The following is a 113,917-nucleotide window of genomic DNA, read 5'->3' as shown; positions in this document are numbered from 1 at the left end:
GAGCGTAGGGGACAGTAATTAGATCCAGGGGCTCCTGATGGCACATGCCTTGGTTCAATCAGGGGCCTGGCTCCAGGGCTAAGAGTGCTTGCCTAGAAATCCCCAGTGAGGGGCTGGGCAAGGCTTCCTGGGAGAGTGCTGGGCTAGGTTCCAAGCCCCGTGCCTAGTGGTTGGCAGCCTCACGGCTCCCCGGCTATTTGAAGGAACAACAGATAGAGAAATGGGTACTTGGCGGTGCATTTCTGTACAGTACACTCATCCACTCCGAAGTCTACGATACATTTTACTTAGTTTCGCCTTCAATCCTAGAATGTGCCTGACAGTCTACACTAGAGGGCAGCTTGTGATCACTATGGTGATTTCAGGGAGCATGGCCCCACGGCGATGGCACAGGGCCTGCAGATGGTGCCATTATTTGGGAGGTTCAGGAGGAAGTATGCTACTGGCCGTAGGCTCCCAGAGTTCAGACGCTTGCATGCCCAGTTTCTCTTGGCTCTGTTGTAGTTCTGGCCGCCACACAAGCTGCCTCCAGCCCCACCATCCTGGAGTCTACCTCTGGAACCATGAGCTCAAATAAGGCCCTCCTTCTGCGAGTTGTCTTGGTAGTGGTATTTATCAGATCAGCAGAAAAGTAGCAAATACAGTACCAAGGAAAAGAAGCTGGTTCTGGGCTGGAGAGAGCGCCGTGGTTCAGAACACTCGCTATTCCTCCAGAGGACCTCAGTTTGGTCCCCGCACCCTCACGGCTGCTCAGAACGAGAGACAACTCCAGTCCCAGGGGACCCAGTGGCCTCTTCAGCACTCTTGGGCACTATACACAGGTTGTACATATGGACAAAACACTTGTAAAACAACCGAATCTACCCAGACTCAGTTCAAAGGACACCTGGGCTACACGCTGACCAAGACAAGAGAGACCCTGTCTGTTTTTTATTTTATTTTCTGAGACAGGGTTCTCTGTGTAGCTCTGACTGTACAGCTGAGACCCCGTCTCAAGAAAAAAACAAAAAACAAAACAAACAAACAAAACCCCCCAACAATCACATGCCAGGCATAATGGTGCACACTTTTAATTCCAGCATTGGAGAGAATGCAGAAACAGACTGAGTTCCTGGACAGCCTGAAATACAGAGTGAAACCCTCTTTTTTATTCATTTATTTATTTATTTATTTATTTATTGGTTTTTCAAGACAGGATTTCTCTAGCCTAGGCTGTCCTGGAACTCACTTCGTAGACCAGGTTGGCCTTGAACTCACAGAGATCCGCCACTAGTTGTTGGGACCCTCTTAAAAAACAAAACAAGGAAGCCAGGTGATGGTGGCACACGCCTTTAATCCCAGCATTCGGGAGGCAGAGGCAAGTGGATCTCTGTGAGTTCGAGACCAGCCTGGTCTACAGAGCTAGTTCCAGGACAGGCTCCAAAGCCACAGAGAAACCCTGTCTCGAAAAACCAAAAAACAAAAAACAAAACAAAACAAGGCCAGGAGGTAGTGGTACAAGCCTTTAATCCCAGCACTCAAGAGGCAAAGGCGGGTGGTGGTGGGGATCTCTGTGAGTTCAAGGCCAGCCTGGTCTACAGAGAGAGTTTCAGGACAGGCTCCATAACTACTGAAAAACCCTGTCTCGAAAAACCAAACAAAAACAAAAAAAGGCTGTTGGTAGGTGACATGCTTTTAATCCCTTTAATCCCAACATTCCAGAGGCAGAGGCAGGAGGTTCACTGAGTTCCAGAACAGCCAGGGCTACACAGAAACCCTGTCTCAAAAAATTAAAAAAAAAAAAAACCAAAAAATGAAAGAAAAAAAACAATTTTAAAAGGCTGTTATGATGGATTAGTAGGCAAAAGTGGTTGCTACTGGCCTGTTGGACTCTAGCATCCAAACACCGAGGAGACTCGCCCCCAGAGACCACCTCACACACCACAGCCGATGCAAAAGCATGAGGATTTTATTAATTCTGTCATGACAGGGTCCCCCAGCATTCGGGAAGCCGAGAGACCTTGAATATCTGGCACAGGCTACTTTTAAAGGAGAAGGCCACAGAAGCAAGGGGGGGTTGTTCTTTGACTATTCTGATTGGCTTATTCGAAAGGGCTATTACCAATAATTGGCTGGAGAGCTGTTGCCAGATCAGATGAGGTAAGAGGTCATTTTGTCCCGTTTCCCAGGGGACTGAATCAAAACATACGTGTATGTGTAATTGTTCAGGAACTGAGTACGTGCATGTGCATGTGTAGCTGTTAGATCCTTGGTTCCCAGGGGAGGAGGGGAAGCACTATAGCACAGAGGCTGAGAGGATTCAGAATTGTCTTAAAGTCTTACAGGGCTAGTGAGCCAAGTTTCATCCCTGGAATCCGTATGGTGGAAGAGAAGCTGAGCCTCACGGACTGATTTCTGCACACCATGTGGACAGCAGGTCACACAAGGTCTCACACCACATAGACACATGCACGCACTATTAATAAATGGAATGAAAAAAATTAAATTCCTACCAAGACTAGTCAAGGTGACAGAAAAAAACTTTACCCAGGGATAAGCTAGGAGAGGTCGTTATAACAGTGCAGAGCTGGAAAGATGCTATGCTGGCGAGTTGGGGCTCCAAGGGCCTTGGGTTTCTGCTGCTGCGATAAGACACTCTCCATAATCAAAGGAAATCAAGACAGGAACCCAAGCAGGGCTGGAACCTGAAGGCAGGAGCTGATTCAGAGGCCATGGAGGGGTGCTGCTTACTGGCTTACTCAGCCTGCTTTCTCATAGACCCCAGGATCTTACCACCCACCATGGATTGTGCCCTCCCACATCAGTCAAGAAAATGAGCTACAGGCTTGCATGAAGGCCACTCTGTTGGTGACATTTCCTCCACGGTTCTCTCTTCTAAAATGACTCCAGCTTGTGTCCAGCTGACATCAAACTGACCAGCACAATCGACCCCTTATCAAGTGACACGCAGGCACATCAGTAGCCATCCAGAACTTTGTATTTTTTATTTGTCTAGTAACAGCATGTTACTATTAATATCAATATAAAACATTTTAACTTTTAATAGACCCACCGTCTTCACAAATTCAAACACTTTCAAAGTCCAGTCTCTTTGAAATGAGTTTCTCTAAAACATCAAAAATCTCTTTGAAACTCCTAAGTCCAAAACTTTGGAATTTCTTTAAAATTTCAAGTCTCTCAGCTGTGGGCCCTTGTAAAATCAAAAACTACTTTCTTGTTAAATACTTTCTTGTTCCATGAAGTAAGAACCAGGGCAGTTAATTAAATCAGAACAAAGTAGAACAGCGTGAGAGACCCTTGGTGCTGGCCTGGCACTCAGTCATGTCCCGTGGGCCCCATTTCACCAGCGCGCCTTCATGTCTGAAGCCCAGGCTCTGGCAGGCTCCAGCAGGCTCCACTCCACAGCTGCTGCTGCTGTCCTTGGCAGTCTTCCCACGGTACCAGTCTCTCCCAAATGTGGGCGCTCTGCTGCCACAGGGCTGCACTTTCTCCGATGGCCTCTCCTGACTGCTCCCAGTGCCAGGCTTCAGCTGCTCTTCCTTCACGCCACCTGGGACACTCTTGACATGACCAAGCAAATTCAGCTGCCAGCACGACTGATCAGCTTGGCACAGAAAAGCCTTCCAGGTTGACGAGCGTCACTGTAACGGTGCCAGTCTCCTGGCTTAGTTCTCAGCTCCAGATGACCAGCATCAGTTGTCCTAGGACAGCAAAGGCTTCACTCCAGTGTCACTGGTTTCCTGTTATCATAGCTAACTTTTCAGCCTTGGCTGAACGGACCACAGTTTTGTTGTTGTTGTTGTTGTTGTTGTTTTTTGTTTGTTTGTTTTGAGGCAGGGCCTCTCTCTAGCTCTGGCTGTTCTGGAACTCACTGTGTAGACCAGGCTGGCCCTGATCCATCCACTTCTGCCTCTCACATTCTGGGATTAAGGACATGTACCATTAAACCCAACTGTGCGGGGCTGGAGAGATGGCTCAGAGGTTAAGAGCATTGCCTGCTCTTCCAAAGGTCCTGAGTTCAATTCCCAGCAACCACATGGTGGCTCACAACCATCTGTAATGGGGTCTGGTGCCCTCTTCTGGCCTGCAGACATACACACAGACATAATATTGTATACATAATAAATAAATAAATATTAAAAAAAAATAAACCCAACTGTGCTTATTCTGTGATTTTTTTTTTTAAGACAGGGTTTCTGCCACAATTCCAGAGAACTTAGACAACAATGCGGACACTAAGAGAGACTTACATAGATCTAATCTACATGGGAAGTAGAAAGTAGAAAAAGACAAGATCTCCTGAGTAAACTGGGAGCATGGGGACCTTGGGGGAGGGATGAAGGAGGGAGAGGAGAGGCAGGGCGGGGAGCAGAAAAAAAATGTAGAGCTCAATAAATATCAATTAAAAAAACAAAAGAAAAACAAAAAAAAAACACGGAAAAAAAGACAGGGTTTCTGTGATAGTTTGAGTGGAATTGGTCTGCTTGAGCTCATGGGAAGTGGGCACTATTAGGTGTGGCCTTGTTAGAGGAAGTGTGTCATGTGGGGTGGGCTTTAAGTTCTTTCTCCTATATGCTCAAGCCATGCCCAGTGTCCCAGATCACTTCTGTTGCCTGCAGATCAAGAATGAACAAGATGTAGAACTCTCAGTGTCTTCTCCACACCATGTCTGCATGCATGCTGCAGTGTCCAACATGATGGTAATGGACTAAACCTTTAAAATGTAAACCAGCCCAATTAAAGTTTTCCTTTATAAGAGTTCCTGGAATCATGATGTCTCTTCACAGCAATAGAGACCCTAATTAAGAGGCAGGCAGATCTCTGAGTTCAAGGCCAACCTGGTCTACAGATTATCAGGACAGCCAGGGCTGTTGACACAAAGAAACCATGTCTCAAAAAAGGAAAAAAAAAAAAAAAAGAAAGAAAGAAAGCCAGGCCTTGGTGGCACACGCCTTTAATCCCAGCACTCTGGAGGCAGAGGCAGGCAGATTTCTGTGAGTTCAAGGCCAGCCTGGTCTACAGAGCAAGTTCATAACCCCCTGAATAAATATCCAACCTCACTCTGCTTGGTGTGCCTATCCATCTCTCGCCCGCCGCACATGGGGACCTGGAGACCTGCCGCATGGTCTCATGTACCGCCCCTGCTTGGGACTGGCTGCTTTCAGATCCAGCAGCAAGCTGCCAGGGACTTGCAGCAAACCTAATACATTGGTGCTGAGACTCGAGGGGCTCTCCCGCCCCAGTCCGGAGGGTCGGGATCCAGAACCAGGTATTTTCGCCACAACAACCACGTGTTCCAGATGTCTACTTGGATTGGTGAGTTTCCCCCATTCAGCTAAGATTGTGTTTGGACTGACCCAGGGTCAGTCAGCCCATGCTAGCCCTGCACACTCTGTGCGGTGCATTCGACTGGGGGCCCAGGGTCCCTCGGATTATTTCTCAGTTTCTTTTTCTTTTTTTCCTCTTTGTAAAAGGCCACTCAGAGCAGCCTCTGGCCTCTCTGGCTTCTGAGTCACCCCGACCGGATCCAGCCACGCCATAGCACCCCACCTGGGGTCAGGGGATGCCCGGCCACTGGTCCTGTGGTGTTTGTGCCAATTTGCACCCCACCTATAGGGGGAGACGTCTCGTTATAGGCCTTGGGTGTTGCTGTTTCACGGGTTTTCACAATTTCAGCTGTGAGTAGCAAGCTATCCATGTCTGTCCCCCCTGAGATGCCCTTTTAGAGGCCCCAAAACCCCAGGCCTTAGCTCTTACCCTCATTCTATCCGTGTCCCATCAGCTCCACTTTTATGGGAGCTTTTTTTTTTTTTTTTTTTTTTTTTTTTTTTTTTTTTTTGGTTTTTCGAGACAGGGTTTCTCTGTGGTTTTGGAGCCTGTCCTGGAACTAGCTCTTGTAGACCAGGCTGGTCTCGAACTCACAGAGATCCGCCTGCCTCTTATGGGAGCTTTCTAACTACTGTCAGCACATAGGCAAATGGACCCTGCCATGGTTACTGCTGCCAACAAGATTGGTCGGATCCACGAGGAGGCTTTTTTCAATTCCAGCCTTTTGCTCCCCTCTGTGGCTTGTGGCATGGTGGCTCAGTGACAGGGCAGATCACACCTCTAGGTCTCTCTTATTAAGCTTAAAAATCCCAGCAGCTCAAAAATTGTGGCTTTTTCATGCAGCATGTGACTGCTGCCATTTTGACTGAGGTCGTGTGACCTTACCACCATCTTAACTGAGGTCAAGTGACTTCACCGCCATCTTAACTGAGTGGCTTTTCCATACAACATGTGGCTGCTGCCATTTTGACTGGGGTCAGGTGACTTCGCTGCCATCTTGGCTGAGAGCCAGGTCAGGTGACCAAGTTCTGCCATCTTTACTGAAGTATGCCCTGCCTTGTCCCCTGGTTTACTAAATTCCTCTTGTTTATTCGGTTGCATATGTTTTGTGCAGTGACATGCTTTTGGTAGGGCCCACCAAGAGCATCCACTTTGCCCAATTCTTGTTCATTCGCTCTGTGTGTGATCATACATGTAACTTAAATGTACCCATGCTTAATGTTATAATTGTTCATTGCATGCCATTTTAGACTACAAAAACAATAAGTCTCACGTTTTAAACTGGTATGTACTTTTAAGTCTCTTACAAAAAATGCTTTATATTTAATTCAACCCTCATTTTTTTTAATATTTATGTATTTATTATGTATACAATAGTCTGTCTGTGTGTATGCCTGAAGGCCAGAAGAGGGCACCAGACCTCATTACAGATGGTTGTGAGCCACCATGTGGTTGCTGGGAATTGAACTCAGGACCTTTAGAAGAGCAGGCAATGCTCTTAACCACTGAGCCATCTGTCCAGCCCCCAATTCAACCCTCATTTAAAGTATATTAAGCTATTCTCTACTATTGTTAGTTCTGCCATTAACCTTGTATTGCAAGCAGTTTTTCTTCTTTCTGTCTTTTTATGAGTGCAAATCTTACCTGTTAAGAGCCAGTACAGTCAAGCTCAGACCCAGCCCTCCAGGCAGATTCTATACTGTAGTTATACCTGATAAACAGCCCTCAACTGCTCAGAGATCTAGGAAATATGGCATTTAAATATTTAATTATTAAAAAGCTTTTCATAACAAAAAGAGACAGGTTGGCTCCTAGCAGCAGCACTCTATTTCCTCCAAAGAAGACAGAAGACCAATAGACACAGACCAATGTCCATCTACAATTCGCTGCAACTGCCAAGCACTGACCATTGGGCGAAACTGCCTTTCATCCAAACTAAAGATCTCCAGACCATGGACAGAATCGCTGGAATCAACAGCCTCGCTGCTCAGGTCAAGGCAGGCCTGTCTTCCTACAGATTTCTTAGCCCACAAGATCTTCTGGAGCCTGGCAGGCCCTGCACTAAACAACAAAAGGAAAATGCGACCTTCAGCAACCATGGAGGACCCTGAAGAGTAGTTCTGGGTGCCAACTAAGTAAATTCTCTGTCATTTTTTATTTTTTATTTTTTTTTTAAATATTTATTTATTATGTATACAATATTCTGTCTGCGTGTATGCCTGCAGGCCAGAAGAGGGTACCAGACCTCATTACAGATGGTTGTGGGCCACCATGTGGTTGCTGGGAATTGAACTCAGGACCTCTGGAAGAGCAGCCAGTGCTCTTAACCACTGAGCCATGTCTCTAACTCCTCTCTGTCATTTTTAATCAGTAATTCAAGTAAAATTTTGTCCTTCTCAAAGATCTCTGATGCAGTTTGACAGCTGAGAGGTTTTGTCAGTTTAAAAGGACAATCTTACCAAACAAATTTCAGTAAAATACAAATACAAGACCTGCAAGTTATAAAGGTATGAGGACAAATAAAAGTTATCAAATTTCTCTCACATGCTGCTGCCATAGTCTTAAAAATACTTTTCATGGTACAAAAATATGTCACAGTCATTATAAACGTATGTGTCTAGAACTTCCATTTTCACAAACCCAAAGAATTCTTGTGAGTTCCAGGGAGCCGAATTGAAGGATCCACCTTAAACAGGTCAGATACATCCCCCTCAACTCCCTGGTCCTAAAGTTTTTTTCCTTAATTTAACTTTGTTCTGCCAATACCTTAAACAGGTGTAAGAGACACCAGTCATTTCCATACCACAAACACTGGACAGGAGCAAAGAGACCAGCTATGCCAGGATGTGGCCAGCACCCAGCTTTCTCAGGTTCCCCCAAAGACGACACCCACAAATAAGCAAGAAGAAGTCTTGAGAATCTGCTGCCCCAATTCCTTTAACCTGTGGTGCCTAACCTCCCGCTTTTTTATTATAAAAAAGAGACAGGAATGTAATGATCTATTCTGTCTCTTTAAGAGACAAGCCACACCCCCTCCCTCCCCCATCCACTGAGGCAGGCTGATCTTCAGCTTCCAGCCTGAGCTCGCTTTTTTCAGTCTTCCTCTCAGAGAGGCAGCTTCTGCTCCTCTCCCCACTTCTTCCCTTCCCCCTCTTATGTCTCTCCTCTCTCTCTCTCTCTCTCTCTCTCTCTCTCTCTCTGCTCTTCTCCCCTTCTCCATAACCTCCTGAATAAATATCCAACCTCACTCTGCATGGCGTGCCTATCCATGTATCTGTCTCTCTCACCTGTCTGCCTGCCACTGTCACATGGAGACCTGCCACATGGTCTCGTGCACTGTCCCTGCTTGGGACTGGTTGCTTTTTGCAGCAAGCTGCCAGGGACCCAGCAAACTCATTTCACCCAGCACTTGGGAGTCAGAGGCAGGTGGATCTCTGTGAGTTTAAGACCTGCCTGGTCTACAAGAGCTAGTTCCAGGACAGACTTCAAAGCTACAGAGAAATCCTGTCTTGAAAAAAAACAAACGAAAAAAAGAAAGAAAAGAAAGAAAGAAAGAAACCTTAACTAAGATAGCTGCTCTGTGTGTAGCCATGCTATTCTTCCCAGGACACAGCCACACAGGAGTCGGGAGAGCAAGCAGACTGTTGTGCTCAGGGTACAGTCAGTCTTTTCTGTGTGACAGGATCTGAACTAGCCAAGGAATAAACCTCTGGAATGTCTGGGAGGGATATTTTAGTCTGGGTTAACCAATGTGGAAAGACTCACCCCACATGTGAGTGACACCTTGCCCTCGGGCTGGGATCCTGGGCAAAATAAGCGAGAACTAAACAGCAGCAGCATGCATCTCTTTGCTGCTGACTGTGGATGCAGTGTGATCAGCTACCGTGTCCTCCTCACCATGACAGACAGTATCCCCGAGAATGTGGACTAGCCTGGTGCACACCTTTAATTCCAGCATTCAGGAGGCAGAGCAGGTGGGTCTCTGAGTTACAGGCCAGCCAGCATTACATAAAGAAACTGTCTCAAAACCACAACAACAACACATGTATGTATGCACAAACACACACACACACACACACACACACACACAGACATACACATAGCCCTTGACATGGAAACATTTTTTTTAAAATATTTATTTATTTATTATGTACACAATATTCTGTCTGTGTGTATACCTGCAGGCCAGAAGAGGGCACCAGACCCAATTATAGATGGTTGTGAGCCACCATGTGGTTGCTGGGAATTGAACTCAGGACCTTTGGAAGAGCAGGCAATGCTCTTAACCTCTGAGCCATCTCTCCAGCCCCCGGAAACATTTTTTTTTAAAAGATTTATTTATTATGTATACAGTATTCTGCCTACATGTATATTTGGATGCCAGAAGAGGGCACCAGATCTCATTACAGATGGTTGTGAGCCACCATGTGGTCACTGGGAATTGAACTCAAGATCTCTGGAAGAGCAGCCAGAGTTCTTACCCTCTGAGCCATCTCTCCAGTACGACATGGAAACATTTTAAGTCAAAGGATTAACTCCCAGTCATCTGAGGCAAAAGTTGACAATGAAGGTAAGGAAAGAGCAGGTGCAAAGCACTTGGGCTCAGTCTCCCTGTGCACCAAGGACACTGACAGCATGCAGAAGGATAGGGATGCCTTTCATACATGAAACGGCGCTCAGCTGTGATGTCCATGTTCTGGATAAGCACTGGACATACCAGAGGTTCCTGACGACCAGGGCATTTTCCTGATGTTTGCCTTCTTCCCCACCATAAAGCATGTGATGGCTAATGCTGTTAACCTGGGGGCTGGGGGCTGGGTGATTAGGAGCACCAACTGCTCTTCCAAAGGACCCGCGTTCAATTCCCAGCACCCACATGGTGGCTCACTATTCCAGTTCCAGGGAATCTAATGCCCTCTTCTAACCTCTGGAGGCATTGCAGGTGCATGTGGTACACAGATATACATGCAGGCAAATTATCCATACACATAAAAAATAAATTAAAAACATACTGTCAACCTGGGCAGCACATGGAGGCACATGCCTCTAATCCCAGCATTAAGGAAGCAGAGGTAGATGGATCTCTGAGTTTGAAACCAACTTGGTCTACATAGTGAGTTCCAGGTCAGGTAGTGCTAAATTGTGAGACCCTGTCTCTCTCTCTCTCTCTTTTTCTTCCGAGACAGGGTTTCTCTGTAACATTGGAGCCTGTCCTGGAACTAGTTCTTGTAGACCAGGCTGGTCTCGAACTCACAGAGATCCGCCTGCCTCTGCCTCCCGAGTGCTGGGATTAAAGGCGTGTGCCACCACTGCTCATCTGAGACCCTGTCTCAAGAAAAAGTATGTGTACATGAGTACGTAAGTGTGCATGAGTACATATGTGTGCACGAGTGCGTATGTGTGCACGAGTGCGTATGTGTGCACGAGTGCGTATGTGTGCACGAGTACGTATGTGTGCACGAGTACGTAAGTGTGCACGAGTACGTATGTGTGCACGAGTACGTATGTGTGCACGAGTGCGTATGTGTGCACGAGTGCGTATGTGTGCACGAGTGCGTATGTGTGCACGAGTGCGTATGTGTGCACGAGTGCGTAAGTGTGCACGAGTACGTATGCGTGCACGAGTACGTATGCGTGCACGAGTACGTATGCGTGCACGAGTGCGTATGTGTGCACGAGTACGTATGCGTGCACGAGTACGTAAGTGTGCAGGAGTACGTAAGTGTGCAGGAGTACGTATGTGTGCACGAGTACGTATGTGTGCACGAGTGCATATGTGTGCACGAGTGCGTATGCGTGCACGAGTACGTATGCGTGCACGAGTGCGTATGCGTGCACGAGTACGTATGTGTGCACGAGTACGTAAGTGTGCACGAGTACGTAAGTGTGCACGAGTACGTATGTGTGCATGAGTACATATGTGTGCATGAGTATGTATGTGTATGAATACGTATGTGTGCACGAGTACGTATGTGTGCATGAGTATGTATGTGTACACGAGTACGTATGTGTGCACGAGTACGTATGTGTGCATGAGTACGTATGTGTGCATGAGTATGTATGTGCACACATACAGAGACAATCAGTTTGGTCCAGCAAGCTGGCTTAGTGGGAAGAACCTGAGTTTGCTCCCTGGATTCCACGGGGTAGCAGAAAAGGAGAAGCTCCAAGCACTCTCCTCTCAAGTCACTTGTGAGCCTGGTGTGGTATAACACAAGACAAAGCAAACTGCTAGTATATCATCCACCTGACAGGATATGGAATCACCCAGAAGAAAACTGGGCACACCTAAAGGGAGTTCTTAGCTTGGGTAAACTGTATGCAACATGAACCCAAGGCTGGGGTCCTGCACAGTTATAGCAAGGAGAAGGCCAGCTGAGTGCTGGTCTCTCTCTGTGGCTGTGATCTGTAGGCCCCTTGCCACCAAGCCCTCTCTGCTGGGGCACATTGAACCTGGAAGAAGGAGCTAACACTTCCTCCTTAAACTGTTTCTGCTAGGAATTTGACCACAGCATCAAGAAAAGCAAGGAAGCTGGTGGGGGGTAGGGTGGTGGAGGTGGGGTGTTGCAGGCCTTTAGTCCCAGCACTCAACAGGCGGATCCCTGTGAGTTCGAGGCAGCCTGGTCTACAGAGTAAGTTCCAGGACAACAGGGCTACATGGTGAAACCCTACCAAACAAACAAACAAACAAAGAAAAACAAAGGACACAATACATAAGAAGCATTTAGACATCAACAAAAGAAACACAACCCAAGTTTGGAATGAAATGTGAATAAATGTTTCTCTAATGCAGATAGATAAAAAGGAATAAAGAGGAGGAGGCGATCACTGAATTATTGTGCTGAGCGCCTGGAACTCCAGCCTTGAAAGGCAGAGGCAGGAGTTGCGGAGACCCTGAGAGAGCGCTGCATGAAGCTGCGAAAGTGAAGCCTGGATTTCATGTGGCCAAGGAGAACTGCATACAGCCCATGGGACCACCTGAAACAGGGCTTGTGTTGCAGGCGTCAGGCCAGGAGGGGCAGCGCTGTCTAAGCCCTCTACCATCAGACACGGGCTAGAGAATCTGGCGTTTCCCTTGCTGGCCTTGGTCGTGCTTTGGTTCTGTATTTTTTCACCGTGCTCATTGTAATATATATTCTGTGCCACTGGATGTTGGAAATGTGTAATTTGATTTTTTTATTCTATGAAGATTACAATTAAAAGATCATTGAGTACCAGAAGAGAGTCTTTTTGCTTGTTTGTTTGTTTTGGTTTATTTATTTATTTATTTTGCTGGAACTAGCTCTTGTAGACCAGGCTGGTCTCAAACTCACAGAGATCTGCCTGCCTCTGCCTCCCGAGTGCTGGGGTTAAAGGTGCGCACCACTCCGGCCCAACTAGTTTCTGTTTTGTTTTTCACTGTGGAAGTGGTTTTTACGTCTAGTTCCCTAATGACTCCTGAGTGAGCATTGCTTCCTGTGTGTGTTAGCTTTTCAGACAGGGTTTGGGGCAGCCCAAGGCTGGCCTCAAACCAGCTGTGCAGGAGTGTCCTTGCCACAACTCGCCTCGGCTGTGCAGAGCCTCCACCAGAGCCCCCTTCTGGACTCCGTGGCCACATAAGTGTGAATGGCAGGCTAAGCTGCCTGCAGGGACTGAGCCTGCACCCTGGAATCCCATTTGCAGAGACCTTCCTTCGTCTTTGCTTCTGAGGAGCAGAAATTCTTTCAGGCCTTTCCTCTTCACAAGCTGGGAATTTAGCTGCTGGGATCTTGTCCTGAGGGGCACCCTTCCCTGATTCCACTGCAGAGCAGGCCTCTCTCACCTTAATCTCCTTGTCTCATTCAGCACAAACCTTGGCTGTGGTCTTCTCCCCAAACTGCACATCTATCTCCTTCCTGCCCCTTAGCTCTTCATCATAGACCTGAACAAGAGTGATTGCCAATAGTCATGTGTGGAACCAATACTAGGCTGGCTCGAAATCCCTGCCATCAAAGGAGTTAATTCATTACATCTCAATTTAGTTTCAGGCAAGTTCTTAGGATAAAGATATAAAGCAGTCACTTTTTTTTTTCCAGAATATCACCAGAATGGTCACTGGTTTAATTGCCAATACTGTTTCCCTCTGAAGCCTCTTGAGCTGGGCCTCCACAGACCACACATCCCTCAGCACTGCTGTCTTCCAAGCCCTTGCTAGGATAGTTCATTAAGATCTCCTTGCAGCATTCAAATTCCCAAAGTCTTCTACAGTGCTCAAAACATCAAAACAAAATAGAATTGCCCTTCATAGCAATAGCCCACTCCCTGGTACCCTGTCTGTCTTCCTTTTTAATCACTGTGATAAAACAGCACACCCAAGGGAACCTAGAAAAGAAAGCCAGGGCATGGAGACAGGAAGAGCCAAGAGCACAAGCAGAAGGCAGAGACAGTGGGAATGGTGTGAGGGTTTTAAAACCTCAGAGCCCACCCCTAAAAAAGGCTGACACCCTAATGCTTCTCACACAGACACCAACTGAGGAACAAATATCTAAGTTTATGGGGACCATTCTTATTCAAAACACGGTAGAATCCCAACACTGAAAAGGGAGACTCCAGCCTGGCGGTGGTGGCGCACACCTTTAATTTCAGCACTCTGGAGGTAGAGGCAGGCAGATCTCTGTGAGTTGAGGCCAGCCTGGTCTGCAAGATCTAGTACCAGGACAGGCTCCAAAGCAACACAGAGAAACCCTGTCTCGCAAAAAAAAAAAAAAAAACCAAAAAAAGAAAAAAAAGTCTGTAGTGACAGCTGTATTAGAGGAATGGGACTTACAGAATAAAGAGACATACATACACAAGAGGGGTTTATTAGAATGGTTTACAAACTGTGGCCCAACTAGTCCAACAATGGAAGGCCCAAGAATTCAGTAATTGTTCAGTCTGAGAGTCTGGAGGTCTCAGCTGATCTTCAGTGTACGCTGGAATCCCAGAGAAGTGAAGGAATGGACTTGCCAAAGAGTGAGGACCAGAGAGCAAGGAGGAAAATCTCCCTTCTTCCTTGTCCTGTATAGAGGCTGCCAGCAGAAGGTGTGGCCCAGACTAAATGTGGGTCTTCCCAACTTGAAAGATCTGGATTAAAAGTGGACCTCTCCATCTCAAATGATTTAATCAAAAATATCCCTCACAGGTATACCCAGATGTTTGGGTTTTAGTTTATTCCAGAGTCCCAGTGGGGAGGGGGTGTCCCAGTGGGGAGGGGGTGTCCCAGTGGGGAGAGGGAATCACAATGGGGAGGGGGAGTCCAGTGGGGAGGGGGTCACAATGGGGAGGGGGAGTCACAGTGGGGAGGGGGAGTCACAGTGGGGAGGGGGTCACAGTGGGGAGGGGGAGTCACAGTGGGGAGGGGGTCACAGTGGGGAGGGGGAGTCACAGTGGGGAGGGGGTCACAGTGGGGAGGGGGAGTCACAGTGGGGAGGGCAAACAAACAAAAATAATAAAGAAATCAGAAGAAACACATACATTATTAAAACACAAACTCAGAAACCCTAATATATAAAGACCAGTAAGGTAAAAAATGCCCAGAGAAATCATTATGAGGCAAAAAAAAAAAAAAAAATCTCTAAAAATACCAATGAGCTCATTTTGTGTTGGCTACCTCCTTCTGGGCGGGGCCTGCCCCTTGTGGTTTGTGTATTCAGTAAGACTCAAAACTATTTTCCTTTGAGTGGTTGACACTTGGGGACAGCCTCTGGGTTAGGGATGGCGCTCACGTCTACTTCCCTCTCAGAGCTAGGATCCCAGCTGGCTTTCCCCGGTATGTGCTGCCAGGCTGAGTTCACACGTCAGCTCTGTTGTATCTAGACCTTGTTTTCATGGTGTCCTCCCTCCCCTCTGGCTCTTACACTCTTTCTGCCTCTTCTTTCACAAGTTTCCTAAGCCCTGAGGATGTGATGGAGACATGTGGTTTAGGACTGAGTTTCCGACCTCTATTCTCTGCACATTGCCCACTGTGGGTCTCTGTACTTGTTCCCATCTTCTGTAGCAGGAAGCGTCTCTGATGATGGCATAACTGAGTGATCTATGGGTACAGAGGGATGTAATTATGAGTTGTTTTGTTACTACATTCTTTTTTTTTTTTTTTGGTTTTTCGAGACAGGGTTTCTCTGTGGCTTTGGAGCCTGTCCTGGAACTAGCTCTGTAGACCAGGCTGGTCTCGAACTCACAGAGATCCACCTGTCTCTGCCTCCCGAGTGCTGGGATTAAAGGCGTGCGCCACCATCGCCTGGCATTACTACATTCTTTTAGCAGAACAGTAGTATTTGGCTTTCTACTAGGCCCATGGCCTATCTAGTCACAAGTTCTAGGTCATCTGAGTAATGACAAGTGTGGGCTTCATCTCTTGGAACTGGTCTTAAATCCAACCATAAAGTAGTTAGTTTATGCCCACAAGTTTTGTGCTATGACTACACCAGCTTATCTCGCAGGCAGAAATCACCAGTGCAGATTGAAGGGTTTGTAGTAGGGCTGGTGTTTACCTTTCTACGCTGTCCACCTGCCTCTGTCTCCTGGATGATAGAATAAAAGGTGTGCACCACGACAACCCAGCTAAGTTTTTATTATCTCATTCTGTTAATTTCTTGTGCATTTAATTTAATTTCAAATTTTGTTTGCAGCTGCACATGTGTCCTGGGGGGGGGGGGGCAGGGAAGGTGTGCTATTTTAGAGCATTTTATTTGAGACAGTGTTTCCAGTTGTGTAGAACTTAGTTTAATTTCAAATTTTTAAAGATTTTTTTTTTTTTTTGAAGACAGGGTTTCTCTGTAGCTTTGGAGCCTGTCCTGGAACTAGCTCTTATAGCCCAGGCTGGCCTTGAACTCACAGAGATCTGCCTACCTCTGCCTCCCGAGTATTGCCTTTAGGTTTTCCAGTTTGGTAGAGTACGGATTTTTTTTTTTTTTTTTTTTTTTTTTTTTTTTTTTTTTTTTTTTTTTTTTTTGGTTTTTCGAGACAGGGTTTCTCTGTGGTTTTGGAGCCTGTCCTGGAACTAGCTCTTGTAGACCAGGCTGGTCTCGAACTCACAAAGATCCGCCTGCCTCTGCCTCCCAAGTGCTGGGATTAAAGGCGTGCGCCACCACCGCCACCGCCCGGCTTGTGACAACAGCCCTGGATGTTCAAGGACCAGGCTGGCTTTGAACGCCACCTACTTTTTTGCCTATCTAGTGCTGGGATTAAAGGTGTGTGCCGCCACTGCCCAACTTCAAACTATTTTTTTCTTTTTTATCTTTTTCATGTGTGCATTCGTGTTTTGCCTGTATGATGTTTGTGTAAAGGTATCAGATCCCCGGAAACTGGCATGACAGGCAGTTATGAGCTGCTATTTAGGTGCTGGGAATTGAACCTGTGTCCTCCGGAAGAGCAGCCAGAGCTCTTAACCGCTGAGCCCTCTCTCCAAGCCCCCAAACTAAAACTACCTTTTTTCCTTTTGAGAGGTTTCTCTGAGCAACAGTCCTGGCCGTCCTGGAACTCTGTAGACCAGGCTGACCTCGAATTCACTGAGATCCACCTGCCTCTGTCTCCTGAGTGCTGGGATTAAAGGCGTGCGCCATCACCGCCCTGTCAAATTACTTAAATATAAACAGCCCAAGACCCACCTGCCTAGGGATGGTATACCACCTGCATAGTGGGCTAGGCTTTCCGGCTTCAGATAGCAATGAAGAAAATGCCTGCAAGGCAATTCTTCCTGTGAGAATCCCTTTTGCCAGATTTGTTTCAAGTGGATAAAAACTAACCAGCAGGGTGGCGCGCACGTGCGTGTGATGTGTGTGCATGAAAGTCAGAGGACAACTTGTGAGAGTCAGTTCTATCCTTCTACCACGTGGTCCTAGGGATTGAACTGAGGTAATCAGGTTTAGCAGCGAGGACCTTTATCCTCTGAGTATCTCGAGGCCAAAAAGATCCTTCGTAACACGTGCTAGTCTGGAACTACCTATGCACCAGAGGATGACCTCCAATTCAAATTCCTCAGAACTCCTGCCGCAGTCTCCCAAATGCTAGAGTTGGGGCTTATGTCAGCACGAACTCACTAGGACCTCTTGGCCCAAAGGTTTGAGACCAATTGGATACAGAGTGAGGGCGTGTTCTGCTCACCACCTAAAAAGCACCCCCAACTTAAGGAGATCAAAATCCTTCTAAAGCGATGATGTAAGGTATAAACAGAAAGCAGAGCTGGCGTTGAGTCTGCGGAGGCCATGCTCATGGAACAAGCGTCGCCAGAAGCTAACATCGGAGTACCGCCAGCACCTGGCCGGTCGCCACAGAGCTTTGATGGACACCTCCTGATCAGGATCCAACCCAGGACCCACCACTGACGGGTTTCGCCTACATCAGCCTGATCAATAGGCGACACGAGACTTGCACTGGAGTAGGGAGGACGGCAGGCGGTCCCACAGAGGACCCGCAAACCTCCCCGTTTAGTCATCTTAATTTTTGCCTGAAAAATTGCTTCATCATTTCAGGCCTGTCATTTCCCCATCCCCAACTCCAGTGGTTAATAACAGATACGGAGAAGTTTCACAAAATTCTAGTCAGCGTTAGTGTGCTTTCTAACAGATTAGGCATTCGTCCGGGCAGCTCCCCTCTTTGGGACCCTTCACACAGCATTCCGCGGGTTTGGGGCCGAACATAGGCTCCAGCCAATGAGCTTTGCCGAAATGAGAGGTGGGCGGGACCAATGCTTAAAGGACCCGCATCTTGTGAGTAGCGTAGAACGTGATACGGATGATGGCGGCCGGCGCGGCCATAGCCCTGGCCCTGTGGCTACTCCTGCCAGCAGTAGGAGTGGGAGAGGCGGGGCCGCCGCCCATTCAGGACGGCGAGTTTACATTTCTGCTTCCCGCAGGGAGGAAGCAATGCTTTTACCAGTCCGCGCCGGCCAATGCTAGTTTAGAGACCGAGTACCAGGTGAGAAGGTTCGGGGCTCGGGACGCTGCGTAGGACGAGGGGGTGTGGCCAGCAGGAGGGGCGTGGAGTGGGCGTGGCAGGGATGCCTATGGTCTCCTGGGCTAGGGGAGTTGCGAGCTGGAAGCTCTTTGGGTAGGGTTCAGGGGAATTCCCTGGTGGCTAGAGGGTCGGCGACCACTATATATTTGCAGCCAGGTAGACACCCACCTTGGACTGCTAAAGGGGGTGGTGGGGTGGCCTGATGAAAGACCTCGCGTGGAACGTTTTAGGGACCAGGAAGGAACTTTGCAGGTGCGGATGTTGGTGCTCAGATAGGCCCTTAGGGCAGCGAGATGGCTCAATGGGTAAAAGAACTCGCAGCTAAACTAAACCCGATGTCCCGAGTTTCCTAACTATGGTGGAGGTTGAGAACTGACTCCTGCATGCTGCCCTATGATCCCCACAGGCTACCCTCCTACCCCAAACATACATGGTTTGTTTTGAAGATAGGCTCCTAGTGGTTGTATGGGTATTTTCCAGTTCGGTTCAACCCAGTCCTTCTGTGGAAGATAGGCTGGGCTCAAACCTGCCCATTCCCCAACTCTTACCTGCTCTTCAGGTGATTGGAGGTGCGGGGCTGGATGTGGACTTCACCTTGGAGAGCCCTCAGGGTGTGCTGTTGGTCAGTGAGTCTCGAAAGGCTGATGGGGTGCACACGTGAGTGAAGTCTTGCCCTGTCTTGGTTCAGTTACAGCCCTGCAGCTCCCCAGTGGCCTCGGGTTACCATCCTACTGGCTCCACAGACCAGCTGGCTGGTCACTCCAGGGTCACGTCTGTGTCTCATCTGTCTGCCCAGGGTGGAGCCTACTGAGGCTGGGGACTACAGGCTATGCTTTGACAATTCCTTCAGTACCATCTCAGAGAAGCTAGTGTTCTTCGAGCTCATCTTTGACAGTTTGCAGGATGAGGAAGAGGTGGAAGGTTGGGCTGAGGCTGTGGAGCCAGAGGAGATGCTTGATGTCAAAATGGAAGACATCAAGGTGAGTTGAGTGTGGTGGTGCATGCTTGTAATCCCAGCACTCAGGAGGTTGAGGCAGCATTCCAGTGAGTTCAAGACCAACCTGGGCTATAGCAAGAACCCATCTCACAAAACCAAAAGGGCTAGGGACAGTTCAGTTGGTAGAGTGATACCCTAAGACGCATGAAGTTCCTACACCCAGCCCTCCATAAAACCAGTATGGGTTACACTTGGATACAAGAGGATCACAAATTCAAGGCCACCCTTGACTTGCATATAAAGGCCAGCCTTTGACACAAAAGATCCTATTTTAAAGGCTGGTGAAATGGTTTAGCAGGCAGGCAAAGGCAACTGCCACCAAGCCTAACTACCTGCTGAGACCTACACAGTGGCAGGAGAGAACTGATCCCTGCAAGCTGTCCTCTTACCTCCACATGAACGCACAGTATGTGCACCCTCTGACCAGTAAGAAAAAAAGGCCTTACCTAAAAACAAACAAGAAAACATCATGGGGAAAAATGAAAAAAACAAAAAATACTGGGTTTCTAGGAGAAGATGTGAGACATAAGACCAGAGAGGCAAATTAACTTGCTGACAGTCACACAGGCAGTGAACGGCACGGCACGAGTGAGGATTTGGCTTAGGCAGCCTGACCCTGTCTTTGTGACTTGGCAGGAATCCATAGAGACGATGAGGACCCGGCTGGAACGGAGCATCCAGATGCTGACTCTGCTACGAGCCTTTGAGGCACGTGATCGGAACCTTCAGGAAGACAACCTGGAGCGGGTCAACTTCTGGTCAGCTGCCAATGTGGCTGTGCTGCTGTTGGTGGCTGTCCTGCAGGTCTGCACACTCAAGCGCTTCTTCCACGACAAGCGTCCTGTACCCACGTAGCCCCGGCCACGGAGGATGAGTCAAACAGTGGAGGCCTCCCCAGACTCAGAGAGGACCCCGTGTATCCATCCCTTCCTGGTGAGCAGGGAGTGCAAGTGGATTGCAGACCCTTTGGATGGGGAGGCTCAGCACCAGTGCCTGTTCGTCGGAAGCTGAAGTGTTAGGCGCAGCGGTGTGGGGCTATATGGCTCACAGATGCCCTGGCTTCTCCTGATATCGTGCCTTAGCTTAAGTCTTCCAGCCATCAGGATGGGTCAAGCTGTGCAGCTGCCCCTGGCCCTTACCCCAGCTGGACACACCCCACCCGTAATGTCTCTGCTCGCTCCTGGGGAGAAGCCTACTTTGCTAGGGTCTGGGAAGGAGACACACCTGCAGAGTTCTTGCCAGGACAGTCACTTTTATTTGATAGGAAAGAGCCCTGGCTCCTCGGCCCAGTGGGAGCCAGCTGGTTGGGGGGACTGATGACAGAACTCCAAGAGGAACCCTTCCTTCTCTCTGGGTGCAGCCCACCAGAGTCTACCTACAAGCCTCAAGGAACAAAGGGCATCTGTCCTGGGCACTGGGGTCAATAAATTATGGTCAGAAAAATTAATAGTGCCTGGTGACTTGGGCTCAGGGACAGCAGCTTGGGACAGACCTAGCCTCAAGCCAGGCAGTCAGGAAGGCGGGAGGGCACTCCCATGAAGCTCAGAAGAAAGGCCGGGCAGGAGCCGATGGAGGTGGTCGCCTGGCACGAAAGAAAAAGATCATAAAGCAAAGTTGAACCATGTCCCCTATAGAGCTAATGGGGGACCTGGAAGTGGGCCTGGCCACAGTGCCGTTCGGGGTAGTGGCTAGAATTTCTGTTTCCTATGAGCACCGAGAGAGGGGGTCCTATTCCCGGAGTGGTAGAGAGGTGTTCAGAAGAAATGACAGGAGACACATGTAAGTGAGGGAAGTGTGGACAGTCTCCCCCTGGCCTGGGACAGACACAAAAGGCCCACACACAGAGCCACCAGCAGGGCTTCCCTTTATTTTAGTTTATTAATAGGATATACAGAGGCAGGCACTTAACAGTGGTCAAACCAAGCAGTGGGGACAGGATCTGTACAGAGGCACCAGGCCCACCCTGTGGGGATGGGCCAGCTGGGAGCCAGAAGGCCCCTGATGTTTCCCCAGTTCACACAGCCCAAACCACACCGGGGCTGAGGAGAGTGAGGCAGGCCAGAGCTGAGGTGCTCCAGGCCTGAGGAAGGCACAAAGGCACCTCTGGCTATCGAGACTGGGCTGGGCTCAGGTTGTGTGGTTAATATGGCCAAAGAAGATATATATATACAACTTGAGCCAGGTAGGTGGCCAGCACTGGGCCTGTTGGGCCTGGCTCACTCCTGAAGAGCCCTTAGGAAAAGTTGGACAGTTGCTGTACCCCAAGAAAGAACAAAGGCTTACAGTCTGTAGAGAAGCCCCTGGTAGAGTTCCCCTACACCAGCCTGGATCTTTCTTTCCAGATGGTCCCAAGGATGCAGTTCCTACTGCCAACCAGACAGTTCTCCTCAACCCAAAGTGCAAAGCCCCCATGTCCTGTTGTCTGGGACCCCACCCACCCCCTCATTGTCATGTCCACCAGGCTAGGGAGGAAAGGGTAGGGGTTGCCCACAGGAACCTGGTCCCACCATGGGAGGGGGGCAGTAGTGGGGCCCAAATCAAAGCTCTCCTGCACTGTGGGTGCACGAGGACCCCCCAGAACACTGCCCCCTGCAGCCTAGTCGAGCAGGGACGGCTCGGCTGGGCGGATAATGGTAGGCCGACTGGGCGCAGCGGGTGCTCTTCTGCTGCAAAGAGAGTAAGACATGGGGAGGTGGAGGGCAGTGAGGCCAGACGCAGGGTGAGGATGAGGACCCCACCCATCCAGCCCACCCCAGGTGCTCCCAAAGTTGGGGCGCCAGGAAGAGTATTACAGGTATTTTCCTGGTATCTCCATGTCACTAGCTGGCTTGGGTAGCACAGGCAAGTTCTGGGCCAAGAGGGGTCTGGGGACTGAACTCTGGTCACAAGGCTTGGTAGCAAGCACTTCTACCAGATGTGTCATCTTGCCCACTTCCCTGCCCTCCTCGGACCTCAGAAATGGAGACCGGAACCTAGCTGACCAGGTATTAGTGATAACCTAGGGTTAGGGGGACATGAAACCTGCTGCTTAGAGGACAGGCTAGGAGCCATGAGGTCAGCTGATCCATTGTCCTATGGCACTGGCTAAGTGGGATTGGCCCCTCTAGGGCTCAGTTTCTCAGCACACAAGCAGCAATGCCTGCACTACTCGATGTCTTGTTCGGGCTACACTGGAAGTCATTAGAATGGAGGCAGTCAGAGTCAACAAAGGAACCCCAGGATGCAGGCTGTGGGCCTTACCTGGGCACTCCTGGAGGGATACCAGGGGGAATCCGTGCTGGCCGAGATGGTATCTGAGGTGGCGCTGAGAAAGGGTCGTTGTTGGCAAATGCGTTCTGTGGTCCAGGCCGGGATGGGATGGGGGGTGCTGAGAAGGAGGCTGCAGGCCCCACAGGCACAGGAATCAGGGGAGGCCCTGGTGTGGGACCCCGCACAGCAGGAGGCCGGCCTGGTGGGTGTACACTGGACACAGGTCGGCGCTGTGGAGTGGGGCTGTGGAGGAGGGAGAGGCTGTAAGCTGGAGGAATCATACTGTGAACACCCCTGTAAGCGAATGCGACGAGGGCAGAGCCCCGGGAGCCACCAGCCTGAGCTACAGCATTCCAGGTTACTAGGGTTGCTGTGTCCAGACTGCTGTACAGCCCAAGACCCTTCCAGAGCCTCTATCTGTGAGGTACCTGTCTGCCCTGTTCCCCACTGGTCCTAGAGACCTCAGTCTTCCCAGGTCTGGGCTCTGGTCCTCTTCCTGAAGGATCCAGTGTCCTGAAGTTTCAGTAGGTCCAATGCACTGACATTCCCTTGACTGGCTGCTTAGATGTCTCTCTGGCCCATGCTTCCCATCTTGAGGCTATGGAATCCTAGGTTCTATGGGCTAGAGGGCTCTGTTTGCCTTAATCTTCCCCTGTGCCCTTCACTATGTCTAGGAGAACGACCTCTGTGGTAGCTGTTTCCCTGGGCTGTGGAGACTTAGGATGTTTTCCTCCAACGATGTGGCTCAGATTGGCCTTTGGAGGCCATGGCTCCCCTAGTGGCTTTAGGCAGGACAGGTTCTCAGGCCTGTGTGTTGTCCCATCCAGCTGTGACCTATCTCCTGATAGGACCGAGGAACAGAAGGGTGGAGCTTGTATGGGCAAAAGGGGGGGACAAACTGCCCTCCAGACCTGTGTCCACTGGTGTTCTGGAGCCACGTGTCATCAACAGGTGGGGGTACAGGCGTGGATACGGTGCTGGTACTGATGTCCCCAATGATGTTGAGTGCTTCCTTGAGTGCATGGTACATGCGCAGCATGTCGTCCCGACGCTGAGCCTGCTCTGCTGACTCTTCCATGAGGCTACTCTGGTCTGCTGATGAGTACAGGTAGGCCAGCAGCTCATGGTGGATGAAGGCCTTTGTCTGAGGACAATGGTGGGAGAGATCAGACCCTTACACTAGCCAAGAGCTCAGAAGCCTAATGTGATTAGAAAAACATCCATCACAGGCTAAGGTTTAGCCATAGAAACTCTGCCTAAAATCAACCCTCCAGTGAGAAGTAGGGGTGTGGCTCAGCTGTAGAGCCCCTGCCTAGATTCCCCTAATGGCGGAGTAGAGGTGCAGCTCAATAATCCAAAGCTTGCCTAACATGCACCATGCTTTGGGTTCAGTTCCCAACATTACAAAAAGCAACTAACCAACAACAAAAAGCCCAACAACAAAAACAAAAAGCCACCTAAACAAACCAACTTGTTCTAACTTTGAAGGACTTATTTTTTTTTAATTTATTTATTAAGTATACAGGCCAGAAGAGGGCACCAGATCTCATTACAGGTAGTTGTGAGCCACCATGTGGTTGCTGGGAATCGAACTCAGGACCTTTGGAAGAGCAGGCAGTGCTCTTAACCACTGAGCCATCTCTCCAGCCCTGAAGGACTTATTTTGAAATATTTTGTTGTTTTCTTTAAAGATTTATTTATTCATGTATTTCACGTATATGAGTGCTGTCTTCATGCACACCAGAGGAAAATCAGATCTCATTATAGATGGCTGTGAGCCACCATGTGGTTGTAGGGAATTGAACTTAGGACCTCTGAAAGAGCAGCCAGTGCTCTTAACTGTCGTCTCTCCAGCTCCTAATTTGTTCTTAAATTAATTTTATTTTATTTTTTTTTGGTTTTTCGAGACAGGGTTTCTCTGTGGTTTTGGAGCCTGTCCTGGAACTAGCTCTTGTAGACCAGGCTGGTCTCGAACTCACAGAGATCCACCTGCCTCTTCCTCCCAAGTGCTGGGATTAAAGGCGTGTGCCACCACTGCCCGGCTTAAATTAATTTTATTTACTCATTTATTTATTAGTCTGGTGTGTATGTGTATATGTGTGCGTCATGGTGTGCATGTCAGAGGACAGCTTTGTGGACTGGAAAGTTCCAGGGCAAGTGCCTTTATCTTCTGAGCCACCTTGCTTGCCTTGGTTTTGGTTTTAGAGACAGGGTCTTAAATAATCAAGGATCCCCTCAAAGTGTCTATGTAGCTGAGGATGAAGGTGAACTTCTGATCCTCCGGCCTCTACACTCCGGTGCCGGGCTGACAGGTGTACTACAAAATGCCTGTTTCTGTGGTGCTGCGGCTGGATGTCCAGCCCACCAAGCCTCAGCTAAGACCTTGGCTAATTTGGAACTTCCCACTTACATTGTTGATCATGAGGTGCATGATGGTCTTTGGCATGAGGTCACGGATGGACTTGTTGATGATGGCCACATAGGAGTCCACCAGGTTCCGGATGGTCTCTACCTGCCGTTCCAGCTGCGGGTCCATGGAGAAGGTGTTCTCTTGTGCTCCATCCTCATTCTCCGCCTGCACGGGACACAGAGAAGGTGAGCACGGCCGAGCAGCCATAGCTAAGAACTACATGCTCTTGGAACTATGTGCCTACCCTGCTGACAGCCAACCCCCTCTCAAGTGGGTTCCTGACAGTGCTGTTAGATCAGTTGGTCTGTGCTGGGGTATACTGAAAGTCAGGCTGGACTCTTCCCAGGGGATGGGGACACACACCAGGATTCTGTAGTGACTTCACCCCAAGGACAGGAGTAAAAAAGACAAGTACCAAGTCCACCTGCCTTTCAGGCCATGGATTCTGCTAGAGAACTTTCTGGACTCTAATGACAAACTATGCTCACTCTGCCTTGCTTGCTCTAGTGGGTGTCAGCTATGTGTTCTGAGTTATGGTTTGACTATGAGATGCTAGGGTTCAGGTATTGGTATTTGGGTTCCAGGGGCTGCTGTAATTTTTAAGACTTATTTTCACTTATGTGTACATCAATGTTGGTACGTGTATATGCCATATGTGTGCAGTGTCCACAGAGGCCAGAAGAGGGTGTCAGATCCCCTGGAACTGGAGTTACAGATAGCTGTAAGCTGTAATGTGGGTGCTGAGAACTGAACGGGTCCTGTCGAAGAGTGGCCAGTCTTTTATCTGCTGAGCCATATTTCTAGAACAGCACTGTATTTGTGAAGCTCTTGAACCTTCAGGAAGTGTGGCTTAGCTGGAGGCTGCATCCCTGGAGACACCTAGCCCTGTCACATCTTCCCCTTTCCTGCCTCTGAACCTCGATCACTGCCAGGATAGATAACGTAAGCAGAGCAGCTATGTACGGAGCCAAGCAGGACACCTCTCCCTTAGCTGTGTGTATCAGGTATTTCCTGATTTGTGTCCATCTGTATGTATGTATATGTGAGTATTACCCCTACAAGCTGTTCCTCCTGCTTCTGCTTTCCAAGTGCTGGGATTAAAGACCTGTGTCACCAACGCCTGGCAGTTTGTAAATTTTTAAAATTAAATTTTATGCCAGGTATGGTAGCCCAAGTCTTTAATTCTAGTACTCAGAAGGTAGAGGCAGATAAATCTCTGTGAGTTCAAGGCAGGCCAGCCTGGTCTACATAGTGAGCTGTGGGCTAGGCAGAGCCACACAGAGTCCCAGCCTCAAAAAACAAAACAAAACAAACAATAATAACAAAACCCTCGAAAAACCCACATTTATGTTTTGTGCATGTATATATTTGTGTGAACATGTGTGTGCTGTGCCATGGCACATGTGTGCAGGTCAGAAAACAACTTGTGGGAATCAGTTCTCCATTATGTGGGTCTTAGGGCTCAAACTTGCATCATACGGCTTTGCAGCAGCACCTTCAGTCCCTTAATCATCTTACTGGCCCACATTTTGAGACAGGCACTCTCTCTGAATTTGGAGTGCACTGATTTTTCTAGGCTGCCTGTTAAGTGGGCTTCAGAGATCCATACACTGTTTTCATCCCAGGTGCCTGTACTGTGCAAGACTGGGGTTACAGGCAGACACACGGTTTGTGTCTGGCTTTCTACTAGGGTTCTGGGGATCCAAACTAAAGTCTTCTTACACAGCAGGTACTTTTCATCTGAGCTATCTTCCTAGTCTCTCACTGCATTAATGATTGATTGGGCTGTTTTTTTGAGATAGGTGTGTAGCTCTGGCTGGCCTAGAACTCACTGGGAAGACCAGAGTTACTTTTTGAGACAAGTCTCTCACCAGGACCAGGGGTACTGATGTGGCGAGGCCGGCAGGCTACTGAGCTGCAGCAGTCCGCCTCTCCCTGCCTCCCCAACACCAGGACTGCAAGCACGCACCACCACACTTGGTTGTTGTTTATGTGAGTTGGAGGGATTGACCGCAGGACCTTATGCTTGTAGTGCAAACATCTAAGCCATTTCCATGGACTCTGGCAGGTATTTTTACCACAGCAAAGAAAATTTTTACCACTGACACTTGTAGCCTAGAAATGACCAGTCCCTTCTCCCAGGCAGCCTCTGGTATGTCATCTATGCAGGGAACTTAGCTCCTTACCTGGTCCTTCTCTGGGTAGACCCCAGCTCGCAGGAACGAAGCCTTCCAGCTGTCTACGTCTTCCTGGGAATCACATGCCAGTTCGATTTGTCGTAGGTCCTTGTAGACATTCCTGGAGTAGGCGGTAGAAAGGGACTTGGCTGACCACTAAAAGCAGGGGTCTGGGGGTAGGGTGTGTCTCTGCCTGTCCTAGGCATAAAGGTACCATCCCCAGTTTGTTATAGGGCTTCTGGGTGTGTGTGCCCGTATACTTTAGCGTACCAAGTACCACAAACACACACACACACACACTATCATCAGAGCAAGTGAATATGGCATAGAAGTGTTGATAGCTTGTCACTTATTTATAGGGCAGGGCTTGCTACACAGCCAACGCCAGCCTCACACTTAGAAAGTCCTGCCTCAGGCTCCTGTGTGCTGGGGTTAGAGGTGTGTGCCACCATGCCTGTCATTCCAACCTGGTATTTGAGCTCAGTCATTTTGTCTCTGTATTATCAACTTGACACAGGTCTGCCTGCGGAGCACAAGCTCACTGTTGTGGGGAGACTCAAACTCAGTAGAGTGGCACACGACACCATGCAATCCCTAGGCAGGGGGGAAAGCCTGGGCCACCAGCAAGGGAAAGGGAATGGGAATGAGTAAACATGCAAGCCCTCATCTGTTTCTGATGGGGATGTCTCAGGCTCCTGCTGTCCAGACTGCCTCACTTTTTGTCCCCCACCCCACCCCGGATTTTCAAGACAGGGTTTCTCTGGAGCCCTGGCTGTCCTGAAATTCTATCTGTAGACCAGGCTAGCCTCGAACTCAAGAGATCCATGTGCCTCTGCTCTGGCTTGGAAACTCCCACTGAGGTGTCTGCAGGGAAGACCACAGTTAACAATGTCCATCAGAACTTCCAACCACAGCAGAAACAAACTCAACCTGCACTGCCTGGAGTGGCAGCTCCAGACAACGGATAGCTGAAAATCCTCAATTATTATGATGGTTGTGTGTGTGTCTGTCCGTCTGTCCATGCACGAAGGCCATCTTTATGTTCATTCTAGGGAATGAATTTGGGCCACTTCATCAGCTCACTTTCACTGGGGGACTCTGGGCAGGCACTCTGTCACTGAGCACCATGTACACCTTCTATCACTGAATGCTCTCTATACATGAGGAGTGAGACCAGGACAAGTTAGCAGGTCAGTCTGTGGGGACGGAGGTGTGCACGGGCAGGTAGAGGCTAGAATCAGCACGGTGCCTTCCTCGCTTTCTATGTACCTTCCTCTTTGAGACATGGTCTGTTTCACTGGCCTGACATTTACAGAACTGGCTAGACGGGGCTAGAGACCACCAGGGGCCCTCCTGTTTCTCCCCCCAGTACTGTGCCAGTCTTCTCCCTGTGAGTGTGTGGGAAGATTGGACTGGTCCTCACACTTACTTCATCCGTTTCAATCGTCTGTATCCATGGTGCTCTGCCCTCACCTCACTACACAGAACTACCCCCAGAACAGGACTCTGGAAACCTGTGCACAAGGTTGCCACTAAGATCTCCTGGGACCCCACCCCTGCAGGCTCCTCACCTCTGCTCCGTGTTGAAGATGGCAAACACATGCTTGTTGGACATGAAGCCCTTCTCCACATCCCGGATTTTGAGGTTGTCCAGTGGCAGCATGTACTTCTTCTCTTTCTCCTGAGGAGAGAGGGTAGAAGCCTCACCTGGGCTGACAGGGCAGAGCCTTCAATCACCTGAAAGCTACTTCCAACACCTGACTTGGTGTGATGAGAACTGCCATCCCCTTGCTCACTTGAATGTTCCTCAAAATTCCAGGTCTCAATATGTCCAGGATGTTTCTGTCCTAACACCCTACATGGCCTCCTCCTTGCCTTCTTAAGGTCTCTCAGCAGCTCCTAGACGGATGCCTGTCAATTCTGTTCCCCATCTAGAGAACACAAGCAGTGGGTGCTCAAACTGCTCAGCCCTAACTCCATTCCCAGGTGGTCCTCCCCACTTCTTGACAGAATCTGGTTCACACCACTGAGTTATGGTGACAATCCCACTCACAGGGAAGGAGTCTGAAGCACCGAGAGGCCACCTCAGGCGGCATACCTGGGAAGCTGGTGCCGGGGCACCAATGCCATAGAAGTATCACTGGCTTTGTGAGTCACCGTCTCTCTTTCTTTATGCTTGGAATCAAGCCCAGGCTTTCGTGCATGCCAGGCCAGCACTACCACTGAAGCCAACCCAAGCCTTTTTTTTTTTTTTTAAATTTCTGGTGATGGAACCCAGGAATGCACTCACAGGTAAGCATTCCACTGCTGGGCCACTCAGGCAGCCCTCTTCTTCTCATTTCAGACAGGGCTCATTAAGTTACCCAGAACCTCTTTAAGTTCCAATCCACCTGTCTCAGCCTCCCAAGTAGCAGCCACGATAGGTCTGAGCCAGCTAGCTTCTTTACAACTCCCAGTCACGTGACCGGCAGCAGTTGCCAAAGTCAAAGCCTCATCAATCCACTCACAGAACTCTTCCTTTTACGTCTGCTCAGAGTAAGAGGCTGGCTGTCCAGGGACACAGTGCAGGGGCTCACTATGCAATCTAGGTAAGGCTGCAGATAAAGTTAGCTCTCTGTGGGGACTTTCTGCACTATTTAGACTTAAAACAAAACAAAAACAAAAGTCTCAACATAGCCCAGGCTAGCCTCCAACTTGCTATACAGCTGAATTAAAATAAAATTAAAAATAAAACCTTGAATTCCTGATCCTCCTGCCTCTGCCTCCAAGGGCTGCAATGAGTTACAGGCCCAAACCACCAATAACATCCAGGTCATGCAAGTACTAGGATGAATCAGGCCCTGTGCACGCTAGGCAAAGCTCTAACAACTGAGCCCTAGCCTTAGGCCTTCACCTGGACATCTTCTGTGTGTGTGGTATATGCACATGATGGGGGGAGAAGCGAGAAAATGCCTACTTTTTTTTTTTTTTGGTTTTTCGAGACAGGGTTTCTCTGTAGCTTTGGAGCCTGTCCTGGAACTCCCTTTGTAGACCAGGCTGGCCTCGAACTCACAGAGATCCGCCTGCCTCTGCCTCCCGAGTGCTGGGATTACAGGCGTGCGCCACCACCGCCCGGAAAATGCCTACTTTCTTTTTTTTTTTTTTAAATATTTATTTATTTATTATGTATACAATATTCTGTCTGTGTATATGCCTGCAGGCCAGAAGAGGGCACAAGACCCCACTACAGGTGGTTGTGAGCCACCATGTGGTTGCTGGGAATTGAACTCAGGACCTTTGGAAGAGCAGGCAATGCTCTTAACCTCTGAGCCATCTCTCCAGCCCCAAATGCCTACTTTCTTGAGACAACATTATACTAAACCAGGAGCTAGGATGTCAGCCAGCAAACCCCAGCCATCCACTATAGAGCTGGGTGGGGTGTGAGCTCGGTTCCCCATGCTGCAGTGTTATTCTTCTCCACATAGTTAGCCCCCCAGGCTCAACCTAGCCATCTTTTGTGACTCTTTCTCATGTTTCTGCGCTACCATAAAACCCTAGAAGAATTTTGGAATACCACCTCTGAATCTGTCAGCAGCTACAGTGCTGAAAGGGAAGGGTAGGGACCAGTTGAACACTACGAGTACCTGTGTTAAACTCCACTCTGCCTTTCCAGGCTGTGTGCTTCAGGACAAACTGCTGCTCCTCTCTGTGCCCCTCTTCCTCACCTGTCTAAGGACTGCTGAGTCTCACCACGGGGAGGGTAGTACGGTTCTGGGTCCAGGTTTCCTGTTGCTGCTCTGGACTGACTCCCAGTCGGCCTCAGCAGCTCTGACTGCCTGACTGGAGCACAGCCAGGGGTCTAGCACAGCTGGGGCCGTGTAGGGTGGAACACCCAACATATGTACTACATGCTGGGAGCCTCAAACAGGGAGGGCAGCCTTGAAGTCTGCCTGGTTATAAGACACAAAGTTGGGAATTTGAGGGCCTCTGAAGGGGCTCCTGTTTCCTGAGGGGTAAGTGCCCAGAGGAACTCTGTGGCCTGCACCCTATGATGTCATGAGGCAGGAAGTCTCCCAACAGCAGGCCGGGGCCAAGTAACTGAGTCACAGACATCCAGGCTGCCACATCTGGAACTATTTATATATGATCCGCCCAGGTTCAGGAGGCTGCCATCTCACTCACATGCACATGCAAAAGCATGCGCATGCGCCTGCTCAGACTGCACAACTGCACAGGGACCGCCTTCTGTGGTGCTGGCTATTGACTCCAGCCTTCCTCCAGCCTGCCTTCAGATTTCCTGAAAACCCCAACTTTCTCTAGATCTGAGCCAGTCACCCTGGCCTTGCCACGTCAGAAGAGCCCAGGTGCAAGGATGAATGGAGGACCCCGGAAGACGTGAAGGCTCCTGTCCTGCACTGAACTGCCATCTCTGCCATCCCAGTGTTCAGACTAGCTGTTCAGCAGGCTGTGATATGTACAGTAGTCTGCACATTGGTTAGGCTGGGCTTGGGCCAGCAGCAGTGGGAACAGATCACCCGAGGTGAGTACCACCCTCTGTGCCACTGTCCACCACGGAAGATTCTGGAAGGAAGGAGGTGGGAAATGTAGCCCCAGAATTGAGAGCCCTGGGCTGGGAGGGATGTCTTCAGCTGAACTGAGCCTTTCTCCTTGCTTTCTTTTCAAGTGGCACTATTCTCCGTTTTTTGTTTTCTTTATTTCTAAAATAAAGAAAAGGTGCCATCTGGTCTTTACAGAAGGCTTGTCTACAAAGTGGCCTGCTTCTTACAGATGGCTGCTACCTGCGATGCTGAGGGCCCTGGATTTCAGTTTGTTTTATCTTCAGCACACACACAGGGCTCCTTTTCACTGCTGTTGCTGAGGCCCTGACACAGGACTGGTTTATAGTAGACTTGAGTGCACGGTCCTTCCCAGTGAGGGGAAAAAGCTCTCAGTATACATCTTGTCAGTTAGGCCCAGGGCTCTTCTGCAATGGCCTCTCCATGACAGGCCCCTGGAAAACCACACACATACTCCTGTCTGCCCATCTGTCAGGTTGCTTTTCTTAGAGTGCTGGAGCTAAAACGCAGAAACTCAACACTGGGGTGCCTCACCCTGGGGGGCACAATCCCTGACAGTTTGATGAGCTACATAGAAAAGCTGGTCTGGTCACGCAACTGGGCTCTCCAGGGAGCACTGTGCAGCCTGGCTCCCTGAACGTCTTTGAGGCAGGGATCACCAAGCTCACAGATGCAGAGACAGGAACAGGGATAAATCCAATTATAGCAATAAGTGAAATAATTTTAAGAACAGAAGAAGGAGGCTGAAGAGATAGGTAGTTAGAAGCACAGACTGCTCTTTCAGAAGTTCGAGTCCCAGCCGGGCGGTGGTGGCGCATGCCTTTAATCCCAGCACTCGGGAGGCAGAGGCAGGCGGATCTCTGTGAGTTCGAGGCCAGCCTGGTCTACAGAGCTAGTTCCAGGACAGGCTCAAAAGCCACAGAGAAACCCTGTCTCGAAAAACCAAAAAAAAAAAAAAAAAAAAAAAAAAAAAAGAAGAAGTTTGAGTCCCAGCACCCATGAAACAGCTAACAGCTTTTGTACTAAGTCCCAGAAGATCCTATGCCCTCCTCTCACCTCTGAGGGCAGAGCATGCACATGGCAGACAGACAGACACGCAGAACACCACCCATACACATAAAGATGTAAAAATATAAACAAACAAACATAAAACCAAAACAAAGCAAAAAAAAAAAAAACCCAAAAAAGCCCTTGGGGCCCACAATGTTTCTCAGTGGATAAGCCAGTGGATAAACCAGCTTGTTACCAAGCCTAATAACCTGGCCTGATCCCTGACCACATGGTGGAGAGAAGCAACTGCTCACTACAAGTTGTCCTCTGACCTCCATATGTATGTATACCATGGCACATGCATACCCGCATACACACAAATAAATGTAAAACTTAAGAAACAGAAAAGAGGAGGTAAAAAAAAAAAGAAAGAAAGAAAGAAAAGAGGAAGTAAAACAAAACCCCACTACCTCAGTCAGCCACTGAGGAGCAACTGGATCTACACCAGTGGCCACTGGGAGGAGCCTGCAGTTTTAGAGGCTTCAGATACCAGAAATGTCCATGGTAGCTCACTGATAGAGTCCTTCAGGTTCTAGAATCATCCAGAAGTAAGCCTGTGGCCTTATGTGGAAAAGGGAAGCCAGGCATCATCTCCAAACACCTCTGAATAAACACATCTATCTTGGGTGCAGGAATGGCCTGAACTCAGGGCAGAGGTGTCCCTCAGAGAGCTGCCATTAAGTGTCTCCCCCCGAACAGGAACCCTTCCTTATTCTGCGACATGAGGCTAGCCACCTTCCAAGGTTTCAGTTTCCTCACCTAGCCATGGCAGTGCCAATCCCAAGGTGGACTTGAGGACTTGTAAGATGGCTCAGTGGGTAAAGGGGCTGGCAGCCAATGCTACCCACCTGAGTCTGACTGGGAAGAGAGAGCACAAGTCTTGGAAGTTGCGTTCAGACTTCCATGTCCTCTGTCTCAACTGTGCATATACACTCACATAAATAAATGTAACACATTTAAAGTCTATAAAGAAATAGAGGAACATGCCTTCTGCATGTAGCTTTGTGTGGCCTTACCTAATCTGTGAGCCTGGCACGGGGTGAGGCCTTGTGGGCATGCAAGCTTTCTATCTTTTTTTTCTGTTTGTTTTTCAAGACAGGTTTCTCTTGTAATAGGCCTGGTTGTCCTGGAACTCTCTGTAAGCCTTTAACTGACAGAGATCCTCCTGCCTCTGCCTTTTTAAAAAAATTCCATTTATGTACATTAAGGTTTTGCCTGCATAAGGGTGTCAGGTACCCTAGAACTGGAGTTATAGACTATTGTGAGTGGCCATGTGGGTACTAGGAATTGAACCCTGGTCCTCTATAAGAACAGATGGTGCTCGTAGCTGCTCAGCCATCTCTGCAGCCCCCCCTGCTTCTGCCTTCTGAGTACTAGGATTTAAAGGTGCATGCTGAAACTCCCCCTGCCTTTCAGTTGTCTGGCTGCCCCAGTTCTACCTACTCCAACAAGTCTCCAGAGTGGGTCACCTCCATCTTTGTTCTCCCAAACCTCACAGCAAAAACCAGAGAAGCCTGGAGCTCAGTGGGTAGAGTGTCTCCTTAACACATACAAAGCCCTGAACTCCATTCTTGCCTCATAAGCCCAATGTGGTGGTGCATGCCTGTCATCCCAGCACAGGGAGGTTGAGGCAGGAGGACCACAGTGTCACCCTGAGCTACATAGTGAATTCAAATTCAGCCTGTGTTCTTTTTGTTTTGTTTTTTGGAAAAAAAAAAAAAAAGACCAGAGAAGTCTGGCCTTGCCAGTGACAGTACCTATACCATTTCAGGGGCCAGGGCACCAACTGGCCAGCTTCTAAGAAGGGACAATGAAATATACAGGAACAGGTTTTCTGTCACATGCGGCTCCACCATGCTTAAGTCCCAGCACCTCTTTGGTACACTGATGGTGAAGGGCCCCTCCTATATATATGGTGGCTAGAAGACCCTACAGAGGTGACTGCGGATACAAACCACTGGAGTGCATGCTGGGAGCAGGGCCCTGTGCGAGATCTCCCCTCAGCTCCCTTAACAGTGGCAGAGAACTCAGGGTAGGGTCCACCCTTCATAGAGAAGTGTATGCATGGTAAAGTTTCAGGGAAACAAGGCTACCCTTGAACTAGTAGTACTGAAGGATGGGGCCGGGAACTCTTGATCCTGAGTGTTGGCATCAGAGACACGACCATCACATCTGGTTCATGTGATGCTAAGTGAGGATGGAACCCAAGGTTTCATATGTGCTAAGCAGGGATTCTACTGACTGCGCTATAGCCCTCATCCGATTTCTTTCTCTTTCGTTTCTCTTTTGTGAAGGTCCTATGTACATCTGTATGTGTAGGCACACATATGTGCGCATATGGAAGCCAGACAACCACTTCAGGTATCATTTCTCAGGTGCTACCCTCTGGCTTTTTGAGACAGGCCTCTCATTTGCTTGGAATGTGCCAGCAGGCCCTGTGTCTGCCTTACCTGTTGAGACTATGAGCACACACTGCATAGGTTCTGGGATTGCAGTCAGGTCTTCTGTGGCAAGGACAAGTATTTTCCCCACTGAATTGTCTGTTCCTGGGCCTTGAGACAGACTCTTTCTATGTAACCTGGACAGGTCTGGAAGTTACCACATATCCCAGGCTGCCTGTACTCCTTCTCAGTGTGGAGATTTCAGCATGTTACCATGCCTGACTGTAAACTCCCTTTCTCAAGTAATTGAAGGAACAAATGAGGCTGGCAAAGGGAATCGGTTTTGGAATCACCTCCTTCTCTCACCTTATCAGGCCACCCTTGTCCCCAACTGCTCACCTCCTCATCCTTGTACCAAGACAGGGACTCAGCCGTCAGCACAAACCAGTACTCCTTGGAGCCGCCCTTCATCAAGCTGATATTGTTGATGGTCAGCCAGCCCCTGCGGATCACCTGGTGGGAAGAACTCATCTTAGCAGGGAGGACAGCCTTGTTGCCTCGTCCACCCCATGCCCCTCCCCAGAATGGATGGAAGCCTGGTTCTGTGGCAGGGTTACCTCCAGCCCCAAGCCAGATCCTAGCTCCTAATCAATCCATGCAATCCCAGCTGGGAATCAGACAGGCAGCTGGGACAGGGGTGGGGATGGATGGAGATACAGACAAATAGAAAGCAAATCACTACCCCAGGGATAAAATTGCGAGCTGGGACCTAGAAGGCCCTCTGTGGTTAGAGTGATTTGAGTGACATGCAAAATGAAATGGACATCCTAGGAATGGCAAGGGCCTCAGACCAGGGGGCTGGGACTAGGTCATAAGCAGTGGATATTAAGAACTGCACTTTCTTGGGTCAGACAAAGTAAGCAGAGATGCCTTGATGGAGAACCCACACCACGCGATGGCTGGCACTTCCTGGGGTTGATCCACAGAGGTGGCACCCTCACACAAGCTCTTCCATGTGCAGATGACCAGTGCTAGGGACTATTTCCAGGGACTCTGAAAGGGTCAGTAGACTGGGACTATGTCCCAGCTAACTTCAAGCACAGCGAGTGTACTTTTCAATGCATGACAAGGTCTGGGCTGGGAGACCTTCCATGGAAAGGGCTCATTGGGCCTTATCTGTCATCTGAATGAGGAACAGAAGCCAGGCCAGCCTGGGGACTCACCTGACTACTAGGCGCAGGTAGACTGGGGGGGTCACGTTTTCATGTTTCCGTGATCCCTGGGACACGGAGGCACGTGTAGGCCTGAGCCCCCTACCTCCCGACCTGGGGATTCTGGGGGACAGCCGAAAGCATGCAGAGGTGGCTACAGAGATGCATGGGACTGAGGCAGCACAGATGAGCCAGGCTGCAGAGCATGTGCTGTGCATAGCCATGGGTAGTTGGGGAGGCTGATGTCAGGGATCCCAGGTAGGATGGAGTAGGAGAACCTAAAACAGTCTGGGGCATGGAGTGGAGGCTTCCCTTTCCTTACCCTGTTGGCCTCCAAAGCTGCCACACCTAAACAGGGCCTGTGTGCACCTACTCTGCTACAGTGGGTACATGCGGACTCCAAGTTGCAGACTGTGAAGGCTATAGTGGTCAGTAAAGTTTCAGGGACCCCTGTAAACCACTGAAGTCCCTTCTCGGGTTGGGAACAGCATAAGCTGCCACTTGGCATCCCTCATTCTCCCTGGGAGGTCAGGAGACCTCAGACTCCTAGAGTTGCCTGGAGGCCCAGGGAGGGCTCGATGTCCATGCTAGGAACAGAGTGACTGCCTCATACTGATTCATTCCAGAATGACCTGGGCTCAGCTCTGGAGGTTCAGCATTCCACAAAAACCCTTGACCCTGGCGACCTACAGCTGTATTCTGTCCTGCCAGCATGGTAGAGGCCCTTTCACTTAGACAAGAGCTCCCTGGGCTTAGCCTCAGTCTCCACATGTCAACCAAGGGAGAGAAACTGGGCTCAAGCTGCCACCATACCCCAAGAATCTCATGTGGTAGGGTCTCTGTACTCCTGCATCAACAGGTGTGCCATCGTCCCTTGGAGGTCTGACCCAGCTGCCTCCACTAAGGGTAAGAGCAGTCAGAGGGGCTGACTGGGCTTCAGGGCACATGGGCTGACAATAGGTCCCAAGGTACCCTTCCCTTCCAGCCCCCTGCCCGTGGGAACACCCCCGTGCAGTCTGAGACAAAACCCTGCCCTATGAGTAGATACAGACTGACCCCAGGAAACAGAGAAGGCTGTGCCCCCTTATCTCCAAGGCAAACTGGGAACCCAGGTAATATAATAGTTCTACCCAAGGTCTTAGGATGATAAGGAAGCAGGGGAGAGGTGTGGCAACAGGAAAAGCAACTAAGGCCCCGATTTCTGGGGTACACAATGATAGGTATGCAGGCACACAGAAGAGAGAGGGCCCATCCTGGTGGCTTGGACAACAAGGTGAGCTCAGCAGGAGCCATGATGGTTTCCTCCCTGGGTGAAGATCACCTGGAAGACCAAGTATGGCTTGGGTACCCAGAGGCTATGACCAGTCTGGCCCATGGCCCTGTGACTGCACATGACTTTGTGGCCAGAAGAATGGAATTAGGTAGGAACAATGGCTATCTGGGCTAGAGGGGAAAAGCAGTACTTGACTTATTTACTCATTGCCTGAGAATGACCTAGTCCCTGGCCCCTCTCCTCTAACACTGGCCCAGGCTTCAACCTTGACTCAGCCTGCTTTTGCCAGGACCCAGGCCCATCAAGGACCCACCACTGGCACAGAATTGGCTCAACCTTTACAAAGGCTCCAAACCCCAGGAATATCTTTGCAGAGGGCAGTGGTAGCAGCAGGAGAATATTCTGGAGAAAGGGGCCTGCCAGGGCTAGGGGCCAAGCTGCTCACAGGGAGTACCTCCACCTAGAATCAGCTCTCAACAGAGCTGGGCCTCGCACCCTTCTGACACCCCAGCTCCCAGCCCTTGTGCAAAGGGAAGAAGTTACCCACAGTTAAGATGGCAAATACAATATGCACCAACTGACTGATGGGAGCTGCCCAGGAGCACAGCAACAACGTGCTGGGATTAACTAGTGATGTCTGTCCCAGGCAATGGATAAGAACAGGGGGAGAGTGGAACTGAACATCCACATGGATCATCCTATCTGCCACAGAGGCAGTAGGCTAGAGGTAATCTAATTATTTATGCCCGTCATGGGTACCGGAGTAGGATAGCATATGGAGAAATTAAAAAATTACAACAATCAGTCACAAGAGCTAGAGAATGGGGGAGTTGATGGTATGCATATTAAGAAAGAATGCCAGGACTGATTAGTGATGTCTGCCCCAGGCTCACTGTGGAGGAAAATCACAGGAAGAAGTGTTGGATCACTTAGTCATGTCTGCCATAGGCATAGAAAGGGCAAATCTCCACATGTGGTAATAACACAGGCTCTGATCAGTCAGTGATGTCTGCACAGAAGGCAGAAAGGATAAGGGTGGGCAGTGGCAAGAATGAATTCCAGCAGGATCTGAGCAAACTCTTCCATGGTTAGGAAGTTGAGGGGGAATGGAGGCTATATGTGAACTGCGTATTTGCCATCTCTCAATTATGGACACCAGGAGAACCTGTAGGAACCAGCCAGAGAAGTGTGCCTCCCAGAAAGCAATTGGTTAGTATTTTTGTGAGAGCAAAAGATACCCAGGACAAGAGGTCCAGTGACAGCAGTGACATGTGGCTCCCCGGTTAGTTCATTTTTTAGTTGTTTGAGTAGAAGGTGAAGGGTAGACCTCCGTTGCTACTAGATTCTCTAAGTTAGCTACCACACTAAGCAGGTACTTACCAAGATCTCCCCCTTTGAGAATGTAAAGTTAGGGTTGTGGGTCAATCAAGAAAGAATAGGAAGAAGAGAGATGGAAGGGATGTGAAGGGACAAAGAAAGAGCGGAAAAAGCACAATGACAGGAGAAAGAAGAGCAGAGGAACAAAAAACAGCAAAAGAAAAAAAAATGACATGCTATTAATTATATTCATGGTGTTAATATTTAATTCATTATCTTCTTCAAAACAAAAAAAGCAACAACATATGTACTACCTATGGCAAGCGCAAAAAAAAAAAGAAAATTCAAAATCATGCAATTGTTATATTTCTCCCAAATCTCGCTCTAAATCGTGCAAGATACAACAGCACAGCACCCCACCCTCACTCCAGCCTGACATGGGAAGGGGGTTGGGGGACAGTAGCAGAAACTGGACAGAAAAAGCCCAACCAGACATATAATACTGGTATTTATGAAGCCATTCATAAATATACAAGGCCTCTGAAGCTGGGGTAAGATATAAAGGAAACTTGGGGGTTTCCAGGTATGGATCAAACCACCTCCATCTTTCCTGAGCTGCCTATGGCATGTTCCACGGCTTCTACCTACCTGATTCGTTCCTGGGGCCAAGAGTTAGGAAACACAATCTGCTTTCATACTCCTTGGGGTAATTGCTACACATTCTCCTACTTTGAGGGTCAACTCTAACTTTTACCTTAGATGTCAGATGAAGCCTCTGGGTGTTGGAATTTGGTCTCTAAGCCCTGTGGGAGCCATAGCCCTAACAGCTGTGTGGACCAGAGGCTGACAGAGTGAGTGGCCACTCAAGTGTCAGTTCCCGTATCAAGTGCTATAATGGGGGTTCAGTGTGTTTCTATCCCCAGAAGGGAATGATGGCTGAGGCAGGGGAGCTACCTGATTGGGTATGGCCCTCTTCTTGTTCAGCTGCGTGCTCCTCTGCTGGGCACTGTAACAGAAACAGAAGGCATGTTCGGATGAGATGCGGGAGGAGGCAAACAGAGACCCCAGTAGCCCAGGCTGGGGTGTTTTCCCTAGGAGCACACTGACCCACTAAAGCTAGAGGCAAGGACGTAGCCGCTATATGCAGAGGACACCTAGAGTACATGAAACAAGAATAATGTATTTGCCTAACTCTAGCTTCTAGAACCTTCTCACGGCCACTCTAGAAGCACCAGCTATTTACCACAAGTCACTGGGAAGTTAAAGCTTCAAAGAGAAGGTGTAAGATGCAGGGGAAATGGGACAGGGAGCTGGCTCCAGGGGAACCTGAGCACAACATACCATGTTCTCTTCCCACCCAAGTCTACATCAGTCTGGAAATGGCTCTCATGATAAACCCTGACTCTGGGGTTCACACTGGCCAAAGAGGCTGGCTAGAAGGGCCTGACTCAAGCCAGAGACGTAGAGGAGGTCTCTGCATGTTTTCTCATCAATAGTCACACTCTCCACCCTCACTTTAAAAAAAAAAAAAGATTTATTTATTATATATACACAACTTTCTGCCTCCATTTATACCCACACACCAGAGGAAGGCACCAGATCTCTTTACAGATGGTTTGGAGCCACCATGTGGTTGCTGGGAATTGAACTCAGGACCTCTGGAAGAGCAGACAGTGCTCTTAACCACTGAGCCATCTCTCCAGCCCCTCCACCCTCACTTTTTAAAGGGGATTACAACAGACCAAATGCAAGACCTCATATATGCTGGGCAAGCTCTCCCTCACGGATCCGCAGCAATTCTAGCTCCCTTTTCCTCTCTCTTCCTCCGCCCCCCCTTACAGGGTCTCACTAAGTAACCCTGGCTGTCCTGAATCTCACTATGTAGACCAGGTTGGCCAGTAACTGATTGAGATCTGCCTGCCTCAGCCTCTCAAGTGCTGGGATTGTGTACTATCAGGCTTATGATCTGTCTTGAGATAGGGCCTCGAGTAGCCCAGGCTGGCCTCAAACCCCACACGTAGCCTAGGATGACCTTGACTCCTGATCCTCTTGCCTTTACCAATCTAGTGCCTCTATACCTGTTTATGAGGGGCCGGGGATGGAACACAGGTCTTTGTGTATGTGTGGGACTCTGCACCCAGTCCCTCTAGGCAGGCTATTCTAGTTCCCTCTCCACACTGGCTTTCATTTATGCACTGCTCTAACATTGTATAACCACCTGAGAACAACTGTGTCCTGTCACTTCTCTGTTGTATTTTCTCAAAAAAAAAAAAACCCAAAAAACAAACAAACAAAACAACAACAACAACAACAACAACAAAAACAAAGAAAGAAAGAAAGAAAAAGAATAAAGATCCTGGGCAGAGATGGCACACACCTTTAATCCCAGCACTCAGGAGGCAGAGACTGGTGGTTCTCTGTGAGTTCAAGGATAGCCTGGTCTACAGAGTGAGTTCCAGAACTGTTACACAGAAAAACACTGTCTCGAAAAACAAACAACAACAAAAATAACTCCGCCAAACAAAAAAAGATGTGTGTGTGTGTGTGTGTGTGTGTGTGTGTGTGTACCACATATGTGCAGGTGCCCCTGGAGGCAGAAGCCAGAGGCATTGATTGGATCCCCTGGAGCAGAGGTTGCAGGTGGTTGTGAGCCACCTGAAGTGGGCTCTGGGAAGAGCCCAGGTCCTCTGTAGAAGCAGCCAGTGCTCTTGACCACTGTGTCCTGTCTCCAGCCTCATCTTACAGCTCTAGTTGTAAGACTGCAGAAGATACCAACAGCAACACGGCTTGCTTCACTCCCCGCTGGCTGCTCTGAGACTGCCTACAGTGCAGGCCAGCTGAGTCTCAAGTGGCAGTTAAGGGAGTGCAGGCTAGCAACCCCAGCAAGTGGGAAGCTAAGGTGGGCAGAGCACGGATCTGAGCCTAGCCAGGGTTACCTAATGAGGTCAGGTGGCCTACACTCGGAGCCTGGAACCCACAACAAAGTTTTCAGGCAGCTGCTGGACAGGGTGAGTGCATTTGGAGGAAATGGGCTCCTTATTCTAGATTGTTAAGGACTGGAAAACTAAGAACTGATGTAGAATCCCACCCAGTACTCATCCTAACACTATCACCCCAGGACTTGTTTTATTTTAAAACTTTTCTTAATTTTTTTGGGAGACACGCCATTGTGAATGTGGAGCTCTAACTAGTCACATGGTTTGTACACCACGCACTTTTATCTGCTAAGCCATCTTATTGGCCCTAATTATTTTATTTTTTTTAAGGGAAGGTCTCTTATGGTCCTGGCTGGCTTCTAACTCAGATATATAGCAAAGGTGACTCTGAGCTGATCACCCTGTCTCTTGGGTGGGATGATAGGTGTGTGCTATCATGTCCCTTTGATCTGGTGCTGGACTGGCTGCACGCTAAGCAAGTGCTCTACCAAGCAGGCCACGTTAGCAGCCCTCGGGGCTTTTCTTCTGGGGTCTAGGACGTGAAACAAAGGAAGGAGGTGGGACATCTCACACAAAGGAATAAGTAAGCCATCACTCACAGCAAGACTGTGTGATGACAAGGACCCTGATGTAACATATCTGAATTGTATTGTGGCTCCCTTAAACAGCAGCAAAGACGGTGACACCTTTCCCTGGCCCTAATCAGAGACTTCGGGTACCATGGCAAGTAATCTAAATTCTTCTCCTCAGCCTACTTCCTTGGAAGGGTCTCTCCAGGTCCCTCATGCTTTTTGTTGCTATCCTCAACCACGCACTCACTCCCTAATCTGTGTGCCCTATAGGGACAGCCACTTTGGGGTCTTACCCACTGTCCTCTTCACAGACCTGGGTGGGGCCCTGGCTCAAAGAGTGGCTCTGCTGTAATCCAGGGGCTCCTGGAACATCCCCAACAAGCTTGAGGCCTCCCAGGGAGTGCACCCCAGGTCACACACCAGGGAAAAAGGCACACAGCAGGCAATACCCACCCTGTGACCAGCTCCTCAGTATAGTAACAGCTGGGTAAGTGGGAAGGCCCGGGAATCCAGAGAAAGAAGTGAAGAGGTCAAAGGAAAAACAGGAGAGATTGTGAGAAGGAACTGTGGATGAAGTGTGAGAAGCAGAGACATTGAGGTGAGGAAACCGGCAGCAACCAATCAGTGGGGCACTTGCTGTCCATGCACAGCTGGGAGAACAAGATTTAAAGAGGCTGCACCCCCAGCACATGTTGCAACCCACACCAGGGAAGAAATGGCCCAGCTAGGGCCCTGGGCTATATGTTATTCCTTCACTTACTTCACTCAGCTGCCCTGTGCCCGGCCCACACAGATGTTTCATCAACTCTGCCTGGAGCACCAACCTAGAAGGCTCTCCCTGTCAAGAGGTCTCCAGAACCCTAAAGTCAGGCCCCACAGCCCCCCCCCCAACAGGAAGACCCTCTGGACTTCCAGGAGTCTTGAACATACTGTCCTTGTCTGTCTCTGCACAGGAAATTCCTGTGGGCAGGCAGGAGGACCTGGCTGGGCCTGGAGTGAAAGTACACCAGTAGTACACAGACAGACACAAGCGAGATGGTCTTTGCTGTGTGCTGGTGTCTTATTAACCACAGTGAAGAGAAGCCGCATGACCCACCAGAACACCCCCAGTAGCACTCAAGTATGCCAGCTGGTCCAGTGGTAATGGCTGACCCAGGGTCAATACGCCAGATACCATGCCTGGTTATGTGGTCTATCCCATGGCCGTGTGCATGCTAGGCAAATGTGCTAACAATGGAGACAAATTCCCAGCCCAAGGTTCTGGTTTTAAATCTACAGTACGTATGATGAAAGCAGAGTGTGTGAGGTGCTCTGAATATGGAAAGGCCAGGAGTCGGGTGTGTATTGGCCAATGAAAGGTTCTGAGAAGTCTTGCAGGGGTGTGAACCTGGCTGGCTGCCCCCTTCCCTAAGAATGAGCACAGAACCCCCACGTTGACCCTGAGATATCCACAGGTAGACTGCTGGGTGAAGACACTGTGACAAAAGTCATGATTAGCTCCCAAAAGTTTTAAGACACACTCAAATGACTCTGCACTTCGCCCAGCATTCCCACCAGCTGGACAGACACTCTGGTGCCGCCCCTGTGTCACTGGCTGTGTAAGTACATACTTGGCAAATCCAATGAAGTCTTCATGGTTCGTGTTGATGTAGGACTGCTCAATGTCAATCAGAAGAAGAATCTAGAGGGAAGCAGGGGTGGTTGTGAGTATAGAGTACAGAACAGCAAAGAAGGCAGCACACGCACACACGCGCACACACACACACACTCACTCAAATGCACACGTGCAAGCGCGCACACACCAGCAGAGGGCAGCAGGCACACTTGCTGCATTCCCACAACCCTCCTAGGCAGGAGCTCAGTAGGAAGGCTGGATCACCAGGACAAGGGTGGGAAGAGCCCCACAGGAAGACTGGGCTAAGGGGACAGTATCTCGTAGCCCAATGTGGTGGTCATGGGTACAGTCTGATCACAAGAACTGGTATCTACTTTTGGCCCCAGACTGGGGCCTAATGTTACTAAATTATGAAAGTGGATTGGGTTCATTTTCTTCTTTCTTTTTCTTTTCTATTGGTATTGCTGGGATTGGAGTCAGGACTTTCCTTACACATATGCTAGACGAGCACTCTACCAGCTTCCAATCACAATGCACTACGACTTCAGACTCGCCTTTGATCTCATCAGTGCTACTTTCAAATGGAAAAGCGCATGCTTGCTTGCAGCACACCTTCATGGCAATGTGTATATATTATATTGAACAAGAAATGGCGTGGACTGCACGGTGACCACTACTACTGGGCAAAGTTAAAGAATTTCCACATTGCAGACCACCCTTCTCCGCATCTTTCACTTACACTTTCTTTTTGGGGGGTTTTTTGAGACAGGGTTTCTTTTGTGGGACAGCCCTAGCTGTCCTGAAAATAGCTTTTGTAGACCAGGCTGGCCTTGACCTCACAGAGATCCTCCTACCTGTCTCCCATTAAATGTGTGCGCCACTACCGTGTGGCTTTACTTTCATTTTCAATGATTCTCAATATTAATGCATTTCCCTTTAGGAAATTTTGTGCAGGCTTTAGTAAAGGATAAAAATATGTACAATGAAGGGGAGATGGGGAGAGAAAAGTTAGAAGGGAAGGAGGGGGGGGGACTTGGGGAAACAGGAGGATTGGGATAAAGGAAGGTTGGACAGGGGAGCACGGAACCACAATTCTTAGTTAAGGGAGCCACCTTAGGGTGGGCAAGAGACTTGAACCTAGAGGGGCTCCCAGGTGCCCAAGCTGAGGTCCCCAGTTAGTTCCTTGGGCAGCTGAGGATAGGGAACCTGAAATGACCCTATCCTATAGCAATACTGACAAATATCTTGCATATTATCATAGAACCTTCATCTGGTGATGGATGGAGATAGAGACAGAGACCCACACTGGAGCACTGGACTGAGCTCCCAAGGTCCCAATGAGGAGCAGAAGGAGGGAGAACATGAGCAAAGAAGTCGGGACCACGAGGGGTGCACCCACCCACTGAGACAGTGGAGCTGATCTACTGGGAGCTCACCAAGGCCAGCTGGACTGTGACTGAAAAAGCATGGGATAAAACCGGACTCTCTGAACATGGCGAACAATGAGGGCTGATGTGACGCCAAGGACAATGGCATGGGGTTTTGATCCTACTTAATGTGCTGGCTTTGTGGGAGCCTAGCCAGTTTGGATGTTCACCTTCCTAGAAATGGACGGAGTGGGGAGGACCTAGGACTTACCACAGGGCAGGGAACCCTGACTGCTCTTTGGACTGGAGAGGGAGGGGGAAAGGAGTGGGGGGAGGGGGAGAAGGATGGGAGGAGGGGGAGGGAAATGGGAGGCTGGGAGGAGGTGGAAACTTGGGTTTTTTTTTTCTCCTTTTCTCAATAAAAAAAAAAGATGAAGAAAAAATATGTACAATGGTAACCTCTCTATAAACAAAATAATACTTACCAAGAATTCCACTGTGCCCTCCTAATTAATTTCACCAAGAATAGCAATGTTAGAGATTTACCAGACAAAGCTGATCCCAAGGATAAAATGCCTACAGTCCAGATCCAGAGCCCATGAAGAGCAAGAGTTCAGTTAGTAAGTATAGAGAACTCAGGATGGCACGGTATGATGGGAAAAGAGGAAGATAGCAGGATCGTCCCTTTTGGGAGCATTAAGAGGGGAGCAAGCCCACATAGTAAGATTAAAAAATTGTAGAACAGTGTCTGGTCCCAAGAAGAAGTCCTTTCCCCAAGGTCAGTCATTTGGATAAGGGTCTCCATTGTGGGAAGCAGTGTTTCTGCTTCCTAAAGCAGTGATTTTCTTTATCTCTGGCAAAAGGAACATACGACCCTTTCATTAACATGTGACTGGTGCCAATGTCAATGCTAGATTTCTTAATCCCAGATCTCAAGCCACACCTCGGCTCACATGCCCCCATAGGGTATATAATACTGTGCTTTTTCCCCTCCCTGTTGGGGAAATGCTGTTGGTAGCCATCTCAATTCATCCTTAGGCCATGTCCGTCCTGTGTCAGCCCCCATCACCGCCTACCCACTCCATACATCTCCTCTGGGCCTTCAACTCCCACCCAAAGCAGGTCTTTGGCAAAAACCAAACATTCTGAATTTAAGCCAGTCAGGGTAATGCGTTACTCTGTTTTCTTTCTCTTTCTTTCTTTCTTTCTTTCTTTCTTTCCTTCCCTTTCCCTTCCGTCCCTCCCTCCCCTCCCCTCCCTCCCTCTCTCCTCTCTTTTTTGGTTTTTGAGACAAGGTTTCCCTGAATAGCTGTGGCTGTCCTAGAACTCACTCTGTAGACCAGGCTATCCTTGAACTCAGAGATTCAGAGAGCCACCTGCCTCTGTCTCCCAAGTGCTGGGATTAAAAAATGTACGTCAGCACATCTGGCTCACGTGTAGCTCTGTTTTCAACACACTCACATAAAGTTAAAGGTAAGGCTGGGGGCTGGGGGATGCTGAGTGGATACAAGCATTTGCTGCTCCTCTAGAGGACCCAGGTTCAATTCCTAACACTCACAAGGTGGCTCACAATTGTGTATAACTCCAGTTCCAGGGGATCTGATTCCCTCTTCTAGCCTCCACAGGCACCTGACAGGCATGTGGTACACTTAACACGTAGACAAAATACTCATTCCCATCAAAAAAAAAAAGATGGACTGGGGCTATGGTTTAGTGGTAGGTAGAGCACTTGCCTGGCATGAGGATAGACCCCAGCACCACACGTACTAAAAACCCAATCACGTTTGCAGGAGCCCCTGCTTGTGTGCGTGCACCCACTCACACCGGGGAAGGTTGCATTCTCAAATCTTCAGAGAGTTCACTGCCAAACCCATTTCAGCCCTATGTGTGGGATGCTCCTGGTCCTAGTTTGCACAGGCTGAGGTTGCTCCATGGACATCACTGGCTCAGGCAGCGTTCCACCCTAGTCTCTATTAAGAATAGCCAGGCTGTCTGGGGAGAGAGAGACTCTAGTTCCCCCAAAGGTTAGGGGGGGACTCTAGTTAGAGAGAGACTCTAGTTCCCCCAAAGGTTAGGACTCTAGGTCCTCACTGATAAGCAAGACAAAATACACAGAGCTGGGAGGCTGTTGGGGAGGGCTGGGTGTTGTGCACAGAGTCCTTGGAGCTGGCTCTATAAGGCCTGCATGTTGTCATTGCACAGCTCAGTGTCCACCGAGGGATACCAGGGCTGTGTGCACTGGACAGACGGCAGCAGCCTAGAAGTGCTCATGCTTCTGGCGGTGTATTATTTTGACTTTCTGCTTGTTTTCTTTGGAGACAGGGTCTCATGGAGCCCAAGATGGCCTCTAACTCACCATGCAGATAAGAAAGACCTTCAATTCCTGATCCTCCTGCCTCTACCTCCTGAGCAATCTCACATGCACCGTCATGTGGTGCTGTGAGGTGATTCATGAGGTGCTGGGGATGGGTTGTGGAATAATCTTTTTGTACGCCGTGAAGATGTGTCACTTGGATTGGTTTAATAAAAAGCTGCCAATAGCTAGGCAGGATTTTCCCAGAGATGACGCTGGGAAGAAGGGCAGAGACAGGAAGAGTCGCGAGCCAGAAACAGGACAGCAGCATGGGCAGTACAGAGTAAAAGTAATATAGTAATATGAGGTAGAAAGTAAATGAATAGAAATGGATTAATTTAAACCTAAGCTAAATTATTAAATTATTAAGCCGAGCTTTCATAATGAATAAGTCTTCATGCTGTGATTAGGAGCTGGAGGACAGAAAACCTGCTTACAGCCCAGGGTTTGGTGAATGCTGGACGGGTTGCCCTTGTGTTGTTTCAGGATGTTTTCACTGTGGTTTCACTGTGTAATGTAGTCTGTCCAGCCTGAACTCTTGACTGTCCTGCTTCAGACTATCTACTGTAATGACGGGTATCTGCACTAAACCCACATCTCCCAGGCCACAGAAGCTAATCTAAGAGCCCCAGTGCTAAATGAAGATTTAAGGACAATTCTTTGGATCAATGGTGAAGGTGCTGCAGGGACAATCTTACCAGAGTAATAAGCAGACACAATATGGATACCTGTACTAGTTTAAGCACCTGTAACGAGGCCCCATAATTATATTTATATGCATGAGACCAGCATGTATTGTCTGTCTGTTCACCAAGTGCATGCTGGGGCTTGCTACATCAGAAGTAGGTATTAGACCTCTGGAACTGGAGTCATTGATGGTTTTGAGCCAACATGTGGGTGCTGGGAACAAAATCTGGGTCCGTCTGACCATGTAACCACTGAGGCATCTCTCCAGCCCTGCACCTGAAGGATTAATGACAGCCCAGGGTATGGAAAGGGACAGCAGAGATTCTGCTGCAGAGGGGCAGCAAGCCTGCAGGTCCACTTTCCTCCAGAGAGTTCTAGTCATCTTCTGGCAGTCAAGGGAAGCCCTAAAAGTGTGTAGTATATTCACCAGAGAAAATAACCCCAACAATGGAGAAAGTCAACCATGGCCACCACAGACAACACATGGACCCTACACATTGGATCAGAGTTGGAAATCAGAGTCCCATGGTGTCTCCCCAAAGCACTGTGGGAAAAGACCCTGGCAAACAAGAAACCACCTTGGTCTTTAAAAAAAATGAACAAAGATTTAGTCACATCACAGAGCAATCTAATCTGTAGCTGGACAAAGACATGAACATCACCTGAACAATCACGGTGAGAGACGGCTCAGTATGTGATGGGGCGGCCAGGATACAGGCTGGGCATGGGATGGTGGAGACTGATGAATCTTTTTTTATTAATTAATTTATTTATTAAAGATTTCTGCCTCCACCCCGCCACCGCCTCCCACTTCCCTCCCCCTCTGATGAATCTTTTTTAGGTGGGAGTGTGGGACACAAAATCTCGTGCAGCCCAGACTGGTGGGCTTGAACTCAGTGTAAGTTTCTGATCCTCCTGCCTCCAGCTCCCAAGTGGTAGGATGACAACCGTGTACAATCACAACCTGCTTACAGGGTGCTAGGCAAGTGCTACACCAACAGAGTCATGGTCTAGCCTTGGAATGCATCTTTGGGGCTGGTAAGATGGTTCAGCAAGTGAAGAGGCTTGCCTTGTAAGTCTGGTGACCTACATTTGACCCCCCCAAACTTCTACATAAAGAGAGAAGGAGTCCAACTTCTTGGAGATGTCCTCTGGCCTCCACATGCATGCCGTGGAAAACTCATTTGAAATGAATAATTATAATAAAAAAACAACCTCACAGAACTATACTCTCAATTTTCCAACACGTGAACAGATGAGGAAAAGGAAAGAGTAAATTGGTACATTACCTGGTCCTTGGTTCTCCCCTCTCGCTCCCTGATATAGGTGGTGACAATTCGCTCTGTCTCCTCTCGCAACCGGGGGTAGGAACTGAGCTGGGGGACAAGTAGAAGGGCTGAGCTGGCAAGGTCTCCATGGCCAGGCCAGAGAGAAACAAACCAAGTGCAAGGATGAAACAGGGAAAGAAATGAGGGGCCACCAGGTCCCCGCTTTGCTCTTGTCTCCCAGCTTCTCAGCTGAGAGACAAGGGCAGGACAGTCAGGGGCAAGTGGAGTGAAAAAGGGGAGAGGGTGGCAGTGCATGCTGAGAGCTGCTTTGCAAAGCCAGCAAACGGGTGAAAAGTGGCAGAGAAATGAGTGACATGCTTTTGTCACCCAGAGGTGCCAGACATCCCCCTCCCGCCCAGCATTAAGTGCAGGCAGGACAAACTGATGGCCCTCACTGAGCATTCAAATGAGCATGGTGCCCTGCTCCAGGATAACAGAGACAGCATCTGGGCCATCGAGCTCAGGGACCCCTTTGCTGGAAACTGTCCCCTGATCACTATGAATTTGGTACCCATATGGGCAACCCTCAAACCCCCTTCTGGGATAGTGAATGATCTGAGCCACGCGTGTGAGGAAGCCACATCTTCCCCAGTTGGTGAGAGATGCTGCTAATGCACCATAAGGCAGGAACATGCAGGTGCTCATGTTAGGGCAAGGGGGTGGGACCTAGGAATAGGAACTGCTTCACAAATGGGACTGTGCTTGGACATGCCAAAGGTAACTCCATTGGACCCCAGAACTGAAAAGGTGGGGATGGTGACAAGTGTGCTTAGCAGGGGTTCCCTCCAGCAGGACTGTCCAGATGCTCAGGGCTGATGCCAGTGAAGAAATGGTGAGGTGGGAACTGATGAGGGACAGGAGGAGCAAGGCCTGTTACCTTCTCAGCACACTTTTTAATGACCGTGGCTAGCTCCGACACCACCAGGTCAACACACTTCAAACTTGGCTCTTTGAGTTTTACGAGCTGTTTTTTCACGATGGCTTCAAAGGCCATGTCGGGGGTGAAGAGCCCCGTCCTGGGTCATGTGGAGAAGGGCGGGACGAGGTTGAGAGACACCCAGGGGTAGTGCAGGCCACACGCACAAATGCACACACAGGACAAGAGATGGAGAGAGAGAGAGAGAGAAAGAGAGAGAGAGAAGAAACAAGAATGAGCCAGTTAGTGCATGCACAGAAAAGCCTATACCCATGTATGTCTTGGAATCAACAGGCCTGGGAGAGCAGAGGGCTGGTCTACAGGACACTGTCATCACAGGGACAGAGGTATGTGAGCACATCTCAAATAGTCACATCAGTGACAGTGGCTCCCAGGATGACAGTCAACAGCCATTCTAGGTTCTGGTTTTTCAAACAGTCCCACGCAGCACATGCTAACCTCCAACTTGCCATACGATTAAGGAAGACCTTAAACTTTGGATCTTCCTACTTCCAACTCCTGAGTACTAGGATCACAGATATGAGCCACCATATCTAGTCTATGTGATGCCAAGGATGGAACCCTGAGCTTCGTGCACGTCAGGCAAGCACTCTACAAACTCACCCTACCCCTTGCCTGGCTTTTTTTTTTTTTTTTTTGGTCTTGTTTTTTTCCTTTTGCTCTGTTTTCCAACTGGAGAAGCTGAGGAAGTACACAGGGACTTTGCTCCAGTAGAACAGGCAGCTCAAGCAGAAATTCTTTGCCATTTCAGAGAGCTGGGGATATTGATCCTGCAAGCAGATGCCCTCTCTTCCCTGCTAAGCACTTCAGCTGCTTGTCAGGAGTGTACTGTCCTGAGAACTAGCCCTCTCAGGAGCCTGGCAGGTTGGTTGGAATGGAGACAGTTGCCCATGAAGAGTGGGATATAGGTCTTCAGGACCAGGAAGACTGAGCATAGATTTACCTGGGAGGGGTGGAGATGAAACAAAGACACCACAGGGCACAGCAAAAGCTAGTAGGGCCACTGAGGAGCCAAAGTAGCTTTGTGAAGCTGGGCACTGAGCTCTCATTACACCATCAGTTTTGTGTTCTTTCCAGTGCCAGGGGGACAGCAGGGGAATTTCAGGGGTCTTGGCCTCCAAAGCTCAAGCAGAAAGCCCCAATCTGCTTCCCTAGCAAGCAGCAAAGCAATACAGCCAGATGATACCCCCATTCCACCAGATGCATGCTGGGCTTGGTATCAGGGTCCCAGGAGGCCTGTTACCCTCTAGCTGGTACTCAGAAGCCCAGTGTTCCCCCACCCCCTCCTGAGTGGGTCCAGACTGACACATTCCCATCCCTTCAGAATTCTTGGAAATGAGGTAACCTGGGGCCTGATACCAAGCCTGCGGCCCCATGTCCGCGGGTGAGATACCTTGCTGGTGCATTGCCTAACTGTACTGATAAGCTCCTGGATAACCAGGTCCACGCATTTCAGACAGGGCTCTTTCAGCTTGACCACCTGCTTTTTCACAATGGCCTCGAACGCCAAGTCCGGCGTGAAGAGCCCAGTTCTAAAAAGGTCCGGACCCAGTGGGGAAGCAGGGAAAGATAAGTCAGAGAGAAACAAAGGGCAGTCAGCCACTTTCTAAGCATGGCTAGGTCCCTGATGAGGAAGGCCATTCCATCAAAGCTGGCTGGGATGGCCGAGAGTCCCTGGTTAGGGAGCCCTCATAGTAACTCAAGAATCTTGAGAGGCGAGAGAACTGGGTACACTTCATTGATTGTAATTATGGATGGGACACTAAGAGGCTCACAAGTGACCCATCATCAAACAAGATTCAGGTTCCCATGAACACAACTCAGTTCTGTTCCCACCCAGCCTCTGATCACTACAGATTTCACAGGGAATAAGGTCACACTAATCTATGCATTTCATCCAGAGGACAAAGTAGCTAAGAGACCCAGAATAGTCATACAGAGCCAACACATATACTCTCTGTCCTTGGAGATCAAGATGTTTAAATAGTGCTGAAAACTACCCATGAACCTTGTCAAGGCCTCACTACCAGTGACTCAGAAGGTTGCGGGGCCCACATGGGTCGAGGGGAGGAGAACATGGGGACTTCCCATGTAACTTGCCTGACTCCATGGATGTTCTTAATAGCATAGCTGATCTCTCGCCGTAGATCTTTCTCATCAAACTCCATCTGAGAGAAAACAAGCAAATACATGGAATGAATTCCCAGGGTCACACCAAGCATAAGCAGATTCTGGGACAGTTTGTTCTATTTATGACTATACTTCACAAAGATGACCTAGCAGCTCAATGTTAAAAACAACTGAAGGTCATAGAAATGGCTCAGTAAGTAAGGGTGCCTGCCACTAAGCCAGATGATCTGGGTGCATCCCCAGAATCCATGTAGTGGAAGAACCAATGCCTGAAAGTTGTTCTCTGACCTCCACACACTAAGTAAATAGATACAACATCTTAAACACACACACACACACACACACACACACACACCCTGGGTGTATTGGGCTGCAGAGATGGCTCAGCACTCACTGGCTGCTTTTGCAAAGGACCAGCACCCACATAATGACTTACAACTATCCATAACTCCAGTTTCATGGGATTCGGGGCCCTCTTCTGGCTTCTACGGGCTATTACATATGTACATGGTATACTTGCGCACATCAGGAAAAACACTCATAAACAAAAGAAAGTCTTTCCAGTCAGCAGGCTTAAGTTCTAGGCTGGTGAGAGATCCTGTCTCAGGAAAAGTATGGCTGGACCAGAACTATAGCTCTGTGAGTATTGGCCACAGTTGCATTAACCCCAAATACAGAATAAACTAGATGTGGTAATACGTGGCTTTACTCCTAGCACAGGAGGATCAGAAGGTCATGACTGACTACACAGAGTTTGAGGTCAACTTAGGCTACAACGAAACCTTGCATTAAATAACAAGAGTGATAGCTAGGCAGTGGTGACACACCTTTAATCCCAGCATTCAAGAGGCAGAGGCAGGCGAATCTCTGTGAGTTTGAGGCCAGCCTAGTCTACAGAGCGAGTTCCAGGACTCCAAAGCTACAGAGGAAACCCACCCCCCCCAAAGTGATAGCTGGGATGTGTGTGGAGGGGTGGTAGTGCACACCTTTAATCCCAGCACTTGGTAGGGCAAAGCAGGCAAATCTCTGAAATTGAAGTCAGCCTAGTCTACAGATCAAGTTCCAGGACAGCCAGGGCTACACAGAGAAACCCTTTCTTGGAAAAACAAACAAGCAAGTGAGTGGCAACTGAAAAATGACCCTGGAGGCTGTTCTCTGACCTCCATACTGGCACACGTGTACCTCTGTATGTGAGACAGTCACTGCCTCAAAGGCAAAGGACATAAATGAATAGTCTGCTTTCCTTTTTTTGTTTTGAGACAGGTTGTCCTGCCTCTGACTCCCACGCGCCGGGGTTCCTGGCCTTTTGGTTTTGAGAGCAGGCCTCACACTCACTCTCGCCAGAGCGGTTATCCGTTGTATGAGAATGTGTATAGGAGGGGTCAGAGGAAACCTCGCAGGAGTTGGTTCTGTTTTCGCCTGGACATCAAACTCAGGTCATCAGGTTGAGCAGAAGGTGCCTTTACCTGCTGAGCCATCTTGTTGGCCATCATGTATACTTTTCTCTCTCATCAGAGTAAGAAACATGAACTTTCCTACTGTTCTGCCCAGAGCATCTAAGCTGTGAGATCTCAGAAGACAGAGACCATGGGAAAACGTCTTTCAGGCCATGTTTACTGACAGCGCCTTCAGCATGATGCAGAGCTCATGACATCTTGGTTTGGAAGAAGGTTTAAGGCCAAGATGGAGACCAAACACACCTGGGTGTCTGATGCACGCTCCAGGCTGAGCACTCACCTTTACCAGCTCAAAGGGAAAGCGCTCATGAAAGATGCGATTGATTCGGGCCCCCCCAGACAGCTCCAGCGTATCTACTTGATCTCCAGAGCCCTCGATTCGCTTTTCAAAGTCCACTCCAAACTGCTGAACCATCCTTCAAGGAAAGAAAAAGCAAAAGGTCAAGATGGAAGTTTCTGCACAGCCCTGCAATTACATGAGTCGTGTAGCAGACTGCTTCTTAAGTTACATGTATTATTGGGGGGAGGCATGCCACAGTGTATGAGCAGAAGCAGTCAGTACTCTGCTTCCACCATGTGAGTCTAGGGGATAGATGTCAGGGTATCAGTCTTGGCAGCAAGCATGTTTACCCCCTGAGCCAACCTGTCAGTCTTGTGGCTAATTTTCTTGCCTTTCACGTTTTGTTGTTTTTGAATACAAGATCTTGCTGTGTAAACCCAGCTGGCCTTGAAGTAAAGACCTTTCTGCCTAAACCTCCAAAGTGCTAGTATTATAGGTGTATGTATGCCACCATGTTTGGCTAATTTTTTTTTTTTTTTATTAAATACAACTGTTTAGTCGGGTGGTGGTAGCTTACTCCTTTAATCCCAGCACCCTGGAGGCAGAGGTAGGTGGATCTCTGTGAGTTCGAGGCCAGCCTGGTCGGTCTATAAGAGCTAGTTCCAGGACAGGCTCCAAAGCTACAGAGAAACTATGTCCTGAAAAACCAAAAGCAAATAAATAGATAGACAGATAGACAGACAGACAGATAGACAGACAAATAAATAAATGAATGAATGTATGTGACTGTTTAACAGCTAATGCATACATGGTTCCTTTTCTGTATAGTGTTCTGTCTGTATGCATGCCTATAAATATCAGAAAAGGGCATCAAATCCTTTTATAGGTGATTATGAGCTACCATGTGGTTGCTGGGAATTGAACTCGGGACCCCTGGAAGAGCAGCCAGCGATGGTGGCACACACCTTTAATCCCAGCTTTGAGAAGCAGAGGCAGACAGATCTCTCTAAATTCAAGGCCAGCCTGGTCTACAGAGCTAGTTCCAGGACAGCTAGGGCTGTTACACAGAGAAACCCTGTCTCGAAAAACAAACAAACAAAAACAGAAAACCCGACAAGCCCTGGACACCACCCTGGTTGTTCTCCTGGACTCTAATGATCTGTTATTCCCAAGTTTCTAGATGGAATTCTGAGGTCAACAGCTATGCAGCCCCCGAGACAAGCCAGGGGCATCTGTAGTTTCTGCTACTTCTCTACCCTAGTTGCACAGGGCCCCACCCTGGACAGGCTGCAAAAGCTTGAATAAGCTACACTGGGAGCCTCAGGATATACAGAGTAGGCCAACAGAATGAGACACTATGGAACTTGGCAACCATAAGAAGTAGTATATTGATAGTTTGTGTAAATACATATATGGGGAATGATAGACAGCAATATGGAATATGGTTCAATGAGTAAAGGCACTTGTCATTGAGTCTCTGGGAAGTAAATGATACAAGGAAGGAACTGACTTCTCAATGTCACCCTTGGACCTCCACACTCTGGGCTATACAACATGCATTCCCTAAAAAAAAGGGGGGTAATAAAAGGGTACATGTAATCATTTCGGATTCTGATGTCACAGATTGTTTCTAAAGCTAGACTGGCCTCAAACCCAGAAGCTCAACAGCCCCTCTACCTTCAGCGTCCCAAGTGGCGAAGGCGTGTATCAGCTACCACACTCAGTTGATCATAACATATTTGCTTGTTCTCTTGCTTCTTCTTTTAATTAGACAGGGTCTCTTGTACCACACGCATGTGCATGTGTTTCTAGTGTCTTCCTAAAGCTGACCAGTGAGGAAAGATCAATCTGTCTTCCTACCCCCCAGTGCTTGCAGTACAAGTGTGTGTTGTGTTTGCCTTCCTACATGGATGCTGGAGACCCAAAACTCAGGTCCTTGGGTAACTTTACCCATTTAGCTACCTTTCCAGTCCCTGGCTTCAAACAATTTTTATTTACATGTACGTGTGTCTGAGTGAAGACAAAGTGGGCATCAGGCTCCCTGGTGCTACAGTTCTAGATGGTTGTGAGCTACCATCTGGGTGCCGGGAACTGAACTCAGGCCTCTGCAGGAGCAGCTATACTCTGAATAGCCACAAATGTGTGTCATAGTGCACATGTGGAGGACGAACCATCAAAGTGGATTCTCTCCTTCCACCATGTCAATCCTAGGGATGGAGCTGGAGCCAGACTTTGAGGCAGCACTTTAACTTGATGATCCACCGTCTCAGCTCAGGAACTTTTGATTTATCTTCCTGCTTCCACCTCCCAAGGGCTGGGATGATGGTCTTAATAATATGCCAACTTCGATGTGTCCAACTTACATGCCACAAGTCACAGGGAACTACAGCAATGAATGCAGAACAATACAAAATGATAATTTATTAAAACAATGTGATTTTTCACCTTTTGTTGTAATGCGAGTGCATGGTTTCTAAGCATGCGCCCTACAATGGCAATGTCATGTTGAAATGTCAAGAGTCTGACCCCCAGTCGTGGGCAGCTTAGGACAGGGACTGAATGGAGAACAGAATGAATTGGACAGGCAATGGGGTAAGGCAGGGAGGGGGTACATACTGCAGCAAGGCTTTGGTCTTGCGTGTGGGGTCATCGGGCCGGAAATTTTTGTACTCTTCTACTTCCTTCTCCAAGGACAGAAGCTGGCTCTGAAGTTTGCTGCGCAGGGTTGGCAGTGACTCCCGTATGTGGTTGGTCAGTTGCTGTAGGGGACAGGTAAGCGTCAGCCAAAACACCCAGAGCTGTGGGTGCAAGCAAACAAGAGCCACAAAACTCTAGACAAAAACATCAGGACATGGACAGAAGCTGGATGGACGGCACAAGGTGCTGCAGAAAGCCCGTAGGCAGATGTCGAACAACATCCAGTGCCGTGGATGGTCCAACTGAGACCCAAAGGTATCCTGAGAAGTAGTGGGGGCACAGCTGCAGGGAGATGGGAGGGAGAGGAAGGGACAGAGCAAAAGCACGTCAGAGCAGGTGGATTCCCATCAGCAGAGAAGACGAGGATTCTGAAGACACAACGCTAGAGGAGGGGAGTAAAAGAGGCTCCTGCTTGTGCTGAGTTCAAGTCCTGCTGTTCTTAAGGGAAGCAACAGGCCTCAGGCAGGCTGGGTGCTCACAGCTTTAGCTTTTACAACTCTTCTTTACCTATTATTGTGGGGGTGGGAAGTGCACATGCCTGCATGGAGGTCAGAGGACAGTTTCATGGAGTCCACTGCTTTCTTCTACCTATAGATGACTTCTGGGGATTGAAATCAGGTCCTTAGGTATGAGTGGCAGGTGGCTGTACCTGCGGAGCCACCTGTGGACCATAACCCTGGGCTTACAGAGAGGAGCAGGGACAACCAGTGCTCCACAAAACACCCTTCGATTCAAGAGGACTGGCCCGTCTACACACCTAGCTCTCAAGCAGCCCCAGGGCCTGTGGAGGGTTTTCCATCCTACCTGTCCTTCCTCACTCTGCCCAGGCCCAATGGGCCCCTACCTACAAGACACACTGCCCAATTCTTGTTCCAGTTGCTCTAAGAATGAGTTTCATCTTGCAGTGATCCCCAGTTGTAGTTAACATGGACTTTATCTGATAGCTTGTTTACTGGCTGGCACATTGGACCCTCTCAAAGGACAACTGCCCTTGTACACAGTGCCTCTGCCCTAGTCCATGCATAACTGAGGGACTTGGCTGTTGTTTTTTGATTCAGGCAGACTCTCATTTATCCCAGATTATGTAGCTAAGAGATGCCCTTGGATTCCTGATCTGAGCTGAGCGCTGGGATTAAAGATGCAGCACAACACTGATTTATATGGTGCTGGAGAAGGAACCCAGGGCTTCCCACAGCTAGGTTGGCACTATACTGCTATGCAACATTCCCAGCCCCTAACAAGTAGATTCCAGACAGGTGCTCTAGCATGGAGCCAGAGCCTAACACTCTCACCGGGGATTCTGGTCTCTGCCTCTCTCTGCACTTATCAGTTTTCTGTTTCGTGACTGTGAAAAACATGGCAGTCCCCGGAGACTATTCCCTTTCATACAAGGTATATACCCTGTGCTGCAGACATGTGGCCTCACTGACTTCTACCCTAGGAAACAGAAGGGACAGCTATTCTCCCTTGGTGGGTAAGAGGAGGGAGGCATGGGAAAGCTGGGCCAACTACTGCTTGCTCAGAGGCTGGGAAGGGTTTTAGATCCCAGCAGTCCACACTGCACATCTTCCCACTTAGCTGCAGTCACTAGCCTGGACCGACTGTTACCAACCCCAAGACTACAGTGGCCTTGAAAACAACAGTGACACTAAGAGATTCAAATAGTCACAACACCAGCTCATGACTCATCCAGTCCTCAACAGGCCTGCAATGAAAAACACGCAGGGTGGGAATAACAAGAGAGAGTGACAGCCTTGTTACTTGCCGGAGCCTGAGAATGGCAGACTGCCCTACTCTACACGGGACCCTCAAACCTCAGCTGTACCTGATTCAGGGTCTTCTGTAAGTGTGGGGTACCCATTCGGTCAGCCATGTGCCGGTAGGCTGGGTGAGAAAGGAAGAACTTCCTCTCAGCTGCCAGAGCAGCCCGGATGTCCTTTTTGCCCTCGATGTCTTTCTGGCTGCGGTTGACCACACCAATGTAGCCTATAGAGAGAAGGTCAAGGTATGCATTACACCAGGAAGGACACAGAGCTGTGCTCCCAGTGTTGACCTGGCTCAGCTCGGCCAGTAAAAGAAACAGACTGGCCCCACAAATTACTGACCGAAGAGGGCACAGGATGGTGGAGACCTCACTGGGGATAGGAAAGCAACTTGAAACTGGAAGGAAGTCTCCAGACTGAGCTTCAAGGAGAACTATGAAGGGCAGAAGGGACAGCTCAACAGGGACAGTCCTCAACAACCGTGGAAAGCCCTGGCTCCTACTCCAGCACCACGAAATAAAGACACTTGTGCAGTTAAAAGCACTTCCCCCTTGTGCTGGGTAGTGTTTGTCATTACTAAGAGCTAGAGTCATCTGGAAGAGGAACTTTAACTGAGGAACTAACTCTATCAGATTGGCCTGTAGGCATTTTCTTTATTATGAGTGCTGCAGGAGTGCCCAGCTCACTGTGAGTAGTGCCCCTCCCTGAACTGGTGGTCCAGAAAGCAGGCTGAAGATGGCGTGGTGGTGCACGCCTTTAATCACAGCTCTAGGGAGGCAGAGGCAGGCCCTGAGTTCATGGTAGCCTGGTCTACAGAGTGAGTTCCAGGACAGCCAGGGCTGCACTATACAGAGAAACCCTGTCTCAAAAACACGCTCCCCCCCACCCACACCAAAAGAAAGTAGGCAGAGCAGGTCACAAGGTGAAAGCCAACAAGAGTTTCCCTGTGGCCACGCTTCAGTTCCTGACTCAGCTTCCTTCCATGATGGGCTGCAAACTGTAAGCCAAATAAAGCCTCTTCTCTTCAAGTTGCTTCTAGCCATGGTGTCTAACAGTAACAGAAAGCACACTAGGACACTCCTCCTCCCCAGTACCTATGTCAGTCAGTGGCTCATGGATGTCTCTAACTTCAGCCTGTGGCCTCCAAGAAGGCTGCACATACCCAAACTCATTGCCGCAGTGAGTTTAAAAAGAATTAAATTAAAAATAAAGACATAAAAACATTCCAAAACAAAAACACTATCAACACCAAACCCCTGGAAAACAAGGTAAAGAGAAGATAGCCTATCTTTTCATCATATTAAAACCCACTACAGCCAGCACATGGCTCAGCAGTAAAATGGCTAGCTGCCAGGCCTGATGACCTGAGTTTGACCTCCCAGAATTCATGTGATGGACAGAGAATTGACTCTAAAATGTTGTCTCCTGACCTCCACACGCAAGTTGTGGCACCTCCCCGCCACAAACATCATGCATACCCCATAGCCACATGCAAATAATAAATGAAGTAAAACCCATGAGATTCAGGCTTGGTGGTCCATGACTGAGAAGTCTGAGGAGGAAGGTGCTAAGTTAAAGGTGGCCCTGCGTTATGTCATGATAGTCACTAGGCATACAGTCCTCAAAAACAAAAATATGTCAAAAATGAAAATTAACAAAAATAAAAAATACATATGCATATGTAAGTGAATAAGCCCAGTATGGCAGTACATATTAGAATCCCAGCTGAGGCTGAGGCAGGAGGCTCGTGGCCAGCCCGTCTCAAACACCAACAACAAAACAAAGTACCATATATACAGTAACCATGCCTGGCTATCCTCCAATGCCTAAGCATCACCATCTACATATTGGAAAATGACGGCTCTCGGGTCCTTCAATAGGCGGAATCAAGCAGTATGAGTCTCTTTGCTGTGTTCTGTTTGTGTAGCTGGAGAATGAACCTTGTTCCTAGCATATGGTGGGCAAGGGCTCTACCACTGAGATTCATTCCTAGAACCTTTTGAAAAAGCATTTTATATTTGTTTGTTTGAGATGAAGTCTCATGCAGCCCAGGCTGGCATAGAACATGCTATGTAGCCAAAAATGACCTGGAATTTCTGACCCCCAGCTCTACCTCCAGAGTGCTGGGATTATAGCATACACCAAGCCTGGCTGCCTACTTGCTTCCTAAGGTTCCAGAAGACAGCTCTAATTCAGAACCGCTGTAGGCCCATCCCAGCCCTGCATACCTCTTCTCAAGGGCAGTAGCTTGTTTTCAAGGACATCTCTGGCATCTGTGCCTTCATCCATCAGGTCCAGCTTGGTGATAACACCGATGGTCCGTAGGCCTGAAAGAGCCCGGAAGTCAGAAGGGGTCATGAGGAAGGGCCCCTGGGGTCCTCTGACAGGGGATGAGACAAGAGACAAGTCAGTCATTGTGTCGTTTTGCCTGGATGCCTGTTGGCAGTGTAAAATGACAATTACAGCTCCAATGACTCTATCAAGAGGCAAGTGCTTTCTCAATAAACAGTGGCCAAGAATGTAAGTGGGTCACAGCAGAACCAGGGAGCATCATGGAAACTAGAATCTTCCCCTACCCATTCCCAACATTAACCTAAACCAGAACAACTGTTTCCAGGGCTCCTTGTTACCTGGCTCAAGTTCCACTCCAAGGACCACACCAAAGTTCTCACCACGTCTGCCAAAGTTAGTACACCCTACTGCAAAGCTACCCCCCAAATCCACTGTGCGTCTGGGCCCCACCTCTACTATTAATCCCCGCAGCCAAAAATTTCTTAGTTTGGGATTGTGATCACAATTCACCTGAGCAGTTTGTAAGCCAGGGTAGAGGCTGGTGCAACTCCATGGACTATACTTTAGCATTCACAAACCCTAGGTTCCTCCCCAGTGCCAGCTACGCTGTAGAGTACTTGGCAAGGAGTCTGCAGCTAAGGACCCAATTATAATGGGCATGTTGGTACACACCTGTAATCTTAGCACTCAGGAGGTAGAGGCAGGAGGATCAAAAGTTTAAGGTCATCTTTAGCTACACAGGGTTTGAAACCAATCTGCACTACACAAGGGTCTGTCTAAGTGAACAAGAACAACCTGACACATTAGGAACCCAGGCATAGGCTGGATACACATGTGCACATGTTACCTATATGTACCACATGAGCAAGACACATCAGGAGCCAACAGAGGCCCACAGAGACTGGTATCAACTTGGAAATCACAGGTAACTGCACTAGCTGGCACCTTAAATATTCATACAGATAATAGGGAACAGGTCACACTACAAAAAGAAATAAATGGGAGGAGCCTGAGGCATGGACTCCAATGGAAACATCTGTTGATAAGAACAGACACAGTGAGGATAAGGAGTGGGTAGCTAAACAATGGGGCTTCCACACAGAATATCACACTGTCACTACAGTATAAAACAGGGCAGGCGTGGTGCCGTGAACCTGCAATCCCAACACTTGGGAGCACAGGCGTATCTGATACTGGAACTACCTTGGTCTATATAGTGAAGTCAGGTTAGCCAGGGCTACATTCTGAAACCACAACTGAAAATTAAAAAGTACAAAAACCAAAGCAACAACCACAAAACAGAGGCACATTATAGATGCACACACAAAAATAACGACAGACTGTCCCACTTTAAGAAATAATAGTTTGCCCAGTGATAGTAGCACACGCCTGTAATCCCAGCACTCAGGAGACAGAGGCAGGTGGTTCTCTGTGAGTTCGAGGCCAGCCTGGTCTACAGAGCAAGTTCCAGAAAATCAGAGCCGCTACTCAGAGAAGCCCTGCCTTGAAAAACCAAATAAGTAAACAAACAAGCACACACACAAATAAATAAATAAATTAGGTTTATGTGTAAGAAAGACTCTAGGAGGAAGTTTGTCCAGGGCTATCTACATGAAAGCGGTGGGCTCTGTGAGCTCCTGGTTTTTCCATGGTAACTTTCTTTTCCATAATAACCATGAGTACTTTCAAAGACGAAGACGAAGAAGAAGAAGACGAAGACGAAGAAGAAGAAGAAGAAGGGAAAAAATAACTAAAGGAGGTCAGTGTGCTTGCAGATGGCACCTCACCACGGTGATGTCCACTTTGCATTGTCTCATTAATACCTTCTCGTGGCCATGCCCATTCTGTGTGGACAGTGGGTAACATGACCGACATGTGCTGGAGGCCCCTTAGGAGGTCCAGCAAAGCCCTGTACTTCCAGCTCACTCTGCATGCATCCTCATAGGCCTCCTCCCTCTCAAAATCTCTGCCAGGTTGTCCATGCACTTTCTCCAGGTTTTATTTTTCCTTTTTTTTTTTTTTGAGAGAGAGAAAGGTTCTAATACAGCCCAGGCTTGCTCAAACTCGTATATAGCAGAAGACGAGCATAAACTCTTGATCTTCCTGCCTCACCTCTGGAGTACTTGTATTGCAGGTGTGCAGCACCACACCAAGTTCATGTAGTGATGGATTCTGTGTACTTGGCAAGCACACCACCAAATGAGCTATAGCCCAGGCTACCCCCAATGTTCCCATCTCAACAGAGAAGACTGTAGGCTGTAGACAGATGTGTCTGGAATTATAAATGTGTCCTGCGAACACTGCTGCTAAAGACCGTGTCTTACTGATTTATATTTGCTATGGCTTTTTAATTTTACTAGATCAACTGTTATTTTTATGAGCATAAGTGTGTGGTGTGCACATCTGTCCTGTGCACCATGTGCATGGCTGCTGCCCACAGAGGTCAGAAGAGGGCGTCAGGTTCTGGAACCGAAATCACAGATTGTTGCAAGCCACCATGTAGATGCTGGAAACCAAACTCATGTCCTCTGCAAAAACAGCAAATATTCTTTTTTTCCTTCTCTTTTTTAGACAGGGTCTCATTACGTAGCTCTGGATGGCCTTGAACTCACAGGGATCCACCTGTCTCTGTCTGTCAAGTTCTAGGATTAAAGGTGTGTGTCACCATGCCCAGCACAAAGTGCTCTTGACAGATGAGCCCTTGGATGGAACCTAGATCCTCACTTATGCTGGGTTGCACCTCCAGCCTGTCCCTAGGCAATTCTACCACAGAGAAACAGCTGCAGACTAAAATTCAGACTTTAAATATCCACCAAAAAGGCTCATGTGCTAGACTATCTGCCTTTATGAAGTAAGGTCTCCCTGAGGCTTTCTGGTCCCACATCCCTTTTCTTATTCCGTTCTGTTCCCTGGGTATGAGGTGAGTGGGTTTGCTCCCCATATGCACAATGAAGTGCTGTCTTCTCATGGGCCATCAATCACAATCAGGAACCTCTGAAATGAGCCTAAATGAACCTGTAAGCTCTTTAAAAGACAATGCCTATGTCAGGGTGTTGGTTCTACTGATGGAAAGTTGACTAGCACAGGCAGAAACCACCCTCTAGGGCTGGCAGAGTGGACCCCATTAATACTTAACGATGAATGTCTATTTTAAGTGGTGCAAGGGATGCCCACCACACAGGGGATAGTGAATCCCAGGAGACCTCTTTCTAACACAGTCCTGGGCCAGAAAGTGCACTAGGGAAGGGACCTAGCTACTAGAGGGAGTTGCTTCCCTGGGGCAGGAGGGTCACCTTGGGGATCCACCTCCTTGGCCAGTTTGAGGGCGTCTGAGTTGGCCAAGTCCATGTTGGCTGGAGTGACGGCAAGAATGAGGCTGCTCTCGCGGCTGATAAACTGCAGGATCATATCCTTGATCTGGTACTCGATGTCTGGCGGCTGGTCCCCCACTGGCACCTTAGTGATTCCTGGGAGATCGATGAGGGTCAGGTTCAACACTGAAGGCGAAACCAAGAAACAAAAGTGGTTAGAGACTGGAAAGGGTTCAGAGCATATACACAGCCCAGCCCTGAAGAGACCTAGTTGGACATCAGCAAGTTCCCAGGGGGAGTCACTCCTAATACTCCTACTAGAACATACTTCTGTGTGTACTTTGCATATTTGGTGGATGTCCTTATGGGCACATGCATGTGGAGGTCAGTTCACCCACGTATTGTTCTCCACCATATTTATTCTTTTTAAAATTTATTAATTTTACAGAGAGAGAGAGAAAAAAAAAACATGTACACCAAGGTCCACAGATGGAGGTCAGAGAATATGTAGTAGTCAGTTCTCTCCTACCACATAAATCCTGGGAACTGAACTTGGTCATCACACTTGCCAATACCTTTACCTGGTGAGCTATTTTGCTGGCTCCTATACCGTATCTTTTGAGAAAGGGTCTCCTCACTGAGGAGAGCTACCTAGAGCTACCACCTCAGCTATACATTATCTGTCCCAGTGTCCTGGTTCCAGAATTAAGACACACACAATGCTGTGCTGTGCAGCTGCTGTGGGAGAACACAGTCTTCACACTTCAACAGCAAGCATTCCACTCATTGAGCCATGTCCCTTCTTCTGACACCTTCTCTGTGTTTGAAGCAGAGTCTGGGTGTGTAGCCCAGACCGGCTGTGAACTTATTATGTCGCTTGGGCCAGGGCTGGAGTTCAGTTGGTAAAGTGCACACCTAGCACCCACAAAGCCCTGCATGCCATTCCTAGCACCACATAGTCATGTCTGGATATGCACGCCTATAATCTTAGCACTGGTGAGATAGGAGCGTGAGGATGAGGAATTCAAGGTCATCTGAACCATATAAGGAGGCCAGTCTGGGCTACATGATATATTGTTTTAGGAAGGAAGAGAGAAAGGGAGGAAGGAAGGGAGGGAGGAAGAGAGAGAATAAATAGGGCCAGTGAAATAGCTCAGTGGATAAAGATTACATCACCAAATCTGATAACCTGAGAGCAATTCCTGGGACTTTTATGGTGGAAGGAGAGATAGACTCCTATAAGTTGTCCTCCAACCTACACATGTGCACCATATAATGTGAGAACACATACACAGAAAAGAAAATCTGAAGAAATATATATATTTTTTAATTTATTTATTATGTATACAGTGGTGTTCAGCTTCCTTGTATGCCCGCACGCCAGAGCAGGGCGCCAGATCTCAGTACAGATGGTTATGAGCCACCATGTGGTTGCTGGGAATTGAACTCAGGACCTCTGGAAGAGCAGCCAGTGCTCTTAACCTCTGAGCCATCTCTCCAGCCCCTGAAGAAATATATTAAAAACAAAAAAAAGAGCCGGGCAGTGGTGCACATCTTTACTTCCAGCACTCAGCAGGCAGAGGCAGGCACAGATGAGTCTGAGGCCAACTTGGTCTACAGAGTGAGTTCCAAGACAGCCAGGGCTACACAGAGGAACTCTGTCTCAAAAAGACCAAAAACAACAAAGGAGAAAAAAGGAGCTGAGTAGTTATCAAACACTGGCTCTTGCAAAGGACCTGGGTACAACTCCCAGGACCTACACAGTGGCTCATAACCACCTGTAATTCCAGTTCCATGGGATATGACGCCCTTTTCTGACTTCCTCAGACACTAGGTGTGTGTATGTATGTATACAGACATCCAGGCAATATACATACACATAAAGTAAAATTTTAAAAACTTTTACTTTTTACAAAAGAAGAACTTTTTACAAAAATTTAGGTACTTTCAGCATCAAACACAAAGTTCTTATGTCTTAGCCTACCGAGTGCTGGGGTTACAGGCATAATCACTGCCATATCTGGCCCATTTTTATTTAAAATGTGGTACCGGGGATTGACTTCATGCTTGCTACACAGTGCCTGACCGCAGAGCTCCAACCTCAGTCCTGTTTTTTTTTTTTGCTTTTGTTTGAGATGGGGTCTTAATATGTCCTCTGGCCCTTGTCTCACAGAACTGAGGTATAGGCATGTGTTCATGCGTCCATGCCCACTCCTGACCTCCCTCCCAAGGCTTCCTAGTCATGATGCATCTCTCAGATGCTCGGGAAGTAGAACAATCCTACTGGATAGAAAAACTATACCAGCTCCCCTGGTCCCCATCCAAGCTACCTACCGTGTGGTGAGTAGACCCGAAGGTTGATGGGCACTGGGGAGATGCCTTTGTTGGTCCCCGTGACCCGGTCAGTCTCCGCTTCGATCTCCTGCCGGACTTCATCGAAGTCTGTAAACTTTTTGGACTTGCAGTGCAAAAACTCCGCATATTCTGACACAGAGATAAGAAAAGATGTTCAAGGTGAGAAAGAGGTGGTGTGCTGGGGTGGAGGGTGCCCAAGAACATGCAGTGTACCAGGCAGAGAAGAAAGGAAACCACTTCAGTTCCTACAGAAACTTGAGGAACATGGCATTTGTTCTTTCTTTCATTTTATCAGGTTGGCTTATATTTTGAGACAGTCTCACTATGTAGTTCTGGGCTTAAACTCAGACATTTGTCTGTCTTTGCAAGGATTAAAGGTGTGTACCACCAGACCTGGCTCATTCTTCTTCTTCTTTTTTTTCCTGTTTTTCGAGACAGGGTTTCTCTGTGTAGCCCTGGCTGTCCTGGAACACACTTTGTGTACCAGGCTGGCCTCAAACTCACAGAGATCCGCCTGCCTCTGCCTCCTGAGTGCTGAAATTAAAGGTGTGCACCCCTACAGCCCATTATTCCTTTTAAATTCTATTTTTGTGTATGAGTATTCATGCACATATGCATGAATGTGTGTGGCAGTTAGACACTAACCTCAGATTTCCTTCCTCGACTGCTCTCCACCTTACTTTTTGAGACAGTGTCTCTGAAAGGGCCCACGGTTTGTCAATTGGGCTAGGCTGGCTGGCCATGAAGCTGCAGCAACCCTTCCTTTCATCTCCACCACTGCAGGGCACCCAACACCTGACCTTTTACAAGGGTACTGAGGACAAACTTAGGTCCTCATATTTTGTGACAAACCCCTCACTGACGGACTTTTTTTCTTCTTTTTGATAAAGGGATTTGGTCCCAGGTTAATCTGGAGCTCACTGCACAGTTCGGGAAGGACAGTTGAGATCCATTGCCTCGGGCTCCCAAATGCTGGGAAGAGCTGGATACTGCAGCACACACCTGGGATCCGGGCACTTAGGAGACTGAGGAAGAAGGATAATAAGATGAAGGCCAAACTGAGCCACACAGGATAAGCAGGTGTTGTAAGCAGGTGCTGTGTTTGGACTGCAGGCATCAGCTGCCAGGCTGGGGTCTGGATGCCCGAATTTGTCAAGGAAAGGCTGAGGAAGTACCAACACTCATTCTCAAAGTCTGCATGACACACTCTAGGTAATACTGTGGGGCAGCAGGGCACCCTGCAGAGAGGAGCCAGGATGGGTACTGTGTGGAGCAACCCAAAATAACTTGGCTGTCCAAATCACAGAACCACAAGGCAAGTGGCCTCAGAGAAAAGCAGCCACAAGGAGCTTGTGACCAGAGGCCTGGGTGGGGAAAAGTCTCCACAGGTAGAGCTGGCTCAGCAGCTCATTCGGCAGAACCCTCAGCAGGCATGCAGGAAGCCTGGGAGACCCCAGCACGTCATAACACAGCTGGTAACAAGGGTCTGTTATCGTGGATCCAGAGATGTGGAGGCAAAGGGTTAGGAATGGGAGCCCAGCCTGGGCTACATGAGACCCTGCCTTAAGAAAAATAAAGCATTTAGCCAGAGATGACTCAGAAGTTAAGAGCCCTTGTAGTATAAACAGGAGTGTAGGGCCCGGGTCTACCCCTGCTCCTGGGGTCCAGCTAAAACATTCCATACAGATGCTCCCTCTGCCCCGCCTAGTGATTAGCTGTAGAGCATTGTTTACTCCATCTTGGGTGTGGCAATTTCCCACCTGCCTAGGCATTCCTTGTGCAGCAGCTAGGTATTTAAGGATTTCCCCAAAGTTGAATAAATGGGATTCGGCTGATCTCCTTTCCAATGACCCAGGTCTCTTGTGTGTTCTTTCAATCTCCAGGCCCTTGCCCAACTCGCGTACGGTACAGTGGCGCGTGAACTGTACCAAGAGGGTAACACAGAATCGGGTGTTATACATGAGGATGGGAATTTGGATCTCAGCACCCACATACCAGCCAGGTGTCCCCACAAATGCCTATAAGCCGCAGCTCCAAAGGGCATCAGGGAGAGGAGGCTCACTGGGGCTTGCTAGCTTCCAGCCTAGCATAAACAAAACAAGCCCAGCATAGTGGTGCACACCTTTAATCCCAGCACTCAGAAGGCAGACGCCAGGAAAATCTCTGTAAGTTCAAGGCAGGCCTCCTCCTCTAGCCTCTGCACGTGTGCAGGTGCACATCATGCACACAGATACACAAACATAATGTCCATTTCACAGACATGCAGAGAAAACACAGGAGCTCAGAGATGGCACAAGGACTGGGTAGACCGGGTCAGACCACCTGGCAGGGATAGTGACTCAAATTCAATGACCTCAGCAGGACCAAGTCTGTGTCTAGCATAAATGCTGGCCACCCAACAGCAGGACAAGTGAGGGTGTGGGCAGGAGGCTCTGGGACACATTATCAGCTGACCCACTTCCCAAGGGCAGCCTTTCTCTGGCCCTCCAGGGGACAAGCGGAAACACTCTTCCTGCAGCTGCCACTAAAAATGGATCAGTTGCCCAGCCCCCACAGAACATTAGTTCTCTTCCTGATCAGGCAGTCAGCAAGTATGAGATGGTGGCAGGGTAAGGTAGCAGAAGCAGGGCCACAGACGGATCTGGCTCCTCTCCTCCTCTCTTCCTGCAGGGCCTTTCTGCCAGTCACCCTTTCCCATCTTTACCCAGGTGCCCAGTGTTTGCCACAGTTGTTAGCTTAACCAGCACTGGAGGCCTCACCTGGGCCTGAGCTCCTTTCATCAGCAGAGCAGATGTCCCAAAAAATCTCTATGAGGACAGAAAGACTGGCAACCAGCATCTCTGCCACTTAGGGAGCAGAGGACCCGAAGGAGCAAGGTGGAAAAGTTCTTGGGGGAGAGGGCTCTGTTTTAACACGAGAGACTCCAGAGAGGGTATGACATTCATATAAGCCACATAGCAACTTTGACATAAATGCCTGCTTTAAGCTTATCAGGGTGGCCAGCACCTACAGCTCCGAGCAGTCCAGTCACCAAAGGCAGGATCATGAGTTAGAGGCCAGCCTGGGCTACGCAGTGAAGACTTGCCTTAAAAAGAACCTCTCACTGGGTGGTGGTGGTGCATGCCTTTAATCCCAGCACTCAGGAAGCAGAGGCAGGAGGATCTTTGTGAGTTTGAGGCCAGCCTGGTCTACAAGAGGTAGTCCAGGACAGACTCCAAAGCTACAGAGAAACCCTGTCTTAAAAAAAACCAAACCAAAACAAAAAAAGAACCTCTCACCGGGCAATGGAGGTGCACACCTTTAATCCCAGCACTTGGAAGACAGAGGCAGGTGGATCTCAGTGAGTTCGAGGCCGGCATGGTCTACAAAGTGAGTTCCTGGACAGCCAGCCAGGACTGTTACACAGAGAAACCTTGTCTTGAAAAAACAAAAAAGAACCTCTCAAGGCTGAGGACTCAGTCAGTGAAGTGCTTGCAATGCAAACATGAGGACCCGCATTTGATTCACAGAGCTCACACCAGTAAGACAAGCGTGGTAGTGCACCCCTGTAACCCCAGGGCTGGGGAGACCAAGACAGGCCTCACTGGCCAGTCAGCCTACCTCAAACAGCTAGTCCAAGGCAAAGAGAGCCTCAGATAAGTTCCCTGTTAATGCACATGCTCAAATGTTAAATCAAAGAATGTGCTGGATGCCTTAAGGCTGAGCTGCCTGCCAGTTGGTCCTAAACAGCCTACGCCACACCTCTAAGCCACTGCCAACTCTGCCAATCCAGGTCCCCATGTCCCCATGGTGACAAAGCCAGTCCTCTGGTCCCTGTGCCAATACTGCAGCATTCTGACAGTCACATACCCACTGGAAGCAGAGTGGATTCCCCCAGGCCCTTCCCTGCATAAGGCTTTCCCAGCGGCTCGCAGCTAGTTACACAGGCCCCACTTAAGGCCCTGCGCACAGCAGGGATAAGGGAAGAAACCAAAGGTGGGCCTTGGTCAGCAGTCATACTGCTAATCCTGATGGGCCAGCCAGCCTTCAGGTGGTTCTGAACCACCATGTGCTGGGAATTGAACGCAGCCCTTTAAAAGAGCAGCCAAAGCTCTTAACCTCTGAGCCATCTCTCCAGCCCGGAAAGGGGGTTTCTAATGAGCTTCTGTCTGCCTAGATGTAGTTATAAACAAGGGCTAGGTGTGGGCCACTACATTCTCCAGCATCTGGGTCTGCTTCCTAAGATGTATGTAGGTGTTAGAAGATGGAAGCAGTGAGACTTCACCCACAGTCTGGCAAAAACGAAGCCATTGTGGCCAGCTCCTGACGCCCAGGACCACTACATCTTTAGGTCTAGCATTGGTAGGCATGTCTGGACAAGAATACCTGGGGGTTCAGACATTCTGGAGACCCCTGGATACACCCAACAACCAAACAGGATCTGTCAACCTAGAGGATTTGCATGAATGGAAGGCCAGCCCAGGTGAGGTAGTAAGTTCCAGTCTCAAACAACCAAGTCTTAAACAGCCAAGAGTGCTGTTTCTGAAAAAGACTGAGTTTGGTTCTCAACACCCACATCAGGTAGCTCACACCTATAATTCCAGCTCCAAAGGATCCAACACCTCTGAATTTTCAGGCATCTACTTCCATACACATCCATCCATCCATCCATCCATCCACCCATCCATCCACACATGCATGTACACACTTTAAAATAATAAACCTAAAAGAATAGGAGTGGATTTAGATAAAACTCAGTTTGGTAGAGAGCCTTTTGACCCCAGCACTACATAAACCCTGTGTAGTGGCACACTCCAGTAACCCAGCAGTAGGGAGGTAGGGAAAGGAGGATCAGGAGTTCAAGGTCACTTTCAGCTACTTAGGGAGTTTGAGGCTGGGCTAAGTGACACTGCCTCAAAAATAAAACAAGCAAACAAACAGCGCACAGGATGTGTACACACAGGTTACTCAGAGCCTGGGGCAGGAGCATTAGCACAGTACTCACTAGTTCTGCTCCACCTCTGGTCTGGGACAACAGGAACTGTCTTCTTGACTAGGATAGACGGTTACTCTGGAGCAGTCGGTCCAACTAGACCCCAACTTGAGCCACACCTGCTTCAGGCTGTTTTTTTCTTAGACCAAGAAGCACCCCAAAGTACGGTTTTGTATGCTACTGATGACCACCCAGGCCTTGGTCTTCCACCAGTCCTTTTGAAGACACGGGTTCAAAAAAGGGCTCCCATGGCCAACAGCCTAGCGAAGGAGGTACTGGATAAGAAATGGTGGATAATTCCATGCACTTTCCAGTCTTTAGACCATGCAGATGGAGCACGGACGAAGGATTCAAGGCCCCAAGAGGGGTGTCAGGAAAGAAAGGACAGCAAAGTATTTCAGCATCCCCCTGCCTTGGTGTATCTCCTGTTCTAGTGAGGAAGAGACACAGGGAGAATACCAACAACACAGCTGGACATAGTGAGGCACATCTGTAATCTCAGGATGTTGGAGGTAGAGCAAAGAGGATCAGGAGTTCAAGACTAGCTTCAGATATAAGCAAATTCAAGGCCAGCCTGGGCTACACGAGATTTGTTCTCAAACAAAACTCAATTTGACTCACGATAGTACAGTTTTATCTAACAAGGAATCCCGTGGGACATGGTAAGGGCCAGAGTGGGAACACAGAGGTTTGAGGTGCAATGAGGAGGCATGGCTGTCTCTGGGGAGCAAGAGGGGATGGGCTCTGACCATGTCCTGGCATCTCTTTTCTGGCACAGTGATCACAGACCAAAGTCAGGGTGAAGGTTGGGGATGGGATGGGAGTCTTCCCCCACTCCTGTACCCACAGTTTAGCAGGATAATTCTGGGTGAGGGCAGGGTTCACTCGTGGGCCACTAGGCTTCCTGGAGCTTGTGGTCCTAGGTAATTTTTAAACAGCATTAGCTACTAGTCATGGCTCAGCAAACCAGCCTGAACAAGAAGCCACAAGGCACTTGGGTGTCTAAAGTTCTGAAGGGGAGGGCCTTGGTCTGGTCATGAAGCCTATCTTTAGATTCCTGAACCTCAAAGAGCAGCGGTCACTGGGGTATGGAGAACACAGGTCAGTCCAAATGGCTGGCTCTGCAGCTTTGGTCCCAAGCATCAGTGTGAGGAACTTGATCTCTAGGGCACACCTATCCCTCTCCCACCTCTCTACCCACTATTGCTATGACTTAGAATGTGCTCCCAGGGACCCTGGCCTAGGGCACATCTGAAGCCAGATCCACTCTCTAACCAGCCCGGCTGAGCATAGTGAATGTGTGTCTGCAGCGTCTACTAAGACAGGCTGGGGAGATGACCAGCATGGTGACAACACCACACACCTGGAAAGAAACGCAAAGGCTGCCTCTCCAACAGACACCTCAAAAGTCATCCTGCCCTAAATAGTCACACCTAGTAGCCTGCTCCAGCCTCCTCGCATGTGCCTGGCCACATCCCTAAGAGCAGCCGCAACAAGGATCTAAATAACCCTCCTTTGGGACTCAGGCAAGAAGTGGGAAAGTTAGGGCTCCCTCCAAGAGGGAGGAAAGTCAGGGACTGATCTGACCCTTTACGAAGGTCAGCTCTGGGCAGATGTTCCCCATTTCAATGGTTCCTTTTGTGGGCTTTCCCTCAACCCTACCCAGACCCACAGAGCCTCAGGTTTCCAGTAGACTTTGGCAGCCCAGGAACCTCCCTCCATACACACCAGGTCTGTTAGGCACCAACACCCCCTCTTCCCTGCACATTCCAGTCAGGCCTTGAGGTATGCTGTTCCAGCTATCAGGGAGGCTGCAAGTGGAGGATCAAAAGTTCAAGGCCTACCTGGAACAGAGTGAATTTAAAGTCTACCTAGCCTACAAAACGAGAAGCTAAAAAAATCACAGTTGGAGGGACTGGGAATATCGCTCAGCAAGGTGCTAAGCTAGTTTGCATGAGGGTCCTGGGATCCATCCAACACCCCTTAAACCAGGTATGGTGGTGCATAATTAAAATGCCAGTACTTGGCAGGCAGGAAGGCCAAGAGCTCAAGATTGTCCCTAGATACAAGTGGAGACCAGCCAGAGCTAACAAGTCTAAATAAACGAACAAACAAACAGGGCTAGGGATGCAGCTTGGAGCACTTGCCTAGCATACCCAAAGCCTTAGGAGCATTCCCCAGTACCAGAAACACGCAAAGTAACTGTCTGCTCCTGCGATGCCTATGCTGTCTGTCACCTTCCCCCTCTTCCCAGCACCTTTTCCCTGGGAGCATAGGGTGGTACTCAGTTTCTGGACCAGCCTATGACAAACTGAGTGCTCAATGAACCACTACTGGTGGCAGCCTCTATAACAAAAGCAATGGCCTTCCAAATTAGGAATCAGCTGATCTGCTGTCCCAACAAACTGTCTCCAGACAATCTAGCAATAGCAAGCATAAAACTATAGTGAATGGGCCAGAAAGATGACTCAGCAGGGAAGACACCATCCTGACAACCTGAGCTGGATCCCAGGGACCCACATGGCGGAAGGACAGGACTCCTGCAAAGCTGTCTTCTTCTGATTTCCATGCACACACAAAATAAGAAGATGAATACAAAGAAGAGGGCTAGACAGATGAATCAACAATTAAGAGCATACACTGCTCTTACAGGACCCAAACTTGGTTCTTGGGACCCAGGTAGGTGGCTTAGGACCACCTGAGCTCCAGGAGATCTGGTGGCTTTATGCCTGTTTCTGTATCTGCATTCAGATGCACAAGCCCACACATAGACACATGCATACACATGATTTAACAAATAAAATAGGGGCTGAAGAGATGGCTCAGGGGTTAAGAGTACTTGGTTCAAGTCCCTGCACCCATACAGTGGTTCACAGTGCCTGTAACTCCTATTCCTGGGAATCTGATGCCTTCTTCGGACCTCCACAAGGACCACACACACATGTGAGCAGACATATATGCAGGTGAAATATCCATACAATTAAAAATAAAGATATAAAAAATTTTAAAAAAATAAATTAAAACTACGGACTACAGTAAAATTAAGCATGGTGGCTCACCTAGTACTGTCATCCTAGCGCTCAGGTCCAAGAGAGCTGGGCCAGTCTGAGTACCAGCTGTCCAAACAAGCAACCAACCCTGCAGGTATAAAGCTAGCACTGCTCATCAAGGGCCTGGCACATGATTAACTGGTTTTCCCATTATCTTTACTCTGCAGACAGGGTGCCCACAGAGAAGCCAGCACAGGAACCTGGAAAGGCTTGGCTCCCTTCCCTGCTTACCCAGGCAGGCTTTCCCAGGGTAGCCAGGGACCAAAAGCAGCAACAATGCCAGCTGGTATCCCATGAAAAAGTGCAAAACAGGGATTCCTAAGGTGAGGCAGAGCCCTTCAGGCAATGAGAGCAAGCACAGGAAGAGTTGCCTTTCCCAGCATAGCTGACTGCAGCCCATCCTGCAGCCTTTAAAGAGGCAGAACCCGCAAAGGAGCACTGTGCACCAAACCTCCAGGTCTCAATGGGACCAGGATAAAGAAAAACAGCAGGCCTTTGGAAGGCAAGGTGTCAGGTCATGAGCATCCCAAGTCAGGGGCCCACTAGAAATGCAGGGAACCTGGCTATGCCTCAGTTTCCCCAACTGTAAATTTAGTTATAAGGCATGTGGGGGAAAAACTGGCAGCATGACACCATGGACTGGGCCTCAAATGACAGGCACAATGGTTCTTTTAATTGGGCCTGGTCTGTGACTGCACAGGAAGTATAGGGAAGCAATTAAAAAAAAAAGATTTAGAAAGTAAAACCATGGTTCTAGTTGAGGATTCAGGGCTGCAGCTGGGGTGTTCACTGAGGTGTTTTTCATCTTCCTTTTACATGTGGGACCTTCAATTCCAACCAAGCCCACGTCTGCACCCAGACTTGGCCGCCACGCCACGTAGGACTTGTTTGTTGTTGTTTGGAGACTGGTTGACCTTGATTCTGATCCTTCCACCTCCGCCTCCCTAGTGCTGGGATTACAAGTGTGCACCACCATGCCAGGTTTATACGACGCTGAGGATGGAACCTGGCCTTCCCACATGTTAGGCAAGCTGTCTGTGAACTATGCTGCCTCTGTATCCCTTATTTTACTAATTTATTTATATTTTATTTTTACTTTTTCTTGGTTTTTGTTTCGATTTTTTTTCTCATACCTGTTTTGGAAAAGATGAGCTGCAGAATGAGAGGCCTCCGGGTGACAATTCCTGATCCACGTGGAAGGAAGTCCCTGGGAGAAGAGAAAACAGCAGAAATGACTCACACAGTCCTGCTAGAGAGGCAGGAAGTGTGACCACAGGCAGTGAGCAACTGTCTGTTGCAAACCTCAGCAAACACGGACCCCAGCTGCCCCCCCCCCCAGCCCTCAGGCTATGGGGGTCTGTGAAGAAGGCTGAGGATTCAGCTGTGTGGACAGTGTTGCTCTAGCACTTCCACAAGCTCTCTCTTTGTATTGTATTCAGACAATGTTCCAGTGGCAGAGTCCCAGAAGACTGAGGGAGGATCGAGTTCAAGGTCAGTCTGAACTAAAACAACCCAGGATGCTGAAGGCTGCGAGGCAGGCAGATGGGATTACACAGCAAGATGCTGTCTCAGAATAAAACAAGGGCTGAGAGGTGGCTCAGTTGCTAGAGTGCTTGTCCAGAACACAGGAGGCTCTGGGATAGATTCCCAGCACTGAAAGAAATGGGAATGGTGGCTAAAAGCTTGTACCAGCACATGGGGTGGCAAAAGCATCCTGAGTTAGGTCATCATCAGCATTATCACATGGCTGGTCCAGTTCTGTCTGGCGAATGGACATCTGTGTGGGCTGCCAAGTAGGGATAGAAATGAGTACAGCTGTCCTGGACACCTCATACGCACCCTCCACAGGCACATGGCCCAGGCTAAGCTGGTACACAGATGGACTTGAACCTGAACAGGCAGAGCTCTCTTGTGATAAGATCAGGGCAGAGGCTTCCTTTGGAGGAACAGACAGGAAGACACATGACAGAACTTTCTGAGGTGGCAAAAAAAAGTCCTCAATGCTGATCTGTACAGTAATCAGCAACTTTTTTAAAAAAGTTATCAGAATAATCAGGGTGTGTATTTAAGATGTGTGCTCTACTGTATCTACATTAAATCTCAGGAAAGGTCACCAGCAGGGCATCAGAGGCAGAAGGATCGAAAGTTCATGACCAGCCTGGGCTACATGTGACCATATGGGAAAACAGAACAATTCAGATCTAAAGAATCTGCAGAGCAATACAGGATGGCAGTGCACTTGCATAGTGTGTATGAGACCCCAGATTAGGTCTTTTACATAGCACAAAAAGAACTTGGGCTATGTGGCTCCAGAGACCCATGTGGGAATTTTGCTGGGGAGGAGGGGAACTCAGCAGCAGAAGGATCTGAATGTCAAGGTCGTCCTTGGCTGTAGCACAGGGGCCAGGTCAGCCTGAGCTACGTCAGCTAGGGCTATAGCTCAGCAACACAGCACCTGTCTAGTATGGGCAGTTAACGAGCTCATCCCCAGAAATGCAATAGAAAGAACTAAAGACAAGAGAGGGGGGTGAAGGTGCTTGCCAGCAAGGTTGAAGACTGAACATAATGCCTAGGACTGGCATGGAGAAGAAAGCGCCAACTCACAAGTGTTCTTCTGACCTCCACCATGACCACAACACACAGATACACATGTGCATAATAAATGAATGAAATGTAACCTGTTAAGTGTTTCACAGAGTAAGTTAAACAAAAGCTTCACAACTCAGCAAGAGGGGCTAGTCAATACCAAGAGTCCATTTAGAGGCTCAGGAAGCCAGATACATGAAAGAAAAAGAGCCTTTTATCTTCTCACAAGGAATTTCCTTCTGGGTGGACCAGGTAGGGAGGATTTGTTTTGATATTAAAGAAAACACAAATGAGCTGGGTCCACTGACTGTCCTCAAACGTTGCTGACTATGTCACTGGGTGCTGATTTCCAAAAATCGTTATGGTCAGTGTGTTCAAGGTCATGCCTGACTAGATAGTAAGTTATGGATTAGTCTCAGATATCTGAGACCCTGTCTCAAAAGTCCTAAACTAAATCAATTCATTAATGTAGTTAAACACATCCATAGGTACTGTAGAACAGCCTCTATGGTGTGACAAGTGAGGAAGAGAGCAAGAGCACTTTGCATGGATTCACCAATTTAACAGTGATAAGATCAATTCCCCCATCTCACAAAACTGAGGGACTCAGACTGGGTCCTGCCTAAGGCTGCAATGCATCAGCAAAGCCAGCAACTTAAGACTGAACCACATGAGGTCCACATGAAGATGCTGACCTCCAGCTTCCAGAATCTCAGCCCCTATCCCACAATGCAGCCTCTCAGTGGGGATCACTGAGGAACACCCTCTGCCTCCAGGAACAGTAACCACTGGTATGTGCTCCAGGGCTTTACAGTGGGGGCATCTGAGGTGATAAGACACACTGAGGACAATGTTGATACTCCAGACATCAGCCTCTGTCCCAGACAAGGGACACAGAAGTTTCAAATGATATGTGGGATATCCTGGACAAGCTCTAGTTTCATAAGAAAAGTGACCAATAGGGAGGACAACAAAGAAGGCAGAGCCCAAGGAGGAAGAGGCTAAACAGGAGATGGCCAGTCATGTTACAGGCCAGACCAGGAGCTAGCAGCCCAGAACTAATATAATGCTGCTTCCATGAGCCCTGGAACTGAGTGCACAGCATCTGAGCCCCCAACCCCTCAGGGGTTTGGTCTAGAAAGGTCTGCTCAAGATGATTTCCACAGGCCAGTGACACAGTCAAGTAGGTAAAGGTATCTTCTGTCAAATCTGAAGACCTGAGTTTGATTCCTGGGCTTCACATGGTAAAAGGTCAGAACTGACTCTGGAAGGCCTCCTCTGGCCTCCACCTGCATGCCATGCCAAGTGTACCACCACCACTACCCCACACACAAAATAAATAAGGAAATAAATGTGCTTTAGATTTTTTTCCTGCTTTCTGGAGTTGGAGTAATTGGCTCAGTGGCTAAAAGCACTGGCTGCTCTTCCAGAGGACCCTGATTCAATTCCCAGCACCCACATGGTTGCTCACAACCATTTCTAATCAGGGGATCCGACACCCTCTCTGACCTTAAGCACCAGGCATATAGGTCGTCAGTACACAAACACACATGCCAGCAAAACACACATACACATAAAAAAAATAATCTTAAGAAAAGTGTTCCCTGGACAGAGCAGAACACACCCAGCAGGCCTCTAAGCAGCTCTCCCACAATGCCAACTGTCCACAGCTGGCAATGGACACCTCTAGCTTCATCCAGTTCTTCCTTCCCCAGGCCACCCGCCTCCCACCGCATGAGTCCTTTTCTCTGCTGTTGCTATGACATTTCCTGTGTGCTCTGGCTGCCCTAGCATCCCAGTTTCTCAATTAGCTAGTTCTGTGCTATGTGACTTGGGTTCACTCTCAGGTCTGGGTTTCCTGGTCAGTAAAACTCTGCCAACCGTGGGGGATGGCAACAAAATATATGGGGATGGGAAGACTCCAGCTCAAAGCCACCCACACCTCCATATCTAAGCACAGGTATCAGTTCCCCAGGCCAGGTTCCACTCTTCTGTGTCTCTAGGCCTGGTACAGTGATAACACATGGTCAGTTTAGTATAAAGGGTGACATCATTTCTCACTGTCAAATGGAGCTGTTCCCCTTCTGTTTCCTTCCTTTCTTTTTTCTCTTTTGGCACAGGGACTCTTGTAGCCATGCTTGCCTTGAACTCTTGATTGTCTTGTCTCTACCTCCCAAGTGCTGGGATTACAGATATGTACCACCATGCCTGGTTTATGTGGTATTGATGAACCCCAAGGTTTTGTGGATGTTAGGCCAGCCCTCTAACTGAGCCACAACCCAACCCCTCAACCCCACATTCCTTTCTAAACACAGACCTCCAAAATGCTCCCCTACAAAAGTGTTGTGTCCACTCATAGCTGCCAATCCAGTCCTGGTCTCCATCCAGACTATCTAGGTCCCCCAGTGGCCCTCGGAACCCTTGACCTTCGCAGGAATTGTTCTTTCTGCCAGGAAACCCTTCCCTAGGGAACTGCCCACCTACCAATGGTCAGAGGCTAGAGCTTGAGCCCATTCTTCCTTCCTACTCCCGCCAGCTCAGCCTCAGAGGCCCTGTAACAGATCAGAGCTGCGCTTGGTCAGGTAAACAACAGCCTGAACACAGACTCTCAAGCAGCAGCAATAATTCAGTGTGTTGAGGAGACAGAAGGTATATGGGCTCTTGGGTCAAATGTCTCTGTTGGCTGTATCACGCCCTCTCTGGGCAGTGGTTTGGTCCCCTATTCACAAGACTAGAGACAGGATCGGTTGGTCCCTATTCACAAGACTAGAGACAGGATCGTTGTGAAGGCTTCTCCCCCTCCAGCCTGTAGTAGGATGAAAGGGTTCCTGGGTGGGGCCAGGGAAGAGGTAGCACAATGGCAGGCTTGTTTACCTTCTTCTGGAGAGAGACCTTGGCTTCACCCTGAGTGAAGAGGGTGGGGGCAGCTTGTGAACCAACAACTGAAGGCCTTCTAGGGAAGGAGAGCAGACACGCCAAGAAAGGGTGAGCCCTCACCAGCAACTGAGTAGCCTGGTTTCTGACAGGATGGAGACCCCTTCCTCATCATCCTCATTCCCCAAATCTCAGAGCCTGAAGTTAAAGGTCATACCAGATCAGATCCACTTTCTGTCCCTCGGCAGCTGATTAGGGCCTGGGGGGTGGGGGGACAGGTAGTGTTTCTCTCAGGCTCAGACCTTCCCAGGCCCACTAAGCTCTGCACAAGCTGCTCCTATCAGCTCCTGCCCCTCTCTGTCAACACAGACCTCCAAGCTCCCTTGTCACAGGCTAGGCCCCACTTCTACCTGCCTCAAGCTTTCTTCCCGTTGCACTCCCAGACCGGACTGATGACTCCTAAGTTGTTTCCTACCTCCCTGTCGGTCCCCTACTATGCTCCCATCCTAGCAGCAGTCACACCATGGTTGGACACAAACTTAGCTCGTGCTCTCTCTCCCCAGTCTCCCCGGACACAACAAGTACACTATCAGGGTGGGATCAAGGGCTGACTCAGCCATTTCACAGAACAGGACACTGAGCTCAGGTGGAGGGGGTGGCAACCTGGCGCTGCTCACGTCCTAGCTTCTGCCCAGCAGTCCCTCCCTAGCCAGGAATCCAGCAGAACCCAGATCAGTCCCACCCTTGGCACTCAGACCTAGTGTCACCTGCTCCTGGTCATATCTGAGGGCCAGTTTGGGCGAGGATCAAGAGCAGGAAATAGGGTGACTTGATGGTTATAGCTGTGGGGCTTTTCAGTCTTTGGATTACTTTTAGAACCTTTCTGGACAAGCTAGAGAGTTGGGTGACCTCTTACGGCCTCAGTTTCTTCGTTGGTTAAGTAGGTAAGACACCTGCCTCATAAGAGAGAGAGTCAGTTACAAAGTTTTTACCACAGTATCCCACAATACAGCATTCTTGGATCTAGGGAGATGGCTTGGCCAGTAAAGTGTCTAGCACACAATCTGAGGAAGGACCCGGGTGTGGGGCCCCAGCACCTACACAAGCTAAGCAATGGTTTACACCTGCAATACAGCACTTGGGAGGCAGGGAGAGAAAGATCCCTCCCTAGCTTACTGGCCAAGCAATCTAGCCCGAACTGATAAACTCCAGATTCAACAAAAGAACCTAGTCTCAAAAATATGGTGGGAAACAATATAACAAGAGCTATCCACTATCAGTTTCTGTTTTGCACACCCACACACGTGACAGCAATAGTCTACACAGGCAAAGTAAGGGGTAACCTGCAATCACTACTCCTCTGGTAAGTTTCAGGGGCTGCCATGCCATCACGCAACAATCCCCTCCCCCCCATCACTTATTCCCTCTTTCTTCCACAGTGAAATCAGCACATTTCTGCCTCAGGGCCTCTGTTCCTTTCTTATGACAACTCTGGCTGCCTCTGCACACTGAAGGCTCAGGTGCGATGTCCCCTCTTCAGAAGGCTCTAGCTGCTTCCTGGTGAGCTTACACCCACCCTGCACTGCCTGTTTTCGTTTTCCTCACAGAGATGTCCTTATTAGCTTGCACTTTCTGGTTCATCTACTTCTCAAACGAGCAGTTCCAGCTGGAACATGAACACCTCCAGGGCAGGTAGGAGATGGGGCCTACACCCATCAGCACACAGAGAGGGCAGAGACCCCACAGTCAGAAACAAGTCACTGCCTACAAGAATTAATAGGGACAGATGGCAACACCTGCCCAAGAGAACATCATTAATGACCTAAATGTGCAGGGCCAGGTGCTCTCCAGAGTGTGGAACACAATGTGGGCTTTTTACAGAGGAAAGCTGCTCTATATGGAGAAAACCTGTGTCATATTTAGGAAGTTTTATTGTTGATGTTTGTTTTCTTTGTCTTGTGGTAGGATCTCATGGTCCAGGCTGGCTCTGAAGCCTCTATGTAGCTGAGTATGATCCTCCTGCCTCTTCAAGTGCTGGAATCACAGGCATGCACCACTATGCCTGGCTTGTGGATGGAGTCCATGGATTTGTACATGTCAGGCAAACACTCTAACCACCAAGCCCTAGCCCCAAACAGGGGGTTTCATCCATTTGTATCTTTCTTTCTGCATAGAGGCAACTGGCTTGATAGAGGTCATCCATGGATTGGGAAGAGCACTGGTATCTGTTTCCCTGGGTGTGGTGGCCCTCATGTGATCCCAGCACTCACTGGTAGCAGGAGGATCTGGAGTTCAGGTCATCCTCAGTTACGTAGTAAGCTCTAGGCTAGCCTGGACTCATGAGACCCCACCCAAACAACAACAAATGAGAAATTCAAGAGTGTCGGTAAACGTATGAAATTCTAGCACTCAGGAGGCAGGATTACTGTTAGTGAGACCAGTCTGGGCTCCACGAGACTTTCTCACGAAACAAAGCAAAACAAAATAAAACGAAACAAAAGTATGTTTCAGTCTCCAAGGTGATATGAATTTCAGATTTTGACAGTTCATTTATAACTTTATAACAGGTAAATATTTAACCTGTCACCATCTGGTTGTATGGAACAGCCAAACAACACTGCCCAGAGTGACAGGGAAGCTGCTTGAATCGCGGAACCGTGGATCTCATCTCCACCCTTCTAGGCCCTCTGATGGCCCAGAACTGCTGGTGGCAAGAGTTGTGACCATGCCCTGCCCTCCTGTGTGTCAGTTAAGTGCCCTCAGCAGAGGACTCTTTCATATCCTGGGTGCTGTGTAAAACAGGGTAAGGTGAGGATTGAGACAATGACCCCAAGTCCCTACAGCCTCAGTGTGACAGATGCCTGGCAACATGTGGATTCCCACCTCTGTGGGCCCAACTGTTCACTAGGAAGGAAGGAAAGACACGCAGCCTCCCATCTACCAGAACATTCCAGAACCATTCTCCTACAAGCGATCCCTTTTGTAGACCCCTCCTCTGACCCAACAGTGTCTCTGGATCTTTTTCCTTCAGCAGCAGTCATATATCCTTCTCCCAGCTCCAAGTAGCCTGTCAGCTCCACAAGGACCAGGAAGATTGTCTGCTGTGTTCAGCACCATGTCCCAGCAGTGTCTGCCACTTGGTGAGCAAAGTGCTTCACTGAGTTCCATCCCCAGGACTGCATAGAACAGATAGGGTGGACACACCTGTACATTCCAGCACTCAGAGATGGAGGCAGAAAGATCAGAGATACAAGGTCATCCTTGGCTACACACTAAGTTTGAGGCCAGCCTGGGCTACATGAGACCATTTCAAAAACAAACAAATAAAATCACCCCCTGTGAATAAACAGCCTGTGCAAAACATATATACCCCACAGGAGCTGGGCTGACAGTGGGAAGGCAGTCTTGCTGTGCTACCACGGGGCTCTCCTGTCCCCAGTTGGTCTTTTGGTTGTTTAAGGGTATCCAAATGTAGCTCTAGCGGACCTTAACTCCTTTTTTTTTTTTTTTTTTTTTTTTTTTTTTTAAAATATTTATTTATTTATTATGTATACAATTTTCTGTCTGTGTGTATGCCTGAAGACCAGAAGAGGGCGCCAGACCTCTTTACAGATGGTTGTGAGCCACCATGTGGTTGCTGGGAATCGAACTCGGGTCCTTTGGAAGAGCAGGCAATGCTCTTAACCACTGAGCCATCTCTCCAGCCCCCCGGACCTTAACTCCTAATCAATCCCCCTGCCTTGGTATCCTGAGTGGTGGAATTCTATGCTTTCTCTACTCACATTTGGTAGATATGGGAACCGGGTATTTGGGGGTAAAGTAACTCAGACCAAAGCCACACAGGTAAAAGTGACACTTCTGACTGCTGAGGTGCCTACCTAAGTCACAGTGATCCTGCTCACAGCACACCTGGGAGCCAGGATAAAAAGAAACCAGAACTCTGAACACAGGAAGAATGGGGCGCCGCAGGCAGAGTCTGCACCCTGACAGCTGAGCCACCATGTCCCAGTCCTCCATCTGTAAATGGGGTCCTAATACTTAGTCATGCCCTGAGGCAGAGCAGGCAGAGGAGGTACAGGGAACCATAAGAACCACACAAGCAGCACAGACCCTTCTCCTCAGCACCCCTGTGAGGACACTAGCAGAGACCTTCTGTCACGTGAGGTAACACATTCCTAAGTCCACTTCCTTCAGGCACGGATCCTTCAGCACAGCACTCACACAAGCCTGGTGACCCTCAGGCTCTGTCAGGAGAACGACCCCTAGAAACAGAAGTCCATGCAATATAACGAAGGGAAATAATAGACAGAGTCAAGGAATTCTGTGTGGATGTCAGCACTCCACTTTATTCATTTGTGTGTGGGCAATGTGCATGCATATGCCATCTGTGTGGGTGCACATGTGTGCGTCAACATACGGAATCAAGGCTGATGTCAGTCCTTCCTCCATCACCCTTCACCTTATTTTCTGAGGCACTGTCTCACAGCTGTAGTTCAGCGAATCCAGTTAGTCAGCTTACTCCGGGACTTCCTGTCCCTGCCTCCCTCCTGATGGAAGCAGGCCTCCACACCTACAGCTTTTTAAGTGAGCTCTGGCGATCCTTTCAGTAATTACACAAATTGCAAGAAAGGGTCCCTATATTCCTGAGGCTTAGGGCAAAAATACTGAAATTTCCAGACTAGCCTGGGTTTATATAGAAACAGCCAATCAAAAGAAATCTGGGTGGAGGGTTGGACTGGAGAGGTAGGTCTGCAATTCAGAGCACGGACTGCTCTTGCAGGACCCTGGGCTGGTATCTAGCACTCACAGGAAGTGTCACTCTAGTTCAACCCAGCACTCTCCTGGTCTCCTCAGGCACAGGCATGCATGTGCCATACACACATAGATGCAGGCAAAAACATACACAGAAAATTAAGGTAAGTCTTCGTTTTAGTTTGAGACAGAGATTTTCTGTACTGTCCTGACTGTCCTTGAACTCCCTCATTTGCCTCTGCTTCCTGAGTGTTGGGATTAAAGGTGTGCACCACCACTGCCCAGCTTAATCTTTAAAAAAAGAAAAAAAGAAGAAAGAGAAAGAAGAGGCTATGCAGGTTGTCGCAAACCTTTTCTACTGGCACCAGGAAGCAGAGGCAGAAGGATCTCTATGAGTTTAGTAAATTCCAACCAAGATGACATAGTGAGACCCTGCCACTTACCCAACAAAAAGGAAAGAAAAATAAGTGAAAGATGATCAAGAAAACAGAAAACATTTAAATACTACCAAGAAGCAACAAAGTGGGAAGAAAGACTTGTGCTCATATCCACCTGGCAACAGTGAGGCCTATACTCTCTGGGGGTTTTGTCCGTCTGCTTTTCCTCCTTTTCCTTCATGGTGGGCTAGAATTCAGGGCTCCTCGCATGCTAAACTAGTGCTTTCCCACTCAGCCATCTTCCCAACTCTCAAGTGTATACAGAACAGCCTCCAAGAGACTGAAGGTTTGGCCATGGCAGAGAATAGCAAAGACTGGAGGCAAGGAAAGTATGCTCCCCAACTTCAGTAGAAAGTCAGAATTCACAAGAGGGAATTGGTGAATTACCAATATTACGTGGACACCAGCCACTGTGTACCTACAGTCTGTAGAGAGGGACCCAGTGATAAAAAGCAAGCTGCTGGGTGGTGGTGGTGCACGCCTTTAATCCTAGCACTAGAGACGGAGGCAGGTGAATTTCTTAGTTTAAGGCCAATGTGGTCTACAAAGCAAGTTCCAGGACAGCCAAAGCTGCACAGAGAAACTCTGTCTTGGCAGGGCTAACAGATGGGGTAAATCAAAGCTTTAAGAACTGGGGTTCCGGGGCTGGAGAGATGGCTCAGAGGTTAAGAGTACTGGCTGCTCTTCCAGAGGTCCTGAGTTTAATTCCCAGCAACCACATGGTGGCTCACAACCATCTGTACTGAGATCTGGCGCCCTGCTCTGGCGTGCGGGCATACATAGAGGCGGAATGTTGTATACATAATAAATAAATAAATAAAATAAAAAAAAAAAAGAACTGGGTTCCATCAGTAGAATGCTCCCCTGGGATGCAGAAGCCCTGCTGTTCCCAGCGGTTCACACCTGGCATCCCAGCACATGAGAGATAGAAGCAGAAGCAGGAATTCAAGATTTTTCTATAGAAAATATACAGTGAATTTGTGGCTAACTTGTTTTTTTTTTAAAAAAAAAAAGTGAGGGGAGGAGAGGGAAAGGAAAGAACCAAGACTTCCCAAAGGGGGGGGGAGACTCAAATGATTAATATTTGGAATAAATGTAGGGAGATCACGACTAACCAAAAAACAAACAAACAAATAAAAAAGGATGAAGGGCTGTCAAGATGTCTCTGCAGGTAAAGGTGCTTGCTGTATAAGCCTGAAGACCTGAGTCTGATCCCCAGAACCTATATAAAGATAGAACTGACTCCAAAGTTGCCCTCTGACCTCCATGTGTATCACACACACACACACACACACACACAAATGAATGAATTAATATTTGTAATTTTTTTTTTATTTTTAAGATAGGGTCTCATTCTGTAGACCTGGCTAGCCTAGAAATATTGACTAGGCTCATCTTGAACTCACAGAGATGCACCTGCCTCTGCCTTCTGAGTGCTGGGATTAAAGGTCTGCACCATCATACCCAGCTAAGATTGGCTTATTTTTATTATTTATTTATTTATTTACTTATTTTTTCAAGGCAGGGTTTCTCTGTGGCTTTGGAGCCTGTCCTGGAACTAGCTCTGTAGACCAGGCTGGTCTCGACCTCACAGAGATCCGCCTCCCTCTGCTTCCCGAGTGCTGGGATTAAAGGCGTGCGCCACCATCGCCCAGCTTGGCTTATTTTTATTTTATGTGTGTGTGTGTTTGCCTGCATGCATGTACATGCACCGTATGTACAGAGGCCAGATGAGGGAATCAGATCCCCTGGAACTGAAGTTACAAAGGATTGCAGGCTGAGGATGTGGTGCTAAGAACTGAGCCCAAGTCCTTTGAAAAACAACAAATGCTGTTAACCACTGAGACATCTCTCTGATTCCATGAAATACTTTCTTTCTTTCTTTTTTTTTTTTTTTGGTTTTTCAAGATAGGGTTTCTTTGGATCCTGTCCTGGAACTAGCTCTTGTAGACCAGGCTAGCCTCGAACTCACAGAGATTCACCTGCCTCTGCCTCCCAAGTGCTGGGATTAAAGGCGTGTGCTACCACCGTCCTGTCGAAATACTATTTTTTAAAAGACTAAGAGAACACTATGAAAGAAATTGAAAACCTTGGAGGAAATGGGAAAAAAATTTTAGAAAGAAACTAAATGGCTGAAAGTGGTAAAATATCTTTAGACTTCAAAGGAAGAAAGAATCTGAATTAGTTCTAAAAAACATTCCCCAAAAGACACCCCAGAGCCAACAATTTCATGGTGAATTCCAAGAAACACTGAAAAAGGAATGAACACTAATTCTTCAAAGACTCTTCCAAGGAAGGGAGGAGGAACACTTCTGAGCTCATTCTGCAAGGGCAGCACTATACTACTCAGGAAGTCAGACAGCAGCAGCAGCAGAAAGTTCCGCTCCTCCTAGAAGCTGAGAGAGTAAATGTAGGATCAGCACGATGCTAGCCAGGGAGGCCCCTGCCACATTATAGGCTTCTGCTACTCTACTGCCCTTGGTGGCAAGCAGAGCTAGATGTTAGAGCTATTGCTGAAGACATCACACACTGGACTGAGAGCTATTTCCTGCTGACTAGTGGCAGGTATTTAGTGCTGAGAGCAGGGCTGTGGTAATGCATGCCTTTAATCCTCTGGAAGCCCTGGATAGTCAGGGCTACACAAAAAAACCCTATCTCAAAAAGAAAAAAACCAAAAACAAAACAAACAAACCCCAGTACAGTTTGGGGATGAGGAAATGGCTCAATGGTTAAAAGCACTGGCTGCTCTTCCAGAAGACCTGGGTTCAACTGCTAGCACCTACATGGCAACTCACAATAATAGTCTGCAACTCCAGTTCCAGGGGATCTGGCAGTCTCACAAGGATAAGCATGCAGATAAAACACCAATGCACAAAAACTAAAAATAAATAAATCTTGAAAAAAAAAGATGCCGAGAAAATCACCAGTGGTCCTACCCAGCTGTGCCTACAAGCTACAGTAACAACCTGTCTGGGAAGACACATCCACTGGCGCAGCAATGCTATCAGGATTATTATTCGTGCCTGTCTCTGTAGAAATGGCCAAAAGCTGGTAGTTAGAGAGGTCCAGGATTTGGGAGAGCACCTACTACAGGTTTTGGTTTTGTTGTTGTTTTCTTAACAGGGTCTCTCTATATAGTTCTGGCTGTCCTGGCACTGGCACTGTAGACTCTGTGTCTCAAGCCCACTGCCATGCTACTACTGTTGTTTAACTGTCACACTGGACTTAAAAATAACCAACAATCAGTGCTGCTCTCAGCCTCCATCAGAGAAGCTGACCTCTGCAGTGGGGTCCGGGCCAAAGTGAAGAGTGATTGAGGGTGCTCACACCAGACCTAAATAGGACAACTATAGCAGTGCCTCCAAAGATCCAGAAACATCTGGAAGCGGGGACAGAAAGATGTTATGAAGCCAGACATATGCCTCTAATTCCAGCACTCACACGCAGAAGCAGGTAGATCTTTGTGAGTCTGAGGCCTACGTAGGGAGTTCCAGAATAGCCAAGGGTACATAGAGAGAATCTGCTTCAAAAAGACAAGAACAAGCTTGGTGTGGTAGTACATGTCTTTAATCTGATCTACAGAGGGAGTTCCAGGATAGCCAGGACTACACGGAGAAACCCTGCCTTGAAAAACTAAGAATTAGGGTTGGAGAGATGGCTCAGCGGTTAAGAGTACTGACTGTTTGTCCAGAGGTCCTGAGTTTAATTCCCAGCAACCATGTGGAAGTCACAACCATCTAAAATGGAGTCTAATGCCCTCTTCTGGCATGCAAGCACACATGCAAACAGAACACAGATACATACAGACACACACACACACAAAGAAGAACTAAAAAGTAAATAAATACATAAATAAAGTAAATATTTTAAAAGCCAGAGAACAAAAAGTGATAAGAGGCAGTGTCTTCTGGACAGGATGGAGTTGCAGCTACTGGCTCAATTCCTGCATAGGCTTCAGCCTGCCAACATTGCATTATGCACGGAGGAGGGGACTCATAGGCTCCATCCCTCACTGAGGGACTACAGGCAGGGAGAAGGTTCTAGGGGGCATTATCATGTGCAGTAAATACACTCATGCCTTTGCAAGCAACCATAGCTAAACAAGACTAGTGGGAGGGGTAGAGTGAAAGCAAAGAAGACTGCTTCGGCTAACCTCCCCCTTTTATTTCTTCCCTGAGACAGAGTCTCTCTACATATCTCTGGCTGTTCTATAGCTCATGAAGACCAGGCTGGCCTTGAACTTACAAAGATCTGCTTGTCTCTGTCTCTGGAGCGCTGGCATTAAAGACGTGCACCACTAGTCCAGCTCTTAGCCACTTTTCTATTGCCATGACAAAACACCATGAGAAAGGTTAAGTATTTATGGGGCTAGAGTACTGGCTGCTCTTCAGAGGACCTTGGTTCAATTCCCAGCACCCAACTGTCTATAACTCAATTCTAAGGGATCTGGCACCCTCACACAGACAAACATACAGGCAAAACACCAATGCACATAAAATAAAGACAAGTTATTTTTTTTTTAAAAAAAAGCAGCATTTAGCCGGGCAGTGGTGGCACACACCTTTAATCCCAGTACTCGGGAGGCAGAGGCAGGCGGATCTCTGTGAGTTTGAGGCCAGCCTGGTCTAAAAGGAGTTCCAGGACAGGTTCCAAAGCTACAGAGAAACCCTATCTCGAAACAAAACAAAACAAAAAAGCAGCATTTAATCTGGGACTCACAGTACCAGAGGTAATAGAGCCCATGACCATCATGGTGGGAACCATGGAGGCTGGCAGGCAGCCAGAGCACTGGATCAGTATATCTGATGTAGAGGCAGAGAATGAGGCAGAGAGAACTAACTGGGAAGAGTGTGGGCTTTTTTGAAACCTCAAAGCCCACCCTCAGTGTTGTGAGCAAGAAGACAGATACGCAAAGTTTAACAAAAGTTCTATTTTATTAAGCTCACAGTCATTACTCAAATTCAAACTCTAAACTCCTAATCCTGGTTGTTCACTGGTGTGACACATCTTAGCTGAAGGTCAGGTTCAGCCTCTAACAATAGTCTCTGATTTGAGGGTCAGGATCCTGGTGGAGACTCTCCAGATGTGCAGGTGTCATGGGGTTCTAGGCCTGTGTCTGGTTATCTTGAGAGAGTGATGTCACTGTTCTGGCTCTCAGGGCAGCTTTGGGTGTGGTGGTGCTCCTGACTAAGCTATTTTTACATGTCTAAGAAGCATTTTTACAATGCCAGTGACGCAACTCTTACAATAAAGCCACACCTCCCAATCCTTCCAGAACAGTTCCATAAACTGGGGACCAAGTATTTAAAATAATAAGCCTATGAGAAGAGAGGGCATTCTCACTCAAACACCACAACAACCAAGCGTTCAGTATATTCACGAATGAAATTGCTGAAGTATTTTTTTAAAAAGCATCACCAGAAAACCAAGATGAAGCTGCACACAGAAATGCTCTCCTGTAGCCGGGCGGTGGTGGCGCATGCCTTTAATCCCAGCACTTGGGAGGCAGAGGCAGGCGGATCTCTGTGAGTTCGAGACCAACCTGGTCTACAAGAGCTAGTTCCAGGACAGGCTCCAAAACCACAGAGAAACCCTGTCTCGAAAAGCCAAAAAAAGAAAAAAGGAAAAAAAAGAAATGCTCTCCTGTAAGACCAGTGCTTAGGAGGCTGAGGAATGGCAATCATAAGTGCCATGTGGCTAACCTAGGCTACATAGCCAGAACTTACCTCAAAGACAAAACATAAGAGAGGCCCCTGTTCACAACAAAAGGAGCTACTGGCTGAGGAGGCTGCTGGGGAACAAAGGGTCATTTTCCTTTAGACATGTGGACACTGTTAGTTAGGCCGCCCATGCTCCAGTAGATGGCCCCTCACACACCTATGCACATGTCAGCAAGCCATTAAAGAAAGAAGACATGAAGCTTGGAGAGGAAAGTGTTCCAGTGTTCCAGGGAAGTAAGAGGAAGTAGGTGTGAATACAATCAAAACACGTTCTATGGCCTAGCATGGTATCACAAACCTTTAATTCCAGCTCTGGGAAGGAGGCAAAAGCAGGGGCAATCTGTGAGTTTGAGGCCAGCCTAGTCTACATATTGAGCTTCAAGCCAACAGGGCTACACAATGAGATCCTGTCTCTAAATAAATAAATAAATAAATAAATAAATAAAATACTTAAGGGCTGGCACTGTGGCTCTGTTGGTAGAGTGCTTGTCTGGAATGCAAGAAGCCCTAGGTTCCATTCCCAGCACCAGATAAAATAGGGTGCAGTAGTGATACTTGTCACCTCAGCACTGGAGTTAGAGGCCAGGCTGAACTATATGATGAGATCCTGTCTCAAAAACCAAAAAGGAGGCAAGTGGTGCACATCTCTAATCCCAGCACTCAGGAGGCAGAGGTAGGCGGATGTCTGAGTTCAAGACCAGCATGGTCTACAGAGTGAGTTCCAGGACAGCCAGGACAACACAGAAAAAACTCTCTCCAATAATAGCCACCAAAAACCAAAACAGAACAAAGTAAATCAGAAAGGAAGGCTGGAGCTTAGTGCAAGAATGCTTGCCTAACAGGCATGAGGATCAATCTTAGCACAAACAAACAAACAAATGCATGCCCTGGAATTTGGTATGGCATGGAGAAATGGTGAACTCCTGGAACCATTAGAAAAGAATCCCAACCACTCCTGGGAGTCCAGATCAATACACCAGAGACACCTTGCACCTTGGTTTTATGGCAGCAGGCACCACAGTTAGGTTACGAGATGAGCCAAGGAGTCCACACAGGGGGGATGGGTGACAAGCTATCTACACACAGGACTTAAGGCACCTGCAAGCCTGGAGTTAGCTGGAGCTCACCAAGAAGTGGATAATCCCATCAGAAGGAGAAATTATCTAATGTTTCTCTTATCTATGGCTCCTGTTTTATTTTGAGTCAGGATCTCACACCACAGCCCAGGTTGAATTCTCGGTCATGCTCCTGCCTCAATGGCCCTACCCCAGCACTGAGTTTTGTCTACAAAGCAGAACCATTCATTCTCTTATAGGTGCATGGGGGATGGGAGTTGCTTTCTGGCTTAACTGTCTTTCTGGAAATTGTGTCACAGGCCTTGTGATCCACCGGTTTTAAGTGGCTGCTAGGGATTTTTGTGGATTCAGATTGTGAAACCATTTCCATTAATTTCAGGAGACTTTAATCTTCCCCAAGCTCCATATCCACCAAGTATTCACTACCACTACCACACACCTCCATAACCACTAGTCTGTTTTCTGTCTCTGGGAGTTAGCCTGCTCTGGACTGTTCTTCCACGTGGATTTATGCAGCATTTGTGCCTGGTTTCTCATGTTTTTCTTTCCCTTACATTTTTTTGGTGGGTTTTTGCTCTTGACTGCTTTTACAGTTTTTGAAAAGGTTTACTGAGAGGGCACCTTCACACATACACGTACTGGACCTTGGTTATAACCCCTCCCAGTCCTCTTCTATTGGTCACTCCTCTAAACTTGTATTGGTTTATATTTTCATGTTATACACACATACATGACTTTATGTCTCTGTATAAACTCTAGGACCATAGCTGGTGCTGGTGGAGAGCTGGCAGACCATTTGCCTAGCACAGAGGAGCCCTGGCTTCTATCCTCAGCACCCCATAAAGCAGATGTGGTTGATGCTGGGGAAGTAGAGGCAGGAAGATCAGAAGTTTAAGGCTAGCCTCCTCTAGGTTTAATTGAGGCCTGTGAGGGCAAACAAGAGACCCTGTTTCAAAAAAACCCACTGTTGCCAGCACTAACGCCTCAGGAAGGCCTGGGTCTGTCCATCCTCGTTTGCCTGCCCTGAAGCCTTGTTCTCACCTCCTTTTGCTGTGTGTGGCTACAGTGTCTCACTGTGACTCAGCTACACAAAACACTAAGCTAGTTGATTTGGATCAACTGGGTGGGGTCCAGGTCACAGTGGCAAAGAGCAGGCCTATCTCCTTTGCTGACTGGCTCTTGAATGGTGACTAAAGCATAGGTGGATATAAAGTGACACAGGAAGATGGGCCTGGCAGGCGCACACCCAGGAAGAGGAACCTTAGGTCAAACAAGCAGGCAGGCCAAATACAGGGTGTGTAAGTGCTTCCAAATGAAATACAGGGTGTATAAGTGCTTCCAAATGAAATGCCAAGTGGACAGAATGACAAGGTAATGACACAGTAGCAGAGTGTCGAGGGAATGCTCTGGAGGGACCAGCAGTGGTCAGGGGAGTGCAGGCAGCATGTCCAAAGATCCTGAGATGGGTTCATCAGGTTGAGGAACATCAAGGCCCAATAGGGCTGGAACAGTATAAAGGAGGGGGCTATGAGATGGCTCAGCAGGTAAAGGTGCTTGCTGCCAAGTCTGAAGACCTGACTTCAATACAGAGGAAGGAGAGAAGCAACTCCTGCAAGCTATCCTCTGACCATCACCACCACACAAACACACACACACACGCGCGCGCGCGCGCGCAAGCACGCAGCTACCTCAAGTTTTTATGACTGGATGTGGTGGCTCACACCTTTAATCCCAAAGCTTGGAGGAGAGGCATGTGGATCTCTGTAAGAAATTTTAGACCAGCCTGGTGTACATATAGCAAGCTCCAGAACAGGCAGCGCTACCCTGTCTCACAATTATACAAAACAAGAACAACAGGGTTTTAAAAACAAATAGAGACTGTTAAGAAGAGTTCGGCACCCAGCGGGGCTCACAGCACCCGTCACTCTAGCTCCAGGAAGGTCCAACACTGTGTTCGTGGGCACCTGCACGCCACTCTCAGGCATATAAACAAAAATACACAAATAAGCCAGGCATGGTGCTGTAAATCTTTACTCCCAGCACTTAGCATTCTCTGTGAACTCAAGGCCAGCCTGGTCTATACAGTGAGTTCTAGGACAACCAGAGCTATATGGTAAAATCCCATCTCAAAATAAAGTAAAACAAGTGGCCTTGAAAGAATAACTGTGGAAGTTCCTGGGCAGAGGGGATGTATCCAGTTAGTTCCTTGTATCTGTAGCTTCCATTTTTGCAGATTCAACCAACTACTTACTTGAAAAACACAATCACATCTACAGTGAACAAGTACTGCTGTTTTCCGAGTGGCTCTTTCCCAAGCAATACACTTAGCCCGTCTCCAGCATTCCTGGTCCCAGTGTTGGAGCACAGGCCTGTGCACCACATGGCTCAGGGAGGCAGGCTCCTCCTAAGGAGTGGGGTAGTCAAATGAACAAGGGTAAGACAGCAGGCAGTGAGGGGCCTGGACAGCTAATGGAACAACACAGCAATCAAAACTAACAGGAGAATCCCCAGAAGATCAGGGGTCACCTGGCCTGTCATACAGAGCACTGATCAGGAGGCAGCCAGAACCCACACCTGGGACTCTCCTCTGGCACCTCCATTCACAAACACGTGCACACATAAACATAAACATGAATAAAGGAAAACCATGCCCCAGCAGAGGCTCACTTGGTCAAGTGCTTGCCTGGCATACATGGAGTCCTGAGCTCTGTCCTCAACACCACACAAACAAGGTGTGGGGTGATGCTTGTCATCCTAGCACTTGGGAGGTAGAGGCAGGAGGGTCAGGAGAGGTGCGGGGTCATCCCCAAGTACAGTGAGCCTGATGGGACAGTACACTGCTCCAAAAAAAAAATCAACACCAAATGACAGGTCTCTATAAACAGAAACAATCATTTTTATTTCCCTTATTTGGTGGTGGTGTGTGCTAAGGATGGAAGTCTCGTCTATGCTTGACAAGGACTCCATCACTGAGTTTGATCTTGTTAGTTTGGTAGAAATCCACAACATAGCTGGGGGTGGAGGCCCACATCTTTAATCCCAGCTGACGCTGAGGCTAGACTGGTCTACAGACTAAGTTCTAGGACAGCCAGGGTTGCTTAGTGAGGTCTTGACTAAAACAGGAGGTGGTGGACACCTTTAATCCCAGCACTTGGAGGCAGAGGCAGACGGATCTCTGTGAGTTTGAGGCCAGCCTGGGCTACAGAGTGAGTGCTAGGACAGGCTTCAGAACTACAGAGAAACCCTGTCTCAAAAAACAAAAACATAAATAAACAAATAAAGCCGCTGGTAGTAGTGCACACCTTTAATCCCAGCACTCAGGAGGCAGAGGCAGGTGGATCTCTGTGAGTTCGACACCAGCCTGGTAGGCAAAGAGTTCCAGACTACATAGAGAAAGCCTGTCCCAAAAAGTAAATAAATAAACCGATCCACAAGCTAACTGTAAAACAGACATTTAGAGCTGGGCACGGTGCTGCACTTATGATACCAGCATGCACCAAGCTTAGCAGAAGTGGCTCCTATTCCAAGTCAGTGTGAGCAAAAAGCAAGAGTCTCAAAACAACAAACAGAAACAAATAAAATTATTATTTAAAGGACCTAGAGCATCCAAAACAATTGAGAAAAGAACAAAGAGTGCTCACAGTGTCTGACTTCAACACTGAGCTGAGAGCTGCAGTCATACAAACAAACAGATGTGGTTTGGGTAGATGTGGGAACCACTGGGCAGTGCTCCAGCAGCATCCATAAAGGACCATGGCCATCTGACAAAGGCCATCCACTGCAAGAGAAAACTGAAACCAAAAACAGCTCACAATTTACACTTTATAATCTATATAAAAAAGTAACAGACAGCTAGAAAATGCGCTTCAACAGCAGAGGGCCTATTTAGAAACCCCAATGAGCGGCTGGGGGTGTGGCTCAGTACTGAACCCCTGCCTACAGTAGTTTCCCACTATGCCCTAATCAAAGGGATGGAAAACTTAATCCGCAGGAGGGCACTTGCCTGGAATCTATCAGTGAGAAATTAGGGGTATTATTTAATGGTGGAACTCCTGCCTAGAATCTCACACCCACCAGTGAGGCTCAGTGGTAGAGGAGCCCCTGCCTAGCTTGTATGAGGACATGAGTTGCATCCCTAGTCCCAAGAAAAGTCTAAATGAAGGCTGTGGAGATGGCTAGGCAGGCAGAGCCTGAGAACCAAAGTCCAGCTCCCCAAAACCAACATAGACTCCACAAATGTGTTCCTGCCTGTAATCCCAGTGTTTATGGGGAAGAGAAAGAGATCCCGGCAACACATACTCAGGCCAATTGGACTGGATTAGCAGATGTGGACAGACCATGTTTAAGTCAAAGATTCTTCCACAGTACTTAGGGAGACACTTGATAGCAGGCTCTGGCCTCCACACACAAGTACATACACACAAACACACACATGCGTACTCACAATGAAACCTTTAGGATCGGGATACTTACAAAGTACAGAAAAACAAACAGTGACTTTCAAGTAGGGAAATGTGGCAGATGCCACGCTCAACAGGAGGCCATAGCCATCTCCCTGGTAACATGTCTTGCTGACTGACATCATGAAGCCCTAGAGGATGGATAAAAGGGACCTAAATAATTTTCTTACCCAAAATGACAAACTCACAGTTTACTGTGAGAAAAACCTAGATAAAACGGAATAAGTTACTGTTGCTCAGGCTCTATCAAAACTCAAGGTCATGAGAAACTAGGAGAACCTGAGAGCCTAGGGATCCAAGAAGTGAAGCAGCTGGACATGTGATCCTGTGTCAGAAGGGTGACAGGGTGATGGCAGCCACATGACAGGTGGCTGCCATCGACAATGACAGTGATGGTCTCAAAAGAGTCTGCAGTTAGAGGCAAGGCAGACATAAGCAACCTGTTCTATACATTTTTAAATTCCATTTTTTGTTGATTTTTGTTTGTTTTGTTTTTTTTTTTTTTTTGAGACAGGGTTTCTCTGTATATCCCTGGCTGTACTGAAACTAGCTCTGTAGACCAGGCTGGTCTCAAACTCACAGAGCTTCACCTGCCTCTGTCTCCCAAGTGCTGGGATTGAAGACATGTACCACCACCACCTGATTTTTAATTTACATTTTATTGATTTGTTTGGAGGCAGAATTGCTATGGCCCATGTTGTCACAGGACAACTCGGGAGTCTGTTCTCTTCTTCTACTATATAGGTCCCAAGGACCCAACTTAGGTTATCAGGCTTGGCACAAACACCTTTACCCCACTGAGCCACCTGGCCCGTCCCTCTCTGACCTATCTTTAGAACTCTTCTGTAGCCAGACATGGTGGCACATGTCTTTATTCACAGAACTGGAAAGCAAAGGCTGGTAGATCTCTTGAGTTTAGAGCCAGTCTGGTCTACAGATAGCCAGGGCTACTATACAGGGAAACCCTGTTTTGAACAACCCAAATAAATAAACAACTCTTTTGCAAACTTAAAGCTGAAGAGGTGATTCAATGGTGGAGCCCTAGGAGCAATCCCCAGTACCATAAAAATATTTCCAGCCCAGTGTGATGGCACATGTCTAAAATCTCAGCACTCAGGAGGATCAGGAGTCCAGGCCACCCTAGGTACAAAGAAAGATCTTGTCTCAAGCAAACCAGGCTTGAGGGTGCATGAAGCCATGGGTCCCAGCCTTAGCACCACATAAACCAGAAACTGTGGTCCATGTCTGTCATCCTAGCACTAAGAAGGTAGATGCAAGAGGATCAGAAGTTTGAGGTTAGCCTGGATTACATAAAACTGTCACACACGCACAAAAATTTATTTGATCTAGGCATGACTGTGGTGATGCAGACCTGTGATTGCCAGCAATCGAGGCTGCTGTCACCAGCATAGGGAGATGAAGGCAGGAAGCACAGGAGAACGAGCCCAACCTCAGCTCTGTACTTAACTTAGCTAACTTGAGGTCAGCAATGATGACACGAGACCCTCTCAAGAAAACTAAAAAAAAAAAAAGTTTAAGATTCAGTCTTCATGCCAGGGACAAACCCCAGGAAAGGTCCTTGCTAGATACCAACCTATCCCCAACTCCTCGACAGCCTATGCTAGGCAGTGTCCCCTGGCAGTGCCACTAAGGCAGAGGCTGCAGAAGCCAGGCTTCCACTTGGTTGAGTGGGAAGTCAGCATTGCAAAATGATGGCAATGGGGACCAAAACCACAGACAGACGGAGCTCGGCGGGGCTCCAGGCACAGGTCACCATCTTCCGGTATACTGCTTGGTTTCACACAGCAGTCACAAGGATCTTAGCAAACATGCATCCCCACTCAGCACTGACAGGTATAAGCAGAGGCACCAGGAATTCAAGGCCAGCCTCACCACTGGCAAGCTCCCTGCTGTTAGGGCTACTGGGGCAAGCATTCCAGATCAGAAAGCTACCAGAATCTAGAACAATGATTTGGGAGTCAAACAACCCTTTCATAGGGGTCAGATATCAGATTATCCTGCATATCAGATAGTTACATTATGATTCATCACAGCAAAATTGCCATTATGAGGTGGGAACAAAAATAATTCTATGGTTGAGAGTCACAACATAAGGAACTGTATTAAAGGGTGGCAGCATTAGGAAGGCTGAGAACCACTGCTCTAGAAAGACCTCATCTATACAAGTCAGAAGCTCCACAGCCAGGCAGACAGTTGTGTAGTGAGGCCACCTCTGGGGCTTTCAGTGGGGCTGGCGTGGCTGTGCCAGGGTGTATCACCACCCAGCAAGCACTGTCACACCAGCTAGGACAATGCCTGCCTGCTCTACAGTCCTGAAGTCTCCGGGTGCCTCCTTCTTCACCAGGGCGTGGGAATGTTCCTAGATAGCCTAATGGCCCTGCTTCCACACTGTGGACCACAGTTAGCCTTCACCTCAGCATTTCTACAGGAGGAGGACAGTAGGGGCCCAAGTGGAGTGGCACTGCCTGTAATCCCAGCACTCAGGAGGCTAAGGAAAAAGAATGGCAGGTTTGAAACCAGCCCGAGCTGTGAACAAACTCTGTATCAATAAAACGAATGATAGAGGCTGGGGACTTGTCTTCAAGGATAAGGCACTTCATCCACAAACATGAATTCAATTCCCAAAACCGAGAGAAAAATCTGGGCATGGTGATATATGCCTATATCCTAACTCTGGACAAGGGGAAAGGGCAAAGATAATGAGACCAGGTTCAATGTGAGACCTTGTCCCAAAAAATAATGATAAGGGTATTAAGGGTCTGGAGAGATGGCTCAGTGGCTAAGAACACAGACTGCTCTTCAAGAGGACCAGGGTTCGATTCCTAGTAAACACAAAGTTGAATCACAACCATCTACAACTCCAATTCCAGGGGATCCAAAATCTTCCTCTGGTCTCCTTGGGTACCAGGCATGCACACAAAACACAGACAGATAAAATACCCATACACATAAAATAAATAAATAATCCAGGCATGGTGGCACACACCTTTAATCCCAGCACTAGGGAGGGAGAGGCAGTTGGACTTCTGTGAGTTTGAAGCCAACCTGGTCGAAAGTGAGTTTCAAGACAGCCAGGGCTATACAGAGAAACCCTGTCTCAAAAAACAAAAGCAAAACCAGTAAATAAATATTTGAGAAATAATATTTGAAAAGATGAAAATAGTCCATGGCCTCCACACTCTCCCTCCACACAGGTGTGTGTGCGCACACACACACGAATAACAATAGTGATAATAATAGGACTAGAAATTGGCTGGCTATAACTGGTAGAGTGCCTGCCGAGCACACATCAAGCCCTGAGTCCCATCCGCAGCAGCACCACACAAACCAAGTAAACCAAGTAGCAAGCACCTGAAATTCCAGCACTCAGGTGAGGCCTGAGAGTGCAGAGTTCAAGGTCATTCTCTCCAGGTGGAACTCACCTACAGAAAGGCAGCCATGAGACAGTCTTGAAGAGAGAATGAGGTGGCAGCTCCCTCACCTTGAGGGGAAAGGGAGGAAGGGGAGGGTAAAGGAGGTACAAGCAGTGAGGTGCCAAGGTCTGCAAGTTCATGCAACCAAGACTCAAGAGCCTGCACCAACCACCTGCCCTTCGGCATCCTCCTCACCTGCACTCTAGAAGGCCCTACCTGAGAAGTGCATTTCAAACAAAGGCGAAAAGAACTCTGATGTCTGTCACCAAGAGACACACACACACAGGCGACAGCATTTTACAGCCAATATTATTCAAAAAAGAATGGGCTGGGGCTGGAGAGATGGCTCAGTGGTTAAGAGCATTTGGCCTGCTCTTCTAGAGGTCCTGAGTTCAGTTCCCGGCAACCACATGGTGGCTCACAACCATCTGTAATGAGGTCTGGTGCCCTCTTCTGGCCTGCAGACATACACACAGACAGAATATTGTATACATAATAAATAAATAAATAAATAAATATTTTTTTTAAAAAAAAGAATGGGCTGGATAGCCAGCAACAAGGGCACAAAGCACAAGGTCAGCAAGTCACTCGCTGCTTTAGGTCAACAACAAGACAGCTGCCTCCTCCTAGATGCTCTCCCTGATTGCCACTCCTGCTTCCAACAAGTAGGTGTCTGGAGACCCTTTATCAGCCTGACCTACTGCTTCCCCTCAGCGGTCTTGTTTATAAGTGGAACCACAGCCTAAGTCTCCACAGACAGAACTCTGGTCCTGGAGGAAGGTTGGAAAATTCCTCTCTGTTAGGGGGGTCTATAGGCAAGCCAGCCTCAGGGTAAGACCCGTGAGAGAAGGCCATAAGGCTGGTCTCCTGATGCCCACTCCAAACCCAGCATTCATGGTTTTGTTTGCTTGCCAAGGAACCCTTACTGGAGAGTGGGAGCACACACAGGGTTCCAGGTGGTGTGGATAATAGCCCACCCTCTCACCTTAGCTCTCCAGCGTTGCCCCAGTCCACCTCCACTCCATATGCTGGGGTGGGCAGATGTTCCAAGTCACAGCTGGAAACTACCATGGAAAGATTTCTAAGAGTTGCCTCTGGCTAGGAAGCTAGCTGTGGACTCCGTGGTAAAGCATTTGCCACACAAGAGTGAGGACCAGAGTTTGGCTCCTAGAACTCACATAAATGCTAAACAGGTGTGGCAGTCCACTTGCAATCCCATTCTAGAAAGATAAAACAATGGATTGGTACCTAGAGCTCGCTAGGTAATCAGACTAACTATATCAGTGAGCTCTAGGTTTGATTGAGAGGCTGTAGGGAGATTTCTAATATCAACCTCAGGCCTCCACGTGCCCTCAAACTCTCACATGCAAACACGCATACCACATACATCTGAATAAATGGAAAAGGAAACAAAAAGTTATTTTTATAGGCTTTCTCATGGTTATACTGTTTTGTTTCATTTTGGTTTGTTTGGGTTCTTTAAACAAGATTCCTGTAGCTCAGACTGGGTAGAAGAGGCTAGCCTTGACCTGCCCTCTTCCTGAACTCTCAGGTGCTAGGATCACAGCTTTTCTTGTTTTCCTTTTCTGCTTGTTTGTTTCCTGAGACAAAGTCTCACTCTGTATCCCAGGTTGGTCTTGAATTTATAGTAATCCTCCAGCCTCAGCCTTTGAAGTGCTGGGATTATAGGAGTAAGCTACCACACTCAGTCTGGAAAACTAGCTAAGCAATATAAGCAGTGATCCAAGCTCCAGAAAAATCCAGGGAGGAGATAAGGGATCAGCCTAGGAACAGCACGTATACTCCACTATCAAAGAGGTGCCTGTAGGACAGACTCCAAACAGACAAGGGTGCACCACATGAAACTGGCAGAAGGGCGGGGTCTGTCACTGGTTCCCACTCTACTCCTGTAATTAAAAGTGGACAGGCAGTGTCCCGAGTCCCATAGGCCCCAGGCTATGCCAAATCTGCATCAGGCAATCAGTAAACCAGGTGTGTGTGCTGGGGGAGGAGGGAACCCTATACCTGCTGTCACCGCCCACCAGTTTCCAGCTCAACTGAAGGGCATCTACGGGACAGTGGGCACTCAAACCTATCTCACTTCTAACTCTACACTTCTCATTTTCCCAGAATGTTCTTCGTTGATTTACTTGCTTGCCCATCTGTTTAGCTAGGTCCAGGTCCCTGTCAAGTCTCCAGCACCTGACCCAACTTAAGGCGCACACCTGATAACCTTGCAGGAGTCTGACCTTCATGATAAACTTCTGTTCCCTCTCTAGTCTCTGTCTCCCCACCTGGGAATCAAGGCAGTAAAAAAGCAGTAACCATCTTCCAAGGGCTGTAGAGAGCCCCTACTTTACAGCAGAGTAAGACTTCATCCAGGGCTGGGGTGGAGCTCAGCTGGTGGAGTGCTTCAGATGCCTAGTATGCAGCAAGCCTGGATTCCATTCCAACAAGGAATAAACCAGAGTGGTGGCACACACCAGGAATTCCAGTGTGGAGGCGTGAAGATTGGGAGTTCAAGGTCATCCTTAGCTACTTAGGAACTCCCAGGCCAGCCTGGGCTACAGGAGAAACAAGAAGGTGTGGGGAAATGACTACTTAGTAGTGACGAGCACTGATTGCTCTTGCCGAGGACCAGGGTTCAATTCCCAGTACCACATGGCAGTCTACAACTGTCTGCAACTCCAGTTCCAGAGGGTCCAATGCCCTCTGGCCTCCAAGAAGCGCTGCACACGTGTGGTGCTCATAAACTCACGCAAGCACACACACACATACATAATAAAATAACAAAGTATGTCTTAAAATAAAGAGAAACTCAATGAAACCAAAGTGCTCACCTAGCCTCTGGCTGAATCCGAGGGTGAACTCACAGGAACCCCACATACACCTGGATGTAGGAGTCTTTTTTAGTGTGTCACCTGGTCAGAAGGCACGACAACATTCTCCATTTGCTCAGTTTGCAGAGGCCGTGTTAAATAGCTCATTACTGACTGTATTTTCTCAAAAAAGCATTGACACTTTAATAAAGGCCTAATTGCAGCCAGCACTTGGCCCCTCCCCTGTAAATTAGAGTTCAGCAGATGCCCAAGTTTCTCCCAGCAACCAAGGAGACTGTCATTTCAGCATTTGTATTCAGACCTGGCACAGCCTGGACCAACTGCAGCTCTGAGCAACTGCAAGTGTGAGGAGAGAGATGAGGTTCCCTTTGGTGACCAGCCCTTACCCAGCTCTGGAAACCACGCAACTCAGTCCAGTGTGGTGCTACAGGCCTGCCATGGCAGCACTGCAGGGGGTGGGGGACGGGGAGACAAGGAATCACAAGCTTGGGATCAGCTTGGGCTACATATCAAAGACACTATGTATTAAAGGCAGAAGAAGAGCTGGTCAGTGGTGGTTTGAGCCTTTAATCCCAGAACTCAGGAGCGGGGGGTCTCTGTGAGTTTGAGGCCAGCCTGGTCTACAGAGCAAGTTTCAGGTAGAGGAGGGGAACAGGGGGAACACAACAGAAGGAAAAATACTGGTGAGATGGCTCAGTGGATAAAGGTACCTGCTGCCAAACCTGATGACCAAAATTGGATCCATGAGAACCACCAAGAGAAAGGAAAGAACTCCCACAAGCTCTCCCCTGATCTCTACATGCACTGTGCCACACACAGACACACTCAACACCAACCTCTGGTGTCCACATGCATAGGAACACAAGCACATGTAACTGCACACATGAACACAAGCACATGTCACCAATGCCTCCTGATGCAGGGAAAATAGGACCAGGCCCTAACAGGTGAACTGAATAGAGAGAAAACAGCCAATCAGAAGAGCAGAGCATCCTCAGCCCACCCAAGCATCTAATTAGAGATAGGGACAGTGCCTCCAGGCCACTTTCCCCGCCTTGACCCTCCCAGAAGAGGCCACCTGTGCCAACCCACACACCAACTCTTTTCGAACCTCACCTCACAATTCTAGCTTCTTGGCACTCTTGGGTGAGTTTTCAGCGTGGAGCCTTCACACTGGCTATTCCCACATCTGTCATCAGGACGCCTCTGTCAAGTTCTCCTAGCCTCTTCTCCAAAGTCGCGTCACCTGGCTCCTCACTGCTTGTCCCCCTCTATCCCACCCCCACCAGCACTGCTACAACCTGTATTTTTATCTATTTGGCTCAAGGCCATATCCCTGGGCATGTAGGAAAACTGTGCTAAGCACTGGAAGTCACTGTCATTGTCCTAAGAACACTCACTAGCCCTACGGAAGAGTTGTTGCTACCACCCCCACCTCAACTTTCTGTTTATTAGGCGGGTTTCCCTACAGACCCCAGACTGGCAATTCCTGCATCAGCCTCCTGACTGCTGGGGTTCCAGGCTCTTTTATCTTTTCAGAGAGCAGGGTCTCGTGCAGCCCAAGTTGGAGACTACCTATGCTGCTGAGCATACCCTGAACCAACTCCTGATCCCTCTGCCTCTACTTGGGTTTAAAGCATGCCCCAGGTTTATGTGACGCTGAGGGTGGAATCCAGCTGGAATCAGCGCTTCACCCAGGCTTAGTACTCTACCAACTGAACAGCAGCCCTCCAGTTCCCTTTTTGTTTTCCTTTAAAAACAAAACAAAATGGGCTGGAGAGATGGCTCAGAGGTTAAGAGCACTTCCAGAGGTCCTGAGTTCAATTCTCAGCAACCACATGGTGGCTCACAACCATCAGTAATGAAATCTGGTGCCCTTTTCTGGCCTGAAGGCATACATGCAGAAAGAACCCTGTATACATAATTAATAAATAAGTCTTTTTAAAAAAAGGAAAAAAAGAAAACAAAACAAAACTTTAAAAAAACACTTCACTTATTTATTCTCTTTGGGTCTGTGTCTACATGTGCATGCACTACACAGGAATTGTTCTACTGCTTCCACCACTGGGTTGTGGGGATCAAACCCAGGCCATCAGACTTGGTGGCAAACCCTTTACCCACTGAGTCATCCTGCCAGCATGACCATAGGTCTTCAAGAGGTGGGATGCAGTCCCTTGCCGAAGGCATCAGTGGCAGGCACAAGATAGGCCTCTACTGCGATGGCAGGCACCAGGTTTCTGCATTAGTTAGCAGGTGAAGCACTCAGCTGGAATGGTAGCCCCACTTCCTACTCAGCTAACAGACTTTGAAAGACAAAACACTCACAGGAAGGAGCCCAGCCTCAGCTTTCCAGGCTGGAGCCCCAACTTCCTGGGCTCCTGTCCAAAGAAAGAAAAAGAGAGAAAGAAAAAAAAAATCCAGCTTCTCTTTGCCAGCCCTCAAGGCTAAATAGCAAAGGTTAGCTAGGGACCAAGCTCTCCTGAGATCCACAAAACTATGGGCTGGTGCACACAGCTGGTCAGCCAAAAGGTTATGAGCAGCCCTGGGTAGAGGACCCAGTGAGTTACCCACCAACTCACGTCACCCTAGGAAAAGGGTCTTGGTCTTTCTTTTAACTCCTGGAGCCTTAGCACATGACAGCAGGCACTCTGCCACTGCCCTGCACTGCCCAAACCACAAACAGCCTCCACCTTGTAGAGGAGAAACTTAAGGGCTGACCGCTTCACCTACTATGCACCAAGCTCTGGGTTCTGTCCCCAGCACTACATAAACCCAAGCATGGTGGTGTGCACCTGCAACACCAGAACTCAGCAAGTGGAGGCAGGAGAGCAGCCCTAGGTTGCTACAGGCATTTCAAAGACAGCATAGGACTTACCAGTTTTGCTTTTGTTTATAAAAGTTTGTGCAGTGCTGAGGAGCTGGCTTACTGCCCAAGCGTGAAGACCCAAGTTCAACTTTTGGCACCCATGTAAAAAGTCAGGCATCATAATGAACACTGTCATTCCAGCACTGTGGAGGCCCAGACAGGTGAATCCCTGGGGTTTGCTGGCCAGTCAGCCTAGATTGATAAGCAAGCCCCAGGTTCTAGTGAGAGACCATGTCTCAAAAACACCAAGCAGCCGGGCGGTGGTGGCGCACGCCTTTAATCCCAGCACTAGGGAGGCAGAGGCAGGCGGATCTCTGTGAGTTCGAGGCCAGCCTGGTCTACAGAGCTAGTGCCAGGACAGGCTCCAAAGCTACAGAGAAACCCTGTCTCGAAAAACTAAAAAAAAAAAAAAAAAAAAAAACACCAAGCAGATGGCTCCTGAGGAACCACACCCAAGAGTAACCTCTGACCTCCACACAATCACACTCAGATTTGTGCACGGACGCACACAAAGGAACCCGGGGACCCGAAAGCCCAGTCCACTTGACTAAAGACACAAAGTCAATCAAGGCAGACCTGTGCTTGGGGGCCTCATGCCTCCACACCACCATCATTACTCCTTAGATCCTTCTGGGCAGTTTCTGGCTCTGTAGAATATCAACTTCATGTGAAACCTGTTGTCCTCAGGGCAAGCAATCTGCATGCACACTCCTGCAAGAGGCTGGGCCAACTGTGTCATCCACATGTATACCAACATTCTTTGAAAAATCCAAAGGCAGGGGGCTGGAGAGATGGCTCAGCGGTTAAGAGCATTGCCTGCTCTTCCAAAGGTCCTGAGTTCAATTCCCAGCAACCACATGGTGGCTCACAACCATCTGTAATGGTGCCCTCTTCTGGCCTTCAGGCATACACACAGAAAGAATATTGCATAAATAAATAAATAAATAAATAAATAAATAAATAAATAAATATTAAAAAAAAAAATCCAAAGGCAGCACTAACAGGAAGCAGCCCGAGCTATCCCCAGGTGCCAGACTAACCCAAGCCCTTGGCACACTCTCTCCTTTGCTCCTGGGTGCCAGCCAGATGCCCACTAGACATTCAAGAACAGCAGGGGAAGGAAACAGACTCTCAGTTCTGACTCTGTTTAGTCAAATTTACAGCAGGAAATACAGAATAGAGTTGAGTGGGACCCACCAAAGGACGCCTCTTCACAGGGTCCTGTAGCCCAGGGGCCTTAAGACATTGCAGAGCAGAAAAGAATTAATGTCAGGCACAGCAGTACATGCCTGCAAAACTAGCACTTGGAAAATGGAAGCAGGAAAAGACTGCTACAACTCTGGGGGCCAGTCTGTGCCACATGGTGAGTTCCAGGTCAGCCTAAGCTATAGTATGAGACTATTTTTAAAAAAAAATCAAAAATTCCAGGAATGGTACTGTACGCCTTTAATCCCAGCACTCAGGAGGCAGAAGCAGGTGGATCCCTGTGGGTTCAAACCCAGTCTGGTCTAGAAAGTGAGACTCCATCTAAAAATTTAATAATTAAAAATGTGTATATACATATACATTAAAAAATTAATTCAGTACCTAAAAGCCACAATCATAAAAGGATCTCTGAGTATGAAGCAATCAAAGAGAACATATATGGCAATAATATTTACCATCAGTTTAGGCTTAGGGCCTTATCCACGCTAGGCAAATGCTCTACGACTGAACTACATCTATAACCCTCTCACGGCTTCTTCTGAGACAAGGATGGAGCCCAGGATGATCACAAACTCAAGAACCGGCCTGCCTCAGACTCCTGGATACCTAGGTTCATAGATGCAGCTAATTTAGCCAAAATCAACACTTCCAACATCCCAGTCCCTGTATCCTTAAATCAACCTTTATGTTTTTTTGAGACAGGGTCTCACTATGTAGCCCTGGACGCCCTAGAACTCTCTATGTAGAGTAAGTTAGCCTCAAATTCAGAGATGTTCCTGCCTCCCCAAAAGACTGGTAACAATAACGTGCAACAGAGGGAGGGAGGGAGGGAGGGAGGGAGGGAGGGAGGGAGGGAGGAAGTGTGTGTGTGTGTGTGTGTGTGTGTATGTGTGTGTGTGTGTGTATGTGAGAAGGCGTGTAACCCAATGCAAGGGTGAGTGATGGGGGAGAGTCTTCTGTTTTGTGTTAATTTCATTGGTTAAATAAAGAGACTGCCTTGGCCCTTTAATAGGACAGAAAATTAGGTAGGCGGAGTAAACAGAACAGAATGCTGGGAGAAAGAAGCCGAATCAGTGAGTCACCATGATTCTCCCACTCCAGACAGACGCAGGTTAAGATCTTCCCTGGTAAGCCACCTCTTGGGCTACACAGATTATTAGAAATGGGTTAGATCAATATGTAAGAGCTAGCCAATAAGAGGCTGGAACTAATGGGCCAGGCAGTGTTTAAAAGAATACAGTTTCCGTGTAATTATTTCAGGTAAAGCTAGCCGGGTGGCGGGAACGCAGCCTGCCGCTCCTATTACAACAGGTGAGCAGCTCACTGGCCAGTCAGTCTAGCTGATCAGTGAGTTTCGGGCTCGGAGCATCACTACATCTCAACACTTTAAGATGGAAAGACAATGAATGATATGGCTCAATGGATAAAGGGGTTTGCTACATAAACCTGATGACTTGAGTTTGAGCCCCAGGATCCACGTAAATGTGGAGGGACTTCACAAAGATGATGTCTTCTGACCTCCACAAGTGCACCATGGGACACACTTGGACAGACACACACACGCGACAATGTCCACAGCAAAGCAAATGTTATCAATGGGCACACACAGCAGCATCATACATGGTACACTTCCTGGAATGGAGAAGTGGTGCTGTATGAGGCAGAGGGGGAGGGGACAGGAGTAAATCAACATTGCTCCTTCACTCACTTCCTGGACCATAGAAACAGCTGCAAGTGGAATTTGCCCACTGGACAGATGGAACAAGCTGAGGCTCCCAAAGCTGTCTGGGAGAGCTCTCCAACTGGGAAGCTTTAGCTTAGAAGCCAGCTAGTAGGTTCTGGGATCCTGAATCAGGAAAGAATCCTGAAGAATGTTTCTCCCCAAGTCCCCACCTTCTGCCACTTGGAGAGGATAGGACTGCCTGGGTAGTAATGGAGAACAGCAGGGCAGACTAATGGAATGGATTCACTTGGAACACTGGAGCCAATGGCCCAAGAGACCAGACAACAGAGTCCCCTAAAGTTCAGCCATTCAGATAGTAGAGGCCAACTTGAGTAAGCAAGGGGCACAGATGGGCATTTGCACACCAGAGGTCACCCTAGACAGCTAGCCAGACAACAGTGGACTTCGGGGTGGGTCTGGACAGATGGGACAACCAAATGGTGCCCGTAGGAAGCCTGTCCAGAAAGGATAAACAGCTAATCAGATGGCAGAGAAGGCTCCAGATAAATAACCGGCCTGACAGACCCCAGGGGTCATCCCCCATGGATGGCCGGGTGACAAGTGTAGCTTCAGCAGCACGCACACTAAGATTTTCAGGTAGCAAGAGAAAAGAGTGGATCTATCCCGGATCACAGGCAAAGAGATGTCAGAGTTCACCAGTGATAGCAGGGACTACATGCACCAAGAAGGGTATGCATTGACCGTCTTGTCCCAAACCTCCCCGACTATCACGGACCTGGGTCTGCAGCTCCAGTCCCTACGGAGTCATGGAGACTCTTGCCCCAGACTTTACCCACTGCCACCGGTACTGCGACGTCCGCGAACCGCAGTTCCGCCATTCCCCACCCGCCCTCCGCGCCCTAGGCCGCCACCCGCCCTCCGTGCCGGAGCCTGGGAACCGCCGCCGGCGCGCTCGCTCACCGGCCCACGAAGTTCTCGAGCACTGAACTCTTGCCGGCGCTCTGGCCGCCCACCACGGCGATCTGAGGCAGGTCCAGGTGGCAGCTCTGGCCGATGGAGCTGAAGGCGTCCTGTAGTTTGTTAACCAGCGGGATGAGCTCTTCCATCCCGCGGTTGCCCATGGTGCCCGCCTCCGCCCGCAGCTCCCGCGGCTACGACACGCGGCCCCGAGGCGTCAGTGGCCGTTGCTTCTTCCCGCTCCGCTCTGCCAGCCCGCCCGGGCTCCCCTTCGCCGCGACGCCCGCTCCCGGCTCGGTCTCACAGTCGCCGCCTCATCCGGTTCTCAGGCGACACCCGACCCGAGCGACCTCCCCGCTCGGCCTCCGGGGCGGAGCCCGAAACCATAAGGCTACACTCAATTGGTCAAGAATGCTGCCAATCAAACATGGAAACCAATAAAAAAGACACGAGGAAGGGCTAGTCCCACAACTTCATTGGATCATAGAACTGTCATTAATATGAACAAGCCAATGGAAGTAGAAACCGGGTTGTCACGCCCAAAAGGCAGGCTATCTGGAAAAGACACCGAGACTTCTGCTCACTAGGTTGATCTGGGCTGTCTTATTGGTCTCTGGACGCGTCAGCCTGCCAATGGTGTAAGGAATCGATCCTTAAACACTGGTGTGTCACTTGACCCTAGTTAGTTCCGTAAAAATTTCTCATTGGTTGGTAAAACATCCCTTCGCTCCTCCAACCAATGAGAGAAAAGAACCACAACCTTTTTTCTACTGTTTCTGCCTGGCCGCAGACCCGGTGACCCTTCTGTCTCAGTGTCCCTCCTGTTAGTATTATACATACTAACGTCCCAGTCCTGATTCTGATTTACACCTGTGTCCGTCAGTCATGGAAATTCTTCCCAGATTTCCTAACGTTTGTTGTCAGATTGTGATATTCTTTTTAAGCAGAGGGCCACAGTACTCGGGGAAGCGCCACACATCGTGGAAAACTTGAGTGCTTTAATCACGCCTGCGATTTTAGGCGCTAGAGAAAACTTGTATCTTAGAAAGCATCAGATTCCAGTTCTGAAAGAGTCCCAGTGCCAGGGGAAGATGAATCTCATAGAAGGTTGAGTGTAGTGTTTGAATCCAGTCGTTTGGGGGTGCATGCTTACGTGTGTGTTGCTGAATGTTACTGGGTAACATGAGTACAGCCCCGTGAAACTAAGCAAGTCTTTTATCAGTGGCTACAACCCTAAGTTTATTTTTACTTAAAAAACAAAAGCAAAACTTTTTTTTATTGCTTCTAGAGAGCGCTTGCTGCCTTCGAAGAGGACGGGAGTTTGGTCTCCAGCATACGCATGACAGAACACAACCATCAGTAATTCCAGTTCCAGGAATCCGACATGCTCTTCAGGGCCTCCACCAGGATCAGACACAAACATGAGGCACACGCTTATATGCAGGCAAAACATCCACATACACAAAAAAATTGACTTTATGTAAACTTCGGTTTTTCTGTGTAACAGCCCTGGCTGTCCTGGAACTAGCTCTTGTAGACCAGGCTGGCCTCAAACTCACACCTGCCTCTGCCTCCCAAGTTCTGGGATTAAAGGCACCACCACTACCCGGTCGTAATATTTTTTAAATTTTCATAAAATAACGTTTTAAATTTTTTTTTTTTTTTTTTGGTTTTTCGAGACAGGGTTTCTCTGTGGTTTTGGAGCCTGTCCTGGCACTAGCTCTTGTAGACCAGGCTGGTCTCGAACTCACAGAGATCCGCCTGCCTCTGCCTCCCAAGTGCTGGGATTAAAGGCGTGCGCCACCACCGCCCGGCTACGTTTTAAATTTTTTAAAGATTTAAACAAAAAACTAAAAAAAATTAAAGATTTATTTTATTTTTATGTACACCAAGTAACATACCTGGTGCTCACAGATTCAGGAAGTGTCATACCCTAGAACTGGAATTCTGGGTAGTTGTGAACTACAATGTAGGAGCTGGGAACCAAACCCAGATCCTCTGTGAGAGCAACAAATGTTCTTAAATGCCGAGTGATCTTCCAAACCCACTTTACTTTCAAGTATGAGGGGTTTCTCATGCATGTCTGTTTTTTTCACTATGTTCATGCAGGGTCCAAGAAGACCACAAGAAGGCATGAGATCATCAGGAACTGGAGTTACAATTGAAGTTGCCATGTTGATGCTGAAAACTGAACCCTGGATCTCTACAAGAGCAACAAATGCTCTTAACTGTTGAGCCACCTCTCCAGCCCCCTTATTTTTCATTATGTGCATGTATGGTGTGTGTGTTATGTGCACATGAGATGAGGACATGGGATCTCCTGAATCTAGAGTTAGAAGCAGTTGTCAGCCACCTGTGGATGGCTACTGGGAACTGAACTGCAGGCATCTTCAGAAACAGCACCCTAGCTGGGTGGTGGTTGGTGGCGCACGCCTTTAATCCCAAAATTCGGGAGGCAAAGGCAGGCGGATCTCTGTGAATTCGAGGCCAGTCTGGTCTACAGAAATTCCAGAACAGGCTCCATAGCTACAGAAAATTCCTGTCTCGAAAAACAAAACAAAACAAAAAAAAGAAAGAACAGCACCCTAAGCTGTATCTGCAGCCCCTGCCCTGTGCACGTGGAGGTCATAGTTTGACATTAAGCATTCCCCGCTCTTCTATTTTGGAATAGGATCTTTTAGAGCCTGGAACTGGTGAATTCAGCTAGAACAGCTGCTGACTAACCCTGCCAGAACTGGTTACACATGCTCACCACCATGCTCGGGCTTATACTGGGGTCCTCCATCTCTCCAGGCGCCAATCCACCCACCCCCAGCCATCTTAAAAAGGAAGCCAATATTCCACAGCTGTTTCCCTATTTCTTCAACTTTACTACATTCTAGACCTTTTTTTATTTATTTATTTATTTTTTTTTGCTTTTTCGAGACAGGGTTTCTCTGTGGCTTTGGAGCCTGTTCTGGAACTAGCTCTATAGACCAGACTGGTCTCGAACTCACAGAGATCCACCTGCCTCTGCCTCCCGAGTGCTGTGATTAAAGGCGTGCGCCACCATTGCCCGGCCCATTCTAGATCTTTTAATTGCCCATTGGAACTTGGGGATCTACGCCCTAAAGCACGAATGCAGGCCACACTATTTTGCAGGCATAACTGGGGGGTCCTGGGAACTGCATTTTGGGGGAATAGTGTTTATTTTTGACAGAGCCTCATTTAGTCAGCTTGTGTAGCTGAGGGCCTTATCTTTAACACCCCTGCCTCTAACTCTGAAGTGCTGGGATTGCAGGACCTGCCACACCAGTTTATTAGGGACAAAGAGCTCTTTTACATGCCAGGGTCCTAGTCACATTGGTTTCCTTTTAGTGTGGTTTTGTTTACTTGAGTCACAGTCTGTGTAGCTCAGGCTGACCCTTCTTACTACATATCCCAGGCTGGCCTGGAACACCCAATCCTCCCGCTCCAGCCTCTTGGATTTGGGGAGGGATTATGGCCATGCACTGCCACACTGTGCTGAACTATCTGAGTAGGGAGTCCAGTGAGGAGGCCGGCGCAATGGACACTCTGGAAAGCAGCTGCCGGGAGGTGGTACAGGAGTTCTGCTGAGGCAGTTGAGAGAGATGATGACAGAGGGAAAACCTTAGCTATAAAAAGAAAAAGAATAAAATCAGAGCACTAAAGCCCACCCACTTAGGGTGGTGGCCTTTAATCCCAGCACTTGGGAGGCAGGAGGATCTCTGTGAGTGTGAGGCCAGCCTCATCTATAGAGCGAGTTCCAGGACAGGTTCCAAAGCTACAAAGAAATCCTGTCTAGAAAAACCAAAACAAAACAAAATACCTCACTCTTTTGCTTTATTGGCTGGAGGAATGAGATGATATTTGTTGTTTGTTTGCTGTTTTTTTGAGACAGCCTTGGCTATCCAGGAACTTGCTCTGTAGACCAGGTTGGCATTGAACTCAGAGATCCACCTGTCTATGCCTCAGGAGTCCTGGGATTAAAGGCTTGTGTCACCACCACAGCCCAGCATGAGA

The 113,917-nt window shown here is 48.5% G+C and overlaps 2 protein-coding genes across 11 annotated transcripts; one reads left to right on the top strand and one right to left on the bottom strand.

Annotated features, from left to right (window-relative positions):
- The first annotated feature begins 17,982 nt into the window (after positions 1 to 17,982).
- Positions 17,983 to 20,723, top strand: Tmed1 (transmembrane p24 trafficking protein 1). Its single transcript, XM_041657744.1, has 4 exons — positions 17,983 to 18,240; positions 18,839 to 18,936; positions 19,076 to 19,259; positions 19,913 to 20,723. Exons 1-4 carry the CDS (start codon positions 18,058 to 18,060, stop codon positions 20,129 to 20,131), a joined length of 684 nt encoding a protein of 227 aa, XP_041513678.1. The 5' UTR covers positions 17,983 to 18,057; the 3' UTR covers positions 20,132 to 20,723.
- Positions 20,714 to 110,234, bottom strand: Dnm2 (dynamin 2). Of its 10 annotated transcripts, none has more exons than XM_041657740.1 (21): positions 109,898 to 110,234; positions 76,136 to 76,209; positions 66,960 to 67,109; positions 64,608 to 64,811; positions 61,251 to 61,349; positions 59,085 to 59,245; positions 57,179 to 57,321; positions 54,563 to 54,698; positions 52,796 to 52,863; positions 52,089 to 52,227; positions 49,720 to 49,806; positions 44,019 to 44,089; positions 39,855 to 39,906; positions 38,964 to 38,975; positions 35,499 to 35,612; positions 28,684 to 28,793; positions 27,122 to 27,233; positions 24,936 to 25,100; positions 23,437 to 23,669; positions 22,517 to 22,768; positions 20,714 to 20,858 (listed from the first exon to the last, which is right to left on the bottom strand). In XM_041657740.1, the coding sequence occupies exons 1-21, from the start codon at positions 110,056 to 110,058 to the stop codon at positions 20,819 to 20,821; spliced, it is 2,583 nt and encodes an 860-aa protein (XP_041513674.1). In that variant the 5' UTR covers positions 110,059 to 110,234; the 3' UTR covers positions 20,714 to 20,818. The 10 variants fall into 10 exon arrangements, with proteins under 10 accessions (XP_041513674.1, XP_041513675.1, XP_041513676.1 ...); XM_041657741.1 differs by lacking the exon at positions 52,089 to 52,227 and adding an exon at positions 50,636 to 50,774; XM_041657734.1 differs by lacking the exon at positions 20,714 to 20,858 and adding an exon at positions 21,057 to 21,942.
- Positions 110,235 to 113,917: the final 3,683 nt, after the last annotated feature.

This window comes from Microtus oregoni, unplaced genomic scaffold (assembly GCF_018167655.1).
Source record: "Microtus oregoni isolate MIOR12 unplaced genomic scaffold, Mior012 000008F_ref0000371, whole genome shotgun sequence".
Taxonomy (NCBI): domain Eukaryota; kingdom Metazoa; phylum Chordata; class Mammalia; order Rodentia; family Cricetidae; genus Microtus; species Microtus oregoni.
This window is presented reverse-complemented; position numbering and strand designations above follow the sequence as displayed.

Coding starts and splice junctions, on each gene's coding strand:
- Dnm2 (XM_041657734.1), bottom strand. CDS start 110,058: ATGGGCAACCGCGGGATGGAAGAGCTCATCCCGCTGGTTAACAAACTA. Junction 39,907..44,018: donor GACTTCATTGGATTTGCCAA/GTATGTACTTAC, acceptor TTTCTGTTACAG/TGCCCAGCAGAGGAGCACGC. Junction 22,769..23,436: donor CAGAACACCAGTGGACACAG/GTCTGGAGGGCA, acceptor CCTCCTCCACAG/CCCCACTCCACAGCGCCGAC.
- Tmed1 (XM_041657744.1), top strand. CDS start 18,058: ATGATGGCGGCCGGCGCGGCCATAGCCCTGGCCCTGTGGCTACTCCTG. Junction 18,241..18,838: donor GTTTAGAGACCGAGTACCAG/GTGAGAAGGTTC, acceptor CCTGCTCTTCAG/GTGATTGGAGGTGCGGGGCT. Junction 19,260..19,912: donor TCAAAATGGAAGACATCAAG/GTGAGTTGAGTG, acceptor GTGACTTGGCAG/GAATCCATAGAGACGATGAG.